The 144,179-nt window shown below is 44.7% G+C and overlaps 3 protein-coding genes across 31 annotated transcripts; 2 read left to right on the top strand and 1 right to left on the bottom strand.

Moving 5' to 3' along the window:
* Window positions 1-558: 558 nt before the first annotated feature.
* lrrc4ba (leucine rich repeat containing 4Ba) lies at window positions 559-32,749 on the top strand. 3 transcript variants are annotated; one of them, XM_014193829.2, is made up of 4 exons: window positions 559-680; window positions 9,113-9,269; window positions 25,774-26,280; window positions 27,953-32,749. In XM_014193829.2, exons 3-4 carry the CDS (start codon window positions 26,035-26,037, stop codon window positions 29,897-29,899), a joined length of 2,193 nt encoding a protein of 730 aa, XP_014049304.1. In that variant the 5' UTR covers window positions 559-680; window positions 9,113-9,269; window positions 25,774-26,034; the 3' UTR covers window positions 29,900-32,749. The 3 variants fall into 3 exon arrangements, with proteins under 3 accessions (XP_014049304.1, XP_014049305.1, XP_045571256.1); XM_014193830.2 differs by having other exon boundaries at window positions 678-792; XM_045715300.1 differs by lacking the exons at window positions 559-680; window positions 9,113-9,269 and adding an exon at window positions 9,395-9,633.
* A 28,870-nt stretch (window positions 32,750-61,619) lies between these two features.
* mybpc2a (myosin binding protein Ca) lies at window positions 61,620-113,032 on the bottom strand. Of its 24 annotated transcripts, none has more exons than XM_045715281.1 (34): window positions 112,930-112,967; window positions 94,269-94,289; window positions 93,758-93,793; window positions 93,628-93,633; window positions 90,990-91,004; window positions 85,448-85,468; window positions 83,984-84,004; window positions 83,612-83,626; window positions 81,264-81,338; window positions 80,968-81,116; window positions 80,590-80,707; window positions 80,302-80,350; window positions 78,087-78,143; window positions 77,824-77,996; window positions 77,472-77,604; window positions 77,137-77,261; window positions 75,761-75,866; window positions 75,450-75,610; window positions 75,158-75,323; window positions 74,730-74,836; window positions 74,574-74,603; window positions 74,313-74,452; window positions 73,961-74,120; window positions 73,573-73,677; window positions 73,179-73,367; window positions 72,931-73,065; window positions 72,597-72,764; window positions 72,381-72,469; window positions 71,736-71,931; window positions 69,239-69,378; window positions 68,877-69,036; window positions 66,532-66,668; window positions 64,515-64,701; window positions 61,620-62,050 (listed from the first exon to the last, which is right to left on the bottom strand). In XM_045715281.1, the coding sequence occupies exons 1-34, from the start codon at window positions 112,949-112,951 to the stop codon at window positions 62,010-62,012; spliced, it is 3,453 nt and encodes a 1,150-aa protein (XP_045571237.1). In that variant the 5' UTR covers window positions 112,952-112,967; the 3' UTR covers window positions 61,620-62,009. The 24 variants fall into 24 exon arrangements, with proteins under 24 accessions (XP_045571237.1, XP_045571235.1, XP_045571232.1 ...); XM_045715279.1 differs by lacking the exon at window positions 90,990-91,004 and adding an exon at window positions 91,320-91,340 and having other exon boundaries at window positions 112,930-112,966; XM_045715276.1 differs by lacking the exon at window positions 90,990-91,004 and adding an exon at window positions 91,198-91,248 and having other exon boundaries at window positions 112,930-112,966.
* A 12,505-nt stretch (window positions 113,033-125,537) lies between these two features.
* On the top strand, window positions 125,538-137,973 carry LOC106601544 (ER membrane protein complex subunit 10). 4 transcript variants are annotated; one of them, XM_045715274.1, is made up of 8 exons: window positions 125,538-125,720; window positions 130,950-131,016; window positions 131,124-131,236; window positions 131,334-131,444; window positions 131,548-131,732; window positions 131,880-131,970; window positions 136,959-137,059; window positions 137,687-137,973. In XM_045715274.1, the coding sequence occupies exons 1-7, from the start codon at window positions 125,553-125,555 to the stop codon at window positions 137,046-137,048; spliced, it is 825 nt and encodes a 274-aa protein (XP_045571230.1). In that variant the 5' UTR covers window positions 125,538-125,552; the 3' UTR covers window positions 137,049-137,059; window positions 137,687-137,973. The 4 variants fall into 4 exon arrangements, with proteins under 4 accessions (XP_045571230.1, XP_045571229.1, XP_045571231.1 ...); XM_045715275.1 differs by lacking the exon at window positions 125,538-125,720 and adding an exon at window positions 125,984-126,135; XM_045715273.1 differs by lacking the exon at window positions 136,959-137,059.
* The last annotated feature ends 6,206 nt before the right edge of the window (window positions 137,974-144,179 follow it).

Raw genomic sequence — 144,179 nt, 5'->3', positions numbered from 1 at the left:
GAGGAGTGGGATGTGCACCACCAAAGCGCAATAGGGACAATAGTAAACACCTACGCGTCGGATACAGGGAATGTCAAGGTGCATCTACACAAGAGAGGTGCAGTACTTAATTGTATTACATAATATGAGAGACTAGCCTACATATTGAATAAAGTTATATAAGTTATTAATCGTCCTGCCTCTGAGACAAGGGAAAATAATCCTATTCAACCAGACTGGTCTCAATCAATGGGAGAAGGTGCATTTTTTTGTTGTCGTTTGTTGTAAATTCTCATCCCTTCCAGCCGTGCGCGCGTGTTTATTAGTGGCCTACGCATGCCTGGAGAAACGGACATGTTTCTATTAACGTCTATATTTATCCTCAACGATTCGTATTTACACGAAATAGTTTACTAGGCCTATGTTTCGTCATGATTTTTCCATCACCCACTTTCGGTGGTTGTATTTTTCCATCTGGCCATGTAAAATGAACGGGCTCTGCTTTCTTAGGTCGGGAAAACACGGCACTGTGGTACAAGCGCCGAAAAAGGGTGAATCAATTTGAGAGAGAGAGAGAGAGAGAGAGAGAGAGAGGGCGGGTTGGAGAGAGAGAGAGAGAAAGGACGAGAGTGAGAGAGGGGAGAGAAGACGCTGACTATAGGCTACGCCTCTGCAGTTTAAGGAATATATTAAAAGGAAAGGTAAGATTCATTAAATGGAATCAGAGTATAAGGGACGTTATTCGTGTGTCGCATGTTAAACAAATCCCGTTGTTTGACTTTGGATTCTCAGCTTTCATAAAGCATCGTTGGGGTATGACCAGCCTATTCTTTATCTGCTGAATAGTTTTCGCTGTTCCAATATATTTCATTTGCGGTTGTCGTTAACGAATTAATGCGGCGGTGTCTGTATGTGTGGGTTTGTGCGCGCGTTCGTCTGTGCGTGCACGCAGCGACGCGCATCAATGTAAACTGATAAATGTTAAGGCTATTGCTTTAATAAGGACCGCGTTTCAGAATTGATAGGACGGAATATCAATCATGTTTCTGGAAAGAAACAAGCGGATAATCTACATTATCGTCCTGAAATGTGAGGAGTTTCGGCGCCTTTAACCATGAATTGTTGCGAGACGATACATTTAATTCGGTGAGAGTGCGTACGAATGAAACAGGAAAGTCAAGTGATTCGTGTACTTCATACTTAATTCATAAGAAGACATACGCGGGTCTCGTTAAATTGTCTGTTTCTGACATTGGTGTCGTGTCTTTGGCAAATGGCATTGATAACAATTGATAAATGCACAGGGCAGTAGCCTAATTTAAAAAAAAAAATTATTGACTATAATTATAATAATTGTATTGTTATGGCTCGTATTTCACAGTTCTGCTGAGTTGCCTAATGCGTGGCATATTAAATATTTCCTATTCAATAGGCCAATTGTTCTGAGAAAAAGTTATTACGCTATACCCACTGGGTATAGACGTCAATTCAACGTCTATTCCACGTTGGTTCAACGTAATTTCACTGAAATAACGTGGAAACAACGTTGAGTCAACCAGTGTGTGCACAGTGGGTACTATTAAGCCACATTATTTGCGGTCATCTGTTTTGTTTGGTTATTCTCTCTTGACAATGATCAGTGTCCCCAAATAGTGTGAATAATGCGGAGGCACCGTGCGCGGCACATGACTGAGGCATGCAGGTTAAGCCACTATAACTGTGGCCCACAGAGGAGCCCCTCTGGTTGAGAACAAGGAGCAGATAGATTAGGGCTGATGAATGAAGATCTACCGCCTCTATCTGCAACACAACGATACGTTTACGAGCAGATTGAAATGCTAATGTGCAGCAGTGTGTTGTGGGTGGGCAGTCTGGCAGAATGAGATTGCTGCCTGGCACAGCAGTCAGTGGGCACAGTTTGATTTCGTGAGTTTATGATAGGGGCTAAGTTATTAATGGGGCGTTAGGGGGCAAAGTGGAGCACTGGGCAGGATTAGATTGAGGGTGAAGTGTGTTGTGCGATGGGTGGTTAGGCTAGAATGGGGGAGAGGAGAGTGCTTTAAAAGAGGCCCTTCAAGCACTGGTCCTGGGCCAGTTCTTGCCACTCAGCTGGTGGTGGATGGCTGAAGTTGGATTTCAGCTCCAAGCTAATTTTGGAGCAGTGCTCAGAGGCATTTCTGTTTGAGATATGACTGGGGGAAAGCTGCCATTCTGAGAATGAAAAGTTATTTAATTGTGGAGTTGGACTTAAGGGTTAAGTATATGAAATAGAGAGCAATGGGCAGAAAAAGTTAATCAACCAATAAATACACAACTTTAGAGAGAATATTTTCCCCAAGAAATGAAGTAGTGAGCAAAATGAACATTTAAAAAAAAAAAAAACATTTTCTACATGTGTCTGACTTTACACTCATCTCTGGTCCACTCAATCGTCCAAACCTCATCCACTGCTGGTCTTAAACATAGACCCAGTCTCATAAACCAGTCTCACTGCTGTTACATCTGTGGAGATAGTGGAAATTGTTTTCATTAAACATTGGCACCATGTCAGATTTGATGCTTGTTAGTACCTACTGTATCACTGCTTCACTCTCAATTGCTCAGTGAACGACTGTGATGTATGCCATTATAACTACAAGCCTCTGTGCTTATTCTTAACCATTTTGCCTGTAACTACAGATGTAAAAATGTAAGATGACGTTAAGTTTTTAATGTTTCCCTTATAGCAGATGTTTAAAGTGCTCAGATCAAACGGGACCTGTTAGTACATGTGAGGTGGAGCTGTGTGGGTAATCAAAGTGCACATCCCTCTCCTCTCCACTCATAGGACCAGTACAAGTCACACAGTGGCCCTGGGAGGAGGAGAAGAATGTCACTTTAAATATCACATTAGAGACAAGGCCTTTTAGCCAAGGGCAGGGTTTTAAAAAGATCAAGACATCTCGTAGCTGTAAAGACAAGGATAAATCTAGCTCTTGAAACACACACAAGTGGTTCTTTCCCTTCCTTCCTTCCATCCCCCCACCAAAGATATTCCCTAAAAATGTCCTTGAGATGATTTGAAATAGATTAAAACCAGACTGGGTCAAAAGGTGACCAATAGCAAGCGGTGGACAGTCAGAGGAAAACAAGAACATTATTTATTAAGCATTGTCCTCTATGGATTGAAGGGTTTAGACATAATTTCCCCGGGCTTCACACTCCCAGCAAATCCAGAAACCTGCTACACTGAATTAGTAAAGGCCTTGGGACTATTAGGGATCTGTCATGTAGCTGTGGCCCAGGCTGCCCCAGAATCCTTTTCAGTCTTGACAGTGCACAGCCATTGGCACCTCTTTACCGAATATGCGTGTTATTAAAATTAAACAATGTCATGATTCACAAGGAAAGGTTAACTGAGATTACTTAATAGCGTGCAAGTGGAATATTTTATTCAAGACATAGTTGACCTGCTGTAGGACATCCCATGAATTTGAACTCTTACCCCATTCACCCAAACTGAGTTGTTGTTGTTAAGGAGCACTGCTCAGCTTTGACATCATTTTGCTTTGTCCCAGTCAGCTAGCTTTTAATATAGATCTCACTAGAATTTAATATAGAGCTCACTAGATTTTCATATAGAGCTCACTAGATTTTCATATAGATCTCACTGGCTTTTAATATAGAGCTCACTGGCTTTTAATATAGAGCTCACTAGCTTTTAATATAAATCTCACTAGATTTTAATATAGAGCTCACTGGCTTTTAATATAGAGCTCACTGGCTTTTAATGTAGAGCTCACTGGCTTTTAATGTAGAGCTCACTGGCTTTTAATGTAGAGCTCACTAGATTTTAATGTAGAGCTCACTACATTTTAATGTAGATCTTGCTAGATTTTAATATAGATCTCCATAGATTTTAATATAAATCTCACTAGATTTTAATATAGAGCTTGCTAGATTTTAATATAGAGAAAGCTAGATTTTAATATAGAGAAAGCTAGATTTTAATATAGGGCTCACTAGATTTTAATATACAGATTGCTAGATTTTAATATGGCACTCATCTAGATTTTAATATAAATTTGAATATAGAGCTTGCTAGATTTTAATACAGAGTCCACAAGATTTTATTATAGAGCTCACTAGATTTTAATATAGAGCTCCATAGCTTTTAATATAAATCTCACTAGATTTTAATATAGAGCTTGCTAGATTTTAATATAGAGCTCGCTAGATTTTAATATAGAGCTTGCTAGATTTTAATATAGATTTGAATATAGAGCTTGCTAGATTTTAATATAGAGTTTGCTAGATTTTGATATAGAGCTCACTAGATTTTGATATAGAGCCCACTAGATTTTGATATAGAACCCACTAGATTTTAATATAGAGCTCACTAGATTTTAATATAGATCCCACTAGATTTTAATATATAGCTCTCTAGATTTTAGTTATACATTTAAGAATAAAGGAACATCACTGTGTTAGCAAGCCCACAGAATCAACACAAGCTCCTGGTTGGCTGTTTGCCCCAGGAAGAGAAGAGCGGACAGGTCAACTATGCCCAGTTGGCAGACTAATTTGAACTGCCAAAACCAAGCTGAGAGTTATAACTTTGTTGTTGTCACAAATGAAGTGTGGGATGGGTGATCTCAGTCATTTGAGAAATCAGGCCAGCCTGCACTTTCATTTCAGTCACATCACTGCATAACTGATGAGGCAGATGAAAACAAGCAAACAGGAACAGGGGAGATTACACCTGCACACCTAGCCAAGAGCAAAGCTGACTGGGAGATAATGCCTTACTCTGTCAGGGCTCTTGTCACCTGAATCAAGTGCTTTCAGACTTGAACATTGTCAATCTGCACAGCTCTGTTCACCATTTTGGAGTGTTACGTTAGAGAGAGAATACCACAGTAAGACGTGTCTTTTACTGTATAAATGTGGTTGTGTGAATGTGTGTGTGTGTGAGAGAGAGAGAAACTTTTGACTTTTTTAAAATAAAAAAATGGGGGAAAAAAGTTTTTGATCCCCTGCTGATTTTGTACGTTTGCCCAGTTACAAAGAAATGAATAGTCTATAATTTTAATAGTAAGTTTATTTGAACAGTGAGAGACAGAATAACAACAAAAAAATCCACAAAAACGCATGTAAAAAATGTTATAAATTGATTTGCATTTTAATGAGGGAAATAAGTATTTGACCCCTCTGCAAAACATGACTTAGGGTGGTAAAACCCTTGTTGGCAATCACAGAGGTCAGACGTTTCTTGTAGTTGACCACCTGGTTTGCACACATCTCAGGAGGGATTTTGTCCCACTCCTCTTTGCAGATCTTCTCCAAGTCATTAAGGTTTCGAGGCTGACGTTTGGCAACTCGACAGATTTTCTATGGGATTAAGGTCTGGAGACTGGCTAGGCCACTCCAGGACCTTAATGTGCTTCTTCTTGAGCCACTCCTTTGTTGCCTTGGCCGTGTGTTTTGGGTCATTGTCATGCTGGAATACCCATCCACGACCCATTTTCAATGCCCTGGCTGAGGGAAGGAGGTTTTCACCCAAGATTTGACAGTACATGGCCCCGTCCATCGTCCTTTTTATGCGGTGAAGTTGTCCTGTCCCCTTAGCAGAAAAACACCCCCAAAGCATAATGTTTCCACCTCCATGTTTGACGGTGGGGATGGGGTTCTTGGGGTCATAGGCTGCATTCCTCCTCCTCCAAACACGGTGAGTTGAGTTGATGTCAAAAAGCTCCATTTTGGTCTTATCTGACCACAACACTTTCACCGGTTGTCCTCTGAGTCATTCAGATGTTCATTGGCAGACTTCAGACGGGCCTGTATATGTATTCTTGAGCAGGGGGACCTTGCGGGCGCTGCAGGATTTCAGTCTTTCACGGCGTAGTGTGTTACCAATTGTTTTCTTGGTGACTATGGTCCCAGCTGCCTTGAGATCATTGACAAGATCCTCCCGTGTAGTTCTGGGCTGATTCCTCACCGTTCTCATGATCATTGCAACTCCACGAGGTGAGATCTTGCATTGAGTCCCAGGCCGAGGGAGATTGACAGTTCTTTTGTGTTTCTTCCATTTGCGAATAATCGCACCAACGGTTGTCACCTTCTCAACAAGCTGCTTGGCGATGGTCTTGTAGCCCATTCCAGCCTTGTGTAGGTCTACAATCTTGTCCCTGACATCCTTGGAGAGCTCTTTGGTCTTGGCCATGGTGGAGAGTTTGGAATCTGATTGATTGATTGCTTCTGTGGACAGGTGTCTTTTTTACAGGTAACAAGCTGCGGTTAGGAGCACTCCCTTTAAGAGTGTGCTCCTAATCTCAGTTCGTTACCTGTATAAAAGACACCTGGGAGCCAGAAATCTTTCTGATTGAGAGGGGGTCAAATAAACCTACCATTAACATTATAGACTGATCATTTCTTTGTCAGTGGGCAAACGTAAAAAATCAGCAGGGGATCAAATACTTTTTCCCCCCACTGTAGATGAGACTGGCACTATTCTCAATAGGGCAAGAAGTTGGCTGATCTCTATATAGGCTGGTATTGTCATTGATTGATAGCAGCCCAACTTGTTGGTGTTGACAGGATGGAGGTTGAAGTTGACTGCTAGCATGCTGGAGAGACTTGCAGATCAGCTATGATAGGCTGAATTTGTGGGAACAACCTAGGGCTGTCCCTGAATAATGCAGTGTGATGAACCGCATGGCTTTACAGCCTCTGTTATCATGTCACACATATCAGCGTTTGTCCCCACATGTGCCTATACATTGTCCTAACCACAGGAGGGAAGGACAAAGATCTAGGTTTCCTTTTGCATGATCTGGCATCACTTCAATCTTAATAACCAGAGTCTGGATATTGCATGGATATTGCATGAGCACTGACTGACCCATTCTCAGTAGAGCTGCTAAGCCGCCTGCCACTGATGACAGAGCAGATATAATTAGCTGTGATTGGTTTGATTGAGTGTCCAGCCTAGGCCTGGGTGTCGGCCCTTCTGGGGCCATGATGACTGGCATTAATTATTGAATAATAGTTGGGGAGAATGACAATGGTTAATGATATCAAATGAATACCATAATCCATTGAATTGACATCATTAGAAATAGTGGAATTTCCCCTGGGGGGGGATGTGCTCATGTCTATGTCCCTTACAGCAGGGGAGTCTGGGTAGGGACTGGGAGCCATAGATGGGTTACCTTCTAGTGTTAATTTAAGGTACTGTGGGAGTGACAGTGGTCGGCTCTAGTAGACTGCTGGGTAGGGACCGCTGAGTAGGGACCGCTGGGTAGGGACCGCTGGGTAGCGACCGTTGGGTAGCGACCGTTGGGTAGGGACCGCTGGGTAGGGACCGCTGGGTAGGGACCGCTGGGTAGGGACCGTTGGGTAGGGACCGCTGGGTAGGGACCGTTGGGTAGGGACCGCTGGGTAGGGACCGTTGGGTAGGGACCGTTGGTAGGGACCGCTGGGAAGGGACCGTTGGGTAGGGACCGCTGGGTAGCGACCGTTGGGTAGGGACCGCTGGGTAGGGGCGGCTGGGTAGAGACCGCTGGGTAGGGACCGCTGGGTAGGGACCGCTGGGTAGGGACCGCTGGGAAGGGACCGCTGGGAAGGGACCGCTGGGTAGGGGCGGCTGGGTAGAGACCGCTGGGTAGGGGCGGCTGGGTAGGGACGGCTGGGTAGGGACGGCTGGGTAGAGACGGCTGGGTAGAGACGGCTGGGTAGGGACGGCTGGGTAGGGACGGCTGGGTAGGGACGGCTGGGTAGGGACGGCTGGGTAGAGACGGCTGGGTAGAGACGGCTGGGTAGGGACGGCTGGGTAGGGACGGCTGGGTAGGGACGCTGGGTAGGGACCGCTGGGTAGAGACTGGGGGCCATAGATGATTTTCCTTCATGTGCTCCATGGGAGTGAGAGTGGTCGACTCTACTATAAGGTTCGACCATGTGTTAGTAAAGCCGGTCACATAATGGAACGTGATCATGCTGCTGCTCACTCATGTGTCACATGGGTGCCTGGAAGCAGGAGGGTTACGGTTGGATCGTGTTATTAAAAATTGGTTGGCTAATGAAAGCGGTCAGTTTTAAATGGTTTGGTCGTATATTGGCTAAGCCGGTTGGGTGATGGTAGTGGGGTGGGGGACTTTGGTTAGATCACGTGTTAGTAAATGTGGTGGGGTAATGAAAGCAGTCAAGCTTTCAGTGACCTCTCTTCTTTGGAGCCATGGCAGCTTGGCTGCATCAAGGCACAGTATCTTGAGGGAGTTTGTTTCGGGTCAGTGGCAACATAAGAGCTCAATACAGCCATGCAAAGTCAGACAAACTGAGGCTAGGGGCTTTTCCTCTGTCTGCTTGACTGGCTGTGTGTGATCAGAGAGCACTACAGTTAGCGCCTGCATGCCTGCGAGGATGTTGATGATGATGTTTATTACAGTGTAATGGTGATGATGATAATGGTAGTAATGCAGCAACTAGACATTACAATGATCTTGCCATGATTATGATGACCACAAAGCATCATGGGGTGGCAGGAAGCCTAATGGTTAAGAGCATTGGGCCAGTAACTGAAAGGTCGCTGGTTAGAATCCCTGAGCCAACTAGTTGAAATATCTGTTGATGTGCTCTTGAGCAAGGCACTTAACCCTTTTTGCTCTGGATAAGAGCATCTGCTAAATGACTAAAATGTGTGGTGTTTTACCACGTGGTATTTTTGGTTGACTGTTTGGTGAGGTCACTGTTTGGTGAGGTCACTCCAACAATGCTCAACAAGCTGAGTGGGAACATGACTGAGAAGGACACATAGGCAGAGGGCTACACACCCAGGCTGGTGATGTCACAGGGAGAATGTGACAGTGGGGGAGAGCAGCCCCCAGTGTCTCCTAGTAGAGCTCTCTGAAGGCCAGAGAGGAGCAGGCAGGCTGCAGCTAGTGACGTCATACATGATTACTGCGATAAATCACTGATTCTGCCCTATGGTTAGGAAGGATGATTATTCTAAGTGCCATGGTGAACAACACACATGCCTTTATTATTTTATTTGTCCTCTTCTCAGGGGTCTGCAGGATGGGGTTATACGGAGACTGTTGACTCAGTTGTACTCATTTATTTATATATTTTGCTACTCTTGCATTTTTTTCTCTCCTAGTTTTTTACTGGGTGCAGCAGCACCAGTGAGTGAGAGCCCCAGCCCCCAGGCCAGGCCCCAGTCCTCATTGTGGAGTGATGGAGCTGCCCCGTGTTGGGAACTGCAGAGCCAGGCGACGGACACCCCTGCTGCTGATGTGACGGAGACACGCAAGATGGTGAGTGAGCAGGTTACTATGGCAACCCAAGTCTGCGCGAGCGCTTCTATTTCGCACAGCGTGGGAGAGAGGGGTGGAGAGAGATCATGGAGAGGGGAATGGTGTAGAAACCAGCGGAGAGAGGAGAGGTGTGGAAAGAGCAGTCGGACTGAAAGGGGTGAGGAGAGAGAGACACAAGCATTATATGAAGAGAGGATTGAAAGATCACAGAGGAAAAGAAGAGGGATGATAGAGGGAGTGGATGGAGTAAAACTAAGTGAGATGTGAATGATGGGGTGAGACCAAGAAGGCATGATAGAACAGTAAAGCAGAAGGGAGGGATGACAGGGACGTGTCCTGTGATAAAGAGGTGCCCTGCTGTCAGGTATACAAGCTTGTTTTTTTTCTTATTTACTCCTCCATATTCTCAGCCAATACCTTTTTCACTCTGTATACAGTACGTTTTCCATGTTTCAATTCATCTCTCTCTCTCTCTCTCTCTCTCTCTCTCTCTCTCTCTCTCTCTCTCTCTCTCTCTCTCTCGTAATGATTTGGTTGGCACGGCACTCTGCTGTGATAAAGACTGACATGGTGTCAGTCTTGGTGACTGGTCTCCATGGAGACGTCCATCAGTCAGTCGGTGTCAGTGTTTCCTAGGCGAATCCTTATCGTGTTTGTCAGTGAGGGTGTTTATCTGTCTGTGTATTAGTCAGTGTGTCAGTCATAGAGCATGCTGGGGCAAGGCCTGGATGGATGGGGGAGTGTTACTTATCACACAAAACATATACACACAAATACACACACACTATTCTTATTCGCCAAAAATGCACACAATCTCACACAGCACTGTAGGATCTTAACACACACACATATGAAATGTGTTATGACACATACACAAACATTCACATGCCACACACTCCCAAACACACACAATATGTGGTCACACATAAGGACATACATTTAAAAATGCACATATAGCACTGTAGACACACACAGAATGTTACACACATAGATTGTTACACACATAGAATGTAGACACACATAGAACAAGTGAGGATAAATGCACAAACACTCACACAAACACATTCTATGCATTCTGTAAAACACATCATATTTTGACCCCACAAAAACAATCCTACACGTATGCTTATGTGCCTTTCCTCTGCAGTGGAAAAGGCAACTTGAAAAACAAGGTTTGATGGAAAAAATGCTGAAGCAAGTTCTCACAAAAATAGCTTGGAGCAACAAGCAGTGCTGAGCTATGCTGTGTGTGGAGGGGGCTTTGAACGGAGCCGGGGAAAGGGTGCCGTTTACATGGCTCTGTAAATGGCTGAGAGACATTTTGATTAACGGCTGACTCCGGCTTCCCCCTCAGTGCACAGGAATTGACTGTATCAACATGCTTAACACCCTTAAATACAGATTAATTGTTCACAAAATTGGAATCTCACAACTAAGGCTCCGGAACAGAGCGGACAGTAATAATTTGAAGAGGAACGTTGGTTCACCTAATTTATTGAAAATGAAATATCAGAAATATCTAATTTCAAGCATTCACACCCCTTTGCTATGACACTCCAAATTGAGTTCAGGTGCATCCAATGTCCTTTGATCATCCTTGAGATGTCACTACAACTTCATTGGAGTCCACCTGTGGCCAATTCAATTGTTTGGACATGATTTCTAAAGAAACACACCTCTCTAAGGTCCCACAGTTGACAGTGCATGTCAGAGCAGAATATATACCATGAAGTCCAAGGAACTGTCTGTACATCTCCAAGATTGTGATGAGGCACATAGCTGGGGAAGGGTATACAACAATTTGTAGAGTGTTGAAAGTTTCCAAGAGCACAGTGGTCTCCATCATTGGGGGGTGGGGGACTTCTTATAGCTGGCCGTCTGACCAAACTGAGCAACCGGACCAGAAGGACCTCTCTGACAGAACTACAGAGTTCCTTGGCTGAGATGGAAGAACCTGCCAGAAGGACAACAGTCTTTACAGCACTTCACCAATCTGGGCTTTATGGGAGAGTGGCCAGACGGAAGCCACTTCTGAGAAAAAGGCACATGAGAGCATGCCTGGATTTGCAAAAAGGCATGTGAAACACTGATAGCATAAGGCAAAATATTGTGTGGTCTAATAAGAGAAAAACGTAACTCTTTGGCCAGATTTAGATGCACTATTGTAAAGTGGTTGTTCCACTGGATATCATAAGGTGAATGCACCAATTTGTAAGTCGCTCTGGATAAGAGCGTCTGCTAAATGACTTAAATGTAAAAATGAATGCAAAGTGCTATGTCTGGAGAAAGCCAGGCACAGCTCATATAACACCATTCCTACCTTGAAGCATGGTGGTGGTGTCACACCCTGGCCATAGAGAGGTTTTTGATTCTCTATTTTGGGTAGGCCAGGGTGTGACTAGGGTGGGCATTCTATGTTCCTTTTTCTATGTTCTTTATTTTCTGTTTTGGCCGGGTATGGTTCTCAATCAGGGACAGCTGTCTATCGTTGTCTCTGATTGGGAACCATACTTAGGAAGCCCTTTCCCCCCTTGTGTTGTGGGAAGTTTACTTTGTTTATGGCACATAGCCTTTAGCTTCACGGTTTGTTGGGTAGTGTTTGTTTTGTTCGCCGTCTTTTCTAATAAAAAGAATATGTACGCTCACCACGCTGCACCTTGGTCCTCTCCTTTCAACCGATGTGACAGGTGGCAGCATCATGCTATGGGGATGCTTTTCATCGCCAGGGAGACCGGTAAGGATAGAGGGAACAATGAATGGAGCCAAATACAGGCAAATCCTTAATACCATGAAGTCCAAGGAACTGTCCGTACTTCTCCAAAATAGAATTGTGATGAGGTATATATCTGGGGAAGGGTATAAAACAATTTCTAGCGTGCTTCAGAGTGCAAACGACCATAGACTGGTGCAAAGATTTATGTTACAACAGGAGAAGGACCCCAAGCATACAGCCAAAGCAACGCTGGAATGGCTTCAGAACAAGAATCTGAAAGTCCTTGAGTGGCCCAGCCAAAGCCCAGACTTGAATCCCATTGAAAATCTGTGGAAAGACATCTGCAAGGAAGAATGGGAGAAAATCCCCAAATCCAGATGTGCAAAGCTGATACAGACATACCCAAGATGACTCAAAGCTGATACAGACATACCCAAGATGACTCAAAGCTGATACAGACATACCCAAGAGGACTCAAAGCTGATACAGACATACCCAAGAGGACTCAAAGCTGATACAGGCATACCCAAGAGGACTCAAAGCTGATACAGACATACCCAAGAGGACTCAAAGCTGATACAGGCATACCCAAGAGGACTCAAAGCTGATACAGGCATACCCAAGAGGACTCAAAGCTGATACAGGCATACCCAAGAGGACTCAAAGCTGATACAGGCATACCCAAGAGGACTCAAAGCTGATACAGACATACCCAAGATGACTCAAAGCTGATACAGACATACCCAAGAGGACTCAAAGCTGATACAGACATACCCAAGAGGACTCAAAGCTGATACAGACATACCCAAGAGGACTCAAAGCTGATACAGACATACCCAAGAGGACTCAAAGCTGATACAGGCATACCCAAGAGGACTCAAAGCTGATACAGGCATACCCAAGAGGACTCAAAGCTGATACAGGCATAGCCAAGAGGACTCAAAACTGATACAGACATACCCAAGAGGACTCAAAGCTGATACAGACATACCCAAGAGGACTCAAAGCTTTAATTGCCAAAGGTGCTTCTACATTTACTCAGGGGTATGAACACTTTTGTAAATTAGATATGTCTGTATTTCATTTTCAATACATTTGCAAAAATGTCTAAAAACATGTTTTCACTTTGTCATTATGGATTAGTGGGTGTAGGTGGGCAAGATTTTAGAATTTTAGAATTCAGGCAGTAACACAACAGAATATGGAATAAATGAAGGGGTATGAATACTTTTTGAAGGCATCTAGTGAATGTTAGAGTTAAGATGTTAACATTGAAAGGTCTTTCATCCCGGCATGCAATGATGAGTCGTATGAAGCTTGCAGTGAGGGATTTGAACATGTGGGGAAGGTAATGTAATGTGTGCTAATGGGAGTGCTTTAGAAGGGTGATGAACACACTGACTTTTAATCTGCTGCTCATGGCCCTCTCTCTGAAGGGGAGGAGGGCTAGCTCTCTCTCTCTCTCTCTCTCTCTCTCTCTCTCTTTGTCCTGTATGAGCAATTCTGAATAGATCAGGCCTTCACTTTGCATCCTGAATTCTAATGAAGCCCACAGACTGTGTGTGCATTGAGAGAGACTGCTTGATGTGTCTATGTATAGAGTGAATGTGTGTGTGTGTAAAGTCCAGTGAATGTGTAGTGCTAAGTCTCAACAAATAAGGTCTTGCTTTACAATTTATCCCGGCTATTTTGAAGGTGTTAAGGTTTGTTTCATCATTTATAAATCGAGAACTCTGCAATATTTATTCAATGACTTATGATACATTATGTTGTATCGTAATTTGCTTAATATGGATTACCAACCGTCAAAAACAGATGTTTTCTCTGACATACAAAAATGTTCTTTATAGAAACCTGTGTCTGTAAAAAATGCGGGATGATGGTTGAAATCAATATGCAGCACAATAGTAGTGTTTTCAGCTGAATCTGGTAGCTGACTGGCACAATCCTCCCCTGTCCTCCTGTGCCTTTAGCCCAGGTAGGGTATTGACTGCCACTATTGATTTACCTGTACTAACATCCCCACTCGAACCCTGCGCACAATATTTCAATAACCTGGGGGCTTCCTCCCCTGAGATCCACATAAATCAGGTATTACTGAGCCAACACAAAGCAGGAAGTTAGCACACTATTAGTCATGCTGCTTACAGCACACCCTGAATTATGTGTCAGTGTGTGTGTGTGTGTGTGTGTGTGTGTCAGTGTGTGTGTGTGTGTGTGTGGGCATGTGAGCTGTCAGCTGTCATTCAACAACAAGGCCAGTGCTCCTCCTGCGGATTACACTGGAGGTAGGGGTGGAGGTGTATCAGGGTAGAGATGGAGGAGAGTTGGGGTGGAGGCATATCAGGGTAGGGTTGGAGGTGTATCAGGGTAGGGTTGGAGGAGAGTTGGGGTGGAGGTGTATCAGGGTAGGGGTTGAGCAGAGTTGAGGTGGAGGCTATCAGGGTAGGGGTGGAGCAGAGTGGAGGTGGAGGCATATCAGGGTAGGGTGGAGGTGTATCAGGGTAGGGGTTGGAGGAGAGTAGGGGTGGAGGTGTATCAGGGTAGGGTTGGAGGCATTCAGGGTATGTGTGGAGGTGGAGGCGTATCAGGGTAGGGATGGAGGCGTATCAGGGTAGGGATGGAGGTGTATCAGGGTAGGGGTGGAGGAGAGTGGAGGTGTGTCAGGGTAGGGGGAGGTGTATCAGGGTAGGTGTGGAGGTGGAGGCGTATCAGGGTAGGGGTGAAGGTGTATCAGGGTAGGGATGGAGGTGTTTCAGGGTAGGGGTGGAGGAGAGTGGAGGTTTATCAGGGTAGGGAGAAGCCGTATCAGGGTAGGGTTGGAGGAGAGTTGAGGTGGAGGTGTATAAGTTTAGTGGTGGAGGCGGGTCAGGGTAGGGGTGGAGGTGTATCAGGGTAGGGAGGAGAGTTGGGGTGGAGGTGTATCAGGGTAGGGATGGAGGTGTATCAGGGTAGGGATGGAGGAGAGTTGGGGTGGAGGTGTATCAGGGTAGGGATGGAGGTGTATCAGGGTAGGGATGGAGGTGTGTAAGGGTAGGGATGGAGGAGAGTGGAGGTGGAGGTGTATCAGGGTAGGGGTGGAGCAGAGTGGAGGTGGAGGCATATCAGGGTAGGGAGGAGATGTATCAGGGTAGGGTTGGAGGAGAGTAGGGGTGGAGGTGTATCAGGGTAGGGTTGGAGGCATTCAGGGTAGGTGTGGAGGTGGAGGCGTATCAGGGTAGGGATGGAGGTGTATCAGGGTAGGGGAGGAGGTGTATCAGGGTAGGGGTGGAGGAGAGTGGAGGTGTGTCAGGGTAGGGGGAGGTGTATCAGGGTAGGTGTGGAGGTGGAGGCGTATCAGGGTAGGGTGGAGGTGTATCAGGGTAGGGATGGAGGTGTTTCAGGGTAGGGATGGAGGTTTATCAGGGTAGGGATAAGCCGTATCAGGGTAGGGTTGGAGGAGAGTTGAGGTGGAGGTGTATAAGTTTAGTGGTGGAGGCGGGTCAGGGTAGGGGTGGAGGTGGAGGTGTATCAGGGTAGGGAGGAGAGTTGGGGTGGAGGTGTATCAGGGTAGGGATGGAGGTGTATCAGGGTAGGGATGGAGGAGAGTTGGGGTGGAGGTGTATCAGGGTAGGGATGGAGGTGTATCAGGGTAGGGATGGAGGTGTGTAAGGGTAGGGATGGAGGAGAGTGGAGGTGGAGGTGTATCAGGGTAGGGGTGGAGCAGAGTGGAGGTGGAGGCATATCAGGGTAGGGAGGAGATGTATCAGGGTAGGGTTGGAGGAGAGTAGGGGTGGAGGTGTATCAGGGTAGGGTTGGAGGCATTCAGGGTAGGTGTGGAGGTGGAGGCGTATCAGGGTAGGGATGGAGGTGTATCAGGGTAGGGGAGGAGGTGTATCAGGGTAGGGGTGGAGGAGAGTGGAGGTGTGTCAGGGTAGGGGGAGGTGTATCAGGGTAGGTGTGGAGGTGGAGGCGTATCAGGGTAGGGTGGAGGTGTATCAGGGTAGGGATGGAGGTGTTTCAGGGTAGGGGTGGAGGAGAGTGGAGGTTTATCAGGGTAGGGATAAGCCGTATCAGGGTAGGGTTGGAGGAGAGTTGAGGTGGAGGTGTATAAGTTTAGTGGTGGAGGCGGGTCAGGGTAGGGGTGGAGGTGTATCAGGGTAGGGAGGAGAGTTGGGGTGGAGGTGTATCAGGGTAGGGATGGAGGTGTATCAGGGTAGGGATGGAGGAGAGTTGGGGTGGAGGTGTATCAGGGTAGGGATGGAGGTGTATCAGGGTAGGGATGGAGGTGTGTAAGGGTAGGGATGGAGGATAGTTGGGGTGGAGGTGCATCAGGGTAGGGTTGGAGGTGTATCAGGGTAGGGGTGGAGGTATATCAGGGTAGGGGTGGAGGTGTGTAAGGGTAGGGATGGAGGAGAGTTGGGGTGGAGGTGTATCAGGGTAGGGAGGAAGGTGTATCAGGGTAGGGGTAGAGGTGTATCAGGGTAGGGTTGGAGGAGAGTTGGGGTGGAGGTGTATCAGGGTAGGGATGGAGGTGTATCAGGGTAGGGATGGAGGAGAGTTGGGGTGGAGGTGTATCAGGGTAGGGATGGAGGTGTGTAAGGGTAGGGATGGAGGAGAGTTGGGGTGGAGGTGTATCAGGGTAGGGTTGTAGGTGTATCAGGGTAGGGGGGAGGTAATCAGGGTAGGGGTGGAGGTGTGTAAGGGTAGGGGTGGAGGAGAGTTGGGGTGGAGGTGTATCAGGGTAGGGTGAAGGTGTATCAGGGGAGGGGGAGGTAATCAGGGTAGGGGGGAGGTGTGTAAGGGTAGGGGTGGAGGTGTGTAAGGGTAGGGGTGGAGGAGAGTTGGGGTGGAGGTGTATCAGGGTAGGGTGAAGGTGTATCAGGGTAGGGATGGAGGAGAGTTGGGGTGGAGGTGTATCAGGGTAGGGATGGAGGAGAGTTGGGGTGGAGGTGTATCAGGGTAGGGATGGAGGAGAGTTGGGGTGGAGGTGTGTAAGGGTAGGGGTGGAGGAGAGTTGGGGTGGAGGTGTATCAGGGTAGGGTGTAGGTTCATCAGGGTAGGGATGGAGGAGAGTTGGGGTGGAGTGTAACGATGTACACAGAGTCGGGAAAGCAAATTCAGGCAGTGAATACATTTAATAAATAAATGAACAAAACAAGGAACACAAACAGCGCACTGACATGAAACAGAAACAATGACGACTGGGGAAGAAACCAAAGGGAGTGACATATATTAGGGCAGGTAATCAAGGAGGTGATGGAGTCCAGGTGAGTGTCATTATGCGCGTAACGCTGGTGACGGGTGTGCGCCCTAACGAGCAGCCTGGTGACCTAGAGGCCGGAGAGGGAGCACACGTGACATGGAGACATATCAGGGTAAGGGAGGAGAAGGGGTGCAAGTGGAGGGGTGAAGGAGGGGTGGAGGAGTGGTAGGGTTGGGGTGCAGGTGGAGGCGTATCAGGGTAGGGGTGAAGGAGGGGTGGAGGAGTGGTAGGGTTTGGGTGCAGGTGGAGGTGTATCAGGGTAGGGAGAAGGAGGAGTGTTAGGGTTGGGGTGCAGGTGGAGGTGTATCAGGGTAGGGGTGAAGGAGGAGTGGTAGGGTTGGGGTGCAGGTGGAGGTGTATCAGGGTAGGGGTGAAGGAGGAGTGGTAGGGTTGGGGTGCAGGTGGAGGCGTATCAGGGTAGGGGTGAAGGAGGAGTGGTAGGGTTGGGGTGCAGGTGGAGGTGTATTAGGGTAGGGGTGAAGGAGGAGTGGTAGGGTTGGGGTGCAGGTGGAGGTGTATTAGGGTAGGGGGGAAGGAAGAGTGGTAGGGTTGGGGTGCAGGTGGAGGTATATTAGGGTAGGGGTGAAGGAGGAGTGGTAGGGTTGGGGTGCAGGTGGAGGCGTATCAGGGTAGGTGTAAAGGAGGAGTGGTAGGGTTGGGGTGCAGGTGGAGGTGTATTAGGGTAGGGGTGAAGGAGGAGTGGTAGGGTTGGGGTGCAGGTGGAGGCGTATCAGGGTAGGGGTGAAGGAGGAGTGGTAGGGTTGGGGTGCAGGTGGAGGTGTATTAGGGTAGGGGTGAAGGAGGAGTGGTAGGGTTGGGGTGCAGGTGGAGGTGTATCAGGGTAGGGGTGAAGGAGGAGTGGTAGGGTTGGGGTGCAGGTGGAGGTGTATTAGGGTATGGGTGAAGGAGGAGTGGTAGGGTTGGGGTGCAGGTGGAGGCGTATCAGGGTAGGGGTGAAGGAGGAGTGGTAGGGTTGGGGTGCAGGTGGAGGTGTATCAGGGTAGGGGTGAAGGAGGAGTGGTAGGGTTGGGGTGCAGGTGGAGGTGTATCAGGGTAGGGGTGAAGGAGGAGTGGTAGGGTTGGGGTGCAGGTGGAGGCGTATCAGGGTAGGGGGGAAGGAGGAGTGGTAGGGTTGGGGTGCAGGTGGAGGTGTATTAGGGTATGGGTGAAGGAGGAGTGGTAGGGTTGGGGTGCAGGTGGAGGCGTATCAGGGTAGGGGTGAAGGAGGAGTGGTAGGGTTGGGGTGCAGGTGGAGGTGTATCAGGGTAGGGGGGAAGGAGGAGTGGTAGGGTTGGGGTGCAGGTGGAGGCGTATCAGGGTAGGGGTGAAGGAGGAGTGGTAGGGTTGGGGTGCAGGTGGAGGTGTATCAGGGTAGGGGGAAGGAGGAGTGGTAGGGTTGGGGTGCAGGTGGAGGTGTATTAGGGTAGGGGTGAAGGAGGAGTGGTAGGGTTGGGGTGCAGGTGGAGGTGTATCAGGGTAGGGGTAAAGGAGGAGTGGTAGGGTTGGGGTGCAGGTGGAGGTGTATCAGGGTAGGGGTGAAGGAGGAGTGGTAGGGTTGGGGTGCAGGTGGAGGTGTATCAGGGTAGGGGGGAAGGAGGAGTGGTAGGGTTGGGGTGCAGGTGGAGGTGTATCAGGGTAGGGGGGAAGGTGGAGGAGGCTTCCTATAGGCTTCCTCTCAGTGTACCTAGGTCAGCAAGACAGTGGCATACAGGTGTAGCTTTGTTTTGCCTATTGAAAAGGTGTTCATTCACACACAATGTGTGTGTGTGTGTGTGTGTGTGTGTGTGTGTGTGTGTGTGTGTGTGTTTTTTTTCAAGTTTGAAGTTGTATTAGTCATACAGTATGTACAGAATACACATGTTCACCGTCCAACAAAATGCTGACTTGCAGGTTCCTTCTGGACAATGTGACAACAATAAGAAATAATAATAGATAAGAATGTGAACATGGAGTAACTGGCTCAGTAGAAAATAATAGACTGTGTTTTCCGTTGGTTTCCGTCCACTAGTCTGTGCGTGACTGTGTTCCTCCTGCAGAATAAAACCATTTTTTTTGTTTTCCATTAAATCGGGGAGTGTGTCATGATGCAGTATTCTCCTTTTCATTTATGTAAAAGCTCCTGGTCTTTGGTCCCAGAGTAAATTTCACTTGGCTGTTATTCAAATGCTTTAAACATTTACAAGTGCCTCTGTATAGAGTATGCTTGGGGTCTGGTAGACTACCCAGTGAGTTGTCTACTGTGAGAGTAAAATGAAGCAGGATGACTACATCAGCCCAACATTTTAGGCTAGATTGTGTGTAGTCATTCTATTGGATTACACAGAAGTTGAATATGTAGAATAACGTGAACCAAGCACCTCTATGGCTGAGAACTACTATAGAGAGACAAGAAGAAGACTGCTGCTAATATCTGACAACAAATCAGTAGCTTAAAGTTACAGCATTTGAAATGTTCTCTACATAGTTGTTTCAAATAAATACTGTATCAAAGGATTTAGTTTTTCTTCGGTGGCATGGTTTTATTTTGGGGTTGGCTTCTGACTATTATTCTGCATGAGCTGCTTTTCCACTAGAAGGGATAAACAGAGAGAGATTGTGGGCTGGGGACTCTTGTAGTGCGGAGAGTAAAAAAACAGCCAATGTTAACCAGCAGACACACGGGGTAATCATATTAGTGCTGATTTATCATATCTTCCAGTTCTCCGCTGTGAGCTGTTCAGTGTAGATCACATGATAACAGAGAGCGGGCTCACTGTGGAAGTTACGCAGGAGGGCGGGGAAATGATAGACCTCTCTGCAGTAACTTTCAACAGTTTCATGATACTCGAGCTCTTGAAAATGAGTTTGTAAACATTGAACTTATTGTTGGTAACAGGAGAGGTCATTAGATAGCGTTTACATGTGAAGAAGAAGAAGGCCTGTGATCTGTCACCGTCTTGGGTGTTATGTTCTAACCCTGGCCAGGGACTCTATTCAATCTGTGTCGCGGACAGAGTTACAGCGTGATTGAAATGTAAAGGCAATGTTCCCGTGTTAACGGAGACTGCATTCATGGTAAACGCTGCATGTGTCGACTCAATCAAAAGGACCTTAACATTTCTATCGTGCAATCTGTTACGCTTCAGTGATCCAGATTGAACGGAGCCCTAGGTGTCAGTCTGATCAGATAGGTCAGGGTTCTCCTCTACATACAGATAGTAGAATAGATAGGAGCTCTGTCTGTCTACTGAGCGGACATCTTGGTGTCTGAACACTCGTTATTGATGGCTGGCTCCCAGTTCCAAACTGTTAGGATGGCAGAGCACCACTGGAGATGTATTTCTGTCTGTCTGTTTGTCTACCTGTTTGACTGGCTATCTGTCTAAGTGTTAGTATCTTTCTTTCTGAATATGTGATTATGGGTGTGCCTGTGTCTACCTTTAAAAAAAAAAAATGTTTTAATGAGTGGCAGAGGGGAGGGGCATGTGGAAAGGGTGGGATACAGCTGAAGAGAGAGTGAGAAAGGGGCAGAGTGTGGTGAATAGGTAACCATGGTTACTCTCTTTGTTAAGGTTTCGATTAGAGAGAAAGTGGGGAGGATTGAAGCGACAGTGGTCTCCTGCGAGGCAGACAGAGAACCGAGATCAAAGGGTTAATATGTCAGTGTAGCAGGTTAATCGTTCATCAAACTGAGATGTCAATGCAGTATTTCCACCGCCACTGGACACAGCAGCAACACATGAGGAGAGAAAAATAGGAGGGAGAGGGAGAGAGCAGAAAGAGAGTGACCTAGAGAGAGATGGAGACAGGCAGAGGCCACTAAAATGTTGATGGTGACAGCAGTTCGACAACAGTGAAGCAGACGCCAACTCCAACTACTTCCAGTTCCTCGATGGACTCCGCTCCACTCCCCACTAACCAACCAAACTATCTGCCTGCATCTCTCTCTCAGCCTCACATCTCATCCCATCTCCCTTGGCTCCCTTTGATTTGGATCAGCTGTCATCTCCCCAAAATAACTGCCGTACTTACACATCAGTCCTAATGGTGGCTAAAATTAAACATAGAGGTGGCTGTCATTTCAAGGGTAATGCCTGCAGTCTGTTGTTATGTTACATATGCTGGGATGCACATAATAGCCACGATAGAGAAGAGAAACAACGGGGATTCGTTTTTCAGAACATTAAATCCAGATTTAAATGATTCTTTCCCCCTGTGAGATTGGCACTGAAAGACAATATTTAAATGAAACTGTCATGGGGATGATGTATATGAGGACGTCACAGCATATGATGTGGAGGTATGCTTCTAAGAGATTTGCCTCAAAGTTTCACGCAAACGCAGGGAGGTGCCAAACCTGAGGTAGCCTGGGTTTATCAGTCTGTTTGCGCTAACATCCCACTCCTTGCCATTCCTTGTCATGCCAGTGTCGTTTTATCTGTATTTAACATTGTGAGAAGCTTGCCATATAAGGGTCCAGTGTTATGTCCATAGTGACTACTGGTTCTGGTCTAGAGCAGTGACTGTCCCAGTATCCTACTGGTTCTGGTCTAGAGCAGTGACTGTCCCAGTATGCTACTGGTTCTGGTCTAGAGCTGTGACTGTCCCAGTATGCTACTGGTTCTGGTCTAGAGCTGTGACTGTCCCAGTATCCTACTGGTTCTGGTCTAGAGCTGTGACTGTCCCAGTATCCTACTGGTTCTGGTCTAGAGCTGTGACTGTCCCAGTATCCTACTGGTTCTGGTCTAGAGCTGTGACTGTCCCAGTACCCTACTGGTTCTGATCTAGAGCTGTGACTGTCCCAGTATCCTACTGGTTCTGGTCTAGAGCTGTGACTGTCCCAGTACCCTACTGGTTCTGGTCTAGAGCTGTGACTGTCCCAGTATGCTACTGGTTCTGGTCTAGAGCTGTGACTGTCCCAGTACCCTACTGGTTCTGGTCTAGAGCTGTGACTGTCCCAGTATCCTACTGGTTCTGGTCTAGAGCTGTGACTGTCCCAGTATCCTACTGGTTCTGGTCTAGAGCTGTGACTGTCCCAGTATGCTACTGGTTCTGGTCTAGAGCTGTGACTGTCCCAGTATCCTACTGGTTCTGGTCTAGAGCTGTGACTGTCCCAGTACCCTATTGGTTCTGGTCTAGAGCTGTGACTGTCCCAGTATCCGACTGGTCCTGGTCTAGAGCCGTGACTGTCCCAGTATCCTACTGGTTCTGGTCTAGAGCTGTGACTGTCCCAGTATCCTACTGGTTCTGGTCTAGAGCTGTGACTGTCCCAGTATCCTACTGGTCCTGGTCTAGAGCCGTGACTGTCCCAGTATCCTACTGGTTCTGGTCTAGAGCTGTGACTGTCCCAGTATCCTACTGGTTCTGGTCTAGAGCTGTGACTGTCCCAGTACCCTACTGGTTCTGGTCTAGAGCTGTGACTGTCCCAGTACCCTATTGGTTCTGGTCTAGAGCTGTGACTGTCCCAGTATCCGACTGGTCCTGGTCTAGAGCCGTGACTGTCCCAGTATCCTACTGGTTCTGGTCTAGAGCTGTGACTGTCCCAGTATCCTACTGGTTCTGGTCTAGAACTGTGACTGTCCCAGTATCCTACTGGTTCTGGTCTAGAGCTGTGACTGTCCCAGTATCCTACTGGTTCTGGTCTAGAGCTGTGACTGTCCCAGTACCCTACTGGTTCTGGTCTAGAACTGTGACTGTCCCAGTATTCTACTGGTTCTGGTCTAGAGCTGTGACTGTCCCAGTACCCTACTGGTTCTGGTCTAGAGCTGTGACTGTCCCAGTATTCTACTGGTTCTGATCTAGAACTGTGACTGTCCCAGTATCCTACTGGTTCTGGTCTAGAGCCGTGACTGTCCCAGTATTCTACTGGTTCTGGTCTAGAACTGTGACTGTCCCAGTATCCTACTGGTTCTGGTCTAGAGCTGTGACTGTCCCAGTATTCTACTGGTTCTGATCTAGAACTGTGACTGTCCCAGTATCCTACTGGTTCTGATCTAGAACTGTGACTGTCCCAGTACCCTACTGGTTCTGGTCTAGAACTGTGACTGTCCCAGTATTCTACTGGTTCTGATCTAGAACTGTGACTGTCCCAGTATGCTAATGGTTCTGGTCTAGAGCTGTGACTGTCCCAGTATCCTACTGGTTCTGGTCTAGAACTGTGACTGTCCCAGTACCCTACTGGTTCTGATCTAGAACTGTGACTGTCCCAGTACCCTACTGGTTCTGGTCTAGAACTGTGACTGTCCCAGCAGCAGCAGGTCAGGACCGGACCTGTGTCCTGTTCACTTCTATCACACAGAGATGGTGCTGGAGATATGATTTATCACGGTGTCCTTGTGTGTGTTTTAATGTCATTGCACTCTGCGTAGAAATTATTGATCAATCTCACCCCTCTTTTGCTCCTTCTCTCTTTCCCTACTCATCTACCGTTCAGTGAGAGAAATCTCTTCTGTGTACCCATCTCCATCTTTTTTTATTCATTTTTCTGTATTGTCTTTCCCCTCCATCTCTCCATTGCTCTCTCTGTTTTATGTGGATCTCTGTTGTTGTTCCCCTCCCTCCATCTCTGTCTACTTTATATTCATCTCTCTATTGAGTCTTTCCCATCTCTCTCTCTCTCCCTCTATCCCTCCCTCTATCCCTCCCTCTATCTATCTATCTATCTATCTATCTATCTATCTATCTATCTATCTATCTATCTATCTATCTATCTATCTATCTATCTATCTATCTATCTATCTATCTATCTATCTATCTATCTATCTATCTATCTATCTATCTATCTATCTATCTATCTATCTATCTATCTATCTATCTATCTATCTATCTATCTATCTATCTATCTATCTATTTTTCCCTCCTACTTTTTAATCTTAATTTTTTCTTACTCCATCTTTTCCTCTCTCTACGACCATTCTCTTTTTCATTCCCCCAACTATTTCTCTCTCTCCTCTGCTTCTGTCCCTCTAGCATCCCTCTCACTCCCTCTACTCCATCCATCTATCTTTATCTCCCTCTATCCCCAATATCTTGTTCTTTCTCTACCCCCCCTCTCTCTCTCCTCTGCGTCTGTCCCTTTAGCGTCCCTCTCACACCCTCTACTCCATCCATCTATCTTTATCTCCCTCTCTTTCTCCCTCTCTCCCCAATCTCTTATTTCTCTACCTCTCTCTCATCTCTCTCTGTTTCACTATCTCCCTCTCCCACTTTGCCCAACCTCTTGTTCTTTCTCACTCTCCCCTCTCTCTTCTCTCTCTTTCACCTCCCCTCTCCTCTCCCATTGCCTCTCTGCAACTGTTTAGTATTAATCTATTATTGTAGTGTTGATAATTCCCTTCTCTCCCTTCAGCTGTACAGTCATCTATCAGATTAATAATCCCTCTCTCTCCCTTTCTCGCTCTCAATCTCTCCTCTTGTTTTTTACCCTGAGCCAAGTGTGAATGCCAAGCGTGTGAAATGTATTTGCGTGTCAGAGTTCCATCATTACAGCCATCATCATTAATAATAGTGGGCTGTATAGCTGTATGCCCTTATTTAAGGTTATTCAGGTCTAAATGACCTGCAGAGGGAGAACAATTCTCCTTCGCTGGCTCCAGGAGCCTGGGTAGAGTTAACCATCTATCAGTGTTAAGGAAGACTGCACCCTTCACCACCATTCTGTGGCCCCTAGAGCATGTAATGCAGAGCCAGTATGGAAATAGAATTAGTACTGTCAACCCAATACCAGTGCAATGCTAATAGAGAGAGGATTTGGGTTGAAGTCACAGCTCAGTGTTTGGACACTGGGATTTAAAGACATGCTCCGGAACTTTGGCGACTACTAAGTATTTAAAGAAAATCTCCAGCTTTGGGCTTGATGTGTCAATGTGTAGTTCATATATGCATAATATATGAGTAGAATTACTGTCTTACCTTAATTAGCCACGAAATCCCTAGTTTGAAAGCTGTGCTGTGCCATTTCCCTACATTTTCCCCCTTGTGGGCCAGCCCCCTAGAAATTCGAGTTATAGCCAAGGAGCTTCAGCCCTTCGCCATTTGAGTGACAGCTAGCAAAAGGCACACACACACAGAGAGAGAGAGCAATGACATAGTGCACATATCTGCTCAAACAGTATGTGACGTAGTACGCAATTTTTGGGGACCACTTTTGGCTCGTGAGCTTTACTTTCAGAATATTATTGGTATTGTACTGTCGTCCTGAGAACTGTTGTCTTGAACGTGTGAGTGCATACACTGTAGAACCAATTCATGAATAACATAGTCATGAGTGTTAGGATTACAATATTACTTTTCATTCCAAGGGCGGACAGTAACCTGAAATGTATGATGCAGAGTTGCAATATTGTAAAAATGTCTGTTGTATAATGACACTGCTGTTCACTATAGTGATTTGCTGTAAGACTTGACCTTTACTAATGAGCAATGACACAGTTCTTTCAGAATAACATATACCTGGAAGAATATTTTATTTTCCATTAGTTTTGCTCAGTGTAAATGTGTCTAAACAATTGGAGCAGCATGATATACTGTACTATTTCTAATATCTGTGTTCTCTCTCTCTTTCACAGTAACTCGTGGATTCTTCTCAAAGGCCCCACTCAAATCCCTAGACGACAGAAAAAAAGGAGTAACATCTGTTTATGCACATATTTCTGTTAAACCGCCCTGGAAAAAACAGAGATAGGCGGAAGATAAAACACCTTTAAAAATGAAACATTAAAAGGAACAAATTGCCACTGGAGAAACTAAGCAAAGTCAACCTGGTTGAGGAATCCATCATCTTGGGATCAACATCTTCGGAGAAAGGGCAGGGTCATGTCCCAGTTGCCATGCGCATCACCACGGTGACCTGCCTTCCCTGCCCCTCCCCCCTCCTCCTCCTATTGGTCCAGCTGTTACTGCGGCTCCTCCTGTCTGGGCCAGAATTTGTAGAGGCTGCCTCCCCCTGCCCCACCCATTGCAGCTGCTCCAATCAGGCCAGTCGAGTCATCTGTACGAGACAGAGTCTGGATGGGGTGCCTGAGAGCATATCAGTCAACACACGATACCTCAACCTGCAAGAGAATTCAATAGAGGTAAATATGGACTGTACTGAGCATTATCCACTATGTTAATTTGTTTTGTTTGACTGTCTGTGTGTTTGTGTGCGTGCATGCCCATGCATGAGTGTGTGCGTGTGCGTGTACTGTATGTTGGTAATCATTATGTAAATTCCTGTTTTTATATACTTGTTTCAATGTAATTACCTGTCATTCACTCATAATAACCATGGAATAATGCCTGTGTTCTACAAGTGTTCCCCAACCGTTTTGCAATTCAAATGGGAGGTCATGTTAATATGGAAATCAAACAGTAACACAGCAAACAGCAAAACACCAGGAACACATGTGTTAGCAGATTGTATGTCAGAACCCCAAGGTAGTTGTTGTGGTTTTACAGCTGTACTGGGACACTCCATTTAACCTCAGCTTCCCAATGTGAACTTCCTCAGCATGTCAGCCGTGTAATAGAATACATATTCCCGCTGTTTTCAGTTTATGTATTTAGGAACTTTGCGCTCAGAAATGTGCTGCACTCTAGAAATGTCTAGACAACTTCACAGACACGAGGTTGCTGAATACGCTAAGTCCATTTGTGAATTTGGATACAGAGTGTTTTAGGCTAATGCTCATTAGTTTTGGCAAAGTTTGTGGTAAATCAGTAAAGTGACTGCAGAGAGAGGAAGTGGACAAACAGCCATTCTATCTCACTCAGAGAGGCACATGATTGAACTGTATATGTTGGCTACAGAAGGAAAAGGGAACATCAACCCTCATGGTTTGGTCTTACGGAGTTAAAGAGATGCAGCTTGTTAAAATATAAAATAAAGAAATAATAACACTATTCATTACACTTCCCTCTTAGCCAACGGATTCTGATTGGATTTGTTGTATCCCGAAGCCCCACTTGAAATGATTAAAAATCTAAAAATATTGTAACACCTGGAGGCATCCTAGATTCTCTGGCTTATTTCTTCTCTTCTCTCCCCCAAGTACCCTGAGAGTAAAGCTTTGACAGCTCCCACTCCCCTCTTAAACACCCCCACCCTCCCTATCACCCTCCCCCCTCCTGCTCCACATAAGGAGGATGCAGTGGCCTGGCTCCAGGAGCTTCTCACTGCCTCCCTCACTGAGAGCATTGCCCACACATATCTCACACAGCCATAGATGACTTGCCTAGTTAAATAAAGGTTAAATAAAATTCAAATTCAAATAGATTTAAAGGGATTTTAGTCCTGCTCACTAGCTGTGTGTCTGATGCCTGGCCAAATGAGCTCCGCTTGGACAGCCCAGATACTGGTGTGGGGTGTCCAGGGGCCCACCCAGTCCAAGTGCACCAGCAAACATCTTCTCTCTGAGAAAAACAACCATGTCTCTTGTCTGTTCATTTACCAAAACGGATACACCACAATTAATAATTTCAGCCTCTGTGTTCATAATTTTTTTTGTAGTGTTGTGAATTTTAATTTGGCTCATATCAGTGATTTTGAAGTTTTTGTTTTCTCTCGTTGTAAGATTTGAGTTGATGTTCATGTTTGTAAAACATTATGGTAATGTTCTGATAGTGTCCCTGCATTCACACCTGTGCTATTGCTTTCACACTCTACCCAGCTGTCACAGCCACTGGAGCTGCACCCTGTTTACACAGTCTAGTCACTCTTCATGTTGTGAGATATTAACATTCTCCCTCTCCCTCTCTCCCCACCAGGTTATCAAGTCAGACACCTTCAAGCACTTGAGGCACCTTGAGATCCTGCAGCTGTCTAAAAACAAAATCAGTCAGATTGAGGTGGGAGCATTCAATGGCCTGCCCAACCTCAATACGCTGGAGCTGTTCGACAACCGCCTCACCCTGGTCCCCTCACAGGCCTTCGAGTACCTCAGCAAGCTGCGGGAGCTGTGGTTACGGAACAACCCCATCGAGACGCTGCCGGGCTACGCCTTCCACCGCGTGCCCTCGCTGCGCCGGCTGGACCTGGGAGAGCTCAAGAAGCTGGACTACATCTCAGACGCCGCCTTCGTGGGCCTGGTCAACCTGCGCTACCTGAACCTGGGCATGTGTGGTCTGAAGGACATCCCCAACCTGACGGCCCTGGTGCGTCTGGAGGAGCTGGAGCTGTCTGGGAACCGTCTGGAGATCATCCGGCCTGGCTCCTTCCAGGGCCTGGTGTCGCTCCGTAAGCTGTGGCTCATGCACTCGCAAGTGAAGGTCATCGAGCGCAACGCCTTCGACGACCTGAAGAACCTGGAGGAGCTCAACCTTTCCCACAACTCCCTGCACTCGCTGCCCCATGACCTCTTCACCCCACTGCACCAGCTGGAGCGGGTGCACCTCAACCACAACCCCTGGGTGTGCAACTGTGACGTGCTGTGGCTCAGCTGGTGGCTGAAGGAGACGGTGCCCAGTAACACTACGTGCTGCGCCCGCTGTCACGCTCCCCCCGGCCTGAAGGGCCGGTACATCGGGGAGCTGGACCAGAGCCACTTCACCTGCTACGCTCCCGTCATCGTGGAGCCGCCCACCGACCTCAACGTTACCGAGGGCATGGCTGCAGAGCTGAAGTGTCGCACGGGCACCACCATGACCTCAGTCAACTGGCTCACGCCCAACGGCACCCTGATGACCCACGGCTCCTACCGGGTCCGGATCTCCGTGCTGCACGACGGTACGCTCAACTTTACCAACGTCACGCTGAGGGACACGGGTCAGTACACCTGCATGGTGACCAACTCGGCTGGCAACACCACGGCAACCGCCGTGCTTAATGTCACTGCCGCCGACGTTGGCGTCAGCTACTTCACTACTGTCACCGTGGAGACGGTGGAGCCCAACGAGGGCCCGACAGTCTACGCGGGCGTCATGAACAGCCACAATGAGTCATATGTCATTACCCCGTCTGGCCACCAGTGGAGGGGGGGGGTCCCTACCACCGCCTCCTCCCTGTCAGCCTGGTCCTTGTCCTCGTCCCGGGCCACCCGGCCCACCTTTACTGCGCCCATCACTGCCGAGACGGGCTATTCTGGCCTTGATGACGTGATGAAGACCACCAAGATCATCATTGGCTGCTTCGTGGCCATTACCTTCATGGCAGCCGTGATGCTGGTGGTCTTCTACAAGCTGAGGAAGCAGCACCAGCTGCACAAGCACCACGGCCCCGCCCGCGCCATCGAGATCATCAACGTGGAGGACGAGATTGGCGCCGGTGCCGGTGGACGCGGGAGCGGCATCTCAGGGGGCGGCACCGTCTCTCGGGATGGGGGAGGAGTAGGAGGAGGGCAGAGCCTGAGGATGCATCACCCGGAGATGGTCAACCTGCCCAACCTGGCCAGACAGGAGCACCTCAACCACTACTATAAGGCCCACCACTTCAACAACAACATGATGGGCCTGGGCATGGGCCTCAACAACAACAACAACCCCTCCCTCTCCCCTTGTTCCCAGACCCAGAGCACCCCCAACTCCTGCGCACAGGGGCCCACCTCCACTAGTGGTAGCACCCCCACGGGTGGCTCGCTGCCCTCCCCTGTGCCCCTGCCCCAGCTGGGCATCCACAGCTCTCTGAAGGGGCTCATGGGGAAAGGCCAGAACCCTCAGATCGAGCCTCTGCTCTTCAAGAGTGGCTCCAAGGAGAATGTGCAAGAGACTCAGATCTGAGAGAAAGAGAGAGACAGATGGAAAAAGAGAGAGAGATGAAGAGACAGAAAAACAGGGAGATGGAGGGAGAGAGAGGAGTCTGATTGTACTATCCCCATGGCCATATTTTGATAGAAAGTGTAGGCAGGCAGAATATGAAATATTACATAGACACTGCTTTGTATGGTTAGTGCATAGAGAGTGAGAGAGCGAGAGAGAGGAGAGATTGTTCTCACACCTCTACTGTGTCTGCTCAACACCCGTCCAAGCATTAACATCTTCTGAGACACTCCAAGACACACACAGACACACACAGCCCGACACAAGGACAGGAACATTCTATCAGCTAACACATACACAGTGCATTAGGAGATTGACAACTATGTGCCAAACTTGCGCATATCTGTGCCAAAGTAAAAGCCCTTGCAATCTTTATATCCATCAGCAGCATTCCCAGACTGAATCAGGTGACCAGGTTCAATACTCAGACACAATAAGAATCACCATGGTTATAACTAAATACAGATCACCTCGTATATTACCAGATACAATCCAAGTCACCATGTTTATATAGAGATAAGATCTGAGTCACTCTGTTGAAGTAGGCAGATAAGTGTTTGGGACTGTGTCAGAGCAGTACAGGGCTGCCCAGACGCACTCTGTGGAACAGGACAGAAAGGAAACCATTGAGCAGAACACAGTTTAGTGTCGGACAACAAGCAATGTGTAGGAAGAGGAAACAACATCCGCAACGGTTGTGTTTTACTTAGTGGGCTCAATCTCACTTTCTCTTTCACACCTGACTGGCTACTCTCTTTAAAGGAGAGGAAGGTATATGGAGTGAATCGTCGTAAAAAAAATGTAATAGCAAAAAGGACTACGAAAGATACAAATAAACTGTGAAAGTACATATTATATATAAATATATTTTCATTCGAAGAAATAAATTATGAAGAATCTTTACCAAGTTTCTGACTAAATAGCCACAGCTTCTGAAGAATATATGAACTGCTGTCAAAGCGGTCATCACTATGAAAACTTTGTTTGGCTAGAAACAAGATGGCCGACATTCTGTGCTGGAAAGGGACATACTGTAGTGGAGGCTGTGGATGAGCAAGAGCTAAAATTGGAAACTGGCACAGTGTTTGATTGAATTTATTTTGGCTTCAATTTTTGTAGCATCACAAAGCGTTCCCTCTCATGCCACATTTACATTAACAGGGTCATTGGAGAAGGGGGATCTTTACTCTCCATTTAATGAGAACATATGAAATATGATTACAAAACTTCACCCTTTGATACAAACAATATGGATATTGTAATGATGATAATAATGATGATGATAATTATAATAATTCAGTAAATGCTTATCAACCGTATACTGTAGATAACTCTTAAAAGCAGATATAGGTTTAGCATGCTCTCTGATTCAAGTGGTAATATCTAAAATTGCAATGTGATCGGTTTCAACTCCATGCATTCGGTATATCTGTATGCAATATATCATGATATTGAGAACAAATGATTATTATAATTATCATCATTATTACTATTATTATTATTATTATTATTGTTATTATCATACACTGAGTGTACAAAACATTAGGAACACCTTCCTAATATTGAGTTGAACCCCATTTTTCCCTCAGAACAGCCTCAATTGGTCGGGGAATGGACTACACGGTGTTAAAAGCGTTCCACAGGGATGCTGGGCCATGTTGACTCCAATGCATCCCATAGTTGTCAAGTTGGCTGGATGTCCTTTGGGTGGTGGACCATTCTTGATACACACGGGAAACTGTTGAGCTTGAAAAACCCGGCAGTGTTACAGCTATTGACACACTCAAACCGGTGCGCCTGGCACCTACTACCATACCCTGTTCAAATTCACCCTCTGAATGGCACACATACACAATCCATGTCTCAATTGTCTCGAGGCTTAAAAATCTGTCTTTAAACTGACTCCTCCCCTTCATCTGCACTGATTGAAGTGGATTTAACAGGTCATACCAATAAGGGATCATAGTCTTCACCTGGTCAGTCTGTGTCATGGAAAGAGCAGGTGTTCCTAATGTTTTGTACGGTCAGTGTATAGGTGGCAGAGCAGCCTAGTACATCCTTATGAAAGTGATGTTTATAATTGATCCAGTGGGGAATGATTTGATTACACATGGAATGATGACGATCCCTTCAACCACCATATTGACTCCAACAACAGGGGATGGACTGTGTTCCACCAAACACCAACCTGCAGAAACAGGAAATACATGGTCCTCAAAATGGCTACTCCCACATGGCATCCTCACAGCCCATGCCTCCTCAGAAACTCCTCTGTTTTGTACAACAACACCAGTCTCAGCCGATCAGGACCCCTCATTTTATTCTGTTCTGTAAAAGACAGGACATGAACCTTTGACGAAGACTGCTCGTTTGTAGAGGATTATATCAGAACTCAATGTTCTCATGTGTGAATGGAATTCATGGCAGCAGGGAGCTAAAGGAGGACAGCATTTTGAAGCGTTTGAAAGGTAAGAGAAACCTATTCAGTGAAGAGACAGAAAGCCTAGATGAATCATATGGTGATGGGTGATTTGTTTTTTTAAGGTAAAGGACAAATAAATGAAAATATAGAAACGTATAGATCTCTTAAAAAAAGCTATTATAAGTGTTTTTTCATTTTGTTTTTTTATCTAGTTTGATTATTTCCTTTATCTTTTTTTAAATCAAGTGTTATCTCAATTGTAATATTGTTATTGTTATTATAATTCGCTAATTACACTGGTTATAATTCTGAAAGATGTTCTGTCAGCAGAAGTCACATTGAAAAATTAAAAAACCTGGCACACAAAATGGCGGTTGAGCTCTGTGAAACTTGGTGGCATTAGTTTTTTTGTGTTTTTTTTCCATTTAATTGAAATATAACTGTTTGTGTGTATCCCTTTGGCTAATACAGCTGTGCTTGAGATGACACACAGAATGTGAAATGGCCTGCGAGGGGTCTTTTCCTGAACAAGGAGGACAGGATAGATCCTGCTTTGATTTACAAACTTGCTCACGCTCTCTCTCACTCTGTGATTTTCAGAATGTCATAGCTATCAGTGCTCCGAGTGTGATTTCGCTAAGTCAACACCCTGTTTCCATGACTACCTACCCTCAGAATAATGCGCCAAACAGCGTCACAGCTTGCACCTCATATGGTGCCCGATGCCCCCTGTCAATCATGTTCCTTTAAGACAACATATCTCTCTACAAGCCGACCTGTGTTCTTCCAACAGTAGCAAATCACCTTTCACAGTGTGCCCATATCCTAACACAATGTCCCTACAGGTTCCTGCCTCCAGGTTTCCCTGGCAACTGTTGCAGCTGCGACAGTCCTCATCATAGCATCTTGATTTGGATTTCTGATGCAAATAGGAGGGAACAGACAGTATAGACGGCTATTAACATATCCATGGTCCTCACAATAGACATTTATATTTTTTCACGGCGCTTACGCAAGTCATTTGCACGTTCATGTTGCTTATGGAAATAATTAACATATTCCATTGGCTTATTCCAGTGACTTACATCCTGTATCTATATCCTCTACACACACTTTTGATTTACTTATGCAGTGATTTGCATCATCTATATCACTTCTACATGTCAGCTGCATATTCCTACACCAGTGCTGAACGTATTCATGTACCTTGCACTTGTGATTAACACTCATATCCCATGCACCAGTTATTAACATATTTATTTTCCCAACACCAGGGATCTTTAATCCCCTCACTAGTTATTTACATATTCGTGTGTGTGTGTGTGTGTGTGTGTGTGTGTGTGTGTGTGTGTGTGTGTGTTCAGTGGTTCTCACAACAACTATTCCCCCAGTATTCTGGATGTGACTCCCTGCCTGTCTTGTCACCTCAGAAAGCATTATGAAGCCTTATGAAGCTCTTATGAAGTGTCACAGAGAAGAGCCAAGCTAGAAAGGCTTAGTAGCAGAACGAGTTTGGCCAGTGCCCCACAGTCCCAGTAACATCACTGCAGTGACTGAGTCACACAGCACTGAACACACACTTAACACTAATGGAAATGCTGTGTTTACTGTGCAGGAAGAGACCCGCTCGCGCAACCATTCAGGGAATAAGTAAAGTATGTATGTGTGCGAGGGTGTGTGTGCGTGCGTTCAGTTATGGTATCTACAGTAGTATTTTCGATTACTATGGCAACTTGATATTGTTTCCATTATTTATAATGCAGCTATATCAGTGTGTGTGTGCATGCGCCTGCTAGGTGAGTGTATGTAATGTGTGGGTTGTGTAAAGAGGATGCAGAGAGAGAGAGAGGGAGGGAGGGGGCCAGTCAGACCTCCATTTTAAATCCCCAGTTTAAAGCAGCTCTCTGTCTGTTTCCCTCTGCTCCAGGCTGTTCTATGATCCTCTCACTGACACTTTAAGTAAAAATGGGATTTCTAGTTAAGCAGGGTTTTTCCCCCCTCTCCCCTCTGCCTATTGGGATAAGCCCAAGAGATCAAAAGTCTGCTCTATCACGGCCAGTCTCTTTAGCATTCCACTGGTCTCTGCCTCTCTCAACTCGTAGTCAATCAGAGGTTACGAGCTTGTGGTCAAGTCGCATGTCACACTGCCCTAGTTATCCTCACTGTTAAACCAGACAATCAAGGCTATAGTGTTTCTTAATTGGACAGGGGCCGATGGCCTCGGTTATCTTGACATGTTTGGCTGTTCTAGCTCAGGTCCTGGTCTAATGAGACAATATTAATCAGGCTTTTGATATATTTAGGATGTGATCTTAATTGGTAGAACCTGCTGTGTTCTGATCAGAGCACCTTTTAATTTGTTTATTTTTTATGTCACCTTTATTTAACCAGGTAGGCCAGTTGAGAACAAGTTGTCATTTACAACTGCGACCTGGCCAAGGTAAAGCAAAGCAGTGCGACACAAAGAGTTAAGGAGTTGGGAGGTGATCTTTGTGTTTTTAGATAGTCATGTTTCAGGGGCCTTATTTGAGCTTGAGGTGAGCATAGCCTTGTTTAGGTGAGACAACACCTTTAGGGAACCAGCCAGGTCCACCATTGGAGCTGGTCCCATATGTGGGTGGTGGACAGATGTAAGCCATAGAATTATTAAGTTGTTGTTATCTTCCCGTGTAGAGTTTAGTTTAATTCCATTTAAAAATAGTTTGAAACGACAGTGGAACCGCTACATTATTGATACTCAGTGTCAATGATGCATACGCTCCAGCGCCAAATGCAAATGTTTCTCCCAGTTGTCAAGGCCAAAAGTGTCAAACCTCTGTAATTTATAAGCATTATTATTGCTATCATATTTTTTAATGGCCATCCGATGGCCTATGAATACAGACCCAGAGAAACCTTGCAGCTTCTATTGTCACACATCATGATGATGATGATGATGATGGCGACTGAGACGGTGGTACGTTCATGATGATGATGATGATGAGACGGTGGTGCGTTCATGATGATGATGATGATGATGATGATGATGATGAGACGGTGGTACGTTCATGATGATGATGATGATGATGATGAGACGGTGGTACGTTCATGATGATGATGATGATGATGATGATGAGACGGTGGTACGTTCATGATGATGATGATGATGATGATGATGAGACGGTGGTACGTTCATGATGATGATGATGATGATGATGATGAGACGGTGGTACGTTCATGATGATGATGATGATGATGAGACGGTGGTACGTTCAGATGATGATGATGATGATGCAGATGCAGATGATGATGATGATGATGATGATGAGACGGTGGTGCGTTCAGATGCAGATGATGATGATGAGACGGTGGTGCGTTCAGATGATGATGATGATGATGATGATGATGAGACGGTGGTGCGTTCAGATGATGATGATGATGATGATGATGATGATGAGACGGTGGTACGTTCAGATGCAGATCTGTGTGTCTGTAGTCTCCAGTCTCCTAGTTTAACTCTACATCATGGTCAGACCAGAAGTCAGTGGGTGATTTTATTACTATGACGCCAGTCGGTCTTCAGATGGGTTTTAAGCAACTCTACTTCTGCGAGGCTGGTGTTTAGATGCTCTCTTGGTTATTCTGGTTGTGCGTGTGGTGCTGGCTCAGAGTATTTCCTGTCCATCTTCTCCCTCTGAGGTTTTGTGGAGGTTGAGATAAGATGCTCATGGACGTCAGTCTGCGCCGTCCGTGTGATTTGTACAAGAGCCTGCAGCCACTTATCCAACAGGCCTCCCTGTTGCCTATGCACAAACGTACCTGTTCACACGCATAAGCACATATAGGCATAAGCGCACACACATTTGCGAATTGACTGACTGACATTGACTGACTGATTGATTGTGAATGATTGATTGAAAGGGGCTTTCTTAATGATGTGTGTCTTTGTGCGGTGGGCTTAACACAAACCTCTCGCCAGCTCCCAGCAGGGCTGCGGTTCAGAGGCTGGGGCTTTTTGTTCTGTGAAGGTGTCCTTAATTTGAGAACAGAGAGACATTAACATATGGCTTATTTCATTGTTTCCTTGGCAACCATGTTCTCTGTCACAAGATGTCCGTTTTGGTTGACTTGGGCGGCTGACATGTGAGTGTTAGCGTGCCGTGACGCGGGGGAGATTAGCGGTGTCTCATCGTGGATGACTTCATCTTCTGTCGATGACTGTCCTGTGCTAGAGGTCAGGCAACCTCAGGTGGAGAGGTTCATATGAGGGGAAGTTTTATTTTTAACAACCAAATCTACTATTATTTAGATTTCACTTACCCCAACCAGTGATTCACTTCCTCATCCTCGTAAGGGGGCTCTGAAAAAACATGAACAAATTCTCCAAAAACACCCATATACGTTCTTTTAGGAACGGCAAAGCTCTCAGTATATAACATCTAAAGACCTGCATCACTATTTTGAGAGCTTATCCGTTTCCGCAAACTGGACCTTTCTATAACATGCCATTTACATCAAAAATAGAGATTTGGTTGCAAAAAACCTAAATTCTCCTTTAACAGGGAGCAGCCATCACTGTTACTCCAACACTCTAATGGGACATGCTGAAAAGCCTGTAATTGTGGAGTACAGCATAATGGATCTGGTCATCAGGCTAGGCCTTCCTGAGCACACTGTAGCTGTGGTGTTCAGCTGGGACACTGTTCTTCATGTCTTACAACACCCTGTTCTGAGAAGGAACATTATGGAACACTTCATTCTGAAGGTTCTAGAACATTAACATCCTTGTTTTTGGAAGTTCTAGATTAGAGAAATTGACTCCTCTAATCCAAAGTGTTCCAGACTTGAGAATTGGAACCGCATATGACAGATGTTCTAGAACACTCTGACGTCCCCTGCAATGCTCAGGAACCTTCCCTGTTGATCAGGGATGTGTTGTGGAGTTGTTTGATTCATATTGGAATGTCCTGAACCATCGGCGATTATTAAAGGATGTGCTGAGCCAGCAGCTGTGCTCCTCTCCTCTCAGAGGACAAGCTCGCAGTCAAGTCTCCCAACAGCAACACACATTCACCCCCCTCTGCTACTCTGCTCTCCTCTCCTCCACAGCAACACAGCACACAGATTTACAGTTTATGGGCGCCTTGGCTCGCCATCATATTCACACTCTACGGTGTCTGATGTTTGTTTGAAGCTGGGCGGCGGCCATAGCGTATATTACAAAGCTTTGAAGTGCAAATGGCGGTCTGCTCCGCTGCACCCTATGGAGGGCCAGTGTAGAATAACCACGGTGTGAGAGGAATATGCAGCCAGGGGATCATGTGTTGATAGTCGTTTCCTTGTGTGGGGATAGACTGGTGCCCGCAACCCAGTGTGATGCAGGGTCAAGTTCAAACCAGACGCCAACACTGGTGGTCAGAACCTCCCCTGTCAGCCAGGCAGCAGAGTAGAGCTGGAGGAGGAGTCAGGGCTCTGAGGGCTGACCTGACTAAGTCGCTTAGAAGCGTTTGCTAAATGGCATAGAATTGTTCTATTATATTACCTCCAGAATCAATGCAATGAACCAACTTGAAAGGGAGAAGCAGAGTAGCAGTAAACATTCATCAATATCAAATCAAGTTTAATGGGGCAACCCTCAGTTCTAACAAAGCACCTCCCCGCCATTGTTTTGGTAAAAGGCTGAGGGATTGGGCAATGTAACCACTCTGAAATTCATAGGCAATGTAACCACTCTCAAATTCATAGGCAATGTAACCACTCTCAAATTCATAGGCAATGTAACCACTCTCAAGTTCATAGACAGAGCTATGGATGCAAGTACTGACCTCGCATCCATGATATCAACACTCTAGCTCTAACTATGTTTTAAGGCTATACAGTGTTTGTTTACGTTTACTTTGTTTATAAACATTGGAGTAAAACAAGCTAATAGTTTGTAGTTGAACTAAGCCCGTGAGGTATTTAGAAGTTAGATTCTTCAAGAATCAATGCGTACATTGAATGAATACATCTATTGATGCTCATGGACACATCAGTGATGCAACCTGAGGTCATTTGGTGTTTGGGGTCTTTCAACGTGAATTTATAAGGACCTTTAACTGGAGATATTGATTTTTTCTTTTAACTTTGACACTTCTTTTAACTTGTTGTCTCCCCCTGTCAGTTTTGAGGTGTGCTGCTGTCCTCATTGGTGCTGATGTATTTATTCAGGCTGGTCTCCTTCAACCTCTGTCTCTGACACCCCCCTTTGATACTTTATTTTTACCCCGCTCCACACCATCAGCCACCAGCTGGCAGAGTGTGGCTTCTAATGCGCTCAAACCCTGGTGTTACTTAACACGTTTACCATACATTTACCTCACAGGAGGTTGGTGGCATCTTACATTTATTTTATTTATTTCACCTTTATTTAACCAGGTAAACTAGTTGAGAATAAGTTCTCATTTTACAACTGCGAACTGGCCAAGGTAAAGCAAAGCAGTGCGACAGAAACAACAACACAGAGTTACATGGAATAAACAAGCGTACAGTCAACACAATAGAAAAAAAGAAAGTCTATATACAGTGTCTGCAAATGGCATGAGGAGGTATGGCAATAAATAGGCCATAGTTGCAAAGTAATTACAATTTAGCAGATTAACACTGGAGTGATAGATGAGCAGATGATGGTGTGTAAGTAGTGATACTGGTGTGCAAAAGAGCAGCAAAGTAAATAAAAACAATATGGGGATGAGGTAGGTAGATTGGGTGGGCTATTTACAGATGGACTATGTACAGCTGCAGCGATCGGTTAGCTGCTCAGATAGCTGATGTTTAAAGTTAGTGAGGGAAATGTAAGTCTCCAGCTTCAGCGATTTTTGCAATTCGTTCCAGTCACTGGCAGCAGAGAACTGGAAGGAAAGGCGGCCAAGGGAGGTGTTGGCTTTGGGGGATGACCAGTGAGATATACCTGCTGGAGCGCGTGCTATGGGTGGGTGTTGTTATCGTGACCAGTGAGCTGAGATAAGGCGGAGCTTTACCTAGCATAGACTTGTAGATGACCTGGAGCCAGTGGGTCTGGCGACGAATATGTAGCGAGGGCCAGCCGACTAGAGCATACAGGTCACAGTGGTGGGTGGTATAAGGCGCTTTGGTAACAAAACGGATGGCACTGTGATAGACTGTATCCAATTTGCTGAGTAGAGTATTGGAAGCTATTTTGTCGATGACATTGCCGAAGTCGAGGATCGGTAGGATAGTCAGTTTTACTAGGGTAAGTTTGGCGGCATGAGTGAAGGAGGCTTTGTTGCGAAATAGAAAGCCGATTCTAGATTTGATTTTGGATTGGAGATGTTTGATATGAGTCTGGAAGGAGAGTTTACAGTCTAGCCAGACACCTAGGTATTTGTAGTTGTCCATGTATTCTAAGTCAGAACCGTCCAGAGTAGTGATGCTAGTCAGGCGGGCGGGTGCGGGCAGCGAACGGTTGAAAAGCATGCATTTGGTTTTGCTAGCGTTTAAGAGCAGTTGGAGGCCACGGAAGGAGTGTTGTATGGCATTGAAGCTCGTTTGGCGGTTTGTTAACACAGTGTCCAAAGAAGGGCCAGATGTATACAGAATGGTGTCATCTGCGTAGAGGTGGATCAGGGAATCACCCGCAGCGTTAATATATACAGAGTGACATCGTTAATATATACAGAGAAAAGAGTCGGCCCGAGAATTGAACCCTGTGGTGCCCCCATTGAGACTGCCAGAGGTCCGGACAACAGGCCCTCCGATTTTACACACTGAACTCTATCTGCGAAGTAGTTGATGAACCAGGCGAGGCAGTCATTTGAGAAACCAAGGCAATTGAGTCTGCCAATAAGAATACGGTGATTGACAGAGTCAAAAGCCTTGGCCAGGTCAATGAAGACGGCTGCACAGTACTGTCTTTTATCGATGGCGGTTATGATATCGTTTAGTACCTTGAGTGTGGCTGAGGTGCACCCATGACCAGCTCGGAAACCGGATTGCAGGAGCAGAGAAGGTACGGTGGGATTCAAAATGGTCAGTGATCTGTTTATTAACTTGGCTTTCAAAGACTTTAGAAAGGCAGGGCAGGATGGATATAGGTCTGTAACAGTTTGGGTCTAGAGTGACCGCGGCAGCTTTCCAATCTTTAGGGATCTCAGACAAAATGAAAGAGAGGTTGAACAGACTGGTAATAGGGGTTGCAACAATGGTGGCAGATAATTTTAGAAAGAGAGGGTCCAGATTGTCTAGCCCAGCTGATTTGTACGGGTCCAGGTTTTGCAGCTTTCAGAACATCTGCGATCTGGATTTGGGTGAAGGAGAAGCTGGGGAGGCTCGGGCAAGTAGCTGCGAGGGGTGCGGAGCTGTTGGCCAGGGTTGGGGTAGCCAGGAGGAAAGCATGGCCAGCCGTAGAGAAATGCTTATTGAAATTTTAGATTATCATGGATTTATTGGTGGTGACCGTGTCGCCTAGCCTCAGTGCAGTGGGCAGCTGGGAGGAGGTGCTCTTGTTCTCCATGGACTTTACAGTGTCCCAAAACTTTTTGGAGTTAGAGCTACAGGATGCAAATTTCTGTTTGAAAAAGCTAGCCTTTGCTTTCCTGACTGACTGTGTGTATTGGTTCCTGACTTCCCTGAACAGTTGCATATCGCAGGGATTATTCGATGCTATTGCAGTCCGGTCAAGGGCAGTCAGGTCTGGAGTGAACTAAGGGCTATATCTGTTCTTAGTTCTAAATTTTTTGGAAGGGGCATGCTTATTTAAGATGGTGAGGAAATGACTTTTAAAGAACGACCAGGCATCCTCGACTGACGGGATGAGGTCAATATCCTTCCAGGATACCTTGGCCAGGTCGATTAGAAAGGCCTGCTCGCAGAAGTGTTTTAGGGAGCGTATGACAGTGGTGAGGGGTGGTCGTTTGACCGCGGACCCATAGCGGATACAGTCAAAGAGGCAGTGATCGCTGAGATCCTGATTGAAAACAGCAGAGGTGTATTTGGAGGGCAAATTGGTCAGGATAATATCTATGAGGGTGCCCATGCTTACGGATTTAGGGTTGTACCTGGTGGTTTCCTTGATCATTTCTGTGAGATTGAGGGCATCTAGCTTAGATTGTAGGACTGCTGGGGTGTTAAGCATATCCCAGTTTAGGTCACCTTACAGAACGAACTCTGAAGATAGATGGGGGGCAATCAATTCACATATGGTATCCAGGGCACAGCTGGGAGCTGAGGGGGGTCTATAACAGGCGGCAACAGTGAGAGACTTATTTCTGGAGAGATTCATATTTAAAATTAGAAGCTCAAACTGTTTTGGCATAGACCTGGAAATGGGGAGGACGGGCTCGTGGTAATGGCTGGAGCGGAATCAGGGAATTGGTATCAAATACATCTAACACATGGTTTCCAGGTGTTTGATGCCATTCCATTTGCTCCGTTCCAGCCATTATTATGAGTCGTCCTCCCCTCAGCAGCCTCCTGTGCTTTACCTCATATATCCAACATGGTCGCCCATAGAGTATACCTCAGGCAGACAACTCCCTCTCACAGAGAGACAGAGAGGCAGGAGAAATGAGCGATGAGGTTGACTGTCAGAGGACACTGAGACGTCCTGTCACTCCTTATCCTGTCTGGGTACTGGCCTGGGTATGCTACACTGTATCTGTGTGTATATACACTGTATTTGTGTATATTTGTGTGTGTACGAGTGTGTGTGCCTGTCTATATGTGTGCGTGCATTCCCATGTGCTTGTGCACAGTTGTGCGTTTATGAGTGTGTGCAGTGTGCTTGGGTATAAGAGCATGTGTATGCAGCGTGTGTGAGAGCAAGTAACGTGTGTATCTGTGTGTGTGTGTGAAGAAGAGAGAGGGACATGAGGGGAAACGCTGCGGTGCTTATATGTCAACCAGTGCTGGAGGGGCCGATGACTCCAATCCTCACCCACGGGAAGTGAAGGAGCATGGCTGACTTACCCCCTTTCTCCTTGTCTCCCTTTTCTCACCCTGTCCCTCAGAAATGTAGATAAAGCATCAGTCTCTGCCTGTCCCTGCCTCGCTCTGAGTCACACACACACGCGCGTGCACACGTTATTTCAACCCTAACCCTCTCTCAGGAAAAAAGGGAAAATTAACACTACAACAAGCCAACACTTGAGATATTTCCTTCCCTCTGTTTAATTAAACATAGACTCCATCTGCTCTTTTGGTTCGCTACTTCTTTTCTTCTGCAATATTGACTATGGTTGTTCTCGTGATTGTTTCTTATGACTCTGTTCTAGCCTGTTCTAACCATGGGTGTGTGTATTAACACTGGACACATGTCACGTGTGTGTGGAGGAGGGGTCATTTGTTCTGCTTAAAGGTTCCGTGCCAAATCTTTTTCAGACCATTCAACCTCTGTTCATGTGCCATACTGAGACATTTATGGAATAAAAATTACGTTGTTTTTTCACATAATCCCCATTGAGATGCTGGTCGTTATTTTGAGTGACAAGGGAAGTTTGAATGTCTCAGAGAAAGTTCTATGTGTATCTACAGTTGAAGTCAGAAGTTTACATACACTTAGGTTGGAGTCATTAAAACTCGTTTTTCAACCACTCCACAAATTTCTTGTTAACAAACTATAGTTTTGTCAAGTCAGTTAGGGCATCTACTTTGTGCCTGACACAAGTAATGGGTCCAACAATTGTTGACAGACAGGTTATTTCACTTATAATTCACTGTATCACAATTACAGTGGGTCAGAAGTTTACATACACTAAGTTGACTGTACCTTTAAACAGCTTGGAAAATTCCAGAAAATGTCATGGCTTTAGAAGCTTCTGATAGGCTAATTGATATTATTTTAGTTAATTGGAGGTGTACTTGTAGATGTATTTCAAGGCCTACCTTCAAACTCAGTGACTCTTTGCTTGACATCATGGGAAAATCAAAAGAAATCAGCCAAGACCTCAGAAAAAAAATGTAGACCTCTGCAAGTCTGGTTCGTCCTTAGTGCGCAAGTATAAACACCATGGGACCACACAGCCGTCATACCGCTCAGGAAGGAGACGTGTTCTGTCTCCTAGAGATGAACGTACTTTGCTGAGAAAAGTGCAAATCAATCCCAGAACAACAGCAAAGGACCTTGTGAAGATGCTGGAGGAAACGGGTACAAAAGTATCTATATCCACAGTAAAACGAGTTCTATATCGACATAACCTGAAAGGCCGCTCAGCAAGGAAGAAGCCACTGCTCCAAAACCGCCATAAAAAAGCCAAACTACGGTTTGCAAGTGCACATGGGAACAAAGATCGTACTTTTTGGAGAAATGTCCTCTGGTCTAATGAAACAAAAATAGAACTGTTTGGCCATAATGACCATCGTTATGTTTGGAGGAAAAAGGGGGAGGTTTGCAAGCCAAAGAACACCATCCCAACCCTGAAGCACAGGGGTGGCAGCATCATGTTGTGGGGGTGCTTTGCTGCAGGAGGGACTGGTGCACTTCACAAAATAGATGGCATCATGAGGTAGGAAAATGATGTGGATATATTGAAGCAACATCTCAAGACATCAGTCAGGAAGTTAAAGCTTGGTCGCAAATGGGTCTTCCAAGTGAACAATGACCCCAAGCATACTTCCAAAGTTGTGGAAAAATGGCTTAAGGACAACAAAGTCAAGGTATTGGAGTGGCCATCACAAAGCCCTGATCTCAATCCTATAGAAAACTTGTGGGCAAAACTGAAAAAGCGTGTGTTAGCGAGGAGGTCTACAAACCTGACTCAGTTACGCCAGCTCTGTCAGGAGGAATGGGACAAAATTCACCCAACTTATTGTGGGAAGCTTGTGGAAGGCTACCCAAAACGTTTGACCCAAGTTAAGCAATTTAAAGGCAATGCTACCAAATACTAATTGAGTGTATGTAAACTTCTGACCCACTGGGAATGTGATGAAAGAAATGAAAGCTGAAATACTATTATTATTATTACTGTTATTCTGACATTTCACATTCTTAAAATAAAGTGGTGATCATAACTGACCTAAAACAGGGAATTATTACTATGATTAAATGTCAAGAATTGTGAAAAACTGAGTTTAAATGTATTTGTCTAAGGTGTATGTAAACTTCCGACTTCAGCTGTATCTGTATCTGATTGAGTGTGTATAATCTCAGTGTATAGAAATTAGAATTTGAAATGTAAGATTTAAATATGTGTGGGCTTTTTGTTTGAACTATGTAATTCTTCAATGCATATGTCAATTATTTGTTTTCCTTTTGAGTGCATCTGTTTTTTTGTGTGTGTGTGTGTGTGTGTGTGTGTGTGTTTAAAAGGCAAGGCGTCATGTCAGTGTGTTAAAGCTGATTTGACACTACAGTATGGCTGTGGACTGGCTGGCTGCGGGGTGTGTATTTTGACCCTAATGGCTGACCACCGCCTGCGCCCGCCTGACATCTGTCTGTCTGTGTGTGTGTGTGAGTCGTGTGTGTGTGTGTGTGAGTCTGTGTGTCATAGTTTTTAGCCTGCGGTATACACTGCTCTCGTGCTGGCTGGACTAGAGGTTAGCCAAAGGGTCAGCTTCTGACTCAGGGTTACAATTCTTGGCTAACCCAAGGGTGTGTGTTTGTGTGTTTGTGTGAGAAGAAAAATAGCTAAAAACCAGTGGCCTGCTTTGTATACCGTATGTGCTGTTCATATCCGTATGTGTGTATTTAAACATATCATTTTAAATTTGTTTGCGGGTTGCTTCTTGTGCATGCGTCTTCAGCATGCCCTTGTGAGTCTGCATGTATTCCTTGTATCTATCTCTGGATCTGTAGATGTGCAGTAATCCAGGTAAGTAAAAACAACAACAAGCATTTTAATCATGGGAGTCTTGTGAGTGAACATGCCCTTCAAATTGCTGATGCTATACATCACTCCCATAACATACATCTTACCTACTGTATGGTGCAGTACACGGTCACACTGAATAGATTATGCAAAACAATCCTAACAATTATAATTTTCAGCTCTCTGATGGTGGGATCTGCATGACTCAAGGGTACAGCAGCGACTACTTATTTAAGATAAAAAACGGACTGTGTGAAATCCAGGCTCTTCGTATGTAATAGAACTGAACATTGCAGTACTTGTTTTACTCATTCCAACCATTAGCTCCTTATTCATTCTGCGGTGAGAATCGGTTCTGTCTGGTTTGAAGGAGTTTTAACCGAGCAGACCGCAAAGGAAAATAGAAACTGATGGAAGGATGAGGAGAGAGGAGGAAAGGACACAGAGGAGATGGATAGCGATTTGAGAGGGAGGAGGGGACAGAGAGAAGCAAACAAGTTTCCTTTTTTTCCTTTTTAAAAGGTCAATTCTTGCAGTTGGCTGGAATCTAAGCGTTTTCTCTTGCTCAGTCTTATTGAGGTCTGTTGTATATCACCCATTTTTCACCATCCCTCTCCTTCCCATCGTTTCTGGTCTGCTGGTCATGGTTAGTGTTAGCCATGTTGAGTGGCGCAGGGATCATGGTGTTTTAGTCTGGAGGTCAGGACCAGCGTTAATCCTCAATGTGAAGGTCAGTATCAGAGGAAGGTACCTCTGCCTTCTTTAATTCAGTCCCCTGTGATGGACTGTCCATGTCACCCCCTCCCTCCCTCCCTCCCTCCCTCCCTGCTCGCTCTGCGGTGATACAGTTTTAAAGTGTAACCTTGGAGACAGGAGGTAATCATCCATCCCATAACTACCCTTTCAATGTCCCCCTATTTCTCACCTCTCTCCTGCTCTCCTCCCTTCCTCCGGGGTGGCACAGACAGCTGTTTAGGTATTTTATCAGGTTTACAGTATTTTTTGCAAAATTATCCTCTCCCTTTCCTCCCTCTCTTTTCACTTTCCTCTGTTTGTCCTGTGGAAGGACGTTTATTTTCCTGTGGGGGAAGAGGGTAATCGACGTCGAGAGAGGACTTATTGATTAGAAAGCATGAAGCAGGAGAGGTGAGTGAGTGTGAGAGTGAGTGTGAGAGTGAGTGTGAGAGTGAGTGTGAGAGAGTGTGAGAGAGAGTGTGAGAGAGAGTGTGAGAGAGAGTGTGTGTGAGAGAGAGAGAGAGAGAGAGGTGACGAGATGACACACCAAGCACATTACACATACAATATACAAGCACAATATATGATGACTGGACATTCAGGACAGTATATAACACACACACACACACACACACACACACACACACACACACACACACACACACACACACACACACACACACACACACTCCTAGAAAAAAAGGTGCAATCTAGAACTTAAAAGGGCTCTTCGGCTGTCCCCATAGGAGAACCCTTTGAAGAAAAAAGTTTTGTTCCAGGTAGTACACTTTTGTGTTCCATGCAGAACCCTTTTCACAAAAAGGGTTCAATGTGGAACGAAGGCAAGTTCTCCTATGGCGACAGCCAAATAACCCTTTTGGAACCCTTTTTTCTAAGAGTGTACAAACACATTGACATCTCAACAAGCTGCATGTTTTCTACCCACATGCAGCTCCGACAGGTTCATATATTATAAATATCATTTTGACAGAACGTATATCAGTAAATGTAGAAAAGAGAACAAATGACATGCAATATCTATAGGAATTTATCAAGGGACCATATTTCACGCACAACTATGCATGAAGAGACGTCTTTTATGTGAAGGCAGACATATGTTCACAGTTTGCACTCCACGCCACACAGCCAGAGTTATCAACATAACACAACACTAGCCTACCAGCCAACGCGTGTGTGACTGTGACTACGTGGTAAAGAGCCCTTGAAAGTAGGTGGCAGGAAGAGTTGTGCGGACTGTTGACTTTCATCACAGTATGACAGAACACACGGCTTCAGCACAGACCCCAGTGACACTGACAGCTACTCATCCACACGTCTGTTTCCATGGCTCCCCAAATCCTGAAGCCGTGTGACAGGCAGGGCTCTGACTGAGGAGACCACGGAGGAGTGTTGCAGACAGAGGATTTGACACTGTTGTTATCTGTGTGATAGGATAATTATCTCTCATATTCAGCATTCCAGACTAGAACAGAGAACAACTGGTAAACATCCGAACACCCGGCTATGAACACATTAATATCTACACTAGACATACAAACGACGGCTTGTCGCACGCCCTGTAGAATTATGGGTACCGGCGCACACAGATTTCCTATACATTAGTGATGATTGACATGGATGAGACGACTTATTGGCTAGATCAACGTAGATACAGCACAAACAAACACACAAATGGTGAATTGACAGTGAGTGGATTGCTGCACACAGTGTAATTTACTGTGGTGATTGACATGCAGATACAGTGTGGCTAGGCTGCATTATATACTGTATGTACTGAGGGTAGGCAATCTCACTGTACACAGCAGATCAAAAGGTTCAGTGTCAACTGGTTGAAAAAGTTGCACCAGTGAGTGACTTGGGGCTGTGGAGACATGGTGAGGTGGTGGTGGAGAAGGTGACCCTCTAACCAATACCTTCAATCCATCGATTAGCTGCAGAGTAATGACAGGCAGCAGACAATGTGGTCCTGGAAGACTGTGTGTGTGTGTGTGTGTGTGTGTGTGTGTGTGTGTGTCCATACGTCCGCACGTGTGTGTGTGTGCCTGAGTGTGAGAGAACAGCAGGTAGGCTAACTAACTACAGGATGTAAAACCACTAGGGGAGCCTGCAGCGGTGGACACCTGTGTGAAGCATCCTGAGAGACTGGCTCTTATTTACTTCACTCCACTACCTGGTGTATTGAGTCAGCCTCAGCCCTCTTAGACAGGCTCTGCTGCAGCTGGCTGCCTGTATACCTGGCTTCCTGGCTGTGTGCCTGTAAACCTGCCTGCCTGGCTGCCTGTATACCTGCCTGCCTGTATACCTGACTGCCTGGCTGCCTGCATAGATACCTGCCTGGCTCCCTACCTGTATACCTGCCTGCCTGTTTACTTGCCTGCTTGACTGGCTGCCTGCCTGTATACCTGCCTGGCTGGCTCCCTGCCTGCCTGTCTGGCTGCCTGTATGCCTGCCTGGCTGGCTGGCTGCCTGTATACCTGCCTGCCTGGCTGGTTGCCTGTATAACTGACTGCCTGCCTGCCTGCCTGTATACCTACCTTCCTGCCTGGCTGTCTGCTCCCGCAGGCCCAGGTGCCTCTGCTGCTGCTGGTGTGTGATATGCTATGCTTGCCCTGATAGCTATAGCGCATTAGCATCACTGAGGTCACACACACACACACACGCCTGTTTACTCCTGGACTGGTGGGAGTGGTGTAATGAGATGGCGTTATATATAGTGGGATGGGACAGGAAGAGTTTCACCATTAGACTGATAATGACTCCTAGGGATGTTGATGGAGCCTGTCTATATTTGTATTAACCAAGGAACCAATGTCACTTCTCCACGTTGCCCTGGATACAGACGTCTGCTAAATGACCCAATAATGATAATGATAACAATGACAGCACTATTTAAAGATTGGCTTTTAAAACCACAGGGAGAGGGACACAGTGAGATGAAGAGAGTAATGAGGATACAAAGAGGTGGAAAGAAGGAAAGAGAGAGAGAGAGAGAGAGAGAAGGGGGGGAATACACAATCAATGATCAGTGAAGTAGCATTAGCATTGTTCACACATCCCCAGCCTCGTCTCCCCTCCCCCTTCCTCTTGCGGCCTCTCTTTCTTGTTTGCTGCAGCGTTACCATGGCGACCGAGAAATGTGGGAATACCTCTGTCCTTCAGGGAGAGGTAGAGAGACAGTGAGAGAGAGAAAGAAGTGGAAGCGAGAGAGAGAGAGAGAGAGAGAGAGAGAGAGAGAGAGAGAGAGAGAGAGAGAGAGAGAGAGAGAGAGAGAGAGAGAGAGAGAGAGAGAGAGAGAGAGAGAGAGAGAGAGAGAGAGAGAGAGAGAGAGAGAGAGAGAGAGAGAGAGAGAGAGAGAGAGAGAGAGAGAGAGAGAGAGAGAGAGCGAGCATGGGGAACGAAAGCAGACGTGCTGACTGACTGAGTAAACATTAAAGGCCTTGTTCTGTACTTAGAGGAGCCGTTAAAGCATGGAACATCATGATTGTACACCCTCACATCACACACACACTCCCTCACATCACACACACACTCTCTCACATCTCACACACACCTCTGCTGTGAGGCCACTGTTACTATGACAACCTGTGGCCTAAAATAGTCCACTCTTAACCCCCTTTGCTTCCATAGCGTGCCGTGTTTTTGTTTTTCTCTTCCTCCTAGTTACCTGAAACTCCCACCCCACCTCCGCCCTTGCCCCTAAACCCGGTGAAGTGACTGTTGTATTCATAGGGGCTCATTCTGTCTGAGGGTCTGAAGTACCCCTCTCTCTTTCCCCCTCGTTGCCATCCTCTCCCCTACCCTTCTCTCACCTTCCTGCCATCTCCCTGCAAAGATTCAGTTCAAATTCATTTTATTGGCAGCTTGTGTTTCCATGGAAACATCTTGAAACCATGGCAACTATTTGAATTGAGCCAAACGCTCTTTCAAAATTGCTGCATTCATCCCCCTCTCTCTACCTCCTTTTCTCCCATCCTCCCTTCCCTTCCCCTCTCTCTCTCGCTCCCTCCATATCGGCACTGTGTTGCTATTTCATCCAGTCAACTAGTGTCTGTGAGTGTGTTTGTGTAAGCGTGTGCAAGAATTGGCAAGTGACGGTTGTGTGTTGGTGAGCATGTGAAAATGTCTCCAGGAGTGTTAGAGTGAGCATGTAAGCCGTTTTGCATAAGTGTGAGAGTGTATGCTTTCTGCTGTCTACCTGCCATGTGAGCTAAGCATGATTATGTCTGAGTGTTCCCAATCCTCCCCTCCTTCCTCCCTGCACCTTGACTCTTCTCAAGTGTTACGCAAGAGCATACTGACCTGTCTGTCAAACTAACTCCTCCCCCTGGGCTCCTGCCTCTCACCCTGGCTTATAGCATGCAGTCTCTCTCTCGATCACGTGAACCGTGAACAGTGCTGCTGCTGCACTTCCTATGTGAAGCTGAGCAACGTGGATCCATCCAGACCTGCCTGCCTGCCTGAGCAGCCCTCTCCTGGCTACAGGTGGGATTGCCACAGAGCACACAACGGACCAACACCATGGACCAACGACCAGAGAGAAAGAGGGAGAGAGAAAAAAGGCAAATCGTACCCATAATCCATGGTAAACCGTATGTGTTGGAGACCGGATGGTTTATGTCACAGCCAAGTGATGCTCACTTACTATAGTCAGATAGCACATAAAGTATACAGGCGTTTTAGGCCAAATGGCTCTCACCACAGGGTTCATCCAGTCAACCATATTTAGTACCTCATTTACTGGGCCTAATAGATAGGTGGGATAGTGTAGCACTGGGAATGTATGGCCAGGCCCAGGATACAGCCAGAACATAATGGTTACATATGGCTAACTGCTTCGAGGAGGCTCTTCAACAGTAATACTTGAGTTTCTAAAACCATGCAATCCTGAGTAAGTCTCTGCATAACTTGATCCCATGACTACTGCTGCAGAGTTAGCATCTAGCAACCATCAAAGAGTTTATTTTTTTCAGTTTGGTTGATGTAAGAGGTGTTTCTTTCATGTTAGGGCTTTGATTGTGACGGTGAGACTAGCAAGGTAAAAAGATGTCTCCTACAGAAGAAGAACACAGATACAGACAATGCTCTCTGTGACTTGACTTCAAAAGCCCCAAAAAAAAGACCAGCTGTCAAAAGTGTGAAATGTAATCTGGCCTACTTCAGATTGGTTGGATATAATGGATATCTTACTGCTGCTAAGACGCTTCAGCAGGCTGTGATTTTATCTCCTGGATCTGATTGTAAGACCCTGATTATACACACATGGGGAACCTAATAACACTACTAATGACATCACTCTCTTTACTCACAGTCTAAAATGTACAGATAAAAAACATTTCATAATTTGAGAGGAAGAGAAGTAGGGGGGAAGAGAGAAGGGGGAGAGAGAGAGAAGGGGGAGAGAGAAAAAGAGCAGGGAGAATATCCCTGTGCATCCCCCCCCAACCTTTTAATTTTTATTTTCAAACGTTTGTTCTTTTCTCTCCCGCTCTGTCTTAAAATAAAAGCATTTCCATTCCTCCACAGCCAGTAAAGTGTAATTAGCGTAATTGTTTTAATGAAAAAGCCTCCGGGCGTTTTCCTTCTGCCAGTCTGTGATAGCAGATGAGTTCACTCACCTAAAACGCAAGTGTCCCCAAGAAAAAACGGCAATCAGAAACAGAATAAAAAGCACATCAGTTTTTACTGTTTATCAAATGACATGAATAAAAATGTAGTGAGAATATGAATCATTAGTAAAGTACCCCAGTAATACTACATATATAACATAACACAGTAATAAACATACTGCAGATGAAAGCACTTTATTCACAAGTCAATTCCCCAAAGACCTGCTCAGGATTTATACGGTGAGAGAGAATAAAAAATAATTACCAAGCCTTGAAATGAATGAAAGGTATATTCAGTTATCTGGGTCTTTGAAGATGGGCAGAGAGTAAGCAAATGGAATTGAGCACACAGGGTTTTCCTAGTGCTGTGGGGCCCATGAGAACAGGCCCTATCTCCCAAAGAGCAGAGATTAGTAGGTGGTTCAACCAGCTCCCAGGACTCTGGGGAGGGGAGTGAGTGGGTTGGGCCGCAGTAATGAGAGAGATGACTGATACAGGCTGAAGCAAAACCACGGCCATGAAGAGACTGAGTTTTACATTCAAGGATCTGGAAGTCAGGCAGGGACTTTATGAGGAGGAGCCGTTTGGATAGAGAAGAATAGAGGATGATATGAGGAAACTCACGCGCACAGAGACACACACAGATGCACAGAGACGCTAACAAATACACACAGACAGGCGGTGACACACACACGCAGTGGCTTCATGCCCATAGGAGGCACAAAGGCATGTGCCCCCTCAGATTTGTCCTGTTTTAAACATTTTCAGGTTTAAAGGGCTCTATTCAGTCAGATCCGCTTTAGCCGACATCCACAGTGGTTGTTTTGGAGGTGTCAGAGGTGGAATTGCGTTAGAACTGTCAAATCCACAAGCGGCTCCTGGAATTATACATAAAGCGGACATTGCCATTGGCCGCACAGAGTCGCATTAACAGAAATCCCATGCATCCCTGTTTACAAGTTTGAACACTGAAATGTGAGATGTAATTTACACCTCGATTACGATAGAAATCCTCATTATTTTGAATAATGATTTTTCAATTTGAGGGTAACTATTTCTATATAGCCTACACTTTCTCATTCAGAACTTCTAAGGCTAGTGGGGCGGGTGTGGCTCACTGGCGTAATGCAGTTCCTATGGACCCCTGCAAGACGGCTCCAACGTAGTTCCACCTCCAACACCGCCAAAACATCCTCTACAGTGAGGGAAAAAAGTATTTGATCCCCTGCTGATTTTGTACGTTTGCCCACTGACAAAGAAATGATCAGTCTATAATTTTAATAGTAGGTTTAGTGAGAGACAGAATAACAACAACAAAAAAATCCAGAAAAACGCATGTCAAAAATGTTATAAATTGATTTGCATTTTAATGAGGGAAATAAGTATTTGACCCCTCTGCAAAACTTGACTTAGTACTTGGTGGCAAAACCCTTGTTGGCAATCACAGAGGTCAGACGTTTCTTGTAGTTGGCCACCAGTTTTCACACATCTCAGGAGGGATTTTGTCCAACTCCTCTTTGCAGATAAGTATTTCACCCCCTCTCAATCAGATAGATGTCTGGCTCCCAGGTGTCTTTCACACAGGTAATGAGCTGAGATTAGGGGCACACTCTTAAAGGGAGTGCTCCTAATCTCAGCTTTTACCTGTATAAAAGACACCTGTCCACAGAAGCAATCAATCAATCAGATTCCAAACTCTCCACCATGGCCAAGACCAAAGAGCTCTCCAAGGATGTCAGGGACAAGATTGTAGACCTACACAAGGCTGGAATGGGCTACAAGACCATCACCAAGCAGCTTGGTGAGAAGGTGACAACAGTTGGTGCGATTATTCGCAAATGGAAGAAACACAAAAGAACTGTCAATCTCCCTCGGCCTGGGACTCCATGCAAGATCTCACCTCATGGAGTTGCAATGATCATGAGAACGGTGAGGAATCAGCCCAGAACTACACGGGAGGATCTTGTCAATGATCTCAAGGCAGCTGGGACCATAGTCACCAAGAAAACAATTGGTAACGCACTACGCCGTGAAGGACTGAAATCCTGCACATATACATGCCCGTCTGAAGTTTGCCAATGAACATCTGAATGATCCAGAGGACAACTGGGTGAAAGTTTTGTGGTCAGATGAGACCAAAATTGAGCTCTTTGGCATCAACTCAACTTGCCGTGTTTGCAGGAGGAGGAATGCTGCCTATGACCCCAAGAACACCATCCCCACCGTCAAACATGGAGGTGGAAACATTATGCTTTGGGGGTGTTTTTCTGCTAAGGGGACAGGACAACTTCACCGCATCAAAGGGACGATGGACGAGGCCATATACTGTCAAATCTTGGGTGAGAACCTCCTTCCCTCAGCCAGGGCATTGAAAATGGGTCGTGGATGGGTATTCCAGCATGACAATGACCCAAAACACACAGCCAAGGCAACAAAGGAGTGGCTCAAGAAGAAGCACATTAAGGTCCTGGAGTGGCCTAGCCAGTCTCCAGACCTTAATCCCATAGAAAATCTGTGGAGGGAGCTGAAGGTTCGAGTTGCCAAACGTCAGCCTCGAAACCTTAATGACTTGGAGAAGATCTGCAAAGAGGAGTGGGACAAAATCCCTCCTGAGATGTGTGCAAACCTGGTGGCCAACTACAAGAAACGTCTGACCTCTGTGATTGCCAACAGGGGTTTGCCACCAAGTACTAAGACATCAACACTATGAAATAACACATATGGAATAATGGATTAACCAAAGAAGTGTTAAATAAATCAAAATATATGTTATATTTGAGATTCTTCAAAGTAGCCACCCTTTACCTTGATGACAGCTTTGCACACTCTTGGCATTCTCTCATCCAGCTTCATCTGGAATGCTTTTCCAACATTCTTCAAGGAAAGTGGCTTTGAAGAGAAATAATGCATTTTGTTTTGCTTCTCACAGTGACACACCTCAAAGTTGAACATGCCAGAGGCTGTTCACCTTGGAGACCTGCTGCGGATATGGGTACGGCCAGGCGCGAGATTTACACCCAGTCCTTGAAGAATCTCAAATATAAAATATATTTTGTTTTGTTTAACACTTTTTGGTTAATACATGATTCCATATGTGTTATTTCATAGTTTTGATGTCTTCACTATTATTCTACAATGTAGAAAATAGTAAAAATAAAGAAAAACCCTTGAATGAGTAGGTGTGTCCAAACATTTGACTGGTACTGTATGTGCATGTGTGTGTGTTTTAGCAACTGACCATGGGTTGTGTTAGAGTATCTATGCTGTAATGAGACATCTATACAGTGAGTTGGTAGGAGAGAGTGGACTATGTATAAGTGGATGAGCTGTACTGTATGATGTTCCTGTGTTTCCTCCTCTGTGTCTCATTTGGTTCTTATACTGTAATTACACGGTGGAGACTCGCTCCCTCCCCTGCTTCTTCTCCCCCTCCCCTCTCCCCTCTCCCCCTCCCCCCCTCTCTCTCTCTCTCCCTCCAACTCTGTGATTGCATGTATAATTAGTGGCATAATTATAGTTCTCTCCATCTCACTGTTTCAGGAGCTCTGTCTCTTCTGAACACCTCTCTGTTTCACCCCCCTCCCATCTCGCTCTCTCTCCCTGGGTTAGTCTGTCTGTCACTCTCAGTAGATGTCTCTCTGTCTCTAGCTGTGTGAGAAGGAGCTGTGCTAATATTGGGATGATGATAGAGATTCTGGTCTTCTCCTGGGCTGCAGTGGACCGGTTTCATCATTAATTATTCATTATTAATTGAGGAATCTCAAACCTTGAGGTGTGTCACTGTGAGAAGCAAAACAAAATGCATTATTTCTCTTCAAAGCCACTTTTTTCCCCCAAACTCCCCAAAAACTACAGTGTGTGTGTGTGTGAGAAAGAGAGAGGGGGGGTGGGGGTGTAGGTTCCCCATGTATTCAAAAAAAGAAAAAAAGAATGAAAATATGTGAAAGCTTGCAAATGTCGTCCCAGCAGGTACAATTAGTTTGATTGCTTAACAACAGAAAGTGACACCAGAGAGTGTGAAATGGTGAGAAAGCTCAGACGGAGCATTGGTTGGAACATCTCCTTTGTTTGTAGTGTTCACGAGGAGTTGTTTCCCTAAACTTTTCAGATCACATTTTCATAGCTGCTCTGTGCTTTAAATCAGGAACACTTAAAACTTAAAATAAATAGAAACATTTTGTAACAGTATTTTTATTGGAGTTTTACAATTTTCACCCATATTAAGAGATACAACAACAAGGAGAAGGCCAAAAAAAACAGCACTCACTTACACATATCCGTATGTATGTACGCACGTACACACACACACACACACACACACACCATTTCCCTCTCCCCGCTCAGCGCTTCTCTCACCCCATCCCCCCCATTGCGTCTCTCAATACATACATTTAATCAAACATAAACAGAAATAAAAAATAAAATAAAAAATATACTGCTCAAAAAAATAAAGGGAACACTTAAACAACACATCCTAGATCTGAATGAAAGAAATAATCTTATTAAATACTTTTTTCTTTACATAGTTGAATGTGCTGACAACAAAATCACACCAAAATAATCAATGGAAATCCAATTCATCAACCCATGGAGTTCTGGATTTGGAGTCACACTCAAAATTAAAGTGGAAAACCACACTACAGGCTGATCCAACTTTGATGTAATGTCCTTAAAACAAGTCAAAATGAGGCTCAGTAGTGTGTGTGGCCTCCACGTGCCTGTATGACCTCCCTACAACGCCTGGGCATGCTCCTGATGAGGTGGCGGATGGTCTCCTGAGGGATCTCCTCCCAGACCTGGACTAAAGTATCCGCCAACTCCTGGACAGTCTGGTGCAACGTGGCGTTGGTGGATGGAGTGAGACATGATGTCCCAGATGTGCTCAATTGGATTCAGGTCTGGGGAATGGGCGGGCCAGTCCATAGCATCAATGCCTTCCTCTTGCAGGAACTGCTGACACACTCCAGCCACATGAGGTGTAGCATTGCCTTGCATTAGGAGGAACCCAGGGCCAACCGCACCAGCATATGGTCTCACAAGGGGTCTGAGGATCTCATCTCGGTACCTAATGGCAGTCAGGCTACCTCTGGCGAGCACATGGAGGGCTGTGCGGCCCCCCAAAGAAATGCCACCCCACACCATGACTGACCCACCGCCAAACTGGTCATGCTGGAGGATGTTGCAGGCAGCAGAACGTTCTCCATGGCGTCTCCAGACTCTGTCACGTCTGTCACGTGCTCAGTGTGAACCTGCTTTCATCTGTGAAGAGCACAGGGCGCCAGTGGCGAATTTGCCAATCTTGGTGTTCTCTGGCAAATGCCAAACGTCCTGCACAGTGTTGGGCTGTAAGCACAACTCCCACCTGTGGACGTCGGGCCCTCATACCACCCTCATGGAGTCTGTTTCTGACCGTTTGAGCAGACACATGCACATTTGAGGCCTGCTGGAGGTCATTTTGCAGGGCTCTGGCAGTGCTCCTCCTTGCACAAAGGCGGAGGTAGCGGTCCTGCTGCTGGGTTGTTGCCCTCCTACGGCCTCCTCCACGTCTCCTGATGTACTGGCCTGTCTCCTGGTAGCGCCTCCATGCTCTGGACACTACGCTGACAGACACAGCAAACCTTCATGCCACAGCTCGCATTGATGTGCCATCCTGGATGAGCTGCACTACCTGAGCCACTTGTGTGGGTTGTAGACTCCGTCTCATGCTACCACTAGAGTGAAAGCACCGCCAGCATTCAAAAGTGACCAAAACATCAGCCAGGAAGCATAGGAACTGAGAAGTGGTCTGTGGTCCCCACCTGCAGAACCACTCCTTTATTGGGGGTGTCTTGCTAATTGCCTATAATTTCTACCTGTTTTCTATTCCATTTGCACAACAGCATGTGAAATGTATTGTCAATCAGTGTTGCTTTCTAAGTGGACAGTTTGATTTCACAGAAGTGTGATTGACTTGGAGTTACATTGTGTTGTTTAAGTGTTCCCTTTATTTTTTTGAGCAGTGTATATAAAACAAACAAAAATAATTAAAAAAAATAAAAGCTCAGTTTAAACCAAGAAGTTGAGTTCCCCACATGGAACGTACAGTGTAATTCTGAAATACATAGACCACCATTCTAAGAGAATCCTCGCAGCATAATAGCTGACACTTCAGGTTCTAGGTAATTTAGGTAAGGTTCCCATACTTTGTAGAACTGATCTGTCTTAGAATGCAATGTACATGTCAGATATTCCAGCGGCACCCATTCAAATAGTATCTTATGCCAATCTTTAATAGAGGGAACCTTATCACTAATCCACTGTAAAAGTATGTTTTTCCTTGCTGCGAAGGTGAGGATGTTGTAAAGCCTCCTCTTACCCACAGAAGTTACATGCCTACTAGGGAGACCTAACAGTAGAGAGACTGGGTCCAATTCTAGATCGACCCCTAGGATCTTTTCAATTTCTTGCAGAACACCAGACCAATATCTTTGTATTTTGGTACATGACCATAAACAATGTGTTAGGGTGCCTGTATCAGTTTTACATTTAAGACACTGAGGAGAGGAGGAAGAGGGGCTAAAAGCATGTCTGCGGTTTGGGGATATATGCAATCTGTGTATTATTCTTAATTGAATTGCTCTAGTACGATTACATATAGATATTGTTTTTGCATATTTCCAAATGTCCTCCCACATCTCTTCGTCAATAGTAACAGACAGTTCTTTCTCCCACACTTGTTTCACCCTCTGTGTATCGACAGCGGAAAAGGACCTTAAAGCATCATAAAGCAGACTTACAGACATTTTCCTTTGTGGGAAAAAAAGCATTCTTTCAATGACAGACATATCAGGGTTGCCAATTAAGGTGGTGCTCTTCAGAATATAATGTCTTACTTGTAGGAAACGGAAAAAGTCCTGCTTTGGGAGTTGATATTTCTCGACCATCTGCTCAAATGACAATAAAATCTTATCCGCAAATAAGTCATTTAGTCTGCGTATGCCCTTATTAAGCCAAACGTTAAAGCCAGCATCCAGCAATCCTGGGGCAAAATCTGGGTTGTTAAGAATTGGGGTAAGAGCAGAGGTTAGTTTGGACCTTCCCAGGAAACAAAATAAATAGAAACATTTAAAAAACAAAGGACAGCTATTTAGAATCACACATGCACTTTGACGGAGCATACAGTGGAGCTAGTTTTAAAGTGAAATGTTTTTTTGCTCTACTGTAAGCCAAGCTACTACAAAACAACCATGTCCTACTTAACAAATGCCACAGGGTTTCCCTCTGCCTTTACAATTTCAACTAATGAAGTGTGCAAACTTCATTATTTTCACTTTTGACCAACATGAAACCAATGGCAAAACATTTGAGTTCTTTCACTTTCAATATGGACCCTTATGTAGGCCATACCTAAGTACAGCGGTCTATATAAAGTGTAGGCCGTGAATAATGTACTGTATCTTCTTTAGAAAAAATACATTGCTATAAGGAGTCTATGAAAGCTTGGCCTGATGCTATGGTTGATAAAGTAGTTAATGACCTGTCAATCAAAGGATCCTGTATGTGCTGGTCAGTGTTAGGGTCCCTCAGTGGTTGAGCCACTATACTCTCACTCCCTCTAGAGGTAACACGTAGGCCTACAGGCTACAGTCAGTCAGTCAGTCCAATGGCCAACAGCCCTAAAGTCGCAGCGAAAGCATATTAAACATAAAGAGGCGCAGAGACATGACTCTGGATAGTCCTAGTCCTCACAACTCAGCCCACATGATAAAATTCTCTCAGCGTTCTCTCCATTTTTATCTTTTGTAAATCTTGCGTTGTCAGACCGATGAATAGCGGGCTCCAGCAGGGGCCTGGTTGGTTGGGGCTGCAGCGCACCGTACAAGGCTTTCATTTAGTGTGCAAGGCGCGCGCCGGTCTTTCCCAACGGAGACGGTGCTGTGTTTGTTTTGCGGGTGTGTAAATTAGCGGTAATTCGTTTGCTCAGTAATGACGTGGGAGAGCTAATTAGGGCAGTGTTGATGGATGCTTTAATTAGACTCCAGTGTGTTATGCTAATGAGACCCTAATTCGTGTGTGTGTATATGTGTGAGTGTGAGTTTGGTTGTAAGTAAGTAGTAATTCTTAAGATATATGATGCTGGACACGCATGGCTGAGTAGTGACCTCCTTCACCCAGCCTGTGTATCCAGCTCAGTGCTAAGAGGCTTTGGTCTGAGAGCCTCTTCCCTCCACTCCCCATACCTATTACCTACCCTCCACTCCCACTCCCCATACCTATTACCTACCCTACCCTCCACTCCCACTCCCCATACCTATTACCTACCCTACCCCCACTCCCCATACCTACTACCTACCCTCCACTCCCCATACCTATTATCTACCCTACCCCCCACTCCCCAAACCCATTACCGACTCTACCCTACACTCCTCTCCCCATACCTATTACCTACCCTCCACTCCCATTTCCCATACCTATTACCTACCCTCCACTCCCACTACCTATCACCTACCCTACCCTCCACTCCCCATACCTATTACCTACCCTCCACTCCCCATACCTATTACCTACCCTACCCTCCACTCCCACTCCACATACCTACGACCTACGACCTACCCTACCCTCCACTCCCCATACCTATTACCTACCCTACCCTCCCCATACCTATCACCTACCCTACCCTCCCCATACCTATTACCTACCCTACCCTCCACTCACCATACCCATTACCTACCCTCCACTCCCCATAGCTATTACCTACCCTCCACTCCCTCCACTCCCCATACCTATTACCTACCCTACCCTCCACTCACCATACCCATTACCTACCCTCCACTCCCACTCCCCATACCTATCCTATCCTACCCTCCACATACCCATTACCTACCCTCCACTCCCCATACTTATTACCTACCCTCCACTCCCCATACCCATTACCTACCCTCCACATACCTATTACCTACCCTCCACATACCTATTACCTACCCCCCACTCCCCATACCTATTACCTACTCTACAGTCCCCATACCTATTACCTACCCTCCGCTCCCCATACCTATTACCTACCCTCCACTCCCCATACCTATTACCTACCCTCCACATACCTATTACCTACCCTACCCTCCACATACCTATTACCTACCCTCCACTCCCCATACCTATTACCTACCCTCCACTCCCCATACCTATTACCTACCCTACCCTCCACTCACCATACCTATTACCTACCTACCCTCCACTCACCATACCCATTACCACCCTCCCACCACCACCTCCCCATACCCATTACCTACCCTCCACATACCTATTACCTACCCTACCCTCCACTCCCCATACCTATTACCTACCCTCCACTCCCCATACCTATTACCTACCCTCCACTCCCCATACCTATTACCTACCCTACCCTCCACTCACCATACCTATTACCTACCCTACCCTCCACTCACCATACCCATTACCTACCCTCCCCATACCTATTACCTACCCTCCCCATACCCATTACCTACCCTCCACTCCCCATACCTATTACCTACCCTCCACTCCCCATACCTATTACCTACCCTCCACTCCCCATACCTATCACCTACCCTCCACTCCCCATACCGATTACCTACCCTCCCCATACCGATTACCTACCCTCCGCTCCCCATACCCATTACCTACCCTCCACATACCTATTACCTACCCTCCACATACCTATTACCTAACCCCACTCCCCATACCTATTACCTACCCTACACTCCCCATACCTATTACCTACCCTCCGCTCCCCATACCTATTACCTACCCTCCACTCCCCATACCTATTACCTACCCTCCACATACCTATTACCTACCCTACCCTCCACATACCTATTACCTTCCCTCCACTCCCCATACCTATAACCTACCCTCCACTCCCCATACCTATAGCCTACCCTCCACTCCCCATACCTATTGCCTACCCTCCACTCCTCATTCCTATTACCTCCCCCCCCCACACACACACACTGACAACACACACACACACACACACACACACACACACACACACACACACACACACACACACACACACACACTAGCAGAATTACAATCATAAATCCCACCAGCCGTGATAAACCCGCCCGGGACCTCATACACAACACTGACAATGCTTTGGTAAATTACTGTTTTATGTGTGTTGCACTGACAGGTTCATGTCACAGATATGAAGAATCCATCTCTGAGCTGTAATATTCAGCTATTATTAAGGTACTCTATTACTACTCTCAATTAGCTTGTCTCAATGTAGTGGTCTGTTATTATCATAATTCATTCAGTTATTACCGATATGGTATTTGACATGCCACTGGTGAGGATGTGAGAAAGAGAGGGATAGAGAGAGAAGAAAGAGAGAAAGAGGGAGATAGAGTGAGCATATTTAGAAAACCTCACCAGTTTTTTTTATTCTAATCATATTTATTCACGTCTATCCTGTTATACATAATCCATTATGATTCCTGCAGAACTGTATCCTCTGGTGCTTCTATCGGTCACTCTGTCGCTCATTTCTTCTCCTCGTCTCCTTCTTTCTTCTCCTTTAAGACTGGGGAGGGCAGAGAGAGAAACTCACCATGAAAGAGAGGATAGAGGGGGATTATCCTACTTTAATCTCCCTCCCTCCCTCCCTCATATATATATATATATACTGAACAAAAATATAAAAGCAACAAAGTGTTGGTCCCATTTTTTCTGAAATAAAAGATTCCAGAAATGTTCCATACGCACAAAAATGTTATTACTCTTCAATTTTGTGCACAAATTTGTTTACATCCCTGTTAGTAAGCATTTCTGTAACAAGCCCTTTTGTGAGGAAAAACCTGGCTCCCAAGTGGGTGGGCCTATTGTCACGTTCTGACCTGTAAAGGTGTTAGTGTTTAGTTTGGTCAGGACGTGGCAGGGGGTATTTGTTTTATGTGGTTCAGGGTGGTTGTGTGTATGTGTCCATGTAGAGAGGGGTATTTGATTTATTAGTCCAGGGTTTTGGTGATTGTTCTATGTTAGTTTATTTCTATGTTCTGTCTAGTCATTTGTATTTCTATGTTTAGTTAATTGGTGTTGGGGCCTTCAGTTGGAGGCAGCTGTCTATCGTTGCCTCTGATTGAAGGTCCTATAATTAGGGGTGTGTTTGTATTGTGGGTAGTTGTATTCTGTTTTGTGCTTGTCACCTGACAGAACTGTTAGTGTCGTTTCTGTTAATTGTATACGTGTTTATTTTGTTTCTCCTTCTTATATATTAAAAAGAGAAGATGAGTATACACTTCCCTGTTGCGTCTTGGTCCTCCACACACGACACTCGTTACAGAACTACCCACCACAACTGGACCAAGCAACAGAAGAGGGAGCAGCCAAGGACGCAGGAGGACTACAGGGAATCGTGGTCATGGGAGGAAATCCTGGCGGGAGAAGGTCCGTGGCGAAGGAACGGTGAGGACTGGGAGAAGTACGTTGGGACGAGGCTAGCAAGGAGGCCTGAGAGGCACCCCCAAGACATTTTTTGCGGGGGGCACACGGGGTGGGTGGCTGGGCAAAGGATGCCCCTGAAGCCAACACCTCGTGCTTATTATGGGGAGCACATGGAGTGGAGAGTGCCAAAGTACGAAGAGGTACGCAAGATCTCGCCCATGCACACGCACAGTCCGGTGCGTGTGATCTCAGCCCCAAGCAAAGGCCGTGCTAGAGTGGGCTTCCAGCCTGGAAGGAGGATGCCAGCCCAATACGTCTGGCCACCGGTACGCCTCCGAAGTCAGGCCCCTGCATAGCCCAGTCCGCCCTGTACCAGCACCCCGAACGTACAGGGCTACTACTGCCATCCAGCCAGGACGGGTTGTGCAGGAGGTGAGCTCCAGACTTCCAGTACTCACCCAAGGCCCGGTGTATCCTACTCCTGCTCCTCGTAGAAGCCCACAGGTGCGTGTCTCCAGTCTGGCTCCTCCGAAGCAAGCACCGCGCACCAGGCTTCCCGAGCGGCAGCCTAGTAAAGCTCGACCTATCCCTGCTCCCCGCACAAGCCTACAGGTGCGTGTCTCTAGTCTGACTCCCCCGAAGCCAGCACCATGCACCAGGCTCCCAGTGTGGCAGCCCAGCCCAACTTGTCCTACTCTTGCCCCTAGCACTAGCCCTGAGGTACGTGGGCCTAGTCCGGCGTCCCCTACGCCAGCCCCACGTACCAGGCCTTCAGTGCACGCGCCTCACCCAGAGTGCCCAGCGACAGCGCATTGATTTATTAGTCCAGGGTTTTGGTGATTGTTCTATGTTAGTTTATTTCTATGTTCTGTCTAGTCATTTGTATTTCTATGTTTAGTTAATTGGTGTTGGGGCCTTCAGTTGGAGGCAGCTGTCTATTGTTGCCTCTGATTGAAGGTCCTATAATTAGGGGTGTGTTTGTATTGTGGGTAGTTGTATTCTGTTTTGTGCTTGTCACCTGACAGAACTGTTAGTGTCGTTTCTGTTAATTGTATACGTGTTTATTTTGTTTCTCCTTCTTATATATTAAAAAGAGAAGATGAGTATACACTTCCCTGTTGCGTCTTGGTCCTCCACACACGACACTCGTTACACCTATGCCCTTCCAGTCCCACCCATGGCTGCACACCTGCCCAATCATGTGAAATCCACAAATTAGAGCCTTATGAATTTATTTAAATTGACTGATATCCTTCTATGAAGTGTAACTTCGTAAATTGTTGTGTTTATATTTTTGTTCAGTATAATACGATGATTTGTATTCTGTACAACTGCCTGAATCATACACTCACAATCTCTACATTTAATCTTGTTAGGGAAAATTACATACGATCAGAGTGTTCCCAACAAGCGATAATCATAAGTCATAGATTGTGAATCCATGACCAGCTTTGTAATAATGGGTTTAACGGATGATAACTGATGATTAGTTAGACAACTATTGACTGCCAATAAAAGTATGTCTCATACTGAGTATGATAGGAGTTGTAGTGTGTTTGTGCATGTCTATGTGTGAATGCGTGACTGTGTGTGTGTGCCAGTACCTCGGACTTCCAGCCTGCACTCCACCTCGTCCTCCCCCAGGTCGTTGATGGCCTTACAGGAGTACTTGCCCCCGTCAAACTGGCTGGGCTTCCTGATGTTCAGGGTCAACACCCCCTGGTTGTTCTGCATCAAGAATTTAGGATCCTCCCCAATGATCATCTTGTTCTTCATCCACACTATCTTAGCCTGAGGTGGGGAGAGGGGGGGTTAAGAGAGGAGGGAGGGACTTTAATTGGGGAAACATTTGGCCTTGAAATATAAATCACCAACTCACTAGGCAATTTTCCATTGACCCCGGTTTATTCGACAAAAGCAATATCATTGTAACATGTGTAATGGAAAGGCAGATATAGGAGACATTTTCTGAAGAACGACAACAGTTTTATCCATTCAACAGGGTGGATTTGAGTGATTTTTCTTTCTTTGTGAAAAAATGTATGGAAATGATGTTTTTCAGAATAAATTATGATTGCCTAATCATTTTGAAGGTACCTGGGTCATGTGATATCACCGAGTAACTATAAAGCTCCACTCCACATTTAATTCTAATTCTATGCTTACAATATACATTTTTCCAACTACACTGAACAAAAATATAAACGCAACATGTAAAGTGTTGGTCCCATGTTTCATGATCTGAAATAAAAGATCCCCGAAATGTTCCATACACACAAAAAGGTTATTTCGCTCCAATTTTGTGCACAGATTTGTTTACGTCCCTGTTAGTGAGCATTTCTCCTTTGCCAAGATAATCCATCCACCTGACAGGTGTGGCATATCAAGAAGTTGATTAAACAGCATGATCCTTACACAGGTGCACCTTTTGCTTAGGACAATAAAAGGTCACTCTAAAATGTGCAGTTTTGTCACAACACAATGGCCACAGATGTCTCAAGTTTTGAGGGAGTGTGCAGTTGGCATGCTGACTGCAGGAGTGTCCACCAGAGCTGTTGCCCGAGAATTTAATGTTCATTTCTCTACCATAAGCCGCCTCCAACGTTGTTTTAGACCAGCCCAGTACCTCCATATCCGGCTTCTTCACCTGTGGGTGTCATGCCTGCTCCACGTGTATGACAGTGTGTTCCAGTTCCCGACAATAACCAGGAACTTCACACAGCCATTGAAGAGGAGTGGGACAACATTCCACAAGCCACAATCAACAACCTGATCAACTCTATGCGAAGGAGATGTGTTGCGCTGCATGAGGCAAATGGTGGTCCCACCAGATATTGACTGGTTTTCTGAACCACGCCCCTACTTAAAAAAAAGGTATATGTGACCAACAGATGCATATCTGTATTCCTAGTCATGTGAAATCCATAGATTAGGGCCTAATGAATTCATTTCAATTTTACTGATTTCCTTATATGAACTAACTCAGTAAAAGCTTGAGAATTGTTGCATGTTGAGTTTATATTTTTGTTCAGTGTACAAAAATAATGTTTCTTTGCAGTACATGGATTGTCCTGACTTTCAGGAATGCCTGAATTCGGGCTCCCGAGTGGCACTGCATCTCAGTGCTAGAGGCGTCACTACAGACCCTGGTTCAATTCCAGGCTGTATCACAACCGGCTGTGATTGGAAGTCCCAAAGGGCGGCACACAATTGGCACAGCGTCGTCCAGGTTCGGGTTTGGCCGGGGTAGGCTGTCATTGTAAATAAGAATTTGTTCTTAACTGACTTTCCTAGTTAAATAAAGAATTGCTTCGCCTTGCTTTTCTGGTTAGCTGGATGCAAGTTTCACCATCCAACTATTTCAGATCTACAGGAGTGCAAGTTTCACAGTGGCACGGACCGTGGAGTTACGTTGGCACATGAGAATTATTAGAATATGGCAAATATTAGTCAATTATTGCATTCTATTCATACTGGCTTTCGCGGGCTACCTGAAACATGAAACAGATAGGTGGGAGGGGATACAGGTTGTTGCCAATTTATTCATGTCAAATTTGCCTAAATGGGTAATGGAAACACCCCCATCCCCACATACACACACACACACACACACACCCTCACCTTAGGGTAGGCCCGGACAGCACAGCTGATGGCAGTACTGTAGCCTGCAACGACAACCCTGTCCACTAGGGGAGCTGTAAACTTGGGGGAGCTGCTCATGTCCCTCTCTTTGAAGGCTGGTTTGTTGTATTCCAGATCTGATAGAGGGATATAGATGGGGACTGTGATAGCTGCGTTTATTAGGCTATATAATAATAATAATAATAATAAATGCCATTTAGCAGGTGCTTCTATCCAAAGGGACTGACAGTCATGCGTACATACATTTTACGTATGGCTTGTCCGGGAATCAAACCCACTATCCTGGCATTACAAGCGGCATGCTTTAGCTTTATCAACTGAGTTACAGAGGACCACATAGTATATCGTGTTGTCTATTATATCTACATACTACATTTGGTATAGTATGGTGTAGTGTAGTGTGGTGTAGTGTGGTGAAGTGGTTCTCAAACTGGGGCTCGCAAGAAGGTTTTGGGGGGGGGGTCGCAAGTTTGATTTTTTTTCACACACATAATCAACTACATAAAGTTTAGCAATCTGCTACAAACACATCTTTGCCAGAACAATAGGCTACCTGGCAATTTCATTGATTATTTTCACATTTTAGCAGGTTTGGGTGGCTAGTACTGGCTATATTTCGAAAGATAGCTGTAACACTGTAACAGTCTTTTTTTACTTATGGGATGAAGATGTAACATTCTGGTGAATTTATTACGATATTTGTGAGGAAGGAAAAGACTACAGACAGACCATGGTTAGGCTGTTACGATGACCATATTACTGCCACACTGGCGATCACGAGTCATGATTACATCCTAAATTCCACGTGACCGCTTTGTCACGGTATCTAGGCTTCTCCAAGCTCTGATGCTGCTGATGGTCATTAGCAGCCTACCAAACTTGCTAACTGCCTGGTACTCAGCTCTCTATTGTCCCTCTAATCACTTTGACATCAACGCAAATGTAATTGAAAATCAAATCAAAACACTTCATGAGAGCCCATGAGAAAAGCCCATGCGTGAGAAAACAGTTTTAACGGCCTCTATTAAAAAGAGGAGGATCCCGTCAGCTTTCTATAGGCTAGGCCTACTATATTTATTTATCAACTTTCATAATATTAAGCACATTGCTTCTCTTTTCAAAGGGAGTATAGCCAACCTGGCTGGCAAGAAAATGAACCACGTGAAAATCCTCCTCTATTTGCAATTTAAGTGCATAGATGACATGTATTTTTCCCCCGCCTGTTCCGACAGGTGAATGATAATGGTACATTCTAAATCAAATACTAATCTCATACATATATTATTTAGTAAATGTAAAGACAAGAATAAATCAAGAATAGTCTGATGGGTGATGATATTAGCCTATCACTTGTGAATGATGTGTTATCACTTGTGAATGATGCCCAGCTTGTGTGCAGTAAGGAACGAAACAGCGCATACCTTTTTTGTGTGACTTTTTCATAGTCGCACACCTCATGTAGCCTAGCCCATAGGCCTAAATGTTTTGATAAGGTTTGTATCACACAACTAAAGTGGCCAAATAACTTCTTAAAATTATGCACATTAATCCGCTTTACAACCAGTGTAGAGCCTAACAGGCATAGATAGGCTGCGTGTGAGCTTCAAATTTGGGGAAGATCATTTTCACCATAAAAATGCACCTTTATAATAAAGCATTACATGCATAATCTCATTTGTGGTTACTTTTTAGAATGGTGTTTTCCCACTAATTGATTACATTTTGGAACATTCGCACTTACAGCCTACTATCGTGTGCGCATTGCTGCGCTTATAATGTGAAGAAATAGCCTAATAGTTGATCAACATTTTAAGCTAAACGTTCTGATCTGTTGCATCAGCCTCATTGCCTTTAAAGGTTTGATGCTAGTGGTTGTATTCATTTGGGATCTATCGCATCCTACAACTGTACAAATATTTATTTCTCACACAGAAGGCCAAGTTGACCAATTGAATAGGTCAACTTTTGTACTATGAGGGATAGTAGATTGTAGATTGACATACTGTAGGCTAGTGCTTACTCTAACCATGTTTTCCATCCCATCCTGCAACCTCCGATACATACAGGTAGGCCATATGACCCGTCTTGCTCTGGACTTCAGAGAAGTGACATGATATCCCTAGTTGATATTGGCTGCTAATAGCTATGAATGACTTTAATCTCAAAATGCTGGTGTAAAACTCAGTTTATTTCTAGATCTTGCCTTTTGAAAGTGCATCACTGTTTATGGCTATAATGACAGGCTACATTTGCGCAGCGATGGTGCGTGGTGTTTGCGTGAGCGTGCAGGGGGTATAGTATGGTGTAGTATTGTAGTGTGTTACCTGTTTTGCCTATGATGGCAGTGTTCTTGCTGAAGGCTACCTCATCGCTCAAGCCACAGATGTTCTCACTGAACACACGGAAGGAGTACTCGTTCCCCATGACCAGGTCAGATGCTGTGCAGCTGGGCCGGCGGTTGTGCTCATACACTGTGAACCAACCCTGACCAGAGAGAGAAGGAGAGGGAGGGAGGGAGAAGTAGAGAGGTAAAAAAAAATGGGAGGATATGTGGATATATAGAGGTAGATGTTTGAGAACAGAGGATGAGGGTAGAGAGGGCAGAGAAGGAGAGGTGAGGTGGATACACAGTAAAGAAAGAGAGAGCTATAGAGAGAGATGAGGAAAGACAGAGGGAGTTGGAGACCTGGGTCTTCTTGTCAGCCTTCTGGATGGTGTAGCCGGTGATATCAGTGTTGCCTGTGTCTTTGGGGGGCTTCCACTCCAGAGCAGCGTTGAAGCCCCACACATCTGTTACCATCACATTTATAGGAGGACCTGGCTTGTCTGTGGGGGGGAGTAGGAAGGAGGAAAATGTACATCTGTGTGTTAGTGAGAAAGAGATCTCTTTTAACAGACAAACCGACAGCGAAAATGGAGCATGTGGAGTGTGTCTCATGTACGTCAGTACTCCAGTATGTTTGTCATTAATCCTGGTCTCTGCCTTGCTGCTGCTGCTGTGACTAAACGTGTGTGGGGGATGATCTGAGGAGGCTGGGCCCTCTCATTAGCTCACCTCCCAGCAGGGGAAAGGAGACAAAGGCCCCTAATCCCACCCTAATCCCAGTCTACACACCAATAATTCCAATGGAACCCCACTGCGTAATCCACCCACCCAGCCATACAGCACCCTGACCCTCACACGGGTGCTAAAAGGAGCAGGAAGGAGGGAAAGAGGGGAGGGAGGGCGCAAAGCGGCAGTACGATGGCAGTCAGGGCAGGAGGGAAGGATTAAGAAGAGAAGAGAAGAAGAGAGAAATCAGCCTCTTTGATGATTCCCTCCCTACTTTGGAGTCTTAGATCCCCTCCGAGGATTAAATGAGGAATTATCATCACATTAAACTCTGGGGTGTCATCCTAGATTTAAGTCATTGCATCATGGTGGCTCCATATTTGACTGTAATAAGTAGTAAAACATACTAGGTATAGTGACTGAAGGGTGAGCGGGGACATACAGTTACAGTGGCAAGAAAAAGTATGTGAACCCTTTGGAATTACCTGGACTTCTGCTTAAATTGGTCATAACATTTGATCTGATCTTCATCTAAGTCACAACAACAAACAAACACAGTCTGCTTAAACTAATAACACACAAACAATTATACGTTTTCATGTCTTTATTGAACACACTGTGTAAACATTCACAGTGCAGGGTGGGAAAAGTATGTGAACCCTTGGATTTAATAACTGATTGACACTCCTTTGGCAGCAATAACCTCAACCAAACGTTTTCTGTAGTTGCGGATCAGACCTGCACAACGGTCAGGAGGAATTTTGGACCATTCCTCTTTACAAAACTGTTTCAGTTCAGCAATATTCTTGGGATGTTTGGTATGAACCGCTCTCTTTAGGTCATGCCACAGCATCTCAATCGGGTTGAGGTCAGGACTCTGACTGGGCCACTCCAGAAGGTGTATTTTCTTCTGTTGAAGCCATTCTGTTGTCAATTTACTTCTGTGTTTTGGGTTGTTGTCCTGTTCCATCCCCCAACTTCTGTTGAGCTTCAATTGGCGGACAGATAGCCTTACATTCTCCTGCAAAATGTCTTGAAAAACTTGGGAATTCATTTTTCCATCGATGATAGCCAACTGTCCAGGCCCTGAGTCAGCAAAGCAGCTCCAAACCATGATGCTCTCTCCACCATACTTTACAGTTGTGATGAGGTTTTGATGTTGGTGTAATGTGCCTTTTTTCTCCACACATAGTGTTGTGTGTTCCTTCCAAACAACTGAACTTTAGTTTAATCTGTCCACAGAATATTTTGGAACATCCAGATGCTCTTTTGCAAACTTCAGATGTGCAGCAATGTTTTTTTTTGGACAGCAGTTGCTTCTTCCATGGTGTCCTCCCATGAACAGTGTTTTGCGTATCGTAGACTCGTCAACAGAGATGTTAGCATGTTCCAGAGATTTCTGTAAGTCTTTAGCTCTAGGATTCTTCTTAACCTCATTGAGCATTCTGCTCTGTGCTCTTGCAGTCATCTTTACAGGACGGCCATTCCTAGGGAGAGTAGCAACAGTGATGAACTTTCTCCATTTATAGGCAATTTGTGTTACTGTGACTGATGAACATCAAGGCTTTTAGGGATACTTTTGTAACCCTTTCCAGCTTTATGCAGGTCAACAATTCTTAATCTTGGGTCTTCTGAGATCTCTTTTGTTCGAGGCATGGTTCACATCAGGCAATGCTTCTTGTGAATAGCAAACTCAAATTTTGTGAATGTTTTTTATAGGGCAGGCCAGCTCTTACCAACATCTCCAATCTCATCTCAATGATTGTATTCCAGGTTTGCTGACTCCTGACTCCAATTAGCTTTTGGATAAGTCATTAGCCTAGGGGTTCACATACCTTTTCCAACCTACACTGCGAATGTTTAAATGATGTACTCAATATAGACAAGAAAAATACAATACTTTGTGTGTTATTAGTTTAAGCACATTGTGTTTGTCTATTGTTGTGACTTAGATGAAGATCAGATCTAATGTTATGACCAACTTATGCAGAAATCCAGATACTTCCAAAGGGTTCACATACTTTTTCTTGCCACTGTACATATGGCCTCCATCCCAAATGGAAACCCTATTACCTATATAGCGCACTACTTTTGACCAGAGCCCCTAATGATGTTGGTGCCAGTGACTGACCTACGATCTGGATGTGTATGTCAGCCTTGTCCTGCATGTTGTCTATCTGGACAGACAGGGTGTACGTCCCAGAGTGGTCCCTTTCTGCCGAGCGAATGAACAGGATGGTGTCAAAGTCACTGGTGCGGATGCCCACCGATTTATTCTCCAGGGGCTCACCGTCTTTCAACCAGTTGACCACAGGGCGAGGCTTCCCCTGGGGAAAGAGAGGGGTGATATGGTCAGTGAATGAAAATGACATTTACTGGGATAGGATTAAGTAAACCTTCTAACCCCCCCCCCCCCCCCCCAAAAAAAAAGATATAGATGTACTTTTGTAAAGTGGTTGTTCCAGTAGATATCATAAGGTGAATGCACCAATTTGTAAGTCGCTCTGGATAAGAGCATCTGCTAAATGACGTAAATGTAAATGTAAAATGTAATTAAAGAGTGAGATGCTGCTACAGGAGAAGTGCAGGAGGAACACCCTAAAGTGAGAAAGGTGTAGACTGGCAAGAATATCCCATTTTCTGATTGGTTCGTTCGTTTTTGCATTACAGGACAATGATTGCTCTTTTTTTCACACACTGAGACCCAGCTAACATGAAGTCAGCCCTGTCTCTAGCCCGGGGAAGGTTACTACTGTGCGGTGCCAGGTGTTCAGACCTGGAAGGGGATGACCAGGTTGATCTTCTCGCCCACTTTCCTGATGAACTTGGTTCTTAGCTGGCGAGGCAGGCGGATCTTTGGGTACTCTGAGACATGGAGGGAGACAGAGAAGAATGTCAACACAGAAGTAATGGAAGTGGCTGTGTATACTGTGTGTCAGAGGTCTATGGAGAAGTGTGTGTGTGTGCGTCCATGCATGCGTGTGAGTCTGACCCATGATCTCTCTGATGGTGACAGACTGTTTCATGGTGCAGGGGGGGCTGCGTCCAGCGATGTTCATAGCCACCACTCTGAACAAGAGCTTCTCTCCTGTTGGCAGCCCCTTCACACGGTACGTGTTCTTGTCCACTGGCTCCTTATTGGCTGCCACCCAGTTATCCTCTGAGGGATGGACCAATAGCAGAAGAGTATTCATTGTCATCCACTTGGAAATGAGATGGTTCATCTGTAGGGTTTTATAAGAATTCTATAGAGGAGTTCTATAGCAGCGATTAGTGAATTAGAAGGAATAATAATGTTATTGAACAATCCACAAATCCTCCTTCACCTCCTTCTTTGCACCACTCGATTATGTACCCGTCAACGCCCCCTGCTCCAACCCTCTCTGGAGGACGCCACTTCAGGGCACAGGTGCTGTCTGTCACATCCTCCACCGTCAGACGAGTGGGCTCACTGGTAGGAGCTGAGAGACAGAGAGACACAGAGAGAGAGAGAGAGAGAGATAAGCTGTATAAGTAGAGTATCAGGAGATTGAAAGGCTTCTCTCCACTGCTCTAGTGATAAGTGTCTACCAACCGATGGGCATGAAGGGCTTTGAGTTGCCGCTGGGCTGGGAGATCCCGATCCCGTTGACAGCAAACACTCTCATCTCATAAAAAACACCCTCAATCATCTTCTTGGCCTCGTACGTGGTTGACTCAAACACCTCAAAGTTCAGCTTGGTCCACCTGGAGGAACCCTGCTTCTTCCTCTCCATCAGGTAGCCTGCGAGTGACGTCATCACAGAGCGACATTACATCATCACAAAGCGACATCATCACAAAGAGACATCTTCACAGAGCGACATCATCACAGAGCGACATCATTAGATCTTACCAATATAATGAGAGAGGTTAACAGATACCTGTTAACCCAGAGGAAAGAGAGTCTGATAGCTCAACAGATAGATGTAAAAATAGGAAAGGTGCACCTTTGATGGGCGCACCCCCGTCAAATTTGGGGGGATCCCATGTAATGGTGGCTGTGTCCTCGCCAACTCCCATACATCTGACGTTCTCTGGAGGGTTAGGCACATCTGGAGGGGACAGGGGGAACAGTCAGGACAGAATATAGAGGTGTTCTCACCAGCTCAGAATGGGTTCTAAGTTAATGTCACATCTATTATTGAATCTCTCTTAGTGAATTGCTTTTAAATATCTGTTTACATATATATTGCATAAGAGGGGAGAACAAGACATAGAGAGAGAAAAGGGAGGGAGCAGGGAGATGTGGAGGAAAGAGGAGAGGAGTGTAGAGAGGAGAGTAGAAGACTGGAAAGAGAGAGAGGAGAGAGAGAGGAGAGAGAGAGTACCACTGACCAACGATCTTGACGGTGAGCTCAGCCCTGTCCTCTCCGGCTGGGTTGGTCACTATGATGGAGTACTGGCCTTCGTCTGGCCTCTCCGCCCCCTCAATGACAAAGCTGCTCAGAGTGGTCCTGGTCTCCACCCTCACTCTGCCCTCCGCCTCCGATATCACCTAGAGACAGGAACAGGGAGGGCACTTCGACAACTGGACTGACACTGTCTGGTGATTCAGCTACTGTGTGTAACCTGGATGGCCTAATGGTTGGTTAATGTGAGTGACACCCTGCCTTCCTTAGAGAGGCATGCTGGTGCAGGGGTTTGATGTGTGTGTGAGGAGGATGTAACAGAAAGACTAAATCCTCACAGTGTCTCCTTTCATCCAGCACACAGTGGGGACAGGCTCTCCTGTGATCTCCACATCAAGGCGGAGCTTGTTGCCAGCCACCACAACAATGGTGTTCTTGCTGCCCGTGCTACTGGTGTCCAGGTGGATTTTGGGAGGGTCTGTGAGGGGCGGAGGAATGTCAGAGAGGGACAGGTGGTCCTGGGTGATTATCACAGTATTAAATACACTGTAATAAATAGGTAATGCCAACGGATGATAGGCGACAATAGCCACACCTACCTTGGCGTGGAACATATTCGATCTTGATTTCTGAGATTAACAGAGAAAACACATGAATCAGTATCGTTTAAAATGCAGGCTCTGCTTCATTGTACTCAGTAAAACTTAGGAGTCTCTCTCTCTTTCTCGCTCTCTCTCACTCACTCTCTCACTCACCAATGAAGTTGAGTTTAGCGGAGAGGGAGAGTGCGTATCCTTCAGGGACAAAGGTGTAGTTTCCTTCGTCCTGCGGCTTCACGTCATCAATCGTCAGCTTGTGGATCCTGGAGAACCAACGGCAACCCAACGTTACCAAGGAGACAACAGACACTCGCAGTGACCCACAATTATGTAAAGCACACAGTTACCCTGGCAACATGCTTCATTATGCAAAATCAAGCAAAAAACGCATGGGAAAGCTCTCTCCCTGCATGACCAGTGTTGCCATGGTAAAACACCTGCCATAGGTGGGTCTAGCTAGTGAGAATATGTACTGTACTGACAAGGTCCCATGGAGAAGGAGAATTTGAGGATGTTCAGGCGTGTCTGAAGTTACTGCAACTCAATGAGGACCCCCCCAAGGCCCCAGCAATGTGATGCCATACCTTCCGATGTGTGACATCTTGATGCGGTTGCCGGGTTTGACCTCCACACCGTCCTTGAACCATTTTCCCACCACCTTCTCATCAGACACCTCACACTTGAACATGGCCTGTTCACACGCCTTCACCGACAGGTCAGCTATACTCTGCAGAACCTCCAGCTCCTTGGCTGAGCACCAGGGGTAGAGATGAAGGGAAGGAGAGAGAAAAAGCAAACATTTCAGACTCTTCCAAAAAATGAAGTTAATTAAACATTTCCTTTTTTAGTGTACTGTATGATATCTGGAAGTGGTACCTTCCACTTCCAGTTCTCCTTTGGATTCTCCCCCGTTAGTGTAAACATAGTACATCCCGATGTCCTCTATGGTTGCTTCATTGATGACCAGAGTGTGTTTCTTCCCATCCTTCTTTATCCTGATCTTCCCATCCTTGGTCAGCTCAACTCCATCTTTCATCCTGAGCACGGGTGAGACACACAGACATAGAAATAGCGTTTAACAGCGGTGAGAGACACATACACACACAAATGCCACAGCTGTAACAGAGATTGATTGATTTAGTTACTTAGTCATTTGATTAAAAAGGATATTAGTATGAGTCCCTCACCATTTGACGTTGGCTCCTTCCTCTGACACCTCACACTCAAACTCCACCTTCTCTCCCACCACGACATGCACATCGTCCAGCAGCTTGGTGATGGTGACTGGGGGCTCTGTGGATAGACACAGACGTCAACACAACTCATACACCTCATACAAACACCATGGGGAAGTTACACACACACACACACACACACACACACACACACACACACAAACACAAACACACTTACAGGAAAACTCACCAACAAAGACTTGATCACTCAACACCAAAGTAAGCAGAAGAATAAGGAGGAAGAAGTGGAAGAATGATGAAGCTGAAGATTTCATGGCACAGCACTGTATACTGTGCTAATACAAAGACACGCACACCTAACATGTACCAGTCCGCACCAGGATTCAATACCATGTCACAACAACACAATGTCCTCCATAGTCTCCATTAATACTGCTATAGAAACATAAAACTGAGCTGTTGTGGTACGGGGGAGACAGTACCTCAGGTCTCCAGGAAGGTGACATCATCATCACTGTGTCAATGCGTGATGCTAAGCTAGCATCCGTTAGCTGCCGTCCTCTATATCCACCTCCCTCTGACCTCCTCATTTTCCGCAGCAACTTCAGCAGATGATAGACATCAACTCTGGGATCTGAGTCACGGCACCACTGTAACATGAACCCGCCCGCCGCGGGCTCCCATACAGTACCATGCTCACAACAACAACACAACAACGTACTCAGAAGTTTCCGCCAAAAGTGCTATACCGCAAAAGCCCAGGATGTTTTTTTGGGGGGGAGACAGTACTTCAGGTCTCCAGAAGGTGACTGAACTGTGCGATCGATGCTAAGCTAGCTTCCACTAGCTACCATCCGCTAAACACACGTACACCTTCTCTCACGTTAGATACATCAACATGTACGGCATTGATATAAACACTGACAGAAGCAACAGGGACGTCTAAATACACACAACAACACACAGTACACTGTGGTTGTTGCACTGGAATGGCGTCTGTGTGGTGAAAGCTTACCCGTTGCTGTAGGGTCTGATAAATGCAAAAACAGGATGAAATGAATGGGCACAGAGAGAGAGCAAAGCACGTGATGATTGAGGAGCAAATGCATCTTTGTCCCTCTTCCCAAAATCAACGAGACACACAGAACACACATAAGACACGCTACAAACTGGACAACAAATATAGGACGACAATGTTGTGCAAACTTACTGTTCATAGACATTAATACACACATACATACAAACATTGAGACATGTACTGCATACACAGTAAATGTTGACAGACACTACACACTCAAAGACACTGAACTAAGCAGGGAACAACTCCCTCCCCTCAAACACCCCATGTAAAGATGCTGAGTGTTTACCTTTGACAAAGACTTCAGTGAAGCTCTTCTCCTCTCCCACCACACACTCATAGGCTGCATCGTCAGACAGGTTGCACTTGTTGATGGTGAGTGTCCGTTTGTTGCCCACGCACTCAAACACATACCTGACATGACAGACAGACAGGGGCAGAGAGAGACACTGGTGACCGAGTGTCGCTCACTCAACTCATCGACAAATGAATGACTCACACGCTCATATAGTCAAATATACTGACAATCACGCATATTCTCACACACACACACACACACACACACACACACACACACACACACACACACACACACACACACACACACAAAGCAGCCAGTCTCACTTGGCGGAGGGTTTGATCTCCACTCCGTTCTTCAGCCATTTGACCTGAACGTTGGGGTCATGGAGCTCAACATGCATCTGGGTCCTCTTGCCCTTGTCCACGGAGTAACATTGCTCTAGCTTCTTCAGGAAGGCTGATGGACGAAAAGAACCAATGTTATGTCTCCAGCCTTTACACACCAGACACAACAATCAGAATAACCCCAGCAACACTACACCAGACTACCTCCCTTTCAGAGCCCCTCGGGCATTCACTATAATATAGCATTCCCTGTCCCAATCACTCTCAAGTAGAAATGCCCACAGCTTGTCTACTTCCTCCTCCAGTATCCCCCCCATTTCTCTCCCCTCACCATCACTCTTCTTGGGTTCCACCTTCTTCATCTTCTTCAGTCTCTTGAGTAGGCCCCTGAGGTCTGTGATGCCATAGTCAAAGGCAATCTTCTCATAGTCACATGGCTTAGCATCCTTCAGGATCTCCCACACATCCACATCCTCTTTGGGCTCGTCCCTCGCCTTTTTTTCCCTGAAAGAGAGGGGGAGAGGAGATTGATTGTGTGTGTGAGAGTGTGAGAGTGTGTGTGATTGCTCATAATGGAGTTAACTCCACTCCTACCTTTTTTTGAGGAGGGCACTGAAGTCCAGGTCACCTGCATCCTCTCCTGCATCTCCCCTGGGGACAAGAAAGGGTACGTGTGGGAGAATTAGGTTTCCTACAGTGTTAGGTCAGGTCAGGTTAGAGGAGTCGGTCATTTCAAACATAATATACAGTATACTGTACATACAAATATACTTGTTGTATATTAAGGTTTTACATAAGATCAATCAACAATGAATATCTGTGCTATTTCAATGCTATTGTAGTGAATCATTGTTTGTTTACATAAAATATGGAAGTGAAAGAATGGTACTGGACATACAGTAAATGGTACTACACTGTACTACACTGTACACTGTACATCCACACACACATACCCACATTCACTTTCTCTGACGTAAAGACACATCAACGATATAGTATTGATATAAAAGTTATAACAACAGGGATGGAATTCCCATATACACACAAATATACAGACAGTACACTGTGGTTGCACAGTATCGCACAGTGTCTGTAGCCATGTCTTACCCTTTTTTGGCGCCTTTTATGCCTCTGATAACACAAAACAGGATGGTAATGAGTGGGCATATAGAGCATAGTGGAATCAATAAGGCGCATACTGACACTTTGCCCACCTAAAGTCAATGGGACATAAAAAACAGCATACTAGTGTGTGTGTATACACACACACACACACACACACACACACATACTTGAACGTTCAGTATTGACCTCTATTTGTTACTGTATCTAACCCAAACACAGATACACTGTACATGTACAAGGCTGTACATTGACACATATATACACAGTAAATACTGTGTAAATGTACACGCACAGGTACTGCTGATACACACCCACACAGCGCTTTTCTTACACTATCTTAAAGATCCACACATGACACCTCATGATTGCATCTCTAATGTATGTAATCCATGGGAAATATACACTAGTTCCACTTGAGGCCTTGTCAATGGGCCACACTCAGACAGACGTATAGTACCAGAAATAGCCTCACATGACAAAGAACACATGAGGGGAAGCACAGGCTATTTCAGATTTGAACACACACAGTGGACAGATGAAGAATTCCAAAGGTGGGAATATGGAAGCACACGGAAGAGAATCTCAAATAATATATTCTGAACACACACAATGGATTCAGGTTCTGGAAGAAGTTTAGGACAAGGCTGCCTTATAACAGAGAGGCAGCAAGGCCAGACACGGAATCGCTGAGGAGGAGGATGGGGGTACACACGGATGAATCGCAATGACTGGATTCTCCATACTTACTGACAGTGGGAGTTGGAACGTAAAAACCGCCACATACTGTGGCAAGGTCAACACTAACCCATCCAGCAACTTTTGGGGTGTTGAAGGTTTTTTGGCATCTTGGGTTTTCACACTTTAATTCATGCTTGTAATGCATCTATTTTTTCATATCTTTTCATTCTCTTTTTCGTTTCTTCATACCAAAATTCACAAAATAAACACAAAAACACAATCTGAAATGGTCCTTTGCACGTTGTGTTTCCTTTCTTACCCTTGCTTTTTTGTCTTTTTGTCTGATTAGGAGAGGAAATCATATTTGAAACAGTAACTAGAGAGAACTGACTGGCGGCAGCACTATGCCAACAAACACAGAGGGATTTTCTACAGCTTCACAGCGAGAGACAGAGCTGCTGCACACATATTGAAACAAGTCTTTGGAGACAGGGAAGAGAAGACACACGAATACAGAAATACAGACATACAGGGATATACATAGTGAACAGACACAGAAATAGAAACATATGGACACAATGTACAACTGAAACATAAAAACACACAAACAAACATACAGGTTAGTCACAGAGACACACCAGTAAGTCACAGAGACACATCAGTAAGTCACAGAGACACACCAGTAAGTCACAGAGACACACCAGTAAGTCAAAGAGATACAAATAGACATGAATGCACAGATAAAGACATAAAGAAAAGGCAGATGTATAGTACAATGACAGACATACAGTGAAGCCAAAACGCACACAGACAACGTGACTGACACAGATATACCATAGACACCTACAAACACAGATATGGGAGCCAGAAAGACAGTCAGGGGAAGATATACTCACAGTGGGACAGATGCCCGGAGGCAAAGATAGAGAGAATAACCAACATATGTGAGGTGGGAGAGAAAGACAGATGATATGTTGAATGGAACCACCCTGACAGTGACACTCACGATCGCTTGAAGGCATCCAGGATGTTGGCGGGCTGCTCTTCTTGTACGGCTGAAACATGACAGAGGGAGGGAACGGTGAGAGGAACACTGGACTAACTGACAGACAGTTGAAAAATCAGGATGAATAATGGACTGAGTACTGACACTGAAACACATATAGACTACCTGCTTTATCATTATACATTCTGTATCAAATATTGAATGACTTACTGACAAACTCACTGACCACAGGTTAAGTGACAGATACATGACTAAATGGCTGACAATGATGGCCTGGGAGGGACCCACCTTCCACTGTGACTTCAAATGTACAGCTGTCACACTTGTCTTTGGAGGTGACCTCACAGCGGTAGCCACCTGCGTCTCCTTCCACTACTTTGATGATGCTCATCTCATATGTGTAGACCTGGTTGAGATAGTGAGAGAGGAAGACATACACCCTTACAATACACACACACACACACACACACACACACACACACACACACACACACACACACACACACACACACACACACACACACACACACACACACACACACACACACACACACACACACACACAGTACACACAGTACACACACACACACACAAAAGAGTAACACAGATGTACAGTAGACTTTCACTTGTGCAGATTTGAGAGAATGTGAAAACAGTGACACACACCTTGGAGTTCCTGTCATAGGCCTCTTTAAACTGCACGTGCTTGCCAGCCTTGCTGCCCAGGTCCAGCCACTTCCCTTTCAGCCATTTCATGTTGGGCTTCCTCAGCAGGTCAGATGAGTCCACTTTAGCCACAAATGTGACGTTCTTCCCTGCCACCCACAATTTACATCAGAAATTCTGACCTCTGGATAATGGTGTTTTTAGGGTTCTTATGCATGATCCGTATGTGAGTGTCAATCCAAACTTCAGAGTGTTACAGTATGTCTCAGAAAGGGGGAAGAGGTTAGTGGACTCACCTTTGATTACTGTAGTGCTCTCTGGCCTCTCTACAAATAGTCCGGTCAGCTCGGACTGCCCCCCTGGGACAGTCTCTAAAAGTAGGGAGAGGTCATAGAGGTCAGGGGTAGAATAAGGTCATGGATGACTGCTCATCAGACATCATAGACACAACAACATCAGTGAACAGACAAATAGAGACAGAAAACCAAACATTAGACCAAAGCACCTAACCTTTGTTTATACAGTGGGGCAAAAAACGTATTTAGTCAGCCACCAATTGTGCAAGTTCTCCCACTTAAAAAGATGAGAGAGGCCTGTATCATAGGTACACGTCAACTATGACAGACAAAATGAGAAAAAAATATCCATAAAATCACATTGTAGGATTTTTAATGAATTTATTTGCAAATTATGGTGGAAAATAAGTATTTGGTCACCTACAAACAAGCAAGATTTCTGGCTCTCACAGACCTGTAACAACTTCTTTAAGAGGCTCCTCTGTCCTCCACTCGTTACCTGTATTAATGGCACCTGTTTGAACTTGTTATCAGTATAAAAGGGACCTGTCCACAACCTCAAACAGTCACACTGCAAACTCCACTATGGCCAAGACCAAAGAGCTGTCAAAGGACACCAGAAACAAAATTGTAGACCTGCACCAGGCTGGGAAGACTGAATCTGCAATAGGTTAGCAGCTTGGTTTGAAGAAATCAACTGTGGGAGCAATTATTAGGAAATGGAAGACAAGACCACTGACAATCTCCCTCGATCTGGGGCTCAACGCAAGATCAAACCCCGTGGGGTCAAAATGATCACAAGAACGGTGAGCAAAAATCCCAGAACCTAGTGAATGACCTGCAGAGAGCTGGGACCAAAGTAACAAAGCCTACCATCAGTAACACACTACGCCGCCAGGGACTCAAATCCTGCAGTGCCAGACGTGTCCCCCTGCTTAAGCCAGTACATGTCCAGGCCCATCTGAAGTATGCTAGAGAGCATTTGGATGATCCAGAAGAGGATTGGGAGAATGTCATATGGTCAGATGAAACCAAAATATAACTTTTTGGTAAAAACTCAACTCGTCGTGTTTGGAGGACAAAGAATGCTGAGTTGCATCTAAAGAACACCATACCTACTGTGAAGCATGGGGGTGGAAACATCATGCTTTGGGGCTGTTTTTCTGCAAAGGGACCAGGACGACTGATCCGTGTAAAGGAAAGAATGAATGGGGCCATGTATGGTGAGATTTTGAGTGAAAACCTCCTTCCATCAGCAAGGGCATTGAAGATGAAACGTGGCTGGGTCTTTCAGCTTGACAATGATCCCAAACACACCGCCCGGGCAACGAAGGAGTGGCTTCGTAAGAAGCATTTCAAGGTCCTGGAGTGGCCTAGCCAGTCTCCAGATCTCAACTCCATAGAAAATCTTTGGAGGGAGTTGAAAGTCCGTGTTGGCCAGCGACAGCCCCAAAACATCACTGCTCTAGAGGAGATCTGCATGGAGGAATGGGCCAAAATACCAGCAACAGTGTGTGAAAACCTTGTGAAGACTTACAGAAAACGTTTGACCTGTGTCATTGCCAACAAAGGGTATATAACAAAGTATTGAGATAAACTTTTGTTATTGACCAAATACTTATTTTTCACCATAATATGAAAATAAATTCATTAAAAAATCCTACAATGTGATTTTCTGGATTTTGTTTCTCATTTTGTCTGTCATAGTTGAAGTGTACCTATGATGAAAATTACAGGCCTCTCTCATCTTTTTAAGTGGGAGAACTTGCACAATTGGTGGCTGACTAAATACTTTTTTGCCCCACTGTAAATACCATTCATTTATTGATATTTTGTCTACTAGGCAGCAAGATCAAAGGTCAGAGGTAAAGCTTGTCTTTGTTCACCCTGTGACTTATTGAGACGTCTTGTATCCACATTTAGCAACAGCTTTTCTCAAAGACAGAAAAGTGCTGCGGCATGTGTTTCCACTCCCTGAAATGTCTCCACTATTCTAATGGATGATCATGAGAAATCATGTGACATGACATCAGTCTTGTATTTATCTGAGGGTCAGTATCCAAGCGTCTAGTCAACACCAGAAGAGGGCCTTTAACAGCAGTAAGGTAAGCCCACCTGGGAATGAACAAGGAACTAAAAACACATCTGAAGACGTGTTTATCCATCCCTTTCCACTAGTCTTGTCCCACTTTGACAAAAGTAAATATAGCTCTTTAATGTTGTGATATTATCAAAGCATGACTGCTGGCTCCTGTTCCTTTGCGTGCTCCCTCCTTTTCAAAAAAAGGATTGCATTGTTTTGTGTCAGCAGATAGACAAATACAAGCTCAAGTATTTGTTTGTCTTACCATCATCGGGCAATTCTGTATCAGGGAGAAAGAGAGAGAGAGAAACACAGCGGGGAACACATTAGCTGTAGTATCTTTACTGTAATCTGAAAGATGAGCGTTTACTGAGCAGCTATGAAAACCTGACCTGCAGGTGCTCTCTCACACACACTTAACGTCTCTCTCTTCCCTCTCTAACTTGGATGAACATTTCCTTTCTTTTCAAAATGGAGGTAAAAACTAGACGGTGAATTTCCACAGTCGTCAAATTCAAACCCGTTGGTGACACTGTACTCATCATTACAATGATTATTATTATTATTATTATTATTATTGAGAATTTAGGGGAATTATTAGCGGTGCAAACGGAACACAATTTATTTGTTCTCTCACCTTCTGAATCTGACAAGAGCTCTATGGAAAAAGAGAGTTTATAAGCATAGAGAAGCAGGTAAAAAGCCATATCAATTGACCAATTGATTGGGTGAAAAGGTTGTCGAGAGAATGGAACAAGGGTCAGGAATCAAGTGAGGTCATGCACCTCCATAAACTCAGAGTCACACCGCTTATGCCCCTCTATCTGCTTTTATGGGCTCAGTTAATTTGATTGGAATCAAGTGACCCCTGTGCACAGATCCAGGCTCAGTTCTCTAGTGTGATTTAAATCATTTCAGTAAGAATGTGAATAGGTCAAGCTGATCCTGGACCAGCACCCAAGGGATACTTTTCCTTCAGCCCTTTACACCATTTCACTCTCACATTGGAAAGTCGCTGCGGTTTGAAACTGTGAGAGGTTGGGAGTGCAGCGGTAAACACCTCAAATGGAAGAGCAGAACCGGCAACCATCAAAACCATAACAATTCTTCACTAAGATAATTTTGGGGGATAATGCGTATTATGGGAAATATTATTGTAGGTAAATATCACTTAATTCATTATTACTGTAACACTTCAGGAACAGATAATACCTTGATATTTCACATCAACATCTTTTGCAATACAGTGATTAATGATAGGGGATATGGTATTGTGCAGGAACAGTATTTGAACTAACTAAACAAAACAGCAAAACTTATCATCAATTTATCCTTCTATTAAACCATTACCTTAGTAAGTGCACACATACACACAGGTCACGATATATACCCAGAGTAAATATATACAGTATATATCATTTTGTCATTTGTAATTTAGATTACGTTTTCACTCTGCATCAATTTCAAGTCAAGGTCATTTGATGTTTAATACAATTCCTTCACTTGGATGCTTTGACGAAACCATGATACTGTATCATGTAATGTCTAATCTCAACAGATCAGGGGTGAGTTTCCCAAAAACATGAATATCATATTTAGCACTAAAGATCATCTTAAGTACATTCATAAGCAATAGAAAAATGATGATTTTATGCCATTTTGCCAATATGATCTTTATGTTTTTTGGAAACTCACCGCTGATCTCTAGTAATTAGTATCAGTCGGCGCTGATATCACAACTATCTGTCAGACTGATTTTCTGGGTCTAACTCCTCAACAGATGTTCCTAAAGATCTCTACATAAATGATACAGTATCCATAAACCCATAAAATAGGCCTGCAGGATCTCTTCCATTACCGACTGCCATCTACAATGGTCTGTACTGCTACAGTCAGACTATGAAGGCCTTCGCCAGAGCAATCCCAGGATTCAGTAGTCTCCGTTTGTCAGTCCACCGTGACGGACACTCAGGTCACCGACACACCGTGCCGTGACTGAGACTGACAGACATGCACGTTAACCAGGTGATTGACAGGAAGCAGGGAAGCATAAGAACACACAAACACAGAGGGGGAGTTGTGTATTGTTTCCTTTCCTTACCATCTCTGCACTCACTTCCCTCTGAATGAAAAGAAACAATTGGTACATAGACATTAGTACTGCGGACAGCGAAGGGTTAAACAACAACCAAATATACTGTCCCTGTGTACGGAGTCTGTGACCGGAGAAAAAAGTTGTGGATATATGAATATATGAAATACTAGATCATAAAAACAAAACATACAAAAATACATAGGCTTACCCATGATGACACTGGCATACATGCTGGTTCATACAAATACACACAAACTTAATACATTTGTGCATTCATACAGTCACTGCACTACAATCCTTTTGTTAACAGTACCCTTCCTTGTCTCAGGGTGCTTCACCTCTGATAAAAGAAAGTAAAAGGTTTTATGGTTAAGTATGAGGAGAATGCTAATATATACAGTACCAGTCAAAAGTTTGAACACACCTACTCATTCAAGGGCTTTTCTTTATTTTTACTATTTTCTACATTGCAGAATAATAGTGAATAATAGTGAAATAGCACATATGGAATCATGTAGTAACCAAAAAAGTGATATATTATATTTCAGATTTGTCACGACTTCCACCGAAGGTGGCTCCTCTCCCTGCTCGGGCAGTGCTCGGCGGTCGTCGGCGGCGGCGGCCTACTAGCTGCCACCGATCCATTTTTCCTTTTCGTTTGTGTCTGTCTGTTTTGTTTACACCTGTGTCCTATTAGTTAATTTCAGTGGGTTTATTAACCTCCGCTGCCTGCTAGTCTTTGTGCGGGATTATTTGCTGTTGTTGGTCTGCTTGGGGTGCGTGTCTGCGCTACAGGTTTTTCTTTTCTTTTCACGGTCGTGTTGTACCGTTTGTAATGTATTTAGGAGTAGATGTTTCTCCTCCGTGTGTTACGTTTATTTCCCTGTGTGTGTCGATTTCGTTGGGTGTGTTTCCCCACCTGTAGTTGTCGTGTTTTGGGACGTTCAATAAACATTTGTGCTACTGGATATTCCTTGCTCTCCTGCTCCTGACTCCTGCACCTACCTCTTCTTAGGAGGCACCTAACAAGATTCTTCAAAGTATCCACCCGTTGCCTTGATGACAGCTTTGCACACTCTTGGCATTCTCTCAACCAGCTTCATGAGATATTCACCTGGAATGCATTTAAATTAACAGGTGTGCCTTGTTATAAGTTAATTTGTGGATTTTTTTGGAGCCAATCAGTTGTGTTGTGACAAGGTAGGGGTGGTATACAGAAGATAGCCCTATGGTAAAATACCAACTCCATATTATGGCAAGAACAGCTCAAATAAGCAAAGAGAAATGACAGTCCATCATTACTTTAAGGCATGAAGGTCAGTCAATGAAGAAAATGTCAAGAACAATCGCAAAAACCATCAAGCGCTATGATAAAATTGGCTCTCATGAGGACCGCCACAGGAAAGGAAGAACCAGAGTTACTTCTGCTGCAGAGGATAAGTTCATTAGAGTTAAATGCACCTCAGATTACAGCCCAAATAAATTCTTCACAGAATTCAAGTAACAGACACATCTCAACATCAACTGTTCAGAGGAGACTGTGTGAATCAGGCCTTCATGGTCGATTTGCTGCAAAGAAACCACTACTAAGAGGACAACAATAATAAGAAGAGACTTGCTTGGGCCAAAAAACACGAGCAATGGACATTAGACTGGTGGAAATTTGTCCTTTGGTCTGATGAGACCAAATTTGAGATTTTTGGTTCCAACCACCATGTCTTTGTGAGACGCAGAGTAGGTGAATGGATGATCTCCGCATGTGTGGTTCCCACTGTGAAGCATGGAGGAGGAAGTGTGATGGTGTGGGAGTGCTTTAATGGTGACACTGTCTGTGATTTATTTAGAATTCAAGGCACACTTAACCAGCATGGCTACCATAGCATTCTGCAGCGATACGCCATCCCATATGGTTTGCGCATAGTGGGACTGCCATTTGTTTTCAACAGGACAATGACCCAAGACATGCCTCCAGGCTGTGTAAGGGCTATTTTACCAATAAGGAGAGTGATGGAGTGCTGCATCAGATGACCTGGCCTCCACAATCACCCGATCTCAACCCAATTGAGATAGTTTGGGATGAGTTGGACCACAGAGTGAAGGAAAAGCAGCCAAATAGTGCTCAGCATATGTGGGAACTCCTTCAAGACTGTTGGAAAAGCATTCCTCATGAAGCCAGTTTAGAGAATGCCAAGAGTGTGCAAAGCTGTCATCAGGGCAAATGGTGGCTACTTTGAAAAATCTAAAATATATTTTGATTTGTTTCACACTTTTTTGGTTACTACATGATTCCATATGTGTTATTTCATAGTTTTGATGTATTCACTATTATTCTACAATGTAGAAAATATCTGGTGTGCGCTTAGAAAAAAATAAAAAATAATTCATGAGTAGGTGTGTCTAAACTTTCACTGGTGCTTTATATGCAGAAGCACACACTGAAATACCCACACCCACCCACCCACACGACACTTCCGCAAATATGTATACAAGATACAAACAAACAAGTAAAGGCTAATATACAGTGCATTCAGAATGTATTCAGACCCTTTCACCTTTTCCATATTTTTTTTACGTTAGAGCCTTACTGTAAAATGGATTAAATCGTTTATTGTAAAATGGATTAAATAATTTTTTGTCCCTCATCAATCTACACACAATACCCCATAATGACAAAGCAAAAATGTATTAAAATAAAACACTGAAAGATCACATTTACATAAGCATTTTTTTAGAAATGTTTGCAAATGTATAAAAAAAAACAGAAATATTACATTTACATAAGTATTCAGACCCTTTACTCAGTACTTTGTTGAAGCACCTTTGGCAGCGATTACAGCCTCAAGTCTTCTTGGGTATGACGCTACAAGCTTGGCACACCTGTATTTGGGGAGTTTCTCCCATTCTTCTCTGCAGATCCTCTCAAGCTCTGTCAGGTTGGATGGGGAGCATCGCTGCACAGCTATTTTCAGGTCTCTCCAGAGATGTTCGATCAGGTTCAAGTCTGGGCTCTGGCTGGGCCACTCAAGGACATTCAGAGACTTCTCCCGATGCCACTGCTGCGTTGTCTTGGCTCTGTGCTTAGGGTCGTTGTCCTGTTGGAAGGTGAACCTTCACCCCAGTCTGAGGTCCTGAGCAGGTTATCATCAAGGATCTCTGTACTTTGCTCTGTTCATCTTTCCCTCGATCTTGACTAGTCTCCCTGTCCCTGCCTCTGAAAAACATTCCTACAGCATGATGCTGCCACCACCATGCTTCACCGTAGGGATTGTATTGGCCAGGTGATGAGCGGTGCCAGGTTTCCTCCAGACATGACGCATGGCATTCAGACCAAAGAGTTCAATCTTGGTTTCATCAGACCAGACAATCTTGTTTCTCGAGGTCTGAGAGTCCTTTAGGTGCCTTTTGGCAAACTCCAAGCTGCCTGTCATGTGCCTTTTACTAAGGAGTGGCTTCCGTCTGGCCACTCTACCATAAAGGCCTGATTGGTGAAGTGCTGCAGAGATGGTTGTCCTTCTGGAAGTTTCTCCCATCTCCACAGAGGAACTCTGGAGCTCTGTCGGAGTGACTATTGGGTTCTTCTCCCCCGATTGCTCAGTTTGGCCGGGCGGCTAGCTCTAGGAAGAGTCTTGGTAGTTCCAAACTTCTTCCATTTAAGAATGATGGAGGCCACTGTGTTCTTGTGGAACTTCAATGCTGCAGACATTTTTTGGTACCCTTCCCCAGATCTGTGCCTTGAGACAACCCTGTCTCGGAGCTCTACGGACAATTCCTTCGACCTCATGGCTTGGTTTTTGCTCTGACATGAACTGCACTGTTGGACCTTATATAGACAAGTGTGTGCCTTTCCAAATCATGTCCAATCAATTGAAATTACCACAGGTGGACTCCAATCAAGTTGTCGAAACATCTCAAGGATGATAAATGGAAACAGGATGCACCTGAGCTCAATTTCGAGTCTCATACAAAGGGTCTTAATACTCATGTAAATAAGGAATTTCAGTTTTTTATTTTTAAGAAATTTGCAACAATTTCTAAATACCTGCTTTTGCTTTGTCATTATGGGGTATTGTGTGTAGATTTTTACTTAATACATTTTAGAACATGGCTGTAACGTAACAAAATATTGAAAAAGTCAAGGGGTCTGAATACTTTCCGAATGCAATTAGCTACGTAAAATGGCGATCCTCCTGCGTACTTGCATCAAGTTTCTAATTGCGGGGCTGCACACGTCTGCATATTTTAGCTTCGCAACTATAGAGGATCGCCATTTTGCCTAGCTTATTGTAGTTGCATACAGCGTAGGGTGTCAATTAAGGCTTAACACATTGACTGAAAAGCTCTTATCCTCTGTTGTGGCTGGGCCTGTGTTAATGTTACAGGCTGGACCTGTGTTAATGTTACAGGCTGGGTCTGTGTTAATGTTGCAGGCTGGGCCTGTGTTAATGTTGCAGGCTGGGCCTGTGTTAATGTTGCAGCTGGGCCTGTGTTAATGTTGCAGGCTGGGCCTGTGTTAATGTTGCAGGCTGGGCCTGTGTTAATGTTGCAGGCTGGGCCTGTGTTAATGTTGCAGGCTGGGCCTGTGTTAATGTTGCAGGCTGGGCCTGTGTTAATGTTGCAGGCTGGGCCTGTGTTAATGTTGCAGGCTGGGCCTCTGATGATTGAACTAACACAGTGATTATGCTAGCATGTTGCACCTTGTATGTACACAAACAAACACACACGCACAAACGCAGCCACTCTCCCACATACATTATACACAAGTGACATGTTAGACCAGAAAACATCTTAGCCTCAGTAGCAGGTTGTGCCTCTGTTAATAAAAGATCATGAGGATTTAAGGGATACATTTAACTAACATGAGTTGTTAAGCATGAGCCACGCATTTTAAAAAGACAAACACACCACTCACACACACACACAAACGCACTCTATACAAGTGACATGTTAGGCCATCTATAACAGAAAATGATAACATATTTGGCAGGGGTTGAAATAACTTAGTAATGCTAGCATGATGCACCAGACACCCATACATACAATCACACAGGTACACTTCCACATAATAGTAGGCACACACACACACACACACACACACACACACACACACACACACACACACACACACACACACACACACACACACACACACACACACACACACACACACACACACACATTCACTAACATGACTGGTAATGCTAGCATGATGCACATTGCACACCCGCTCTGTACAAGTAACACATCCAGACAGAAAAGCTTATCCTTTTGAGCAGGCTGGGCCTCTGTTAATTAAAATTATATGATTTTAATGTTAGCATGACGCAAGGCATAAGCGCCAAAAGCGGTCACTTACGGCCTCAGGCCGCTAGGGGGCCCCCAAACCCCCTCCCCCCCAAAAAAACTCAGTCGGGGTCTCAATCCCCATTGATTTTGTTAGCCAAAACCTCGCTCAGGGCCCCCAACAGGCTAAAGCCGGTCCTGCACACAAACACACACACATCATATACACATTTTTACAAGTGACACAATAGGCCAGAAAAGCTCTTACCATCTGTAACACCATCTGCTAATGAAAATGCTAAGATATTAGGCAGGGCATTAATTGAGCATGAGTAGAATTAGAAAAACTGTTTTGTCCATTTGTAAAGCTAGCATGATGCACCATATCCACACATACATAAACACATACAGGTACACTTCCACATAACAGTATGCCCACACATACAAGTAACACATTCAGCTAGAGAAGCACTTACCCTCTGCAGCAGGCTGGTTTTGGGGGATGAACTGAATAAGTAGTATTGCACCTATTTCACACAGACAAACACACACACACACATTCCGTACAAGTGACATGTTAGGCCAGAAAAGCTCTTACCCTCTATAGCAGACCGGGCTTCTGCCAAGAAAACGAAGGGCTTTTAGAAGAGGAACTTGAGTAATTACTTAGAAAATATAAATACACACACACACTCACACACAATGCTATCTTCATACATTGCATACACTCACGTAACTATCACACTCAGACAGAAAAGCTCTTAGCCAATATAAATAAGAGGGTTTAAGGAACCGGACTTAAATGTTGAGTAGAGTTGCCTTACATGATGCAATATGAACTCACACATACAGACACAACTAACACATTTAGCCAGAAAAGCTCTTACCCTCCGTAACAAGGTCGACCACTGTCAATACAATGACAGAATTTCAGTGATATGAACTAGACTGTACCAAATGATCTGAGTCTGTACCAAAGCTAGCATCAATGCAGTATGCATACAGGTTCTTAATTTGACCACTCTTTTGTTGATCAGAATTTTCCTGCACAGCAGGAAATGCAAACTTGTAGTGTATTCAAGGTCTAAAAAGGCTTCTAAAGTTTGTAATTTCCACTTTAAAACGTCAAACATAAAATGTATCCCTACAAAAAATATCCATGAATTATAATCAACATAATAATTCACATTTCCAGTTCCCGCAGGATTATTTTCCTGCTGTAGCAATCTGGCTCAAATTAAGATCCTTCATGTACATATACACTCTCACACACACATAAACTACTCGTATACCCACAAGCAAATGCCTCCACCATCTCTCTGATGAACCGTAGATAACACACTGACTTCAACTTAATGCTGTGTGTGTTATACATTGAAGGACCATATTAAGCCAGAACAGCTCTTACGCTCTACAGCAGGTTCGGCTTCTGTCAGTGAAAATAAACAGGGCTATCAGGGAGGACGACTGGACTTCATTGTTGAATAGAGCTGACATGATGCTCGGTGTACACATACAACACTCTCCCAATATATGCAAACTTACCGTGTACACACCCAACCTATGTGCTCGTGCTGCATGCACATATTTAAGTAATACATTCAGCCACAAAAACCTTTCCCCTCTATAGCAGGCTGGGCCTCTGTTAATACACACAAATGGATTTCAGTAGGGGGTACTGGACTTAAGTCCGTATTGGAGCTAGCATTATGTACATACAGTCACACGCGCACACACACACACACACACACACACACACACACACACACACACACACACACACACACACACACACACACACACACACACACACACACACAAATACACACAGATACAAACATACAACACGGACAAAAACCTATACCTGCACACTTCCACATACAATACATAAACCAACACAAATGACACATCAGACAGAATAGCTCTAACCCTCTTCAGCAGGCTGGGCCTCTGCCACTAAAATAAGAGGATTTCAGTGTGGAGTAAGTGTGTAATAAAGGTGGTATACTGCAGTAGCAGACACTCACACAAACTCACATACTGAGTCAAAGGAAATACACATCCGAAACGTTTCCTGAACAGTCCTCCACATATGCTATGTATGTATGTATGTATGTATGTATGTATGTATGTATGCATGTATGTATACACTGTAACAAAAATATGTTGATTCAACGTACAATGGTTTTTTGTTGTGAGTTTGTTGAACAATCCTACTGCAGCTGGTTGTTTTACAAATGTACGTTGAACCAACAGATTTTGTATTTTTTTTACAGCACACACACACACACACAATAAATAATAATAAACACACTCACACAGACCACACCACACACACCCCATACACACACGCACACCCAGATACACACACGCACCCAGAAACACACACTCCAGTGCCAAAATAACCCACATAACAAACATCACCTCAACCTTAACATAGGTAGTTCTTACCAACTGATTGGTGACCTGTCATCTCAGGTAATAAAAAAACCCCAATAAGAATCAGATGAATAATGACTAATATATCATTTAAATGAATATAGTCTGCTTTGTCATGCATAAACCAGTAGGAAATTGTGATAGGCATGAATATAAACGTGTGAAGCCCTAAGTTAAGTGTATTGGCGTTCTATCTGATCAACACTGTCATGGTGCGTGGTGAGAATCATGCATGGCCACTCTCAGTCTCATCCCCACAGAAAGCTACTTCTGTGATTGGTCTTAGAGGCCTTACCATGATCCTCCGCTGGCGTCGCTGAGTGAGGGAAAACAGTTAACCGACATTACATTGGAATGATGAGGGGATGGTTATACCCTACTGACTAACACAAACACACACAAAGGGACACAGGTTAACACACACACACACACACACACACACACACACATGCCCTGTTCTCACCCACCCTTATCTGTAAATAAAAAATAAAAAGGGAGAAAAATGTAATCAGACATTGATTTTACTATAGGCCTAACCATTCATTGAAGTATTTCATGTATAAGTATTTGGCATCCATTTGTTATGAGTGGACTCACCAGCAGGTGCTGCTGCAGCCTTATCTGTCTTGGCAGCTATAATTAAAGACAAACATATACGATAATGAATAACTAAGTGACATATGTTTTCATCAGTTGTATGTAGAAGTTCTGTAAAGAGAGGAAAGGTTAGATTCCAACCATACCATGTCGAAAACATCATGGACCATTAAACTTACAATATAGTTAACATAAAATAATCACCACTGTGAATTACCAATATTTGACTTCACACTGTGCAAACATGCATACATACAAACATTCACAAATGATTTGAATGTACATGTATTATGTAGAAGTCTAGATATGCATAATCCACGTCTGCACACAGCACTGTAGTGCAAATTCAGAATGTTGATACATTAATGCATTCCCATGTACATTGTACATACAATATCATACCGGTACATAGACACATAACACATAAGTTCATACGATAAACAAATACATATTCTAATGTAACCACAGAGGAGTTGCACATTCACTCAACCTTGCTTTGTGCAGTTCTTACCAATTTCTTCAGGCTCTGCCTCTGGCAAATTAAAAGTATTGGAATTGGAGTCAATGTAAGTACACTGTATATAGAAAAAAAGGTTGGCATTCATTGGGATGACTCATGTACTGGAGGCAGCTATGCCATGTAGTCGCTAGCTGGCACAGCCACAAAATCATAAAATAATTAACCCTAACCTTAACCACATTGCTAACCTTATGCCCAACCCTAACCTTAAAAATGTATTTTTTACAAATATAGCTAATTTTGACTTTGCAGCTGGCCCATCTTGTGGAAATAACTCAATTATGCCTCCAGGACAAGATTCATCCCAATAAACATCAACATGCTATAGAAACAGTGGCTACTGTGTGTATATTCTTGATAGAGATGGGTAGTTATAAAGAGAAGATCATTTTGATTTTTGTTTCACCTTTATTTAACCAGGTAGGCTAGTTGAGAACAAGTTCTCATTTACAACTGCGACCTGGCCAAGATAAAGCAAAACAGTGCGACACAAACAACAACACAGAGTTACACATGGAATAAACAAACATACAGTCAATAATACAATAGAAAAAGTCTATATACAGTGTGTGCAAATGAGGTAGGATAAGGGAGGCAAGGCAATAAATAGGCCATAGTGGTGAAATTAAACACTGGAGTGATAGATGTGCAGAAGATGAGTGTGCAAGTAGAGACACTGGGGTGCAAAGGAGCAAAATAAATAAAATAAATAACATTATGGGGATGCGGTAGTTGGATGGGCTATTTACAGATGGGCTATGTACAGGTGCAGTGATCTGTGAGCTGCTCTGACAGCTGGTGCTTAAAGTTATTGAGGGAGATATGAGTCTCCAGCTTCAGTGATGTTTGCAGTTCGTTTCCAGTCATTGGCAGCAGAGAACTGGAAGGAAAGGCGGGCAAAGGAGGAATTGGCTTTGGGGGAGACCAGTGAGATATACCTGCTGGAGCCCATGCTACGGGTGGGTGCTGCTATGGTGACCAGTGAGCTGAGATAAGGCGGGGCTTTACCTAGCAAAGACTTATAGATGACCTGGAGTCAGTGGGTTTGGCGACGAATATGAAGCGAGGGCCAGCCAACAAGAGCATACAGGTCGCAGTGGTGGGTAGTATATGGGGCTTTGGTGACAAAACGGACGGCACTGTGATAGACTGCATCCAATTTGCTGAGTAGAGTGTTGGAGGCTATTTTGTAAATGACATCGCCGAAGTCAAGGATCATGAAGAATAATGTGACTGAAAAATATCAAAGAACGCAGCCTCAAGACTAAGATGCTTTTGATAGGGTTTAAGACCATCAAAGTACTGATATCTGAGATAAACAATACCTCCACAAGGGTGCCTAATGAATGTAGAGATTAAGAATTAGTTACTGAAAAACAAACTGAACATCACAGTAACGGTAATGATCTCTGGCTCAAACTGGCAGGACACATGGATCTGCACTCCAAAGCTATAATTTGTACAGATAATTTGTCCTTGTTCAGAGCACCTGTTAAAGTGATAACATAAATAGTCTGAGTGCCTTGGGATTTGTAGTCAGCTAAATCCATTAAACCACCCAACCACAGAATGTAGAACATCAACCAAGTCTCCCGAACCATCTCCATCTGATCAATCACAACTGACTTTTCAGAACTATTGTCCCAGGAGTGTACCGAACTGCAATTCTGAGATTTCAGCCTTGGCCTTGACACTCTGGTTGTGCTGAATGACCCTGGCTGTGGTCTCAGTGTTGGCATACTGAGCAGCCGACACTTCTATTTTTGAAAAGGTTTGTTTTTCAGGCAGCAATATGTTAACGTTCTCAGCACATCTAGTTTTATCCCTGGCAACACCCACTGTCTTAGGTCTCGGGGGGGGTCTTTGACGTGCAGGGCATTAAATGCCTTCTTTAGCCCAGGTTCTGTACCTTTTTTAGCAGGCCGAGTCCATAGATGGAAGGTAAGTGGGTCAGTGAAGTTCTGGTGCTCCATTCGTTGCTCAGTCCATTATTGTTGACTGGGATGGGTGTTATGCACCATTGAGCACATGCCATGAGACGGTACGCCCCGATGACAAGGCCTTGTGTCCTAAGCTGGCACAAAGAATTTGTTTAACCACCCATCATGACATTGTTAAAGGACACAGGATGAGTGGCTGTTGTGAAGCACAGGAGAAATATGGAACATGTGGTGACTATCACTGCATGGTCTCCTCTGTGACAACATTGTAGAAGTCAGCAATCAAAATGACAAATCCTGTCCCTATACTACAGTATGTTCCAGAACGGTGGTTACCAGTCAAATCCCCTGTTCATATTCCCATGAAAATTTATGATCGCAGAAATGGATAGATGAGACCATCCCTAGATTCCATTGCTAAATAAGATGCCTTAGGATACTATAAAAACAGGCCGGAATTTGACAAGTGATTGTCTTTGGTTAGACCAACACCCAACCCCTTCTCTACTTCAGGCCTTCAGCCTTGTTAGGCCAAGGCTTCTCTCTGGTTACGACCTGTCAGCACTCTCTCTATCACAGGCCGGCTCAGTGTCTGTCTATCTGCCGTACTCATACCAAAAGTTCTAAGTACAGCGTTAAGTCAGAGAGACAGAGATTGAGTGCGAGAGAGAGAGACAGACAGAATGACAGACAGAGAGAAAAGATGAGAGCGAGAGAAAGAGAGAAGAGAAGAGAGTGAGAAATGAGAGAAAGTGAGAAGGAGCTAGAGGGAGATGAGAAAGGCCATCAGGGGTCAGATATGGTGAGAAGTGTTCAGTTGAGGGCTTGAGGGTCAGCTCCATCAGATTTAGTCATGGGAGAGATGGATACCATGGTGTATATTTAACAAATATCCTTTGAGATAGTTGATGAACCAGTGTTTGATTTCCTCAATTTCTATACCCAAGCTGCCCCATCACTGTCAAGCCTTCCTCTAAATATATACTGAACAAAAATATAAATGCAACATGTAAAGTTTGGTCCCATGTTTCATGAGCTGGAATAAAAGATCCCAGAAATGTTCCATACGCACAAAAAGATTATATAGCTCAAATGTTGTGCACAAATCTGTTTACATCCCTGTTGGTGAGCATTTCTCCTTTGCCAAGATAGTCCATCCACCTGACAGGTGTGGCATATCAAGAAGCTGACTAAACGGCAAGATCATTACACAGATGCACCTTGTGCTGGGGACAATAAAAAGCCCCTCTAAAATGTGCAGTTTTGTCACACAACACAATGCCACAGATCTCGTTTTGAGGGAGCGTGCAATTGGCATGCTGACTGCAGGAATGTCCACCAGAGCCGTTGCCAGAGAATTGAATGTTCATTTCTCTACCATAACCTGCCTCCAACGTTGTTTTAGAGAATTTGGCAGTATGTCCAACCAGCCTCACAACCGCAGACGTGTATGGCGTCGTGTGGGCGAGCAGTATGCTGATGCCAATGTTGTGAACAGAGTGCCCCATGGTGGCGGTGGTGTTATGGTATGGGCAGGCATAAGCTATGGACAATGAACACAATTGCTTTTTATCGACGGCAATTTGAATGCACATCCTGAGGCCCATTGTCGTGTCATTAAAGTGGTGGAAAAAGTACCCAATTGTCATACTTGAGTAAAAGTAAAGATACCTTAATAGAAAATGTAAAAGTGAAAGTCACCCAGTAAAATACTACTTGAGTAAAAGTCTGAAAGTATTTGGTTTTAAATATACTTAAGTGTCAAAAGTAAATGTAAATGCTAAAATATAAGTAAAAGTACAAATCATTTCAAATTCCGTATATTAAGCAAACCAGATGGCGCCATTTTTTTGTTTTTTATTTTATTTACGGATAGCCAGGGGTACACTCCAACACAGACATAATTTACAAATGAAGCATGTGTGTTTAGTGAGTCCACCAGATCAGAGGCAGTAGGGATGACCAGGGATATTCTCTTGATAATTGTGTGAATTGGAACCTTTTTCTGTCCTGCTAAGTATTCAAAATGTAACGAGTACTTTTGGGTATCAGGGAAAATGTATAGAGTAAAAAGTAAATGATTTTCTTTAGCAATGTAGTGAAGTAAAAGTAAAAGTTGTCAAAAATATAAATAGTAAAGTAGGGTACAGATACCCCAAAAAACGACTTAAGTAGTACTTTAAAGTATTTTTACACCACTGTGTCATTCATCCGCTGCCATCACCTCATGTTTCAGCATGATAATGCACAGCCCCATGTCGCAAGGATCTGTAGACAATTCCTGTCCCAGTTCTTCCATGGCCTGCATACTCACCAGACATGTCACCCATTGAGCACGTTTGGGATGCTCTGGATCGACGTGTACGACAGCGTGTTCCAGTTCCTGCAAATATCCAGCAACTTTTCACAGCCATTGAAGAGGAGTGGGACAACATTCCACAGGCCACAATCAACAGCCTGATCAACTCTATGCGAAGGAGATGTGTTGAGCTGCATGAGGCAAATGGTGCTTACACCAGACACGGACTGGTTTTCTGATCCACGCCCCTCCCTTTTTTTAAGGTATCTGTGACCAACAGATGCATATCTGTTTTCCCAGTAATGTAAAATCCATAGGCTAGGGCCTAATGAATTTATTTCAATTGACTGATTTCCTTATATGAACTTTAACTCAGTAACATCTTTGAAATTGTTTCCTGTTGCGTATATATATATATATATATATATATATATATATATATATATATATATATATATATATATATATATATATACTGCTCAAAAAAATAAAGGGAACACTAAAATAACACATCCTAGATCTGAATGAATGAAATAATCTTATTAAATAGTTTTTTCTTTACATAGTTGAATGTGCTGACAACAAAATCACACCAAAATAATCAATGGAAATCCAATTCATCAACCCATGGAGGTCTGGATTTGGAGTCACACTCAAAATTAAAGTGGAAAACCACACTACAGGCTGATCCAACTTTGATGTAATGTCCTTAAAACAAGTCAAAATGAGGCTCAGTAGTGTGTGTGGCCTCCACGTGCCTGTATGACCTCCCTACAACGCCTGGGCATGCTCCTGATGAGGTGGCAGATGGTCTCCTGAGGGATCTCCTCCCAGACCTGGACTAAAGCATCCGCCAACTCCTGGACAGTCTGTGGTGCAACGTGGCGTTGGTGGATGGAGCGAGACATGATGTCCCAGATGCTCAATTGGATTCAGGTCTGGGGAACGGGCAGGCCAGTCCATAGCATCAATGCCTTCCTCTTGCAGGAACTGCTGACACACTCCAGCCACATGAGGTCTAGCATTGTTTGCATTAGGAGGAACCCAGGGCCAACCGCACCAGCATATGGTCTCACAAGGGGTCTGAGGATCTCATCTCGGTACCTAATGGCAGTCAGGCTACCTCTGGCGAGCACATGGAGGGCTGTGCGGCCCCCCAAAGAAATGCCACCCCACACCATGACTGACCCACCGCCAAACCGGTCATGCTGGAGGATGTTGCAGGCAGCAGAACGTTCTCCACGGCGTCTCCAGACTCTGTCACGGCTGTCACATGTGCTCAGTGTGAACCTGCTTCATCTGTGAAGAGCACAGGGCGCCAGTGGCGAATTTGCCAATCTTGGTGTTCTCTGGCAAATGCCAAACGTCCTGCACGGTGTTGGGCTGTAAGCACAACCCCCACCTGTGGACGTCGGGCCCTCATACCACCCTCATGGAGTCTGTTTCTGACCGTTTGAGCAGACACATGCACATTTGTGGCCTGCTGGAGGTCATTTTGCAGGGCTCTGGCAGTGCTCCTCCTGCTCCTCCTTGCACAAAGGTGGAGGTAGCGGTCCTGCTGCTGGGTTGTTGCCCTCCTACGGCCTCCTCCACGTCTCCTGATGTACTGGCCTGTCTCCTGGTAGCGCCTCCATGCTCTGGACACTACGCTGACAGACACAGCAAACCTTCTTGCCACAGCTCACATTGATGTGCCATCCTGGATGAGCTGCACTACCTGAGCCACTTGTGTGGGTTGTAGACTCCGTCTCATGCTACCACTAGAGTGAAAGCACCGCCAGCATTCAAAAGTGACCAAAACATCAGCCAGGAAGCATAAGAACTGAGAAGTGGTCTGTGGTCACCACCTGCCGAACCACTCCTTTATTGGGGGTGTCTTGCTAATTGCCTATAATTTCCACCTGTTGTCTATTCCATTTGCACAACAGCATGTGAAATTTATTGTCAATCAGTGTTGCTTCCTAAGTGGACAGTTTGATTTCACAGAAGTGTGATTGACTTGGAGTTACATTGTGTTGTTTAAGTGTTCCCTTTATTTTTTTGAGCAGTGTATATATATATACACACACACACACACACACACACACACACACACACACACACACACACACACACACACACACACACACACACATACATACATACAGTTGAAGCCGGAAGTTTACATACACTTAGGTTGGAGTCATTAAAACTCGTTTTTCAACCACTCCACAAATTTCTTGTTAACAAACTATAGTTTTGGCAAGTCGGTTAGGATATCTACTTTGTGCATGACACAAGTAATTTTTCCAACAATTGTTAACAGACAGGTTATTTCACTTATAACTCACTGTATCACAATTCCAGTGGGTCAGAAGTTTACATACACTAAGTTGACTGTGCCTTTAAACAGCTTGGAAAATTCCAGAAAATTATGTAATGGCTTTAGAAGCTTCTGATAGGCTAATTGACATCATTTGAGTCAATTGGAGGTGTACCTGTAGATGTATTTCAAGGCCTACCTTCAAACTCAGTGCCTCTTTGCTTGACATCATGGGAAAATCAAAAGAAATCAGCCAAGACCTCAGAAAAAAAGGTAGACCTCCACAAGTCTGGTTCATCCCTGGGAGCAATTTCCAAACGCCTGAAGGTACCACGTTCATCTGTACAAACAATAGTACGCAAGTATAAACACCATGGGACCACGCAGCCGTCTTAACGCTCAGGAAGGAGACGCGTTCTGTCTCCTAGAGATAAATGTACTTTGGTGCGAAAAGTGCAAATCTATCCCAGAACAACAGCAAAGGACCTTGTGAAGATGCTGGAGGAAACAGGTACAAAAGTATCTATATCCACAGTAAAACGAGTCCTATGTCGACATAACCTGAAAGGCCGCTCAGCAAGGAAGAAGCCACTGCTCCAAAACCGCCATAAAACAGCCAGACTACGGTTTGCAACTGCACATGGGGACAAAGATCGTACTTTTTGGAGAAATGTCCTCTGGTCTGATGAAACGAAAATAGAACTGTTTGGCCATAATGACCATCGTTATGTTTGGAGGAAAAAGGGGGAGGCTTGCAAGCCGAAGAACACCATACCAACCGTGAAGCACAGGGGTGGCAGCATCATGTTGTGGGGGTGCTTTGCTGCAGGAGGGACTGGTGCACTTCACAAAATAGATGGTATCATATGGAAATAAAATGATGTGGATATATTGAAGTAACATCTCAAGATGTCAGTCAGGAAGTTAAAGCTTGGTCACAAATGGGTCTTCCGAATGGACAATGACCCCAAGCATACTTCCAAAGTTGTGGCAAAATGGCTTAAGGACAACAAAGTCAAGGTATTGGAGTGGCCATCACAAAGCCCTGACCTCAATCCCATAGAACATTTGTGGGCAGAACTGAAAAAGCGTGTGCGCGCAAGGAGGCCGACCAACCTGACAGTTACACCAGCTCTGTCAGGAGGAATGGGCCAAAATTCACCCAAATTGTGGGAGGCTTGTGGAAGACTACCCAAAATGTTTGCCCCAAGTTAAACAACTTAAAGGCAATGCTACCAAATATGAATTGAGTGTATGTAAACTTCTGACCCACTGGGAATGTGATGAAAGAAATAAAAGCTGAAATAAATCATTCTCTCTACTATTATTCTGACATTTCACATTCTTAAAATAAAGTGGTGATCCTAACTGATTTAAGACAAGGAATTCTTACCAGGATTAATTGTCAGGAATTGTGAAAAACTGTGTTTAAATGTATTTGGCTGAGGTATATTTAAACTTCCGACTTCAACTGTGTATATATATATATATATATATATATATATGACAGAGGATATAGAACAGTATCTTCTCTCTGTATTCATGCCTCAGCCTCACTGCTCTGAAAAGCGGTGCTTCATCTTTTTGGGGAAAAATCCATCATATTATCATCATTTGAGGTTTACAGATTAAAATCAGGGACAAATCAAAATGGCAAGTTTTTACCATTCAATATTAAATGGAAATGCATGGGGGGGGGCATTTGAACTATGCTATACAGTAAATGAAAGTGCACGTCTTGTCTCACAGGGTTATATGGACTAAGGACATCATATTCTTTCTCAAAATATACAGAATCTTTCAACATTCGTACCAGGTAGCCTGAGTATTTATTATATATATATATATATATATACTCTGTCAGCTCTCTCCCCCTCTACTTCTCCCTCTCTCTCTCTTTGAAGGGTAACCTCCGTGGAATGTTCTTAATCTCTCTTGACATTTCCCCCTCTTCCTTCTCTCTGTGTGCTTCTCCTCCCTCCGATACAGTAGTAGTAAATCATAGACAGTCTACTGCCACGTGTGGCCTCATTTTATAAATCACTTTCAAAGGCTTAATCTTTGAAGTGTTAGCTAATTTCATAACTGACCCAGGTCACAATGTATATACATTAGCAAGAGTTGTCTTAAAGAGTTGAATCTGTGATATCTTGAAAAGAACATATGTTTGTTTTATACTACCATTAGTTATATATTTTAGCCTTGCGGTAATGCATCTACAGTATGCTTGGTGAGGATTCCTTTCCCTTAAGCCAATGTTAGAGGGCTTCTGAAATACCTGCCTATAGGCTCTTTAATGTAGGGGCCGACGCTGGAGTAGAGAAGCAGGTATGGGGAGTTGAACATTTAATGAGGAACAGACATGGAACAAGACAGGAACAGCATCAGCACACAATGACATACGAACATTAATCCTACGAACATTAATCCATACGAACATTAATTAATAATTGCTGATGCGCGTGACAGGGGAAGGCAGGTGTGCGTAATGATGGTGGCAGGAGTGCGTAATGCTGGGGAGCGTGGTGCCTTCGAGCGCCAGGGAGGGGGAGAGGGAGCAGGCGTGACACTTTAACATGTCTACAACCGTGAGTTAAAGGCAACATGTTGTGTTAATGGCGCTTGGTGTCCCTCACAACACCACAGAGATATCTACAACCTATAGACGTGTGACATACGTGTGACATACAGTGCATTCAGAAAGTATTCAGACCCTTTCCCTTTTTCCAAAAATGTTTAGGTTACAGCCTTATTCTAAAACGTATTCAATTGTTATTTTCTCCAATCAATGTACACACAATACCCCATAATGACAAAGCAAAAACAAGTTTTTAGAAATGTTTGCAAATGTATAACAAAAAACAGAAATATTACATTTACATAAGTATTCAGACCCTTTACTCAGTATTTTGTTGAAGCACCTTTGGCAGCGATTTAAGCCTTAAGCCTTCTTGGGTATGACGCTACAAGCTTGGCACACCTGTATTTGTGGAGTTTCTCCCATTCTTCTCTGCAGATCCTCTCAAGCTCTGTCAGGTTGGATGGGGAGCGTTGCTGCACAGCTATTTTCAGGTCTCTCCAGAGATGTTCGATCGGGTTCAAGTCCGGGCTCTGGCTGGGCCACTCAAGGACATTCAGAGACTTGTCCCGAAGCCACTCCTGTGTTGTCTTGGCTGCTTAGGGTCGTTGTCCTGTTGGAAGGTAAACCTTCGCCCCAGTTTGAGGCCTGAGCGCTCTGTAGCAGGTTTTCATTGAGGATCTCTCTGTACTTTGCTCCGTTCATCTTTCCCTCGATCCGGACTAGTCTCCCAGTCCCTGCCGATGAAAAACATCCCCACAGCATGATGCTGCCACCACCATGCTTCACTGTAGTGAAGGTGCCAGGTTTCCTCCAGATGTGAAGCTTGCCATTCAGGCCAAAGAGTTCAATCTTGGTTTCATCAGACCAAACAATCTTGTTTCTCATGGTCTGACAGTCCTTTAGGTGCCTTTTGGCAAACTCCAAGCAGGCTGTCGTGCCTTTTTACTGAGGAGTGGCTTCCGTCTGGCCACTCTACCATAAAGGCCTGATTAGTGGAGTGCTGCAGAGATGGTTGTCCTTCTGGAAGGTTCTCCCATCTCCACAGAGGAACTCTGGAGCTCTGCCAGAGTGACCATCGGGTTCTTGGTCACCTCCCTGACAAACTTCCTTCTCCCTTGATTGCTCAGTTTGGCCGGGCGGCCAGCTCTAGGAAGACTCTTCGTGGTTCCAAACTTCTTCCATTTAAGAATGATGGTGGCCACTGTGTTCTTGGGGACCTTCAATGCTGCAGAAATGTTTTGGTACCCTTTCCCAAATCTTTGCTTTGACACAATCTTGTCTCGGAGCTCTACGGACAATTCATTCGACCTCATAGATTGGTTTTTGCTCTGACATGCAGTGTCAACTGTGGGACCTTATATAGACAGGTGTGTGCCTTTCCAAATCATGTCCAATCAATTGAATTTACCACAGGTGGACTCCAATCAAGTTGTAGAAACATCTCAAGGATGATCAATAGAAACAGGATGCACCTGGGCTCAATTTCGAGTCTCATAGCAAAGGGTCTGAACACTTATGTAAATAAGGTATGTTTTTTTATTTGTAATACAGTTTTTGCTTTGTCATTATGGGCTATTGTGTGTAAGTTGATTAGGAAAACAATTAATTTAATCAATTTTAGAATAAAGCTGTAACGTAACAAAATGTGGAAAAAGTCAAAGGGTCTGAATACTTTCCGAATGCACTGTACATGTCTCATTACATTACTCACATGTGATGCTGCACACCCCATAAAATCCTGCATATCAGTATGGGAGAGTGGGTTAAGTTGAGCCAAAGGGGTTTCTTCCATCATTTCATGGAAGATACCACATGGAAAAAGAAGTAAGCAAGTTAGGTCCAAACAGGTGATTTTCACCAAATCAAATTAATTTATTGTGTTAAGAGGTTTCATGATGCTTGTTTCTAAACCAAAGTAGATCATTTTAAGATTGTTCTATACATCAGTTGTGGTCTCTATAAACTTCAACATGAGGACCTAAACCTAACCTCCTTGTAGCTGTGTGGGCTAATAAAGTCCAAATGTTTAGTGTTCGTAGTTGTATCTAGTATTGTAATTCAATGAGTAATTATACTTCTAAGTGCATGACCTACAGTACATACAGTATGTGATACAAATAAACATCTTTATCTAGACATCAGCATGTGCTTGTTTATCTATAAAAGTCACCATGGTATAATATGCAGGTTGGAATTTATTGTCATGAATCTTGCCCTGGAGGCAGCTCTGAAGTGTGGCCACAAAGTAATCAAAACCTAACGCTAACCTTAACCACACTGCTAACCCTAATGCCTAACCCTAACCTTAAATTAAGACCAAAAAGCTCATTTTTTATTTTCATTCATTTTTACAATACAGACGATTTTGACTTTGCAGCTGGCCCATCTAGTGGAAAAAGCTCAGTTCTGCATACGGGGCAAGATTCATGAAAATAAACCTCAACCTGCGTATAATGCTGGCATTTTCACATTTTCATAAATATATTCAACTATAGCACCAATCGGGCATATTCACATAAGGACTCAAAGGGGAGATTTATATTCAAAGGGTCTATTTATACCGCTGAGCGTGTGGTGGAGTATCAATGGTATTATTGGCATTTGGCATCTATGCTGGGGGCAGAGTGTGACTGATGGAGTTTCATCGTTTTATGATGAGGATGAAGAGAGTGATGCTTTTGGCAGCATGGGAGTACACTTAAGCCTCTGCTCTCTATATCGCTCCATCATTTGGTGATTTTATTTGACAGTTCCGATGATGAGTTATAGAGGTATATGTCATACAGTGTTTTCTGAACAAAGGCAGAAGGAGGGGGCATATTCTAAGGAGTAGTAGTAGGGGACTAGGGAAGGTGGCATGGTGGAGGGAGAGTAATGTAAGTTGAATGAATACCATAACATATACGCAGGCCTATATTGCTGGCATCAGGTCTTGCTATGAATAGCATTAATACCACTCTAATGTAGTAATTATTTGTGGTTGTAACTTGGCGGAGGTTGTGGTGGGTCCCAGCCAGGTGTATTTGTTTCCACTGTGCAGTAGTTGTGCTGTGTAATCGCTGCAGCTGTCTTTTACCACAGCATGTGTGGGCTATAGAAGTCACTGGGCTGGCAACTATAACTTCACCTGTTTAACGAACCACTTTCATGTTTTCCAACATGGCAACAGGAAGAGGTGGGAGGACATTTACTAGGGTACTACAGTCCTGAGGTAAGCCTGTAAGGGAACATAGGAAGGGAGGGGAGAGAACCTGGGAGGGAACCTGGGAGGGTAGTATATCACACTGTATTTTATCAGACAGTAATGATGATAAGAATTATAGCCTGTATGCATTCCTCAAGTGATGTCTCTCGCCGCTACCCCACCCCCATCCGCTGGCACACGTCTTGGGTGAAGGTCTATAGTGGAACAGTGGAGGAGAGAGGATGAGACATGGTAATATGAGTGGTAGAGAAGTAAACGGAGAGAGAGGACAATACCAAATACTATTTGGTATTGTCGTAAATATGACCAAGTATTTTAGAACATCTTGTAAATAGAAAGCTTTCAACAAAAAACACTTTGGCACAGAGGAAAAGGACACCTCTTTAAGGAAGTAGAATCTGCAGACTGGAATAAACGAGACCCCATAAATATCATCCCAAACTGTCCTCTATCTTTTCCATTCATCTCCATTCATTACCATTCCCTCCGCATCTCTCTCCGTGCCTTACCAGAGGGCGCTTAAAATAGGTCTGGCTCAAAGCTCAGAAAAAAACTTTTATATTAGAGGACATTGCCAAATACGACTGCCACTGTTCCTATCCACCACAAATGCTTACGGAGTGTTTATAAAGTCTTAGTTAATGACATATTGGGGCTTAACGGTTCACACTCTGATTGTGAACTCCTCTGGCTCTTTGTTGACTCTGCATCTGTCTGTAATCCATCAAGCCAGAGCTGCATACCTGGGGGGGCATGGTGACGGCCCTGGTATGAGGTAATGCTATACTCACTGCCTCGGTTTCATGAGGGCAGGGTGTGGAAGAGGAGGGAGGAGGCTCAGGAGACGCCAGTCTTTCCCTGCCAATCTGTCCAGGCAGCAGGGCCCAGTCCAGAAGAAGGGGTGGAAAGGGTTGTGGGAGGGGTGTGGGTAGAAGGGGTCAGTGGCAGTCGGTGCCATTTAAGATTAGGGAGGACGGTTAATTTTTTTAGGGCCTTAATTCTATTACAGTATATTGGATGTCATTCATATTCCTTTCACCAAGCTCCGTGTAACAGCGATAGGTTTAGACTACGGCATGATACTTGAATTTGTCCTATACCCATCATGAGGTTGCTACATCCTAGCCTACAAATTAAAGTTTAACGTGGGTGCACAGGTCAAGAGACAAATTGGTGTAATCAACATGACAGACAGGGACACATTCAATACCGCATTGCACGCTCTTGCCTGCATCTAGCTGATCTAGGGTGTCATCATTAGTCCAAACAGTTTAAAAACATTATGTTTTGCAACTAAAACAAGTTTTTATTGGACAAATTCAGGTAGGTCCATCCCGTTTAGTTTTGTTTGCTTCTGTTTAAGAAACATTTTGCAACAGAATTTGTGGAATGAATACATCCTTGAGCACACAGTTCACTTTCATAGCAGCCATACAAACAGCATCATCACATCTACGCGCTCTCCTCCTCTCACATTTTCCCATCACTGGAGGATTTCAGTGCACAACACAACAGCTGTCTGTGACCAGGCGAAAAAACCTATCCAAGCCAAACCTTCATACCATAAGTGCTACACACAGCCTGCATCGTTGTCACCATATTAGCTAACGTCAACATACACGACATGACCAAAAGTATGTGGACACCTGCTCGTCGACATCTCATTCCAAAATCATCGGCATTAATATGGAGTTGGTCACCCCTTTGCTGCTATAACAGCCTCCACTCTACTGGGAAGGCTTTCCACTAGATGTTGGAACGTTGCTGCTGGGACTTGCTTCCATTCAGCCACAAGAGCATTAGTGAGGTCGTGCACTGATGTTGGGCGATTAGGTCATGCTGAAACAGGAAAAGGCCTTCCCCAAACTGTTGCCACACAGGCAGCTAAAGCAGAGCGGCGTTATTATGAGGTGCTGTACCAACCAAGAGGCAAGTGCGAGAGACAGCCCCAAAAGAAAAAAATGTGTGGGGGGTACACGGGGAGATTGGCAGAGTCAGGTTGGAGACCTGAGCCAACTCCCCGTGCTTACCGTGGGGGGCGAGTGATCGAGCAAGCACCATGTTATGCGGAGATGCGCACTGTGTCGCCAGTGCGCAGCTACAGCCCAGTGCGCTCGGTGCAAGCTCCCCACCGTTGCCGTGCTAGAGTTGGCATTCAGCCAAGAAGGAGTATGCCTGCTCAGCGTTCCTGGTGTCCGGTGCGTCTTCTCGGCCCAGGTTATCCTGCGCCACCTCTACGCACGGTACCCCCAGTTCGCCAACACAAACCTGTGCGATCTGTCACAACGCCTCGCGCTTGTCGGGCTACGGAGGTTATCCAGCCAGGACGGGTTGTGCCAGCCATAAGCTCCAGACCTCCAGTGCGCCTCCACGGCCCAGTATACCTTGTGCCTGCTCCGCACACCCGGCCTCCAGCGACGTTCCCTAGTCCAGAACTCTCAGCGACATTCTCTAGTCCGGTGAGACCTATTCCAGCTCCACGAAAGAAGCCTCCAGTGATGATCTATGGTCTGAAGCCTGTAGGAATGATCCATGGCACGAAGCCTCCAGTGATGATCCATGGCCCGGAGCCTCCAGTGATGATCCATGGCACAAAGCCTCCAGTGATGATCCATGGCACGGAGCCTGCAGCGACGGTCCCCGGTCCAGAGCCTCCAGCGACGCTCCCCAGTCCGGAGCCTCCAGCGACGCTCCCCAGTCCGGAGCCTCCAGCGACGCTCCGCAGCCCGGAACCTCCTGAGACGGCCTGCTGCCCGGAACCTCCTGAGACGGCCTGCAGCCCAGAGTCTTCAGCGGCGGCCTGCAGCCCAGAACCTCCAGCGATGATCTACAGTCCGGTTCTTTCGACGACGATCCACAGTCCGGTGGTACTAAAGCAGAGGGATCAGCGGGTGGAGCGGGGGTTACGCCCCGAACCGGAGCCGCCTCCTCTGCTGGAGGTTAAGGTTATGTGGACTGCATTTGAGCCGCCATAAACAGGAGTTGCCCACCCTACCCTCCCTTTGTTTTTGTTTGTTTTTGTTTAGGAGCATTCGGAGTCTGCACCTTTGGGTGGGGGGTGGGGGTACTGTCACGTCCTGACCATAGTAAGAGGTTATTTTCTATGGTAGAGTAGGTCAGGGCGTGACAGGGGGTATTTTGTTCTATGTTTTCTATATCTATGTTTAGTTCTAGTTTTCTATTTCTATGTTGTTGTTTTTTGGGTTGATCTCCAATTGGAGGCAGCTGGTCCTCATTGTCTCTAATTGGAGATCATATTTAAGTAGGGGTTTTTCTTCCTGGGTTTTGTGGGTTATTATATTATATAGGTAGAGTTCTCCTGGCATCCGCCAAACACAGATTCGTCCATTCGACTGCCAGATGGTGAAGTGTGATTCATTATTCCAGACAACGTGTTTCCACTGTTCCTTAATTTTTGAAGAAATTCATTTGTTCAAAACTGTTCAACTATTGCCTTTCTTTTTATTTGAGTCAATTACTCACCACGTTATGCACTGCAGTGCTATAGCTAGCTGTAGCTTATACTTTCAGTTCTAGATTAATTCTCTGATCCATTAATTGGATGGACAACCTGTCAGTTCATGCTGCAAAAGCTCTGATAGGTGGGAGGATGTCCTCCAGAAGTTGTCATAATTACTGTATAAGTCTATGGAAGGGGGTGAGATCCATGAGCCTCCTAGGTTTTGTATTGAAGTCAATGTACCCAGAGGAGGACGGAAAATAGCTGTCCTCTCGCTACACCATGGTGCTACCCTACAGAGTGCTGTTAAGGCTACCATAGACCATCACAGAGTGATTTAATCAGTTATTTGATGGCATGAATATATTTAGTACAGTTTTATCTAAAAAATATAACTTTTAAATGTTTCACTATTTTTTTTATTCACTGAGTAGGATGGTCCTCCCCTTCCTCCTCTGAAAAGCCTCCACTTGAGGGGGTCATGAAACCCTAAACTTTCACTAATCAAATTTCCCCACGGCAAAACACGTTGGTGGGATATCATAACACTCTATTAGGGACATTTCAATGCACCGGTCCACTGCTCCAGACCCCCAGAGAGGGGGGTGTAAAGATTCTGATCTTTCACTGCATTACAGCGAGTAATTAATTGTGTTATTTTCGCTCCCCTGATGAAAGGAAGCAGCGTCAACAAACAACTCTTCACCTGTTATCACCCCTCATATAGCCTGAGTGTAATTGATACCACGATATGTCTCACAATCATATACTGTATGTCCAAAACACAAGACATTCATGGCTAATCATTAATATCTCTGATAAAATATGAATATTTTCCACAACACTTGGTTGGCCAAGCTTAGGTATTCCCTCTCTGGTGAGCTCAATCCCCTTCCTCAGGTTAAGCACACAGGCTGCAGAACTATTCTTAATGCTGTTTATTGGGAAGCGTGCTTTCTCCATGTCCCAGTGGCTTCTTGAGTACCAGACAGTCGCCATGGGGGAGGGGAAGGCTCCGGGGCTGAGTTGAAGTTCAAAGGGGGGGCAAGGATTTGGGGTTGGTGGAAAATTAAGGGAGAGCAGTCTAAAGGATGGAATTAATGTGGTGACAGGAACACGATCTACATGATGTCATGATGCTAGATTGGCAACACATGGCTGAGACATAAAGAAATTGGTGTGGAATTACTCTGAGCCAGCCAGGCAGGCAGTATAAACAGGAATAAAAGTGGTGAAACGAAGGGTGTGTAAGGTAAGATGACAGAGTACAGTAAAATAATAATGAAACATATAGTAAATACAGTACAAGATACTGTATGCCCTTTGAATACATTTACTGTATATAGTTAATAGTCTTTGGTAAGGATCCAAACAGGCCACATTAATCGGTTAGCCAGATGAAAGAGTTTAGTAGAGGTGTAAGTGATGTAGACAGGCAATCAGGGTCAGATAGATTGAGCCTCTGAGGTGCAGAGTAGTGATGTGAAGAGGTCACACCTGACATGGCATAACCCCCTCCGACACATCATCTCGTTCATCTTTCTCCCCTCATCTTATCGCTATGCTTTACTATGCTACTGCTCTACTCTGTTCTTCCACACTACACTCTTAGAAAAAAGAGTTTCAAAAGGGTTTTTCAGCTGTCCCCATAGGAGAACCCTTTTTGGTTCCAGGTAGAACTCTTTTTGGTTCCAGGTAGAACCCTTTCGGGATCCATGTAGAACCCTCTGTAGAAAGGTTTATACATGGAACCCAAAAGGGTTCTTCAAAGGGTTCTCCTATGGGGAAAGCCGAAGAACCCTTTAACGTTCTAGATAGCACCTTTCTTTCTAAGAATGATTCTTCTCCCTCTCTCCCTCCCTGTTTGAGTCTCTCAAATGTCATGTTGCCATGTGATTTACAGTGCCTTAAGGTCACTGTTGAAAAGAGACCATGACATATTTTAGATCCCCTCAGATAGACAAACATTACTACATACGGGCAATACATTTCACTGACACTTATGGCAATGTTTTGTCAACAGATGCCAGAGCTGCAATGTCTAGGTCTTCACAACAACCAATTCCATGCATAAAAGACCTACGTATTGCTGGTGTTAATGCTGTCTGAATATAGGCCAACAATGTATAAGTCCTCACACTTGAACCACTTTTCCCCCATATCAACAGTGTGGGTCTATTACAGACATGGGAAGACTTTTTGATGTAAAAGAGCACAGATCTGTGCAAATAATAACATGAACCTTATTATAACCTATAACCTCATTTTAACATATATGTGCTATTTTCGATAGTGCCAAACAGATGGTTTGTAGATGTTCAGTAGATCAATTATCTATCAACAACATTTTAACTAACTATCCACTCTAACCATAGACCTAACCTTAACCCTTATCATAATGCCTATAATAATAAAAGTTCCAAACTAACTATTGAGACGAGATAGGCCTCTACCTTGCCACTGCCTGGACTCTCCACCATCACAAAAACAGACAGATTCTCACTATCTTTCCTGCCATCCACTTTTCTCTTTACCTCACTCTACCTTCATAATGAATACAACCTATGTTAATTCAGATGATTTCATCACTTTGTCATGCTTATCGTAACATTTCCCAACAGATATGCCAACAAACTTCATATATTACTACTGTGAACGCTATGGGGGTATAAAGTGCAAAAACAACAACGTATCACATTATCAACAACATACTATCATACATAGGGAACCAGCCTAAGGGAGTAGTAGAGAGTCTGTCTCGATCGATGACAGGAAGAACACTGACCAATATAGATACACAGAAGTCCAAAGAGGACACTAGCTGTACAACAGTATTGAAGCTTATGATGTGTATGACCTGCTTACCTGGCTTCTTGGCTTCGGGCATAGCTGCGATAGTGTGTCTATCTCTTCCTCTGACTGTGTCTCCTACCCTCCTTGTCTGTTAGTCTATCTGCTTTTCCTCCTTCATCCCTTTTTATTCCCCCCTCCCTCTCCACTTCAGTCCCCCTCCCCAGGAAAAGGCTGTCAGATGACACCTAGAGGGGATCCAGGAGCTCTGAGGAAAGAAGGAAGGGGTAGAGGGTGAGGAGGAAAGGAAGACAGCATAGAGGTGAATGGGGGTTGGATGCAGTAATGAAGAGGGCGACCCGGCTGGAAACTGTTAATTGGTTAACACGGTAGGGCGGGAGCCAGCCCATTAGCTAATTGATTGACACACCGATTAGCAATGATTGACAGGTTGATTGTCTGACTGTTCTCTATATCACTTTTGACTGTCTAACACAAGACACCTTAGGCAAGTTTCCAACAGTCTTGAAGGAGTTCCCACATATGCTGAGCACTTGTTGGTTGCTTTTCCTTCACTCTGCAGTCCAACTCATCCCAAACCATCTCAATTGGGTTGAGGTCGGGTGATTGTGGAGGCCAGGTCATCTGATGCAGCACTCCATCACTGTTCTTCTTGGTCAAATAGCCCTTACACAGCCTGGAGGGGTGTCTTGGGTCATTGTCCTGTTGAAAAAGAAATGGTAGTCCCACTAAGCGCAAACCATATGGGATGGTGTATTGCTGCAGAATGATGTGGTAGCCATGCTGGTTAACTGTGCCTTGAATTCTAAATAAATCACTGTCAGTGTCACCAGCAAAGCTCCCCCACACCATCACACCTCCTCCTCCATGCTTCATGGTGGGAACCACACACGAGGAGATCATTCGTTCACCTACTCTGCGTCTCACAAAGCCACGGCGGTTGGAACCAAAAATCTCAAATTTGGACTCATCAAACCAAAGGACAGATTTCCACCGGTCTAATGTCCATTGCTCGTGTTTCTTGGTCTGACTCACACAGTCTCCTCTGAACAGTTGATGTTGAGGTGTGTCTGTTACTTGAACTCTGTGAAGCATTTATATGGGTTGCAATCTGAGGTGCAGTTAACTCTAATAAACTTATCCTCTGCAGCTGGTGCCCGAAATCTAGATTTTGCTCACCTGAAGTAGAGTATCTCATGATAAGCTGTAGACCACACTATTTGCCAAGAGAGTTTTCATCTATATTTTTTGTGGCTGTTTATTTACCACCACAGACGGATGCTGGCACTAAGACCGCACTCAGTCAGCTGTATAAGGAAATAAGCAAACAGGAAACCGCTCACCCAGAGGCGGCGCGCCAGGGACTTTAATGCAGGGAAACTTAAATCAGTTTTACCTCATTTCTATCACCATGTTAAATGCGCAACCAGAGGGAAAACAATTCTAGATCACCTGTACTCCACACACAGAGACGCAGACAAAACTCCCTCGCCCTCCATTTGGCAAATCTTACCACAATTCTGTCCTCCTGAATCCTGCTTATAAGCAAAGATTAAAGCAGGAAGCACCAATGACTCGGTCAATAAAAAAGCGGTCAGATGAAGCAGATGCTAAACTACAGGACTGTTTTGCTAGCACAGACTGGAATATGTTCTGGGATTCTTTTGATGGCATTGATGAGTACACCACATCAGTCACTGCCTTTATCAATAAGTGGATCGAGGACGTCATCCCCACTGTGACTGCACGCACATACCCCAACCAGAAGCCATTGATTACAGGCAACATTCGCACTGAGCTGAAGGGTAGAGCTGCCGCTTTCAAGGTGCGGGACTCTAACCAGGAAAGCTTATAAGAAATCCTGCTATGCCCTCCGACAAACCATCAAACAGGCAAAGCGCCAATATAGGACTAAGATCGAATCGTACTACACCGGCTCCGACGCTCATCTTATGTGGCAGGGCCTGCAAACTATTACAGACTACAAAGGGAAGCACAGCCGCGAGCTGCCCAGTGACATGAGCCTACCCGACGAGCTACATCACTTCTATGCTCGCTTTCTTGGCAAGTAACACTGAGGCATGCATGGCAGCATCAGCTGTTCCGGATGACTGTGTGATCACGCTCTCCGTAGCCGACGTGAGTAAGACCTTTAAACAGGTCAACATTCACAAGGCCGTGGGGCCAGACGGATTACCAGGACGTGTGCTCTGGGCATTTGCTGACCAACTGGCATGTCTCTTTACTGACATTTTCAACATGTCCCTGATTGAGTCTGTAATACCAACATGTTTCAAGCAGACCACCATAGTCCCTGTGCCCAAGAACACTAAGGTAACCTGCCTAAATGACTTCAGACCCGTAGCACTCACGTCCGTAGCCATGAAGTGCTTTGAAAGGCTGGCAATGGCTCATATTAACACCATTATCTCAGAAACCCTAGACCCACTCCAATTTGCATACCGCCCAAACAGATCTACAAATGATGCAATCTCTATTACACTCCACACTGTCCTTTCCCACCTGGACTACAGCTCAGCGTTCAACACCATAGTGCCCTCAAAGCTCATCACTAAGCTAAGGATCCTGGGACTAAACACCTCCCTCTGCAACTGGATCCTGGACTTCCTGACGGGCCGCCCCCAGGTGGTGAGGGTAGGTAGCAACACATCCGCCACGCTGATCCTGAACACTGGAGCCCCTCAGTGGTGCGTGCTCAGTCCCCTCCTGTACTCCCTGTTCACCCACGACTGTGTGGCCAGGCACGACTCAAACACCATCATTCAGTTTGCAGATGACACAACAGTGGTAGGCCTGATCACCGACAATGACGAGACAGCCTGAAGGGAGGAGGTCAGAGACCTGGCCGGGTGGTGCCAGAATAACAACCTACAGTGCCTTGCAAAAGTATTCACCCCCCTTGGCATTTTTCCAATTTTGTTGAATTCCAACCTGTAATTTAAATGGATTTTTATTTGGATTTCATGTAATGGACATACACAAAATAGTCCAAATTGGTGAAGTAAAATGAAAAACATAACTTATTTCAAAAAATTCAAAAAAAAAGAAGACGGGAAGTTGGTGCGTGCATCTGTATTCACCTCCTTTGCTATGAAGCCCCTAAATAAGATCTGGTGCAACCAATTACCTTCAGAAGTAACATAATTAGTTAAATAAAGTCCACCTGTGTGCAATCTAAGTGTCACATGATCTGTCACATGATTTCAGTATATATACACCTGTTCTGAAAGGTCAGGGTCAGGGACAAAGTTGTGGTACAGATCAGGGTTGTACAGATCAGGGTTACTCTATAAAAAAAATATCTGAAACTTTGAACATCCCACAGAGCACCATTAAATCCATTATTAAAAAATGGAAAGAATATGGCACCACAACAAACCTGCCAAGAGATGGCCACCCACCAAAACTCACAGACCAGGCAAGGAGGGCATTAAATCAGAGGCAACAAAGAGACCAAAGATAACCCTGAAGGAGCTGCAAAGCTCGACAGCGAAGATTGGAGTATCTGTCCATAGAACCACTTTAAGCCGTACACTCCACAGAGCTGGGCTTTAAGGAAGAGTGGCCAGAAGAAATAAGCAAACATGTTTGGTGTTCACCAAAAGGCACGTGGAAGACTCCCCAAACATATGGAAGAAGGTACTCTGGTCAGATGAGACCAAAATTTTGCATTTTGGCCATCAAAGAAAATGCTATGTCTGGCACAAACCCAACACCTCCCATCACCCCAAGAACACCATCCCCACAGTGAAGCATGGTGGTGGCAGCATCATGCTGTGGGGATGTTTTTCATTGGCAGGGACTGAGAAACTGGTCAGAATTGAAAGAATGATGGATGGCGCTAAATACAGGGAAATTCTTGAGGGAAACCCGTTTCAGTCTTCCAGAGATTTGAGACTGGGACGGAGGTTCACCTTCCAGCAGGACAATGACCCTAAGCTAACTGCAAAAGCAACACTTGAGTGGTTTAAGGGGAAACATTTAAATGTCTTGGAATGGCCTAGTCAAAGCCCAGACCTCAATCCAATTGAGAATCTGTGGTATGACACGAGGATTGCTGTACACCAGCGGAACTCATCCAACTTGAAGGAGCTGGAGCAGTTTTGCCTTGAAGAATGGGCAAAAATATTTTGCATCTTCAAAGTGGTAGGCATGTTGTGTAAATCAAATGATACAAACCCCCCCAAAAAACTATTTTAATTCCAGGTTGTAAGGCAACAGAATAGGAAAAATACCAAGGGGGTGAATACTTTAGCAAGCCACTGTATCCCTCAACGTAACCAAGACAAAGGAGATGACTGTAGACTACAGGAAAAGGAGGACCGAGCACGCCCCCATTCTTATTGACGGGTCTGTAGTGGAGCAGGATGAGAGCTTCAAGTTCCTTGGCGTCCACATCACCAACAAAGTAACATGGTCCAAGCACACCAAGACAGTTGTGAAGAGGGCACGACAAGAAATTAAAAAGATTTGGCATGGGTCCTCAGATCCTCAAAAGGTTCAACAGCTGGAACATTGAGAGCATCCTGACTGGTTGCATCATTGCCTGGTACAGCAACTGCTCAGCCTCCGACCGCAAGGCACTACAGAGCGTAGTGCGTACGGCCCAGTACATCACTGGGTCGAAGCTGCCTGCCATCCAGGACCTCTACACCAGGCGGTGTCAGAGGAAGGCCGTAAAAATTGTCAAAGACCCCAGACACCCCAGTCATAAATTGTTCTCTCTGCTACCGCATGGCAAGCGGTACCGGAGCACCAAGTCTAGGACCAAAAGGCTTCTCAACAGTTTTTACCCCCAAGCCATAAGACTCCTGAACAGGTAATCAAATGCTACCCAGACTATTTGCATTGTGTGTGTGTCCAACCCCTCTTTTACGCTGCTGCTACTCTCTGTTTATCATCTATGTATAGTCACTTTACCTATACATTCATGTACATATTACCTCAATTAACCCGACTAACCGGTGCCCCCGCACATTGGCTACCCGGACTATCTGCATGGTGTCCCGCCATCCCCCACTCGCCAACCCCTCTTTTACGCTGCTGCTACTCTCTGTTTATCATCTATGCATATGTAACAGTTGTTAAAGTACTGTGTGAATTTCACCAGGTTCATATATTAATATGATTAATATGACATGTTGATTTGTTATTATGCATGCCTGCATCCTGGGAGTAGGGGAGTGTGTACTTACGTTTTGCCCTGCGTACTCGTGCTCAAATCATTTTGATGCACTATGAGAGGTAGGCACGCTTTTTCTGTCGTCTTCAGAAAAGTTTGATTATTTTAAGCACAATTGTTCATGAATAATGTTGTATATTTAGAGGTTACTCATAAGTGGATGGTATTGTTAAGATGCACTTGTAACTGTACTTTTTAGGATGATATTAACATTCTGAATTCAACATGTGATTAACAGCTATCTAAGGTATTAGCAGGCTATTATATGTGTGAACGATGGCTAGCTCCTCGAATGATCCCAGTCCCTTGTATTGTGCATCTGTTGTAGAAAGAGGCGACGATTCACAGAACATATGTGCTATACAAATGTTTTATTTTCTTTTGGATGCAGGTATGTGGTTTTATCTATTTTTATTTATTTATTTTATTTCACCTTTATTTAACCAGGTAGGCAAGTTGAGAACAAGTTCTCATTTACAATTGCGACCTGGCCAAGATAAAGCAAAGCAGTTCGACAACATACAAAAACACAGAGTTACACATGGAGTAAAACAACATACAATCAATGATGCAGTAGAAAAAAATAAGACTATATACAATGTGAGCAAATGATGTGAGATAAGGGAGGTAAAGGTCATGGTGGCAAAGTAAATAAAGTATAGCAAGTAAAACACTGGAATGGTAGATTTGTAGTTTGAAGAAAGTTCAAAGTTAAAATATAAATAATATGGTGCAAAGGAGCAAAATAAATTAAATAAATAAATACAGTAGGGGAAGAGGTAGTAGTTTGGGCTAAATTATAGATGGGCTATTTACAGGTGCAGTGATCTGGGAGCTGCTCTGATAGCTGGTGCTTAAAGCTAGTGAGGGAGATAAGTGTTTCCAGTTTCAGAGATTTTTGTAGTTCGTTCCAGTCATTGGCAGCAGAGAACTGGAAGGAGAGACGACCAAAGGAGGAGTTGGCTTTAGGGGTGACCAGAGAGATATATGAACGCCCTCCAGACGATGTGATCTGTGGACCCCGATCAGACACTATATTCTCAGGTACCCCGTAGTGCCGGAAGACGTGTGTAAACAAGGCCTCCGCAGTCTGTAGGGCCGTAGGGAGACCGGGCAGAGGAAGGAGACGGCAAGACTTAAAGAAACGATCCACAACAACCAGGACCGTGGTGTTTCCCTGTGATGGGGGGAGATTGACCATGGCCGTTGTGGAACGGGTAAGGGGTGTAGCTTACCTCTGGGCAGGTGCCGAGGAGCCTTACACTGGACGCACACCGAGCAGGAGGAAACATAAACCCTCACGTCCTTAGCCAAAGTGGGCCAACAGTACTTCCCACTCAGACATCGCACCGTCCGACCGATGCCTGGATGACCAGAGGAGGGTGACGTGTGGGCCCAATAGATCAGCCGGTCACGGACAACAGACGGAACGTACAGACGCCCAGCGGGACACTGGAGGGGAGTGGGCTCTGCACGCAATGCCTGCTCAATGTCCGCGTCCAGCTCCCACACTACCGGCGCCACCAGGCAGGAGGCTGGGAGCATGGGGGTGGAATCCATGGGCCGCTCCTCTGTGTCAACCCCCCTTGGGTTGTGCCATGGCGGAGATCGTTGTGGGCTATACTCGGCCTTGTCTTAGGACGGTAAGTTGGTGGTTGGAGACATCCCTCTAGTGGTGTGGGGGCTGTGCTTTGGCAAAGTGGGTGGGGTTATATCCTGCCTGTTTGGCCCTGTCCGGGGGGTATCATCGGATGGGGCCACAGTGTCTTCTGATCCCTCCTGTCTCAGCCTCCAGTATTTATGCTGCAGTAGTTTATGTGTCGGGGGGGCTAGGGTCAGTCTGTTACATCTGGAGTATTTCTCTTGTCTTATCCGGTGTCCTGTGTGTATTTAAATATGCTCTCTCTAATTCTCTCTTTCTCTCTTTCTGTCTTTCTCTCGGAGGACCTGAGCCCTAGGACCATGCCTCAGGACTACCTGGTATGATGACTCCTTGCTGTCCCCAGTCCACCTGGCCGTGCTGCTGCTCCAGTTTCAACTGTTCTGCCTGCGGCTATGGAACCCTGACCTGTTCACCGGACGTGCTTGTTGCACCCCTCGACAACTACTATGATTATTATTATTTGACCATGCTGGTCATTTATGAACATTTTAACATTTTAACATTTTGACCATGTTCTGTTATAATATCCACCCTGCACAGCCAGAAGAGGACTGGCCACCCCTCATAGCCTGGTTCCTCTCTAGGTTTCTTCCTAGGTTTTTGGCCTTTCTAGGGAGTTTTTCCTAGGGAGTTTTTCCTAGCCACCGTGCTTCTTTCACATGCTTTGCTTGCTGTTTGGGGTTTTAGGCTGGGTTTCTGTACAGCACTTTGAGAATATCAGCTGATGTACGAAGGGCTATATAAAAATAAATTTGATTTGATTTGATTTGAGTGCGTCTGCCTTCACGTTCTGGGAACCTGGTCTGTAAGAAAGGGTGAAAACAAAACGGGTGAAAAACATGGCCCACCTTACCTGGCGAGGGTTCAGTCTCCTCGCCGCCCGGATGTACTCCAGATTGCGGTGGTCAGTCCAGATGAGAAAAGGGTGTTTAGCTGCCTCAAGCCAATGTCTCTACGCCTTCAAAGACTTGACAACAGCCAACAGCTCCCGGACCCCCATGTCATAGTTTCGCTCCGCCGGGCTGAGCTTCCTCGAGAAGAAAGCACAGGGGCGGAGCTTCAGTGGCGTACCCGAGCGCTGAGAGAGTACGGCTCCTATCCCAGCCTCGGACGCGTCCACCTCCACTATGAATGCCAAAGAGGGATCCGGATGGGCCAGCACAGGAGCCGAGGTAAACAGAGCCCTCAGGTGACCAAAAGCCTGACCACTGCAAACATACCGGTCCCCCCTTCAGCAGTGAGGTAATGGGAGCCGCTACCTGACCAAAACCCCGGATAAACCTCCGGTAGTAATGGGCAAACCCTAGAAACCGCTGCACCTTCTTTACCATGGTGGGAGTCGGCCAATTACGCACGGCTGAAATGCGGTCACTCTCCATCTCCACCCGAGGTGGAAATGCGATAGCCTAAGAAGGAGACGGACTGTTGGAAGAACAGGCATTTCTCAGCCTTGACGTACAGGTCATGCTCCAACAGTCGACCAAGCACCCTGCGTACCAGGGACACATGCTCGGCGCGTGTAGCGGAGTATATCAGAATGTCATCAATATACACCACTACACCCTGCCCGTGCAGGTCCCTGAAAATCTTGTCTACAAAGGATTGGAAGACTGATGGAGCATTCATCAACCCGTACGGCATGACGAGGTACTCATAATGCCCTGAGGTAGTACTGAACACCATCTTCCACTCATCTCCCTCCCGGATACGCACCAGGTTGTACGCGCTCCTGAGATCTAGTTTTGGTGAAGAAGCGTGCCCCGTGCATTGACTCAATCGCTGTGGCGATCAGAGGTAGCGGGTAACTGTACCTCACAGTGATCTGATTGAGGCCTCGATAGTCAATACACAGGCGCAGACCTCCCTCCTTCTTCTTCACAAAAAAGAAACTCGAGGAGGCGGGTGAAGTGGAGGACCGAATGTACCCCTGACGCAGGGATTCGGAGACATATGCTTCCATAGCCGCCGTCTCCGCCTGTGACGGGATACACGTGACTCCCAGGAGGTGCGGCGTCTACCAGGAGATTTATCGCACAATCCCCCCGTTGATGGGGTGGTAATTGAGTCGCCTTCTTTTTGGAGAAGGCGAGAGCCAAATCGGCATATTCGGGGTAATGCGCACAGTGGAGACCTGGTCTGGACTCTCCACCGTAGTAGCACCCACGGAAACCCCTAAACACCTCCCTGAGCACTCTCGCGACCACCCCGTGAGAGCCCTCCGTTGCCATGAAACAGTGGGGTCATGACAAGCTAACCAGGGTAGGCCTAGCACCACGGGAAACGCAGGAGTGTCAATGAGGAAGAGACTGATTCTCTCCTTGTGACCCCCCTGCGTCACCATGCCCAGAGGAGCGGTGGCCTCCCTAATCAACCCTGACCCTAATGGTTGACTGTCTAAGGCGTGAACTGGGAATGGCATGGCCACTGGAACGATGGGGATCCCTAAACTATGGGCAAATGATCTGTCTATAAAATCCCCAGCCACGCCTGAATCGACGAGCGCCTTATGCTAGGAATGCAGGGAAAACTCTGGAAAAGTAACAAACAAAAACAAGTGTGCAACAGAGGGCTCTGGGTGAGAATGGTGCCTTCTCACCTGGGGTGACGCCAGAGTGCCCTGCCTGCTGCCTCGACCCCCAGAGGGACCAACCCAGCACTGACCGGCAGTGTGACTTCTGCGACCACAGATGGTGCACGAGACGGGACCTCCTCCGGTCTCCCTGAGCGCAGCACCTCCCAGCTCCATGGGCATCGGAGCGGTGGTGCTGGGGGATGGAACCGACAGACCCCGCTCTGGACGTCCGCGGGTAGCCAGCAGGTTATCCAGCCGAATGGACAGGTCCACCTGCTGGTCGAAGGTGAGGGTGGTGTCCCTGCAGACCAACTCTCGACGGACGTCCTCGCGCAAACTGCAGCGATAGTGGTCAATCAGGGCCCTGTCGTTCCATCCCGAGCCGGTGGCCAGGGTCCGAAAGTCCATCACGAACTCCTGGGCACTCCTCATCCCCTGCCTCAGATGGAAAAGGCGTTCACTCGCCGCTCTACCCTCGGGCGGGTGGTCGAAGACTGCCCGGAAGCAGCGGGTGAAATCCTCGAAATGGTCGAGCGCCGCATCTCCTTCTCCCCACACGGCGTTGGCCCACTCCAGGGCTTTCCCCGAGAGGCACAAGACGAGGGCGGACACCTTCTCACGGCCTGAAGGAGCTGGGTGGACAGTTGCCAGGTAGAGATCCAGCTGCAACGGGAAACCCTGGCAGCGTGCAGCCGTCCCGTCGTACTCCCGGGGACGGGCGAGACGAGAATCCCACTAGGACCGGGTGAAGGGGGGACGAGTAGTGGAGAACCTGGTGGTGCTGGTGGAGGCGCTGGAGGAACTCCCTGTTTAGACAACGCGGTCCATGGCGACGCCGAGATGGTGGAGCATCACCGCGTGCTCCCCGGACGCGCTCCTCGACCCCTATACCAGGGGCACCTGCTCCTGCTGACTCCATATTGTGAGTGTGAAAGTCTGTAAGGGGTGCGTAACTGGTGGCAGGGAGGTCAGACACAGGAGAGCAGAACTGGGTAATAACTGGAGCAGTTTAATTATCAAAACCAACGGCATCCAGAATAACAAAATATGGGTACAAAACCCGTCGCGCACCAGTCACAATGTGCACAAGCAATTACAACAAACAATTTCACACACACACGAGGGGAACAGAGAGTTAAATACATGACACATAATGAGGGAAATGTGAACCAGGTGTGTGGGAAAACAAGCCAAAACAAATGGAAAATGAAAGGTGGATCGGCGATGGCTAGAAGACCGGTGACGTCGACCGCCCGAACAAGGAGAGGAACCGACTTCGGCGGAAGTCGTGACACGTGGGCTATAATTCCATGTGTCCATGGTAGTAAATCTATACTGAGTATTGCAACTTCAGTTTTCTATCAACTATTTGCTCTCGCCCCAACTTGCCCATAACCTTGCAATATCTATAATCGCCATTAATAACTTTAATTTGGGAGATAGAACTTTTGGGAGTGAGAAGGATAGAAAGAGATTGAAGACCCTTTATTTTTTGTGTGTGCAACTTCAGATGACAATGTCCAAGGAGGGTGAACTGGAGTGCGGAAGAAAGGAGGGGATGAATGAGAGGCAAAGAGATCTCAGTCTCTGTCACGTATTAATGTTTTGTTATGAGATCTTGATCTAAAACTACCCAATGTCTTTCTAATATGACTATACATAACTCCATTCAGGCTATTTCACGTTTCACTAACAAACATAACATTTACATTATCATAGAACTCAGCTGAATACTGTAAATGTATGAAATATTAAAGATGTGAACTGCTCCTATAGATCTGTCCCGAGAGGACTGAATGATCCATAGTAGAGGTTGACACTTAATTCTTTTAACACTAAAATTCTAATTTGAGATACATGTTAAGGACCATACACCAACTGGTGCACCCACTCTGATCTTCCAAGGTTCTTAACTTCTCAGTAGTAAGTAGTAAGATATTAATGGGTGATTCCTCACAAACTACAACAGAAGGTGATTTCAGAGATTTCCACAAAATGTAATCCATAGAAGGGTCTTTTGGAAGGATTGTTGACACCAATTGTTGCTTTGTAGCAGCTACAAATGAAACATTATGGAGTCTTAAAGGAGGCCTGGGTAAGGCCAAAATGTCAAAAATATTCCATATACAATTAATTATTTCTGAATTATACTTTAAGATAAAAATGTCAACTATATGTCAACAATGCTTACTCTGTGGTTTAAATTACATGAAAATCATATTTTGCTCTAGTTTCGTGATGCATCCAGATTATTATTTTTGAAGGTCATTCTACAGTTTCACATGAAGGGACATGCTGTGTACATGGTGCTGATTGTCCTAAGAATAGTATGGAGGGGTGTACAGGGAGGCAGTACCATTGTCTGAGAGTGGTGACAGAGAGTAATGGGCAGCCCCAGCGAGAGGGAATGGATTCAAACCAAGAATTTGAGAGAATCACATGGCAGGGGAGTTGCCATGTCCCATAAGGAACGCTTACACATTCAGACAGAAACAGGAATCCTGGGAAGGAAGGTAAAATATACAGGTTCCAAGTGAAACAGGATGGTACATGACTACACTCCTGGGCCTTTTGCTTGTATTGAATGTGTGACAATGTGAGTGTATCTGTGTAGCCCATTTACTAGAATTATGCTCGCCCTCACTCTCTGTCACAGCAAATAATATATTTGAAATCCATAATATACATATATAGTCTCACGGATAACCCTAGGCCTATACATTATTTAGTAAAAGAATGGTAATATATTAAGACAGTGAAATTAAAACGCAAAGAACGGGAGCTCAACACATTGTGTTTTGAACAAGACTTATAACGTGTTCTTCAATAAGTCACACGAACACTTCGTTTTTTATATTCGTTTGATGTTCTGCTTTTAGCGTCTGCGTCCTTTGTTGTGTTTTATTGTTTTATCAAATTTCCCCTTTGGGAGATTAATAAAGTACTATCTTATTCGACTTTTTTTTAAACATAATAAAAAATGTATTCAAATACACGCTAACCACACGTTTACAAAAGTGCTTGCTTCCTACATTGAAGAACTGTAATGTTTGAGTTTTTTTTAATGACCTGACTAGATCATAGAGGAACAATTGTCCAGACAGAGGATTGAGTTTACGGTTTATTAACCCAACTTCACACAGGCTACTGTTTGGCCGTAGCCCACGCCAGATAAATGAAGGACAACCTATAAAACAACTGTGACCTTCTCATGTGAAGGCCAGACGTAAGAGAGAACAATGGCTAAACCTGGTCTTATTAACTTCCAATGCTCCATCCCCTGCCCAACCCTCCTCCACGCCACTCCGCCAACCACCTGGAAGCCCGGCATCAGAACATTCCTGGCATTCCCACGATTGGCAGATAGCAGGTTGATTGGCATGTCGGACCCCGCGAACACGGTACTGGTAAGTTCAACACAACCAACTAATAGCCTAACACAACTGTCTGTGCGTGTCGCTACAATATATAATTTCAGACATTTAGGCCTAAGCATTATTGAATTGTGAGGGTTGGCGTTTGACACCTGAGTCACCAAAGAGTAGGCCTACCTTTCGTTTTTCAATCTCCCGTTTTAGACATTTCAACAGTCCTGCATGAAGTTTGCTATCAACGCTACTCTATCGCCACCTGCCGTTTACTATAGGTTGGTGCTCGTTCTCCAGTGTACTACGTCATCGCGTAACATTGTAGTTCCATGTTTACTTTGACGCACGGACCGACAAAATGGCTTCAATAACACAGTCGTTTTTGTTACTGTCAATTATTCCCACAATACTTATATTGTGTGCTGATTTTGCGTGTTGCAACACTGGCAGAAAGGTATGACAAAACCACTTTTTTTTCTTTGCCAATATCTAATTCCATTAACTTAGACAACTAGTGTGTTTGCTGTTAGCTCTTGCTAACCGTCCGACCTTAGCTAACTAGCCAAATGAGTTCATGAAGGCCAACGCATGAATGCAAAACAGCTGTTCAATATGCATCAAATACAGCTTTACTTACTGTGCAGATAATGTTTTCACCAACGTCTATCAAACAAGTAACGTTGGCTAAGTAGTCAGCAAAATTAGCGTTATTTGTAACGCTAGCTAGATTGATATTATGTTGTTTAGCTAGCCGTAGTTAGTTAGCTATCTAGGTAGGTGGCTTTGACAGCCTTGGTGGTGGTGCTCAATTTCTGTCACGCCATGGTAGTTATTTGTAATATTGCACGGATGTGTTCAACACATACACACTGTAAATCAAGAAGAATTCGGATCAATACTACTATGTTTGAATGGCAGGACCAATTTGTGGAAATGTCATCTTACATCTGAACTGCTCATTGTAAAGTGTTCCCAGGGTAGATATTTCGATTACAGCATCCAATAGGGCCCTAGCTAGCTAACTGCACTTTTTGCTCCTTCTTGCTGCGTTGAAAAATGTTCTACCCCCAACTTTCAATAGCCAATCAAATTAGTTCTGCAGCCCATAGTGCAGATCTGCCCTGGGAACTGCCAATGCAGTAAGTAAAACTGCTAGCCAGAATAGATTCCGATCCTTCGCGTGTTTACAGCTGCGTTGGGGTCGGATAGTTTCGATTCTTGTTTAGGTTAATACACCACGGGGGATGAGAAAATGCGTTGCACTTCAAAATGTCCCATTATCCCAACTGGTTACACCGAGAAGAATGATGGACTGCTAGTTTTTTTTGGAAAACTGCCGTTTTTCGTCCTTATGCTAGCTAGCAGTAGCCACAGCAGCCATTATGGAATGACAGGTCGTGTTGAATATAGGGCTGACCCTATTTAGTCAATTGGTCGATTGTTTGGTTGTTGGTCGACTGAAATTTATTTTGTAAAAACAAAAACAAAATCATGGTGTACAAGACACCTGTCTGATTCGCACCTGTCTGAGTGAACATCCATTGTGGAGGCCGTTGAAATGCCACAGTTTATCAGTCTAAGACATGTGCTACTAAACTTGTATATGGTTATATTATGTAAGAACAATGGTGCAACACAAATAATGGTTATTTTATAACAAATGCGCATTCTCCCACGTTGGATAGTGGTCGCAGTCTGCAGTTCTGAAACACATCAGTGCCTGTTGAATTGGCGCCTTTTCCTAGACCATGTTGCAATGTGCATAATAGCAAAGTAAACCATCATATTGGTGTTGAGAACAATGCGGCTGAGGCAGCAGTGGAGTTAGGAGAGGAGAAAACAGCCCTTGCCTTAACCTGTTATGGCTAGGGGGCAGTATTTTCACGGCTGGATAAAAAACGTACCCGATTTAATCTGATTATTAGTCCTGCCCAGAAACTAGAATATGCATATAATTATTAGCTTTGGATAGAAAACACTCCAAAGTTTCTAAAACTGTTTGAATGGTGTCTGTGAGTATAACAGAACTCATTTGGCAGGCCAAAACGTGAGAAGATTCTGTACAGGAAGTACCCTGTCTGACCATTTCTTGAACTTCTTTGCCATCTCTATCCATTACAAAGGATCTCTGCTCTAACGTGACACTTCCTACGGCTCACATGGTCTCTCAGAGCCCGGGAAAAAGCTGAATGACGTAATTCAAAGCCCTGGCTGAAACACACGAGCGCTTTTGCTAAGTGGTCTATCAGAGGACAAAGGGCTTACGCTCGTGCACTGGCCGCCCCCGTCTTTCTGTTTTTCCCTTTATTTGCCGAAACACAGATTCCCGGTCGGAATATTATCGCTTTTTTACGAGAAAAAATGGCATAAAAAATGATTTTAAACAGCGGTTGACATGCTTCGAAGTACGGTAATGAAATATTTAGAAATCTTTTGTCACGAAATGCGCCATGCGCGCGACCCTTATTTACCATTCGGATAGTGTCTAGAACGCACAAACAAAACGCCGCTATTTGGATATAACGATGGATTATTTTGGACCTAACCAACATTTGTTATTGAAGTAGAAGTCCTGGGAGTGCATTCTGACGAAGAACAGGAAAGGTAATCAAACTTTTCTAATAGTAAATCTGATATTGGTGAGGGCTAAACTTGGTGGGTGTCTAAATAGCTAGCCCTGTGATGCCGGCCTATCTACTGAGAATATTGTAAAATGTGCTTTCACCGAAAAGCTATTTTAAAATTGGACATATCGAGTGCATAGAGGAGTTCTGTATCTATAATTCTTAAAATAATTATGTTTTTTGTGAACGTTTATCGTGAGTAATTTAGTAAATTCACCGGAGGTTTGCGGGGGGTATGCTAGTTCTGAACGTCACATGCTAATGTAAAAAAGCTGGTTTTTGATATAAATATGAACTTGATTGAACAAAACATGTATGCATTGTATAACATAATGTCCTAGGGTTGTCATCTGATGAAGATCATCAAAGGTTAGTGCTGCATTTAGCTGTGGTTTTGTTTTTTGTGACATTATATGCTAGCTTGAAAAATGGGTAGTCTGATTATTTCTGGCTGGGTACCCTGCTGACATAATCTAATGTTTTGCTTTCGCTGTAAAGCCTTTTTGAAATCGGACAGTGTGGTTAGATTAACGAGAGTCTTGTCTTTAAAATGCTGTAAAATAGTCATATGTTTGAAAAATGGACGTTTTCGGATTTTAGAGGAATTTGTATTTCGCGCCACGCCCATCATTGGATATTGGAGCAGATGTTCCGCTAGCGGAACGTCTAGATGTAAGAGGTTAATTGTCTAAGAAAAATGAGGAGAGAGGAAATGGCAAATTAATTAGGCCTATAATCAATAGCCTAACTGTTAAATGTAAGACAGATCCTGCTTCTGTTGCCTATTTGAGTGTTTAGTTGATAGCCTACTGATTCTGTGAGCACCAACAATTTCACAAATTCTGCTGTTTTTAATCTTTGCTATGCTGTAATAAAGGCTTTACACTTTTTTTTAATTAGACCAGCCTCTGGTATTATTTATAATTTATTTAGTGTTTGCACTGTTCCAGATTGACTGAAAAAATATACTTTTTTAAATAAAAAATATAACACCTTTTCCTTGATCTCCTTCATATTGTTGTTATTATTATCATCCTTATAATAATAAGTCATGTCATTATCATTAGTGGGTGTAACCAATGTGAAATGGCTAGCTAGTTAGCGGCGTGCGCACTAATAGCGTTTCAATCGGTGACGTCACTCGCTCTGAAACCTTGAAGTTGTTGTTCCCCTTGCTCTGCAAGGGCCGTGGCTTTTGTGGAGCGATGGGTAACGATGCTTCAACGGTGGCTGTCGTGTGTGCAGAGGGTCCCTGGTTCGAGCCCAGGTAGGGGCGAGGAGAGGGACGGAAGCAATACTGTTACATAGGCATAGTATAGCAACCTTGTATAACCACCATCAAGCTGTAGGCCAAAGAGTGCATCCTGTTTAGTCTTAATACCATAACTTACTTAGGCCTATATTTCAATACTTATAAAGGCTACTGCATCACTCAATCATTTATCCGTTCATGTCATCACACAGCAATGGAATCAAGCATTTTAGTTTTAAAATAAAATAACAAGCAATGATTTAATTAATAATTAGCGTAAACAATAAATAGGCCTAAACCGTTTCATTTCGGAAATTGCATTCACAAATGATTTTAGTCTTTGCTGTAATAAAGGCTTTACAAAAAAACATTACAACAGACTCTAATTTATTTAGTGTTGTTTACATTGTTCGAAATGGTCCGAAAAATTATATTGTAGTCTAATAGCACCTGTTTGGCGCACGCAGCGCTTGCTCCATACCATCTTTTTCTTGATCTCCAGTATTTTCCACAACTAGCAACATTTATTCCACACATCTGGCGTCCCCTTTACCTCCTGCACAACCAGTAAACGTTCCCCTGCTTGAAGTTTATTTGTCACGTCCTCTGCATTCATTTTGCTGTCACGTGTTAAGGTGTACAGAGTTTGTTATAACCAATTTATTGATGTGATTATGATATGCTATAGGTCAGGCCCTATTGGTCACGTCACGTGCATGCGAAGCATACATGTGTCACATAAAGAGAGCACAGGTTGAGGGAATAGGGATAGTTTTTCCTAAACAAATGAGGAATTTCGGTAACAGAACTTTTCAGTCAGAAATGGCTGTAATTATGTTGCAGCTTCAGCAACACAGACAGTGATATACACACTGATGTTCTGTGGTGATCGCTGCAGCAGGGAGGAGAGAGAGAAACGGGTGCTAGTCACACAGTCATTCGCTGTCTCTTTTTTTTGTAACACAGCGCAGCAAATCTGAGCCAGGCAGCACAATCAAATCAATTGCGGTCAGACTCCCTCTAGTCATTTGTGTCTTAACTATTTCATCAAACAGTTCGCTTAAAGCATCAGACAGGCTCTGTGCATATAGTTGAAACACATAGGATGTGTCAATCGATTGGTCGAAAGAACAGACATCTCTTGACACAACAAAGGAGCTGATTGGCTGACAGACACTGCCATTAAAAATAACGGCCTGACATTTGTGATAATTGGACAATTCGTAGTACAACGCAATTCTGTGGAGTGAGGTACGTTTTCCAAGCCATATCTTGCTCCAGCTCCGCGGTGTCTTAATCTAAACAGGAAGCTTGTCCAACCACAGTGTACCTGTAAGCAAGAGTCTGAATATATTCTTTCTAGTAAAACTGCATCTATTTCCTTCTCCGCAGACTGGTGATGGGTTGGACACAGACTTCAGTGGATTCTCTGTCCCTCTTGAGCATTCCTTTGAAGTTGGTGAGTATGTATTGTCTAACTGTGATACATTATTCTTCAAGGTTCCAGGAGATATCGAGGTCACGATTTTGGTGCTCATCATGTGTTATACCATTTGTTTCTTTCAGATGATGTGTCTCGGTTCCGTGTGCGTGGAGCTCTGCAGTTAAGGGGTGGGAGGGAAACCAGTGTGTCCCTCTCCCAGAGCCAGCTATCAGAGGAGGACAGGAACACTCTGAAGGTAGGAGAGGAAGGAAGAGGCAGATGTGGTTTGGAGTTTACTGTCAGCAGTCAGGATTTTGTTCTGAATCTGTATCCCTCCTGTCCCTCTGACACAGGAAGTGGCTGCTGTGGATGGTCTGTACAAAATCCGAGTGCCCAGAGTGTCTTTGACAGACAGGCAGACAGAGCGCCAGATGGATGGCTACCTGACGGCGTTCGTCAGAGCGGTATGTGTGTCTCACCCTCATAGCAAGCTGAAATTAAAAAGACAACACACCTCATTGGCATTGTCTTTTGTAAACATATCTGTTTCTTCTCTGTCTCCCTCAGTGCTCTTTAGTTGAGTCCCACCTCAGCGATGTCATCACCCTCCACACTGATGTCTCTGGCTACCTCATCGGTGTTTCCATAGTGACCATTCCAGGCGCGTGTCGGGGGACAGAGGTGGAGGACGAAGTTGATCTGGAGGCCTTTAACACTACGCTGACCATCATAGCGCCTACCAATGCACCCCAGTGAGTCATCAGTCCTTATTGATGTTCTGGTCACAGAAATATGGTTCTGGCTCTATCAAATCTTGATTTGATTTGATTTTCTAACTCTTTTGGGTCGACTTCAACCTTTCTCTGTCTAACAATATCCTTCATCATCCTCTCCCCCAGGCCGGAGACTGCTCTGTTTATTGAGCACATGGACATAGAACATGAAAAGAGAGGCAAGCCACAGGAGCAGAAATCCTTCTTTGCCAAATATGTAAGTGTGCATAGACATCTGTGGTTTGTGTCCTGCACTGTGTCGTTATGACCGTCTATTGGGTCTATCCCTGGGCTCTTCAAGTCTTTTAAACTCTGCTCTGCTGTTCAGTCTTGAGCTGCTCTGTTCCGTTATATATACACTAAGTGTACGAAACATTAGGAACACCTGCTCTTTCCATGACAGACTGATCATGTGAATCCAGGTGAAAGCTATGATCCCTTATTGATGTCACTTGTTAAATCCACTTCAATCAGTGTAGATGAAGGGGAGGAGACGGGTTAAAGAAGGATTTTTAAGCCTCGAGACAATTGAGACATGGATTGTGTATGTGTGCCGTTCAGAGGGTATATGGGCAAGAGAAAAGATTTAAGTGCCTTTGAACAGGGTATGTAGGTGCCAGGCACACTGGTTTGTGTCAAGAAATGCAATGCTGCTGGATTTGTCCGCTCCCAACACTTTCCCGTGTGTATCAAGAATGGTCCACCACCCAAAGGACATCAACGCTTTCGACACCTTGTAGATAGGGCTGTGACGGTAATGAAATTTCATAAGCCGGTGATTGTCAAGCAAATAACTGCCGGTCTCATCGTAATTTACCATTAATTAACATAAACACATTTAGCATCTCCTGTCTTCCACACAAGCCTACTAGCCACTGATGGAGATCTTTGGAACATCTACATTTTAAAAAGTCTAATAAATCCATGTAATATAGCCTACACCTTCACAATAAATCCATTATTTATTTTAGACAGGTCTAAAGAAACATGATATGAAGAAAATGTAGTCTGTTTCAGAATAGCATAGTTCATTTAGCAGACAAGATTTGCTTAGAATTCCGTGGCATTATTTTATAATATGAAGAATACAATTGAACATGGTTGAATAAAATAGAAAGGATACTTTGATTTAAGGGAGTGCGCACATGCGGCTATTCTGTGTTGAGCAATTAACAAAGAAACAGGTACTCCTATATGCTTAATTTAGAGACATTTATCTAACTTTAGTTGTGATACAAATGTTGGGCTATATGTTTTGATTTGTAATGCATTCTAAGGCTGCATGATGCGACTGTAATGATGATTTGAAAAAAGTCGCATGAAAGGCATGAGCTCTGCTTTGTTTCTTGCGCAGGCTGTACACAAGTCAGTCTCATTCACAATTTGACAAGCACTTGATAATGCCTCGGATTTCCTGGCGGCATTCCCTTTGTGTGGCCGTATTGCTCCTAAAAATATCCATGCCATTGCCACAAGTGGCCGTTGTGCCCTTGGGCTGAATATAATAATTCTAATTCCCTTCTCCCGGCTGCATGATCCAAAGCACCTCTCACTCAAATGGTTCTCCGTCACGTGATCATGTCTTTCTCACAGGTTACAAGTGAAGACAGACACTTTGGGGACGCCACTGCTCGCGTCCTTATCCAATTCCGAGGCGCATATTGAAGATATTGGAAGAACTGTCCACATTTACTTTTCGTCAGCCAACAAGATGAGAAGGCCTAACGAATAGCAAAAGCACTCGACTATGTCAATCTACCATCCTCCATAGTACAGAAATTGACCTATTCTGTGCGATTAAATAAATATTCCCAAAATAGTCTGGGACAGTTGTGGGATGGGATAGATCCCAAATGAATACCACCACTAGCATCAAAAAAACATTTAAGTAATGAAGCTGACACAACAGATCAGAACATTTAGTTTAAAATGTTGCTAAACTATTAGGCATTTCTTCACATTATAAGCGCAGCAATGCGCACGTGGCAGTAGGCTGTAAGTGTGGATGTCCATTAGTGGGAAAACATAATTCTCAAAGGTGACCGCAAATGTGATTATGCATGTAATGCTTTTTTTATATATACAGTGGAGAGGGAAAAGTATTTGAGCCCCTGCTGATTTTGTATGTTTGCCCACTAACAAAGAAATGATCAGTCTATAATTTTAATGGTAGGTTTATTTGAACAGTGAGAGACAGAATAACAACAAAAAATTCAGAAAAACGCATGTCAAAAATGTTAGAAATTAATTTGCATTTTAATGAGAGAAATAAGTATTTGACCCCTCTGCAAAACATGACTTAGTACTTGGTGGCAAAACCCTTGTTGGCAATCAGAGGTCAGACGTTTCTTGTAGTTGGCCACCAGGTTTGCACACATCTCAGGTGGGATTTTGTCCCACTCCTCTTTGCAGATCTTCTCCAAGTCATTAAGGTTTCGAGGCTGACGTTTGGCAACTCGAACCTTCAGCTCCCTCCACAGATTTTCTATGGGATTAAGGTCTGGAGACTGGCTAGGCCACTCCAGGACCTTAATGTGCTTCTTCTTGAGCCACTCCTTTGTTGCCTTGGCCGTGTGTTTTGGGTCATTGTCATGCTGGAATACCCATCAACGACCCATTTTCAATGCCCTGGCTGAGGGAAGGAGGTTCTCACCCAAGATTTGATGGTACATGGCCCCGTCCATCGTCCCTTTGATGCGGTGAAGTTGCCCTGTCCCCTTAGCAGAAAAACACCCCCAAAGCATAATGTTTCCACCTCCATGTTTGACGGTGGAGATGGTGTTCTTGGGGTCATAGGCAGCATTCCTCCTCCTCCAAACACGGCGAGTTGAGTTGATGCCAAAGAGATCCATTTTGGTCTCATCTGACCACAACACTTTCACCCAGTTGTCCTCTGAATCATTCAGATGTTCATTGTCAAACTTCAGATGGGCATGTATATGTGCAGGATTTCAGTCCTTCACGGCGTAGTGTGTTGCCAATTGTTTTCTTGGTGACTATGATCCCAGCTGCCTTGAGATCATTGTTCCTCCCGTGTAGTTCTGGGCTGATTCCTCACCGTTCTCATGATCATTGCAACTCCACGAGGTGAGATCTTGCATGGAGTCCCAGGCCGAGGGATATTGACAGTTCTTTTGTGTTTCTTCCATTTGCGAATAATCGCACCAACTGTTGTCACCTTCTCACCAAGCTGCTTTGCGATGGTCTTGTAGCCCATTCCAGCCTTGTGTAGGTCTACAATCTTGTCCCTGACATCCTTGGAGAGCTCTTTGGTCTTGGCCATGGTGGAGAGTTTGGAATCTGATTGATTGCTTCTGTGGACAGGTGTCTTTTATACAGGTAACAAGCTGAGATTAGGAGCACTCCCTTTAAGAGTGTGCCCCTAATCTCAGCTCGTTACCTGTATAAAAGACACCTGGGAGCCAGAAATCTTTCTGATTGAGAGGGGGTCAAATACTTATTTCCCTCATTAAAATGCAAATAAATTTATAACATTTTTGACATGCGTTCTTCTGGATTTTTGTTGTTGTTATTCTGTCTCTCACTGTTCAAATAAACCTACCATTAAAATTATAGACTGATCATTTCTTTGTCAGTGGGCAAATGTACAAAATCAGCAGGGGATCAAATACTTTTTCCCCTCACTGTATATGTAAAGGTTTATTTTTATGGTGAAAATTGTCTTCCCCCAAACTTGACTGATTTAATATGCTTAATTTTAAGAAGTTATTTGGCCACCCTTTGATATGGTTTGTATCGCAACTGAACATATAGGCTAGGCTACATGACGTGTGCGACTATGATTTGAAAAAGTTGCAAAAAAAAGGCATGCGCTGTTTCTTTCTTTACTGCACACAAGCTGGGCATCATTCACAAGTGATAACACATCATTCACAAGTGATAGGCTAATATCATCACCCATCAGACTATTCTTGATTTATTCTTGTCTTTACATAAGTAAATTTCACACATTTATTTAGTATTTGATTTAGAATGTACCATTATCATTCACCTGTCGGAACAGGCAGGGGGAAAAATACATGTCATCTATGCACTTAAATAGCGAATAGAGGACAATTTCCACGTAATTCATTTTCTTGCCAGCCAGGTTGGCTATACTCCCTTTGTAAAGAGAAGCAATGTGCTTAATATTATGAAAGTTGAGAAATAAATATAGTAGGCCTAGCCTATAGAAAGCTGACGGGATCCTCCTCTTTTTAATAGAGGCCATCACACGCATGGGCTCTCATTAAGTGTTTTGGTTTTCGATTACGTTTGCGTTGATGTCAAAGTGATTAGAGGGATAGTAGAGAGATGAGTACCAAGCAGTTAGCAAGTTTTGTAGGCTACTAATGGACCAGCAGCAGCATCAGAGCTTGGAGAAGCCTAATTACCGTGACTAAACGGTCACATGGAATTTGACTGTAATCATGACTCGATCGCCGGTGTGGCAGTAATACGTCACCGTAACAGCCCTACTTGTAGAGTCCATGTCCCGATGAATTGAGGCTGGTCTGAGGGCAAAGGGGGGAGTGCAACTGAATATTAGGAAGGTGTTCTTAAGTTTGGTATACTCCGGGTAAATCTGCATGTTGTTTTGTGTCTTTGTTTTGTCTAACCCTAGCCAATATGTCCTGTCCTGAGTGGTATGCTACGATTTGAAGCTACTCGGGGTTTTCAAAAGCTAGCCAGCATCAGTTAGCTTCACATCCCAGCGCAGGCTTTATCCGTACTACGACGGTTGATATTGTTGTCCGCCTGCCGCTAACTCTACGTATTTTAACACAAAGTCGTCTTCCTCAAATGAAGGGGATGGTGACGCAATCTTTGTGAGAGGGAGGGAATCTGATTGCGTTGGTCCTCGACTCGCAGCTCAGACACTTCATTCAGGATAAATGGAGTTAGCCCTGAGTTAACTTGAATGGGAGCAGGGTAGTTCTGAAGGATTTGTTGCCATAGAAATGTACCTGGCTAAAAGGTGAGCCACTTCCGTGGTACCAGTTATCCCGAGTTTAACTCAGTTGACCAACGTTACCTCACTAACTGCTCAAACCGCGTGCATGGTATAGGGCTTTGTGCTGTGTTGTTTTATGTGCTGTGCTTCCATTGCTGTGTTTGATTTAATCAGTGTTGTTGTCTGAGTCTGTGTTGCTGATTGTGACTGTGCCGTTTGTTGACTTAGTGCTATGCTGTGCTGTGTTCCAGTGGTATTTGATTCTGGGAGGTGCAATCTTCCTCATGGCCAGCAGTTCGGCACAACCCTCAGCAGGGGGAGCCGAAGAGCAGCAGAGCTGATTCCCACTCAAGTACTGTTCTCACTTTGGCTCATTCAGCAACTCACTCTGGGCTGTCAGCCTATGTCTGTGCTGTGCTCTGCTCCGTGTCTCTTCTGCTTCTTGCAAGCTTATGTATATATGTGTTATACTGTTCACTGATTTGATTAACGCTAACATTTTTCACTAATCATTTTTCCTGTTTGTCCCTCCCTTCCTGTCCTTGCCATTCAAGGTCAATGCTAATGATCAGGGTTTTTTTGTCACTGCAGACCTTTAATTAATCCAGGTGTGTCCCATTGATTAGTAATAAACTGAAGCACTCTGGTAAAATAGGATTGGACAACATACACACCTTCATTGCTAAAGTGGATTAGATTATCACAGTTTAAGTAGCCAAAGTCACTAGTCATTTTGTGCCTCCTTCTTTTACACACACATTGGCATTGACCCTGAGATGTGTTTCACTTCACTGTTCACCTCACTCTCTCAGCCACTCTTTGTCCTTCTCTCGTTTGCTGAGTGAGGTGGACATTGAACAGGATGAAACTGTGGGACTGTTGTGCAGGAGAAGCATCACTAATCACAGCCTTACAAGATGTTCATCTAACTCAGGGTATCATTTGATAATAACAGGAACATTTGCCTCCCTCTCTCCAGTGGATGTACATTGTTCCCCTCGTTCTCTTCCTGATGATGTCAGGAGCTCAGGATCAGTCCGGGGGTGGAGCAGCTAATGGAGGAGGCCGATGATCGCCATGCCAACATGATTTATGTGGAGCAGTTTCTTCTACTTGTAAATAATTATGTAGAGAAATGCACACCATTCAACACACTGTTACACATAGACTAATGTGGACCGATGAGCTAACCTTGAGAACGTATGTCATGAACTTAATTTTTAATATTGAAGTGATGGGAAAAATAAAATATTTATTACTACCTGATAACTGTGTCTGTCTGACTATGGTATTGATAGCCACTAGCCAGTATGATGCCACTGGATATATATTCAAGAGTGGGTTGGGTGGGGGACATGCTGAGTAAAAAGAGAAAAAGTACGTCGTGTAATGGCTGCATACAGTAGTGTAATAAGATGTGTTTATTATGTTTAGCTATTGCAGTGTCAGAGAACTGTCATTCAGATCTCATACCCTGTCCTGCCATTAATCTCTTATTTTATTGCATGGCTTGACAGGCACGCATATTCAAGCGGGCACATAAAACCACATCAAAGCAGTCATGCTTCACAGTCCAATAATACAGTGTTGCCAGGACACTATTGAGTCACTGGTTAAGTCCAACCCCTCTCCTCAAATTTCTTCTCTGATCTGTTGCTCTGTCCCTCCTCGTGAAAATCCTTCTGCTGTCCATCTTCTATTCAATTCTCTGCCTGGCTCTCTGGTACAGCCTTTACTCCCATCTCATCTTTGCTGAATTCTAAGCCATAGTTTCACTCTGTCTCAGTGTCTTTACCACCCTTCTCTCTGTGTCTCTACCACCCTTATCCCCCTGTGTCTCTACAACCCTTCTCCCTCTGACTCTACCCTTCTCCTTCTGTCTCTCTACCACTCCTCTCCCTCTCAGTCTCTACCCATCTCCCAATTGGTCTCTACCCTTCTCACTCTCTGTCTTCCAATCACACTTCTCCTCTCCCTCATATTTATAAGAATGAGTCAGGCTAGGGGGATTGTAGAATGCCAGCAGTATAGCTTTAGAGACAGAATGTTCTGGAACTCCTGTGTCAACATGGCCACCCCTCGTCAGTTAGCCTCAACGTTCCTTTGTCTGTTTTTAGTCTATGTACACAGCTGTGAGGTGTAGCCCCTTATTTTCAGAGGCTCAGTGTTGAGCTCCATCGCTCTGCCCCCCACCCCACATCACCAGCTACCACTTTGGTCCTACAAACACACAGCATTATGTTAGGCTCTGCCCTGTAACCTTTAACCTCAACCTTATCTCCATGTTCATCCCACCTTGCTCTGTTAACTTGGGAAAGGAAGGGATGAGGCGACGAGGACAGCTGAAGGAAAAAGGAGAGCTTGAATGGAAGAAGGGAGAGAGCGACAAAGTAATTTGTTAGTAAAAAAGATATGCCACTGTGTCAGGTGGGAAGACATATGACGGTAGAAAACACTCAAGCAACGTGGGGAAAGTTATATCAGAAAAATATGTCTGATTGTCTTCTTTCTAGTGGCAGCCCATATATGGAAGTATGAAATACAAATATTATAACAATGTATGAATATATCTGAATATGATTTTGAATGTTATACCTGACCTATATTTATGTTATTGCAGCTCTCCAATCTCTCTCAAACTAACCACTGATGTTTTGTTGAATGAAAAATCCATCCTTATTCATAAATGATTCGTAAACAGCAGCCTGTCCATCAGCATTAGGCAATTGGTCACCTTTTACTTTCTCCACAAATAGCTCTCATCCAGCAGCCTTGTCTCATAGACCAGACGTAACGTAGTAAATGTAAATCCAGGACACTCAAATTAGTATGATATGTTACGTTCGGTATGGTTACATAAGACAGAAGATTACTTAAGGCAAAAAAGAAAGTTGGGTGGTTGGTCGGGCGTATACCGTGAACATCTAGTAACCCAAAGGTTTCATGTTCGATTCTCATCAAGGACAACTATAGCATTTTAGCTAATTAGAAACTTTGCAACTGCTTAGCATGTTAGCTAACCCTTCCCCTAACCTTAACATTTTACCCTAACTCCAAACCCTAACTTCTAGACTAGCTAACGTTAGCCACCTGGCTAATGGCTAACATTAGCCATAACAAATTGGAATTCATAACATGTCATAAGTTTAGCAAATGCTTTACATATTGTACGAATTGCAATTTGTAACATATCATACGAATTGTAATTCATAACATATCATACGAAATGGATGATGGACATCCACAAATTAATACATACCATAGGAAACGTAACATATCATACTAATTGGAGTGTCAGGATTTACATTTACTATGTTACATCTACCCATGAGTCCAGGTTGCATCCAGAGGAGCCTATCAGCACCAGGCCTGATGAATGCCAGTCTACCAGAAAGCTGGGGGAAGATGACACTGGTGCACATGAGAGTTGGAATCTTCAAGAATGGAATCTTATGAGTTTGTTGCTTAGCTTTAAAAAGGGATTTAAGAAAATGCATAAACATCTCCATACTGTAGTTTCTAGATGAAACACTGTTTTGATGTGTGATCAAATTGGATAATTCTGTTACAGAACATGTCGACCAGCAAAAGTGAGCGGTATATTGATGTTTTATGTGAGGAGTTCAAATGTTTCCTGTCCAGCTCATATGCTTTAACCTGCCCACTCACACACACATTGAGTAGTGGGTAATACAGGGTCCCATGGAGGTGTGTATATTATCAGCATACAGCCATGTTCATGGCACCAAAGCCTCTCAATATTTTCTATGTATTTATTTAACCTTTATTTAACCAGGCAAGTCATTTAAGAACAAATTCTTATTTACAATGACGGCCTACCAATATATATCAATATACCAATATATAAGGCTCTGCATAGCACTATGGAGTGGTGTATGGTGTCAAGGACAGAGAATATATCACAGGCCACAGATAGCTAAGCAAGAGAAACCAAAATACATTTGGAAAAGTGAGGATGGCCACATGGGATAGAGGAAAGGGGGACAATAGACAAATCGAAGGATAAGAAATGAAAGGGTGAGAAAGAAGGTAGAGGATAGAGTGAGTAAAGGGTGAAGAGAGTAAGAGAAATCATACAGACCAATTGGGCTGCCGCCTGCATGCTGGTGGTGCCACATAAATCTCTGGGTTCCCTGTCGCTAAGAAACCAACAATGTCACCATGACACCGTGTGTGTGCAGGGACCTCCGGCTTGGGATATCCTGTGATTAAGGAGTGTTATGGGATTTATGTTGCTCTGACGCAGCTATAGGGAAAACATATTTAGTGCAAACATCTTTAATATCTTTAATGCTGGTTAATGTTTTGTCACGTCCTGACAAGTAAAAGGGGTTATTTGTTATTGTAGTTTGGTCAGGGCGTGGCAGGGGGTGTTTTTTTGTGTGTTTTGGGGCATTCTATGTCCTTTTTTCTATGTTTTTGTATTTCTTTGTTTTGGCCTGGTATGGCTCTCAATCAGGGACAGCTGTACATCGCTGTCGCTGATTGGGAGTCATACTTAGGTAGCCTGTTTTCCTTTGGGTTTTGTGGGTGGTTAATTTCTGTTTAGTGTGTTAGGATACCTGACAGGACTGTTTGGCTGTTGTTTGTTTTTTCTTTGTGAAGTGCCTTTTTTCATCCAAAATAAAAGATGAACAAATTCCACGCTGCACCTTGGTCCTCTTCTTCCAAAGACAGCCGTTACATGTTTACCTTGTCTGTACCCCTGCTCTGTAAGCACAATGTAGGATACCAAGTCCTATTCCTTCCAGGGCCTACTTAGTAAACTGTTTGTAACTCATGTATACATGGTACACCATGGGATGGTTTTCCAGACAGTGAATCTCCATTGAAAGTGCTTTTTAGTCCAAGACTAGGCTTAACCTATGCCGCAAAACCTGCCTCCATGTATTTATGAGAACACGTTATCATATATAAGTCATGAACAACAATTCTTATACATTACATTAGTACATGTAGCAAACTATGTAATCATTTTTACAAGAGGTGTATTAGCCATTGCTTAAATTCAGCATTAACAAGCTTGGTAAAGTTCACGTACGAGCTTCATTGCATTTGCGGGTCCTGGGTTGCCAGTGTAAGCAGAGAGTCACCTTCCAAGTTGCTGGAAAGGTTGTGAAGTTCGTACTGACCCAAAAGCACACATAGAAAAACAGCCACCATGAGAAACGTGAGAGGAGGAAAGCACCTGGCTTTTCAATCAGCTGGTAACAGGCTCCTAACAGCGTGTCAAAAAAGGGAAAGGATCGCAAGGGCGTTACAGTCCCACATACAATTATGCTTCTAAATCTATATGGTACAGTATGCGTAGTGTGCCATTATTTTAGTCATTTCACCATACCACTATAACATTATCATAACTCGTAACAAATGGAATAAAACACAAGCTATCAGATAACTCAGTGAGTGGACATGTTCCTGTATGGAATATACCGTGGTGGTATTAGTCTATATAATAATGATGCATAGTAACCCTGGGAGTGCTGAAAGATCTTACTGTAATACTCTTTAAGTCCACACACTGACAACACTACGCTGTGGGTGTTGAATGCTGATGTTTATTAGCATACCACACACAACATATCTGGTCTTCTGGTGGCCAGCACGAAGCAGGCACTTACACTTCATTAAAATGCCTCTTCTAATAGCTAGATGTCCCCGAACACAGTGACCCAATGAAACACTGTGTCCTGACAGGAAGTTGATTTGTTACAGAAATACAGAAATCCTCCTGTTTGAAATTATTTGGAGATAAGAGGCAGGTAAGGTGCACCTTCCCAGGCAGTATCTGAGGATGCCGACAGCATGGCTTTTGACATTACAAGCTAGAACACTTCAACACAAGCCCGCAGCCCAAGAATCATACAGTATCTGCAAGGGCAATGCAATCGTCATTAAATAGCTCCGCATTTAGCTCCACACTACACATTCACAATATCCCATCACCTTTCTATAGGCTAGGCCTACTATATTTTTTTTCTCAACTTTCCTAATATTAAGCACATTGCTTATCTTTACAACAGGAGTATAGCCTACCTGGCTGGCATGAAAATGAACCACAGTTTCGAGAGAGAGGTCCATGATATTGGTCCATTCTAAATCAAAACAAATTTCACACATATACACTACCAGTCAAAACTTTTAGAACACCTACTCATTCAAGGTTGTTAAAAAAAACTATTTTCTACATTGTAGAATAATAATGAAGACATCAAAACTATGAAATAACACATATGAAATAACACATAATCATGTAGTAACCAAAAAAGTGTTAAAAAAATCCAAATATATTTGAGATTTGAAATTATTCAATGTAGCCACCCTTTGCCTTGATGACAGCTTTGCACACTCTTGGCATTCTCTCAACCAGCTTCATGAGGTAGTCACCTGGAATGCATTTAAATTCACAGGTGTGCCTTGTTAAAAGTTCATTTGTGGAATTTCTTTCTTTCTTAATGCATTTGAGCCAATCAGTTGTGTTGTGACAAGGTAGGGGTGGTAAACAGAAGATAGCCCTATTTGGTAAAAGACAGAGTCCATATTATGGCAAGAACAGCTCAAATAAGCAAAGAGAAACGACAGTCCATCATTACTTTAAGACATGAAGGTCAGTCAATCCGTAAAATTTCAGGAACTTTGAAAGTTTCTTCAAGTGCAATCGCAAAAACTATAAAGCGCTATGATTAAACTGGCTCTCATGAGGACCGCCACAGGAAAGGAAGATCCAGAGTTACCTCCACTGCAGAGGATAAGTTCATTAGAGTTACCAGCCTCAGATTGCAGCCCAAATAAATGCTTCAGAGTTCAAGTAACAGACACATCTCAACATCAACTGTTCATAGGAGACTATGTGAATCAGGCCTTCATGGTCGAATTGCTGCAAAGAAACCACAACTAAAGGACACCAATAAGAAGAAGAGACTTGCTTGGGCCAAGAAACACCAGCAATGGACATTAGACCGGTGGAAATCTGTCCTTTGGTCTGATGAGTCCTAATTTGAGGTTTTTGGTTTCAACCGCTGTGTCTTTGTGAGACGCAGAGTAGGTGAACAGATGATATCCACGTGTGGTTCCCACCGTGAAGCATGGAGGAGGAGGTGTGATGGTGTGGGGGTGCTTTAATGTTGACACTGTCTGTGATTTATTTAGAATTCAAGGCACACTTAACCAGTATGGCTAACACAGCATTCTGCAGCAATACACCGTCCCATCTGGTTTGGGCTTAGTGGGACTATCATTTGTTTTTCAACAGGACAATGACCCAAAACACACCTCCAGGCTGTGTAAGGGCTATTTGACCAAGAAGGAGAGTGATGGAGGGCTGCATCTGATGACCTGGCCTCCACAATCACCCAACCTCCACCCAATTGGGATGGTTTGGGATGAGTTGGACCGTAGAGTGAAGGAAAAGCAGCCAACAGGTGCTCAGCATATGTGGGAACTCCTTAAAG

Source organism: Salmo salar, chromosome ssa03 (assembly GCF_905237065.1).
Source record: "Salmo salar chromosome ssa03, Ssal_v3.1, whole genome shotgun sequence".
In the NCBI taxonomy this organism is placed as follows: Eukaryota; Metazoa; Chordata; class Actinopteri; order Salmoniformes; family Salmonidae; genus Salmo; species Salmo salar.
The sequence above is the reverse complement of the archived record's forward strand: the minus strand, read 5'-3'. Positions and strand labels throughout refer to the sequence as shown.

Bases quoted from the DNA above. Each gene is read 5' to 3' on its own strand.
- lrrc4ba (XM_014193829.2), top strand. From the start codon at position 26,035: ATGCGCATCACCACGGTGACCTGCCTTCCCTGCCCCTCCCCCCTCCTC. The intron at 26,281-27,952 runs GTAAATATGGAC...TCTCCCCACCAG, and splicing joins TGCAAGAGAATTCAATAGAG to GTTATCAAGTCAGACACCTT.
- LOC106601544 (XM_045715273.1), top strand. From the start codon at position 125,553: ATGGCTAAACCTGGTCTTATTAACTTCCAATGCTCCATCCCCTGCCCA. The intron at 125,721-130,949 runs GTAAGTTCAACA...CCTTCTCCGCAG, and splicing joins ACCCCGCGAACACGGTACTG to ACTGGTGATGGGTTGGACAC. The intron at 131,017-131,123 runs GTGAGTATGTAT...TGTTTCTTTCAG, and splicing joins TGAGCATTCCTTTGAAGTTG to ATGATGTGTCTCGGTTCCGT.
- mybpc2a (XM_045715276.1), bottom strand. From the start codon at position 112,951: ATGCCCGAAGCCAAGAAGCCAG. The intron at 85,469-91,197 runs GTAAGTGCTTCT...CTTTTCATTCAG, and splicing joins AAACCAGCCTGCTGCAGAGG to AGGGAAGTGAGTGCAGAGAT. The intron at 78,144-80,301 runs GTGAGTGTCACT...TCTTGTCCCCAG, and splicing joins CTGGATGCCTTCAAGCGATC to GGGAGATGCAGGAGAGGATG.